A 106140-nucleotide genomic window follows, 5' to 3' on the forward strand; every position below is an offset into this window, starting at 1 on the left:
TGGGCTCCGGCAGCCCCACGGCTCCAGGGACGGCGCTGGCTGCACGGCTCAGGCACGGCGGCCGGAGAGCGGAGCGGCGAGCAGCGGGGTCAAGCACCGCTGGGCTTCCCCCGCACGGCCATGCCCCGTCTCTGCGGACGTGACGGGCTGCAAACGCGCCCTGCTGGCACGCTCGGCCCCTGGGCCAGTGCTGGCCACGGTCCTGCTGCTGGTCCTGTACCTGTCCCTGATGTACCCCAGTCCCTGCTGCACCCTGTTCCCCGTTGCACCCCAGTCCCCGTCCCTCTCCGGGTGCAAAGCCATTGGTGATGGTGTGCTGGGGAGCTGCAGTGCCCCGGGGTCAGTGCTTGCCTTCACAATTAGTTAAATGAACCCATCGGGGAGATGGGATAATGGGAGATGGGTGGCTGCTTCTGGGTGCAAACCTCCTGGTTTGGGGTGCGGACACCGGAGCACCCCGAAGTGCCTAAAACTGTCCCTTCGCCCCCAAAATGCTTCTTTTCAGCCAGTTCCTTGCTGCTGGAAGGGGCACTGCTGCTGCTTGCTGCCCCTGCCTGGGGGGCACGGGGGGGACCCCCTGGTGCCGGCGGGGGGGCTCGGGGACGTGCAGCTGGCCGGATCCCAGCGCTGAGTTTCCCACCTCTCCTTACGGGGTGCAAAGTGCCGGCAATCCCGCTGCGGGGGGCAACCGTTCGCACCCACTCCACCAAGGTGCCAGGGGCGGCCGGAGGTGCCAGGTGGCCGGGGTGGGGGTCCCAGGTGGGTGGCACAGCTGCTGCCCCCCCCCCCCCCACCACCAGGCCACCCAGGTGTGCCCGCTGGGCACCCGCAGGATGCCGGGCACGTGGGAAGCAAACCTGGGCTTCCTGGGCAGGGAGGGGGGTCCGAGCCCCCTTTGAAGCCCCCATAAAAGAGCCCAGCATCAAGGGAGGAGAAAGTCAAAGGAACAAAGAGAGCGGCTAATCCCGGCCTGAGCAAACAGCCCCCGTTTGCTCAGGGCCCAGCTGGCCCCGGGGCTGGGGGGAAAGGGCCGGGGACGGGGCTGGGGGCACGGGGGGACGAGGCAGGCAGCACTCTGCATGTGGGCAGGCCCCGTGCCCCCCCAGCCCAGGCAGCTCGGCCCCCTCAGGCCCCGTTTTACATTTGCAAATTGCCAATAAACATCCGTGGGCAAACAGCCCCGTGCCCTCCGCTCCGCTCCCACGCTCGTGGGCGCTGGCGGTGCTGCAAAGGGCCCCGGGATGGGATAACACAGCACGAGGGGGGGGCTGGCACAGATTCCCCCCATTTCCCCGTGCCCACGGGCCCTGCCTGGCACCGCACAGGGGGTGCCCAGCAAGGGGGGGCCGGGACAAACCAGGCAGTGCCCCCCACGAGCATCAGCACTGCCGTGGGCATGCCCTGAGCCATCACCAACACGGCCACGCTCGCCCCGTTGGTGGCCACCGCTGCCCCCGTGCCCCATCCCGCTCCTTGCCCCGCTGCCCCCCGTGCTGGCTGGGCTGGGGTGGGGGGCACCAGGAGGGCACCTCGCCCCCCCCTGCATCCATCCCGCGGGGCGGCGAAGGGGTTAATGCCAGGCGGCCGAGCCGCAGGTGGGCGCAAGAATGAAATTCCTTCTCGCCGTCCTGCGAAGTCTGGGCACAAATATTTGCCTGCATGTCCGGTGGGCGGGTGGGGGGGGGGGGGAGACCACCATCGCTCTGGGAGCGTGCTAATCCCCATGCCAAACAGCCCCCCCCCACACTCCGTGCCCCACACGCCCCCCGCAGGGGTCGCTTTGGGGCAGGGGGAATTTGTGGGGTGGGCGCACAGGGGACGCCGGCACCTTTGGGTGCCCCTGCGGGCAGGGAGCTGCGGGGTGCTGGCTGCGGGCATGGTGCCATGGGCACGGCACGGCCCCACGTGGGTGGGTATTTTGGGGTGTTTTGGGGTGTTTTGGGGTGTCCTGGGCATGCTGCCCGCATCCTGGCCCCCGAGCCGTGCCGGCTGCCGCAGCCGGGAGGGAGGCGAGAAGGGGCAGAGAGCCCCAGCCGTCCCCGCCGTGCCGGGAACACGCAGTCCATAATAAACTCCATGTGTCTGGAGACGAAAAGCAGCCGCTCCCCACCCCGGCATCATGTCCCCCGGCTGCATCCCCCCCGTTACCTGCCGCCCCCAAAACCCCTTCCACCCCCAGCCCCCCCCCCCCCATCCCATCACCACCACCACCACCCCTTGCCTTCGTCTGGGGCGGCCCGGCCCTGCGAGCCGCCTGCCAGTTGTGCAAATATTGCCGGAACGGCTGTAATCCCCGTGTCCAACGTGAATTATGAGATATTTCCACCCATTACGACAGCCCCCCCCACCCCCCCCCCCCGCCCCGCCGCGTGTGTGCAGGGCCGGGGGGGATTAGTCACGGGGCAAGCCGCGTTCGGCGCAGGGCTTCGGGGAGGCCACGGCACCTCGGTGCCCCACGCAGGGCAGGGGGGCTTTTTTGGGGGGAACTGGGGGGCCTCTGAGCCTCTCCGGCTCCTCTCGGGTCTGGGCCCCAAGTTTATGGCACGGGGACGAGGCTGGCGGTGCCAGGGTGCCCGGGAGGCAGAGGGAGGCCGTGGGAAGGGGCTGGGGCGTGCGGTTTTGCCTCGACCCCATCCCTGGGGAGAAGAGGCTCCTTCCTGCCGCCCCGAGCCCGGCTCATGTTCAAAGCCCGGAGCAGACAGCGGCTAATGAGGCCAGACAATAGGGAGCTGCGTGGGGCAGCAGCGCTGGCACGGGCCGCCGCCGCCCCGAAGCCAGGCGCGAGACGGCCCCGCCACCGTGGGGGCAGCGGGGACAGGACGGGACGGGGCAGCACCCACTCCACGCCACCCTCACCGTGGGCAGGGCACGAGCCCACCGAGCCCACCGAGCCCACGGAGCCCACCCAGCATTTTGGGGGGCAGGGGAGCGGTGGCGGTGCTGTTGGGGTGCCCCATCTCCGCCGTGCCAAAGGGGCACCCCAATGCCGTGGGGTCACGGGGCCGGGCACCTGCTGCAGGCGGAGGGGCTGGGGTGGCACAGGGGGCACGGGGGGCACGGGGTGGGTCGGGGGGCACGGGGCTGCCTGCTGCCGGCCGGCCCCGTCCCCATGCAGCTCCAGCTGCCCGCAGCCGGTGGCCCCGTTGGGGCTGTGCCGGCGTCAGGCCCGGCTCCGGAGCGCCTCAGAGCCGCCTTTGTGCAGCGCTCCCAGCACATGTGGGGCACTGGGAGCCAGCTGGGGGCACCGGGACCATTTTCCAGAGCTGCCCCCATCCCACAAGCTCAGACACCCCCGGGGCAGCCACCATCCCTCGGGCTGGGGCACCCCTGGCATTCCTAAGGGCACGCAGGGCTGGGGATGAGCGATGCCCGGGCGAACGGGAGGAGCTGCCTCAGTTTCCCCCATGCCAAGGCCGCAGCTTCCCCGGCTTTCCTTCCTTCCCGGGAAAGGGGAGGGAGCTTCCCCCGCCGCTTCCCCACATCCCCGCGGCCGAGCCAGGAGATTGTGACGAGCTCTGGGTGCGCGGAGCCAGCGCCGGATTCCTGGCACCGGCGGGGAGGCCGGGAGCCATCGCCCGCCTCCTCCCCGCTCGGCCCCGCTCGCTCCCCGCCGTCCCCCTGGGCCGCCGCTGCGGGCACCGGGCGGTGACGCTGGCACGGCCGCGCAGCCCCCAGCCCTCCCCTGCCGCCGGATCCCGGGCCAGCGGGGACGCCGGGAGAGAGGAGTGGGGACAGGTCGGTGGCACCGCTGGGGATAGCGGGGAGGGCACGGGGACGGGGGTGCCAGGCTGCCAGGCACGGTCCCCGCTCGCAGAAGGGCCCGGCGAGCGTGGCAGGGCGTTGTGGGCACGGCGTGCCCGCGGGATGCACGGGAACCCTGGCGGTGTCCCAGCCCCTGGGGTGCCAGCGGGATGTCCCAGCGGGGAAACCCAGCTGCTCCTCGCGGCCTCGTGCCAGGGCCAGCTCCTGCCACGGGGCAGCTCCTGGGCATGGCCGTGCCCCCACGTCCCCCCCCCGGAGAGGTGCCCGGCACAGCGGGAGACAGGGGAGCAACGAGCTGGGGTGGGAAAGGGGACGGGGAGGCCGTGGGCGAGCTGCGGATGGGGCACCCTGACAGCAGGGGCAGGGGGCTGGGGGCTGCAGCCCCCCCCCAGCCGCTCACCGGGTTTGGGGGGAGGCCCAGGAGGAGCCTTGTGGGGAGGTAGGGGCCTGTTGTGCTCCAGCTGTGCCGTGTTTCCCTGGCTACACCGTGCAGCTGGCCGGGTGTTTGTACCGCCGAGAGTTGATTTTGGCAGCCCCGCACTTCCCCCTCCTCCCCTCCACGCCCGCCTCCCCCTCCCCTGCCCGCCACGCACCCGGCACCCGGCTCCCCTCCCTCGGCGGGGGGACACGGGTGGCACCCGGCGCCCCCATCCCCTGCCCCCCACGCCCCCCCAGACGCTCCCCGTGCCTCGGTTTCCCCAGCTGGACGCTGTCTCCCCAGGCCTTTCCATGGTGTCTGCTACCTGCCCGCCACCGCCCTCGCCAGCCCGGGCACATGGGGGCGAAGAGCAGCCTCCACCCCACGTCCCCACTGCCCTCCCTGGGCCAAGGACCCCAAAGATCCGGGCTCCTGTCCCCCCCCAGCCTCTGCCACCGATGGGCAGGGTGCTGGGGTCCCGCTCCGGGACCTTCCTGTGCCCAGCAGCAGCCGGAGGGATTTGGGGATGCCGAGGGCACAAGTTGTGGGGTGCGTGTTGCTGGGGCTCTGCGGGTGCAGGGGGGGTTTAGGGGACAACATGGAGTGGGTGGGGGTCTGTGTGCCCTGGGGGTGGGCTTCAGGGGGTGCGTGCAGATGGATGGTGCCCTGCAGTGCCCCCATGTCCCCGGGGGTCCCAAGCAGCCTGGGAGGGGACGGAGTGGATTTGGGGGGCCCCGGGATGTCCCTTGCCCACAGATGCCCCATGCCAGGGGAGAATATTGGGGGGGGGAGCATTGTAATGGGGGTGCCCTGCAAATGCCAAGGGGGCTGTGGGTGGGTTCCCAGGGGCCACACGTCCCGGGGGAGGGGGGCATATGGATAGGGGCGCACCCAGCATGCCCAGTGCCTAGGGATACCCCAAAATCCCGGGGGAAGGGGTTGTCCTACACTGTCCTGGGGGGTGTTGGGTGGATCGGGGGGGTCCCCAGCATGCCATGGGGGTGATGGCATCCCCCAGGTACCCCATACCCGGGGAAGGGGTCAATGGATGGGGGGGGTTCCCAGGGCTGCCCCATGCCCAGGGGTACCCCGTGCCTCGGGGGGTGGGTGGCAAACAGAGGGGGGGGTCTCCCCAAAACACCCACACCAGGCGTCACCCCAATCCCCCCGGGACCACCTACAGCCCCCGGCGTGCCCCAGAACGACCCGGGGCCGGGGATGTGCGAAGAGGGGGAGAGGAGGCGGCTGGGCTGGGGTAGAGGAGGGGGGGGGGTGCGCAAAGCGCAGCGGGGGCGCGTCCCCCCCGGCCGGCCGCTGCCTGCGCCTCATTAGCGGCCCTTTGTTTGCACAGGGCTCGCAGCTCCCGCTTGCCCATGCCGCCGCCTATAAAGCGGGGCCGGGGCCGGCAGCCGGGCAGAGGCGGTGGCGGCGGCAGCGGCAGGCAGCGGCCGGCCCCCCCTCCCCGCCCCCGGCCCCCCGGTTCCCCCGGCCGGCCGGCACCATGCGCGCCGCCCCGCTGCTGCTGCTGCTCGCCCTGCTCGCCCTGCCCGCCCGCGCCGCCCGCCCCAAGCTCGCCCTGCCCATCCGGCCCGACACCGAGCCGCTGCCCCCCGGGGGGGCGGCAGGTAGGACCCCCTCCGTGCGCCCCTTTTCCTCCACACCCCCTTTCCCGTGCGCCCCCGGCGCAGGCACCCCCTCTCCAAGCCACCCCTCTCCGAGCCACCCCTCTCCTCGCACCCCCTCCGTGCTCCCCCCTTCGTGCACCCCCTTTTTCCTGCACCCCAAGGGGCCGCTCTCTGTCCCCCCCCCACCCCCCAACACCCGGTGCCGGGTCTCCGCCGGGACCCCCGTGCTGGGGGGCGCGGGGAGCGGGCACGGTGGGGCGGTGCCGGCCGCTGTCCGCCCCGCGGGGCTGCGGCAGGGGGGTGCCCGCGGCCCGGAGGTGACTTGTTTTTTGGTTTTTTGGTTTTTTTTTGGGTGGTGGGGGGGGTTGTCAATTTTTTTTGGGGGGTGTTGTCTCCGCAGGCTGCGCCTTCGGGGGGCATTTCTACGCGCTGGACGAGACGTGGCACCCGGACCTGGGGGAGCCCTTCGGGGTGATGCGCTGCGTGATCTGCCACTGCGAGCCGGTGAGAGCCCCCCCGCGCCGCGCCGCACACGGCGGAGACCCCCCCGGCACGGGGCCCTGCTGGGGAGGGGGCTGGGAGCTGGGGGGGGATCGCCCCCTTCAGCCCCGTAGCTCCCCCCCCCCTCCTCTCCGCCCACCCCATGGAAAGCGAGCAGGGATTCCTCCAGCCGGCCTGACACCTGGGTGTCCCCCCCCCCCCCCCGGGGGCAGCGGGGAGGAGAAGGGGAGGGGGGGGGCTTAAAGGATCAGGCTTCGTTCTCCTTCCCCTCCTCAGGACGGCCCCCGGCCCCCCCTCCAGCAGCCCCCCGAGGCTGGAGGGGCCGCGCACAGCTGGGCAGGGGGCTGGGGGCTGGGGGGGGGGGGGGAGCAGGGGGGGCTTGGCTGCGGTACAGGCAGCTGGGGGCTGCGCAAGGTGTCCGGGGGGGGGCTCCAGATGGGCTGGGGGAGCCGGGCTGTGCCGGGGGAGCGCTGGTGCCCTGAATGTGCCACCCGAGGGGAATTTCGGTGGTTGGGTCGCCCACATCCCTGGCACGGCTTGGCACGGCTCTGCCCCCCCTCCCCCCAGCAGAGGAACCACCGAGGGAAGGCAGCAGGAAAAGTGAACTGCAAGAACATGAAGCAGGACTGCCCCGTGCCCGCCTGCCCCCGCGCCACGCTGCTGCCCGGGCACTGCTGCCACACCTGCCCCAAAGGTGAGCGCAGCCCCCACAGGGCGCTGGGCACCCGGGAGAGGGGACGCTGTGCACCCCCTCACCCCCCTCAGGAAGGGGATGCTTGTTTTTGGGGTTGTCTGTGCCCTCGGGATGCCCACGAGGTGCTGGGCAGGGGCGCACGGGGCTGAACCCAGCGTGCCCCCAGCGCACAGCCCTGGTTTTGGCTTTATTTTGGGAGGGGGGGGATTCAGTTTTACCGCAAGCAGCCTGCTGCAATCACCTCCCCGCTGTGCCTTGCTATGCCAGCCTTGCCAGGCCCCCCGGAGAAGAGCGCCGAGCCCCCCTTCGACACCTTCGAGTACTTCCAGGACAAGGAGGACGAGCTGGACAAGCCCTACAACGACCGCTCCTACCTCAGCTCCGAGGGCCTGGCCCGCGACGACGCCCGCACAGGTGAGCCCTGGGACAGGCAGCGGGGACACGGGACGTCCCCACGCTCCCTCCACGAGCACCTTTCCCCCCCCCCAGAGTTCGTGGCCCTGCTGACGAGCGGCCCCGAGCCGTGGCACCCCACGTCCAGCGCGGTGGCCAAGGCTCGCTTCACCCTCCTGCGCTCCTACCTGCTCTTCTCCATCAGCTACGAGCGGTGAGTCCCCGAAACACGGGGTGCAGGTGTGCTCGTGCCTCAGTTTCCCCCCCTCTGGACACTCCCTGTGCTGTCACGGCCTCGCCTTGTTGTGGTGGTGGTGGGGAGAGATTTGGGGAGGGGGGCGACGTGCCGGGGGTCCGGCGGTGCTTGCGGGCAGCCGGCATTTCGGCGTGGCGCCGGCACGGCCTCACCCCTTTGCCTCCAGGGCTGGAGCGCAAACAAACGGCACCGGGACCGGCTCCAGAGCTGGGGGACGTGGGCACAGCGGGGCAGAGGCGCCGTGCAGCCCCATGCCCCAGCTGGCGGGCACTGGCAGGGCGCTGCCAACGGAGCCCCCCAGTCCCCGCCGTGCCCTCCCCGGCTGCCCGCTGGCGGCGGCTGAGCCTCTCCTCTCCTCTCCTCTCCTCTCTCTTTCCCTCCCTCCTTCCCGCTCCGGTTTCTTCTGCTCTTCCTCGCTTCCAGGCCCCTTTTGCATAGTAAAGTGGTGACTAATTTCCAGCTCCGACCGGGGGAGCCAAACGGAGCCGAAAATGCTCCTAATTTACAGCCAGGCCGACCGCTCGGCTCCCCGCGGGTCCGGCCCCACCGTCTTCCCCAGCGGGGACCCCCTCCTGCGCGGTGCCAGCCCGGCTGCGCTCCGGGGCAGGGGGACCCCAGGGGACCCAGGCCAGCTTTGGGCCACCCCGGGTGCTGGTGCCCAAGGGAAGGGAGCCAGGGGGTGAGGGGGGGTCTCTGCTCACCCCCTCGGTGCCCGCAGGCTGGGGAGGCCGAGCCGGGTGCGTTTCAGCGACCCCGAGGGCAACGTGCTGTTCGAGCACCCCGTGCAGAAGAGCGCAGCCCCCGAGGACGGCATGGTGAGAGGGGCAGGAGGGCACGGGGGGGTAAAACAACCCGATTGTGCCCCCCCACACCTGGCAGCAGGGTGCCCCTGACCCCTAACTAGCCTTTATTCGCCCGCAGCTCTGCGGGATGTGGCGCACGGTGTCCAAGGCCAACGTGCAGCTGCTGCGCGGGGAGCAGCTCCGCGTCTCCCTCGTCACCCGCGCGCAGCCCTCCGGGGAGGTCCACGGGCACATCCTCAAGCACCGGGCGCTCTTTGCGGGTAAGGCTGGGCCCCCCACGTGCCCCCCACCCCCGAGCGGGTGCCCGGCGGGGTGCCCCTCACGCCCCCTCTCCCCGCTCAGAGACCTTCGGTGCCATCCTGACCTCCTCGGACCCCGCGCACCTGGGAGCCGGGGGCATGGCCATGCTGACGCTGAGTGACACCGAGAACAACCTGCACTTCATCCTCATGGCCCGCGGGCTGCTGGAGCCCGGCGCCGGGGGTGAGGGTGGGCACGGGCACCCTGCAGGGTGGGGGACGCAGGGGGGGTGTGGGGTGGCCTCTGTGGGGTCAGGATGGGTGCAGGGGCTGTGCGTGGTGTGGGGACAGGCGTGCGCAGGGGCTGGGTGTGAGCTGGGGTGTGCGCAGGTTTTGGGGGGGAATTTGGGGCAGGAGTGAGGGGCTGGGGTGCATGGGGCGTGGGGGTCAGGAGGGGGGCCGTGGAGGGGGGTTGTACAAGGATGGGGGGTGTAAGGGGGGAATAGTGTGGGCCAAGCTGTGGGCAGGGGTCGGGGCATGCAGCGAGGATGTGGGGTGTCGCCGTTGGGAAGCAGGGGGGGCAGAGGGGGGGGTTTGGGGCTCAGCTCTCTGCCCTGCCCTGCCCTGCCCAGAATCCCCCTGGGTGCCGCTGCGGGTCCGCATCCTGCACCAGGGCCGGACGCTGCGGGAGGTCCGTGCCAACATCACCGTGGAGGTACGGCCGTCCCCACCCTAGCCCCGGGGCCAGGGCTGAGCCGCGGCACTGTGCCTCCACCCCACACACCCCCTTCTCCTCTCCTCCAGGACCCCGACTTCGCCGAGGTGCTGAGCGAGCTGTCTGCCCGCGAGCTGCAGTGGCTGGTGCAGGGGCAGCTCCGCATCGTGGCCGAGACGGAGGGCCGGCACGCGCGCCAGCTGGCCGGCACCATCACCGCCCGCCGCGGCTGTGACAGTGAGCACGGGGCACCCTGGGGCGCAGGGGGCGGCTGTGCCCCCCTCCCCAGCCTCACCCCCACCCCCTCCTCGCTCCTCTCTCCCCGGGTTCAAGCCATCCAGAGCGTGCTGTGCGGGGCGGACGCCTTGCTGCCGACCAAGACGGGGGCCGTGGGCTCGGCCAAGCTGGCTCTGCACGAGAACGGCACGCTGCAGTACCAGGTAAGGGGCACGGGCACCACGCTGGAGGTGCGCCTCCGCGCCCCGGGGGTGCCCCCGCTGCTGCCCCTCGGCGCCCTGCCCGCAGGTGCGGGTGGTGGGCACGGCCAGCGAGGTGGTGGGCGTCACGCTGGAGACCAAACCGCGGAGGAAGAACAAGAGGAACGTGCTCTTCGACATGACGCCCAGCTACAAGGACGGGCTGGTGAGTGCTGGCGGCACGGGGGTGGCAATAGGGACAAGGGGGAGGCTCATGCGGGGTGTCCCTGTCCCCACCCGGGTGCTTTTCCCCCTTGTGTCAGGCCCAGGGCTCCTGGCAGGGCCCCAGCGCCCGCGACGCCCACATGCTGCTGCAGAACGAGCTCTTCCTCAACGTGGCCACCAAGGACTGGGCGGAGGGCGAGCTGCGGGGCCAGGTCATCTCCCTGCCCTACAGCGGGCTCCTGGCTCGCTACACAGGTACCCAGGGCGCGGTGGCAGGGGGGTGGCGGAGCATCCCCCCCCCCCTTTACCACCAGCTCCCACCGCCCCTGTCTGTGCGCAGAGATGCCGGTGCCGCTGGCGGGGCAGCTGGTGTCCCCCCCGGTGGGCAGCGGGGCCGGGGGGCACGCCTGGCTGTCTCTGGACGAGCACTGCCACCTGCACTACGAGATCGCCGTGGCGGGGCTGGGCCGCCCGGCCGATGGCACCGTCAGTGCCCACCTGCACGGCGTGGCCGAGCTGGGCGAGCTGGGTGCCCGGCCACACCAGCACAAGCGGCTGCTCAAGGGCTTCTACGGCACCGAGGTGAGGTGGGCACGCGGCTGGGACCCCCCCCTGTGTGCTGCTTCAGGGCTCGGGGCAGCCCTCACCTCCCCGCGTCCCTCTGGCCCCCGCAGGCTCAGGGGGTGGTGAAGGATCTGGACGCCGATCTCCTGCAGCACCTGGCCCAGGGCACCGCTTTCCTGCAAGTCAGCACCAAAGCCCACCCTCGAGGGGAGATGCGGGGCTGGGTAGGTCCCCCCCGTGCGTCCCTGTCACCCCCTGGGGTGATGGCAGGGTCCTGGGCTGCGTGACACTGCCTGGGGTGGGCTGGGAAGGGGACAGGATGGGGACAGTGCCAGCAGCCTGGCGTGGCGTGCCCGTGGGGTCCCCCTCGGTGCCAACCCTCCTGCCCCCCAGGTGCACATCCCCAACCGGTGCCAGGCAGGGGGGGCCCGCCTGGCGCCGGGGGAGGCCGAGCTCTCCGAGGGCTCCAAGGCCAGGGACGCGGAGCAGCTGAAGAAGGACCCCAACTCCTGCTTCTTCGAGGGGCAGCACCGGGCGCACGGCACCCGCTGGGCACCCGACTACGACAAGAAGTGCTCCATCTGCAGCTGCCAGGTACGGGTTGGGGGGTGTGAGCTGGGGGGCAGCACCCGTCGGTGTGGCCCCCCCCTTTTCATGAGCCACGTCCCTGCTGTCCCCAGAAGCGCACGGTGATCTGTGACCCCATCTTGTGCCAGCCCCTCAACTGCAGCCGCCAGGTGCACCCCGAGGAGCTATGCTGCCCCGTCTGCGAAGGTGATGGGGGGGCAGGGGGCTCCGGGGGGGGGTGCTGGAGGAGAAGTGGGGGGTGTGGGTGAAGCTAGAGCTCCAGGGGTACAAGGTGGGGTGGTCCCTCTCCATTCCTCCCCCGCTGGCACCCTTAGTGTCCCCTCATGCCCTCCCTCGTCCTTGCAGAGAAGAAGACGGAGCAGGAGGAGCTGAAGCTGGAGCGGGCACGGGACAGCAGCGAGGGTGAGTCCCAGGGGCACCGGGTGAGGGGCAGCCCCGGCCTCCCTGCCCCCCCCCGGCCATCCCACAGACGCCGTGCCCACCTCCCGCAGGCTGCTACTTCGACGGGGACAAGACGTGGCGAGGCTCGGGCACCCGCTGGCACCCCGTTGTGCCCCCCTTCGGCCTCATCAAGTGTGCCATTTGCACCTGCAAGGTGAGCGCGAGCCCCCACCCTGCAGAGCCACCCATGGGTGCTGGGAGCTGCTGGGAGGGGGAGCTCGAAGCAGAGCAGGGGCAGCACCTGGTGCTGGTGCCCCCGTGAGCCCCGCACGCTCCCCGCAGGGCACCACGGGCGAAGTGCACTGTGAGAAGGTGCAGTGCCCCCGCCTCACCTGTGCCAACCCGGTGCGAGCCAGCCCCTCCGACTGCTGCAAGCAGTGCCCAGGTACCTGCAGCCCCCTCCTGCCCTCGCCGGTGTCCCCAGTGCCACCCCGTGGGTGTTCATCCTCCCCGTGCCCTCTCCCGCAGCCCCTGAGAAGAGCGTCCCCGAGCTGGCTGACAGCATGCAGGCGGACGGGCCCCGCGCCTGCCGCTTCGGGCGCCGCTGGTACCTCAACAACGAGAGCTGGCACCCCTCGGTGCCACCCTTCGGGGAGATGAAGTGCATCCTGTGCTGGTGTGTGGTGAGTGTGCCAGCCCGCGGGCAGCACCGGGGGCGCAGAGGTTGCCCCCGCGCCAGCCTGAGCGCTTCGGGGATGGGTGGGAGAGGAGCTTGGGGCTGGCACCGAGGGCCCCCGGTGGCTCAGCCCCATTCCCCACCCCGCAGTCAGGGGAGACGCACTGCCAGCGCCAGGAGTGCCCGCCGGCCGCCTGCGCCAGCCCCGCCAGGAGGGACAACCCCTGCTGCGCCAAGTGCCGCGGTGAGCCCGCGCTCCGTGCGCCCCCCTTGGGGGCCGAGCCCCAGCCAGGACCCCTCTGTGCACCCTCCCTGCCCCTCTTTCAGCCCCGTTTTCCCCCCGCAGCTCCGGACACCCCCCCGGAGAAGGTGCACGATGCCCCGGCCGAGGCGTGGAGCCGCTAAGCAGTGACTGCTGCCCGGAGCGGGGCGAGCACGCAGTGATGCCGGGTGGTCCCGAGGAGCCCCTGGGGCCCCCCCCTGGGGGGACGGGGCGCAGAGGAGCAAGGATTGGGGGGCAGGGGCCAGCCCCCAGCCTGGGCACCCCCTCCCGGCACGGCCGCGGTGCCAGGGCTGCCCTGCCCGCTCCCCCCGGCAGGCAGCGGCAGGGCTGGGGGGGGTCAGGGCACCCAGCGCCCCCCCTCTCCGTGAGCCCCACCGCCAGCGGGCGCAGCGGGCACCGTGCCCGCCTTGTACATAGTGTAAAATCCCTCCTGCCCCCGTCTCGCTGCGCCCGTCCCGGCTCGGCTGGACTCGTCATGTAATTTATGGGGATGGGGGTCCCGATGTATTTATTAAAAACAGAGATATTGCCCCCCCCCGGCCCCTCCGTGTCATTCTGGCAGCGGCAGGCGTCGAGTTCTGTGTGTGTCCTACAGTCCCCAGCCCCGGGGTTGTTGGGTTTGGGGGCACGTGTGCCATCTGTTTGGGGACATGGGGCTTTGGGGACGGAGCACGGGGTGATATCAGCACAGCACTGCCATGGTGAGAAGTGGGGACTGCACAGGGGTGACACTAGGCTGGACTGGGATGTGGGTAGGGCAGTGGGAAGGTGGCACCGGGGTATACGGGGCTGGCACGTGCTGAGCTGGGTGTCCCAGGCCCCGTGCCCTGGCCAGCAGGGTGGCAGCACCCATGGTGACCTTGTGGCATAGCGGTGGCACGCTGGTGGCAGCGGGCAGAGCGCGAGGCCTGGCACGGGGCTCCCCTCCGGATGCGCGTCCCAGTTGCCGCGGGGCAGTGCCAGGAGCTGACGAGCCAGGAGGGGACTCCGTGCGCGGGGCAGCAATGAGCAGAGCGTCCATTCCATCCCCTCCCTGCCACAAAGTGCCCGGCAATGACCCCTTCCAGCCCAGCAAAGCCCAGTGCCCGCCCCGGCCATCGTCACCCAGCGCTCAGGGTGCCAGCCTTAGAGCAGAAGGGGGCAGCCGGGCAGCGAGGACCAGCCCGTTACTGGTCCCACAGCTCCGTCCCTGCCGAGCGTGCCATGCGGTGCCACGGGGACCAGGGAGAGCTCGGCCCTGCCAACTATCCTGGCCGCCCCTGAGCCCGTTGTGGCGGGGGGACGGAGGTGTTGGTGGCCCCGGAGGGACAGCAGCCGGCGTGCCATGCCCGAGCGCATCGCCCCAGGAGCGCCGGTGCCCAGCTGTGCCCGCGCAGCTCTCCGGAGAGCGCTGAGCTGCTGCTGCCCAGCGGGTCTGGCAGCGAAGAGAGGAGTCCAGGATCCCCTCCCCGGGCTGGCATCGCCGGGGCGCTGAGCGGTGCCGCGGTAAGGACGTGCTCCCTGCACTATGGGTGCCTCCGAGGGCTCCCCGAGGTGCCTCCAACGCGCGGGCATCCCCAGTCCCCCTGCTTCATCCCTGGCGATGCCAAGGCACGGGGGCTCTCTGCTCCACAACCCCGACCCCCCATGGGGCTGGGGGCTGCACCCCAGCTCTGTGCCCCCAGCGCTGCCCCCTCTGCTCCCACCCAGCCGCCCCCACCCCTCAGCAGGGTTGGGGAGAGCACTGCCAGCCCCCTGCGGCTCCCCGTGCCCACGGACAGCAGCGCTCGGCCCTCAGCGGGGGTCACCAGTGTCACCCCAGCCCGGGGGGCTCCGAGTGCCCCCCGGCCGCCCCCGCGCAGGGCAGAGCCCCCCAGCCCCTTGCGCACTCCCCGTTCCCCGGTGCCGGTGCCGGGTGCCGGCGGCGGAGGCGGAGCGCGGCCGGGAACCTCCCCCGGGCAGTGCCCCGGGGCCCGCCCCGCACGGCCCGGGAGGAGCCGCTGCTGCCGCGGGCACCGGCACCGGCACCGGCACCGGCACGGCCAGGAGCAGCGGCAGCACCGGCACCATGGCCACCGAGAGCGCGGAGCAGCGGGCGCTGCAGTACGAGCAGACCCTGGTGAGCGCAGCCCGCACCGGGCACCGGGCGCACCGCGGGGGGCACCGGGCACGGCGGGGGCACCGGGGGCAGCAGCACGGCTCGGGGAGGGGGTGGTGGGGTTGAGGGGGGTGTCCCCACCCCCAGGGAGCTGTGCTCGGGGTGGCAGGGCCAGTATCACCTGTGCTTTCCCCTCCATGCGTTTTCCTACGCCCTCTCTCCTCTCCCGGAGTGTTTGGGACCACCTGTGGCTGGGCAGGGCGCGAGGGCGGGGGGGGATGCTTGGTGCCGCCCTACAGCCTCCTGGTGCTCGGGGAGCCCGTTGGAGACCCCAGCCCCGCGGCAGGACCCTTGGGCACGCTTCCACCATCACCCCCCTCCCCAGCAAGCCCTCACCGTGCAGGGGGGTGACGCCCACCCCCAGGGCCCCTCCGGGGGCGCCTCCCCGCCAGCCGGCACCCTTTACCCCCCCTAGTGCTCCACCCGGCCCCAGCCCTCTGCCCCACAGATAGCGTATCTCCCCCGCCTGCAACCTTAGCCCCGTGTTTACGACTCCGTCCCCTCCTCAGTCTCCCTGCTAACCCCCCCGGTGCCCAGCTGCCCCGCGGTGGGCTCCCTCCCCGCCGTGCCGCAGCCCCCTGCGCTGCCCGCAGCCCTCTGACATCCCGGCCAAAGGTGGCTTCTCCCCGGCCCCTGCTTGGGCCAGCGCCCGGGGCGGCTCGGCAAACGGGTACTTTGCCCTGGCAAAGGCCTGCAGGCAGGCAGGGCAGGGGAGGCGGGCAGGGAAGGGGCTGAGCTGCCACTGGGCACCCGTGCCCACAGCTCTGGGGGTTTGCAGGGAGCCTGAGCTGGCTGCATGCAGCAGGGCTGGTGTGTGGTGTCGTGCTCCTGCTGCGCCAGGCACGCGTCGTCCTCCCAGGCACCTTTATCCAGGGTCCCCGTGGTCCCCACCCCATTCCCTGTGGGGTCTGGCTGCGTGGCATCCCCCTGATCCATGCTCTGGCTCTGCTCCATCCAACGGGAGCCGTGGGGCTGCCCCTTTCTCCCCCCCAGCACCATATTGACCCCCCCCCGGTGCCGTGTCCGCAGCCGGCACCGCGGTGCCAAGGAGCCCGTGGGCAGCGCAGGAGGGGAGAGGCACGCTGGCACGCGGCTGGCACCAGGGCAGCCTCACATGGTGCCGGCAGACTTTGCCCTGTTCTCCTCAAGGCGGGGAGGCACCCACGCCCTGGGCACCCCGGGGTGCCCATCCCCACGGCCTCGGGGCTGCAGAGAGGCTCCCGAAGCCGCCCGCGGCTCGCCCACGCGGGCGAGGCTGGGGACGGGCGCCTGTGCCGTGGCCTCGTGCCTGGCTTTTGGAAGCCACCCCCGTGCCAGGCAGCAGGGCGGGTGCCCAGCCCTCCCCTAGCACCTCCGGCTCCTGCCGGCACCTGCCGAGAGGCTCGGGCTCTGTCCGGAGCCTGCCAGCCCCGGGGACAACCCCGTGTCTGCCCCGTGCCCCCACGTTGTGCCCGCCCTGGGGACCCCGCGCTGCGTGGGACGTGCGGGGTGGGTGCCTGTGGGAATGCCCCCGGCAGTGCTAGGGGTGCCCAGGGTCCGTGCCAGCCCCTGTGCCCCCCGCATGCCAGGCAAGCAGAGGGCCTCTGGGGGGGAGGATTAAGCTCGACAAACTGCCCTTGTTCGCCGCGGAGCCGCTCAGGGCGATTAGAGCCCGGCTCAGACAGGCAGCGTGACACGGATCCCCCCCCAGCCTCTCTCTGTCCCCCTGGCTGCCACCCCAGGGCACCCCGCTCCCCCTTTAAATGCCCCCACCCCTTCCAGGGGGCTCAGTGCCCCGGCTGCCATGGGACGGGGTGGCACGGGGACACTGCAGAGCCTCTGCCAGCACCCGCCCTGTGCGCCGCATCGCCCGGGCGCAGCGGGCAGCGAGGGCTGGCACGGCCAGAGGGGCTCGGCACGGCTCGTGCCTGCAGTGGGGGCAGCCCGGTCCCAAAATACTGGCCTCGGCCTGCGCCTGTGTCCCCGTGTGCCCCCCGCCAGGCCCCCCCCGTGCCCGCTCCCTGCCCGCCCGGCACTGTGATTGTTCAGCTGCTTCGCGGCGGAGGCCGGAGTCCCGGGGCTGTTTGTGTTTCAAAAGGCCTTTGTGGAAAAATAACCCGGGCGGGAGGAGGAGGAGGAGGAGGAAGGCAGAACCCACCGCCGGCTCTCGCCAGCAGCCGGGGCTGCCAGGCCCTGCCACGGGGCACCCCGGGGGACCCCAGGCTGTGCCCGTGGGGCTGCGGCACGGGGCGGCACAGCCCCTTGGCTCCCATCGCCCCGTTACAAGCGGGGTTGGCTGCAGATGGGGGTCAAAGGGGAGCAACCCCCCTCCCAGCCAGGCTAGACCCCTCGCAGCTATAGGGGCACCCCGCCAGGGACCCCAATAACTGGTGGGCAGCGTGCCAGCCCCCAGCACCGGGAGTGGAGCTGGCCTGGGGGTGCCCCGGTCCCAGCTTGGGGGGGCGGCGAGGCCGGGGGGAGGCGGGCGCTTGGCAGGCCGACAGCGCTCCTCGGGAGCGGGGCCGTTTGTTCTTCCAGAGGAAACAAGCCTGGCCCGAAGGGAGCCTTTGAACGCCGGGCCCCGTGCGGGGCTGGGGTCCTCCTCTGGCAGGCGATGCTGAATCCGGCCCCGAGGAGGCCGAGCTGGCGTCTCCGCCACCTCCACCCCCGGCACATTCCCCTAGGGCCAAGGACCCGCCGAGCCCCGTGCGGAGCAGGAGTTCAGGGCACGATCCGTGCCAGGAGGGTTAGCGATGGACACGTGTCCCCTCCCTTTCTCCCCCCCAGCGCTGAGCTCAGCCCGGGTATCAGACAGCAGAGAATCCACCCGGCGCCGCTCTGGCTGCTTTCTGCTCCGTGCCAGAGGGACCTGGGCAGGAGGCAGGGCGGGGAGCGATGCCCCACGAGGAGCTCACCCCCACACCATCCCCACGGGAGCTGCCACGTGCCCTGGGGCGCACGAGCGGGGTCGGGCATCACCGGTGGCAGCCGGGGCCGTGCTGCCCACGTGCCGAGCGCGGTGCCCACCCGTGCCGGGGCCCCTCCGCCGGGCACGGTGCCGGGCTGGGGGCTGCGGGGTGGCCACGTGCGGCACGGCGGGTGGGCTCGCCATCGGCATGGGGCTCACGTCGCCCCGACGTGGGAGCCTGGCAGGGGCCCCCGCGGCCCTGAAGCCTCCCTTTGTGCCGGGCCAAGCTCTGGCGCTTGGCATTCAGGTCGTGCCAGGGGGGAGCGAGGCGGAAACCAAGCAACCGAGCCCTTGGCAGTGCCCGCTCACGCGGGACGAGTGCCCCCAGCTCGGCGGGGAGGACGGGCACAAAGAGCTCCCGGCTGGCACGGGGGGCGCTGCCCGGGGCCAGGCCACGTGCCACGTGCCACCCGAGGAGGAGGGGGTGTCCCCCATGTGGGCACGGTGCCCCTGTTTGCCCCGCACCCCCTTGCTCCCAAATTTCCTCCTTGCCCGTGGCCGGTGCTGGGGCTGCGCCCTGCCCCACGCTGCCCTCCTGTTTCGGGGCCCCAAACATGTTTCTAAGGGTGCCAAGGGGAGGTGCGAGCACAACCCCAATATCAGCCCTCAGAGAATCGCCCAGGCAGCCTGGCCGTGCTGCTGGCACCGGGGGATCTTCTCCACCCACCACCCGCCCATCCCAGTGTCCAGGGCACCTGGGCAGGGCCGGGGACTGGTACCAGCGGGGCCAGGTACCCGCGCTCAGCACGTGGGCGAAACAATCGCGATCGATCCCTGCGTGCCGTGATCCACCCAGCCCCTTCTGTGCCTCCCCCCCCAAAAGAAAAACCACATTTTCCACCCCTTTCCCCATGGGGTACCACGGTGCTCGCTGCTCCCCTGCCTCAGTTCCCACACCCAGCCACCCTCCCCAAAACTTATCCCCTCTCCTTCCCTTCCCCCCAGATGTACGGGCGCTACACGCAGGACCTGGGCACCTTCGCCAAGGATGAGGCAGCCCGGCTGCGGCTGCAGCAGGAGCAGGGGGACGATGGCACCCCGCAGGCACGCCGCCCCTCCGAGCTGCTGGAGTACAGCCAGGGCCGCTGCGCCCCCCGCTGCGGTGAGGGGGGCACGGGGAAGGAGGAGGGGGGGGCACACGGTGACCGTGCGGCTTCACGCGGCTCTGGGCACCGCGGGTAGGGTTTCTCCTGCTGTCATGGGACACTGGCGCCGAGGACAATGCCACCTGCCCGCCGGGCAGCGGGGACACAATGGCCCAAAATAGCAGGGATGGGGGGGCCCCGCCGCTCCTCCTGGGGCCGTGCCAAGGGGGCAGCACTTGTGCGAGCGGCGCGGGGCCAAGCTGTGTCCCTGCACGCGTGCTCCCCCCCCGTGTGCCCATCCCCGGGGCGCCCAGCCCTGAGCCTGCCCTGTGCCCACAGGCTGCGCCGTGCGGTGCCAGCAGTTCTTCCTCGCCAGGGTGGGCGAGGACTGGGTCTTCCTCATCCTCCTGGGGCTGGTCATGGCGCTGGTGAGCTGGGCCATGGACTTCGCCATCGCCACCTGCCTCCAAGGTGAGCGGGCACCGGTGGGTGGTGGGCTCCCCTGGAGGGGGTCCGTGGGGTGGCCGTGCCGTGGGGCTGTGCCACGTCCCCTGCCACCCGCGACCCGTCTCGCCTGCTGCGCCCGTAGCCCAGAAGTGGATGTACGGGGGCCTGGACACCAACGTGCTGCTGCAGTACCTGGCCTGGGTCACCTACCCCACCGTGCTCATCACCTTCTCGGCTGGCTTCACCCAGATCCTCGCCCCCCAGGCTGTGGGTAAGGTGCCGGGGTCTCCCCTCCTGTGTTGCGAGCAACCTGGGTGTCCTGGGCTATAGGGTTGGGGGTCCTGAGGGTCTTCCAAGCCCCCCCCCAGGGCTGTGGGTCAGGGCTGTCCCCACGGCACCAGGCTCAGGGATCCCCGAGATGAAGACCATCCTGCGTGGGGTCGTGCTGAAGGAGTACCTCACCCTCAAGACCTTCGTGGCCAAGGTGATCGGGCTGACGTGCGCCCTGGGCAGCGGCATGCCCCTGGGCAAGGAGGTGAGGGCACTGCCCGGCGTTGTGGCGGGTGGCGGGCAGGGTGGGGGCACCAAACTGATCCCCCCTTGTTGTGTCCCCTCAGGGCCCCTTTGTCCACATCGCCAGCATGTGCGCAGCCCTGCTCAGCCGCTTCCTCTCCTTCTTTGGGGGCATCTATGAGGTGAGTGGGCAGACGGGCAGGGGCTGGGGGGAGGCGAGAGGGGGGGCAGCACCCCCTGACCCAATTCCCACCCGCAGAACGAGGCGAGGAACACCGAAATGCTGGCGGCCGCCTGCGCCGTCGGTGTGGGCTGCTGCTTCGCCGCCCCCATCGGAGGTAGGGTCCCCCCCGCCCGCACATCCCACCCGTGCTCCCGGGTCCTCGCGGAGAGGCCAGCAGGACCCTGCTCCAAGCACCCCTCGCTGCCGGGGGGGGGGACAGGGACCTGCCCCTCGGGGGCCAGCTGGCATGGGAGAGGCAGTGCCGCTAGACGGGGTGCCCGCGGGGCGGAGGAGGAAGGGAGGAGAGGCGCCGTGCTCCCGGAGGTGTAACGTCTCGTCTCGTCCTCTCCCCCGCCGCGCTGCGCTCCAGGGAGCTCCCCGCTCCGGCCCCGCTGAGCCCTGCCCGTAGGTTGGTGCCGTGTCTAACTCTTGCCTTGCCCCGTGCGTGCTGAGCCGCCCCGTCCATCCACCTGTCTGTCCGTCCGTCTGCGTGTGCCCCCAGCCCCAGAGCCGGCTGCCGCCCACCCCCTGCCCGTGCCTGCTCACGTCCCCGCACTGCCCTCTTGCTCGCACCCCGGTGCGGACAGCCGGGGACTGGCCGTGCGCTTTGCCGAGGAAGCCCGTGACCCGCAGCGTGGCCGTGGGGCTCGGGGAGGGATGCGGGAAGCATGCCAGGAGCCTGGGCTCTGCCTGGCTTTCGCCTCCCTCCCCTCTCGTCCTTCCCCCCCTCCCCGGTGCCAGGCGTCCTGTTCAGCATTGAGGTCACCTCCACCTTCTTTGCCGTCCGCAACTACTGGCGCGGGTTCTTCGCCGCCACCTTCAGCGCCTTCATCTTCCGCGTGCTGGCTGTCTGGATCAAGGACGAAGGTACCTCCTGCGGGGTGGGAGGCTGGGGGGCACCGGGGTCATCCACCCGGCCCCGCTGACCCCCGCCGTGCCCCCAGAGACCATCACTGCGCTCTTCAAAACCCGATTCCGCCTCGACTTCCCCTTCGACCTGCAGGAGCTGCCCGCCTTCGCCGTCATCGGGTGAGTGTGGCCGCCCCATCCCACGTTCCTGTCCCCACGTCCCTGTCCCCATGTCCCCGGGGTGGCAGCGGGACGCGGGCGCTCACCCCTGGTTCACCCCCAGGATCGCCAGCGGCTTCGGGGGCGCGCTCTTCGTCTACCTCAACCGCAAGATCGTGCAGTTCATGCGCCGCCAGAAGACCATCAACCGCTTCCTGATGAAGAAGTAGGTGCCTCCTTGTCCCCACCACCAGTTCGGAGTGACCGTCCCCTCCGGGGTGGCAGGGCTGGGGCTGCACCGGTGTCACCCCCTCCTGTGCCACCCCGCCAGGCGCCTGCTGTTCCCCGCGCTGGTGACACTGCTCATCTCCACGCTGACCTTCCCGCCCGGCTTCGGACAGTTCATGGCCGGACAGGTAGCCACAACGGGGCTGGGGGCAAACTGCTGGCCCTGTGGGCCACCAGCAGCACCCCCGGCTCACCCCTGCACCTCCCCAGCTCACCCAGAAGGACACGCTGGTGACGCTGTTCGACAACCAGACGTGGTCCAAGCGGGAGCCCAGCGATGAGTTCGAGTACATCGGCATCCTGGAGGCCTGGCGCAATCCCCGCTCCAACGTCTTCGTCACCCTCGTCGTCTTCATCCTCATGAAGGTGGGTGCGTCCTGCCCCAGCTGGCCCCGGCCGGCCCCCGGCTGCCACCAGCAGGCACTGGTAGGGGTGGTGGTGGTGCAGGAGGTGACTCCTGGATGCCACCGAGGAGGTGCTGGATGCTTGCCACCGAGGTGCTACCAGGAGGCACGGGGTGGCCACCAAGGTGGTGGCGTGGTGCCACCATCGTGCTGCCAAAGAGATCTTGGCCAAGAGCCACCGAGGTGCCCCCGGGGAGGTGCTGGCGGGGTGCCCCTGGGAGGAGGTGGCTGCCCCACAGCACGGGGCCGTGCCCGCATCCTGCTCCATGGCTGGGGGAGAGCCAGGCCGTGGGGGGGCCACTGACGTGTGCCCGTGTCCCCTGCACAGTTCTGGATGTCAGCCCTGGCCACCACCATCCCGGTGCCCTGCGGAGCCTTCATGCCCGTCTTCGTCATCGGTGAGAGCCCTGGGGCCCCCTCCGTGGGTGTCCCACAGCACATTTGGGGGCAGGAGAGGGGTCAGGTCCCCACGGCCCCCTCCAGCCCCTTTTTGTTGGGCAGGGGCAGCTTTCGGGCGGCTGGTGGGGGAGAGCATGGCAGCCTGGTTCCCCGACGGCATCCACACCGACAGCAACACCTACCGCATCGTGCCGGGGGGCTACGCCGTGGTGGGTAAGCACCGCGCTGGGGACACCGCGTGCCGCTGCTCGGGGGTGCTCTAAGGGAGCTGCTGGGGTTCTGGGTGAGCCCTGCCATCGGGGATGTCCCAAGGGTGTCCCAGGGGTGCGGGACATGGCCCCGCGGGCAGGCAGGCGGGCACCTGACGGCTGCCCCTGTGTCTCCCGGGGACGCGCGCGGGCGCAGGGGCGGCCGCGCTGTCGGGCGCTGTCACCCACACGGTGTCCACGGCCGTCATCGTCTTCGAGCTGACGGGACAGATCTCGCACATCCTCCCCGTCATGATCGCCGTCATCCTGGCCAACGCCGTGGCCCAGAGCCTCCAGCCCTCGCTCTACGACAGCATCATCCGCATCAAGAAGCTGCCCTACCTCCCCGAGCTGGGCTGGGGGCACCACGAGTGAGTGCCACCCCGCCGTGTCCCCACGTCCCCAGCCAGCCCTGCCACGGGGCAGGGGAAGGAGGGCAGTGGCACGATGTGGCTGCCACGCTGAGGCCACCGTGCCTGCCCCGGGCAGGAAATACAACGTGCGGGTGGAGGACATCATGGTGCGGGACATCCCCTACGTCTCCCTCAACTGCAAGTACCGGGACCTGCAGCAGGTCCTGCACAGCACCAAGATGAAGAGCCTGGCGCTGGTGGATTCGGCTGGTGAGTGGTGGGCAGGGGCAGCTCCGGCACGTCCCCGGGGTCCCCGCGGCACCGTCCCCTTCACCATTTGTCCCCTCTCTGCCGGCAGAGTCCATGATCCTGCTGGGCTCCATCGAGCGGGAGCAGGTGGGGGCCCTGCTGAGCCAGCAGCTCCATCCCCAGCGCCGGCTCCAGGCCCTGCGGCAGAGGGCACGGGCAAGCTTCGAGGACGGGCACCGGCTCTCCGAAGCCAGCGTCTGCTTCCAGGTGAGGGGGCTGTGGGGGAGGCCACCCTGGGGTGCCCCCACCAGGGTGCCCGCGTCCCCTGACCCCGTCCCTTCCTTCTTGCAGATCAACACTGAAGCCTCGTCCTTCGCCCCCACGCGCAGTGGCTCCCGCAAGCCCCTGAAGCCAGCGCTGAAGCGGGTGCCCAGCGCCCCCACCAACAGCCCCCCGGGTGAGTCCGTGCCCTGCGCCCACCACGGGACCCCCCCACCCCCCCCATGTCCCCATGCTGACCCCTCTGCCCGCCTGCAGCCGGCACTGCCGACACCTCCGGCATCGCCCTCAAGAGCCTCTTCTGTGCCAACACCGCTGCGGAGCCTGCTGAGGTGAGCACTTGTTCCTGCCCGTCCCATCGCTCTCCGTCCCCAGTTGACCTTTCCCATCCCATTCTTTCTCAATCCTACTTGAACCTTCCCACCCTGCCTATCCCTGCCTGTTCCTGCCCATCCCATCCCATCCATCCCAACATATCTATCCCATCCCATCCCATCTCATCCTACCCAACCTAACCTATTCCATCACAACCCAACCCATCCATCTCAACCCAACCTAACCTATCCCATCCCATCCCATCCAAACCCAACCCATCCATCTCAACCCAACCTAACCTATCCCATCCCATCCCATCCAAACCCAACCCATCCATCTCAACCCAACCTAACCTATCCCATCCCAACCCAACCCATCCCTCTCAACCCAGCCTAACCTGTCCCATCCCAATCCAACCCATCCATCTCAACCCAATCTAACATATCCCATCCCAACCCAACCCAACCCATCCATCCAAACCCAACCCATCCATCTCAACCCAACCTAACCTATCCCATCCCATCCCATCCAAACCCAACCCATCCATCTCAACCCAACCTAACCTATCCCATCCCATCCCAACCCATCCATCTCAACCCAACCTAACTTATTCCATCACAACCCAACCTATCCAACCCAACCTAACCTATCCTATCCCATCCCAACCCAACCCATCCATCCCCTCCCCTCCCGACCGGCCCCTCCCTGTGGTGCCCCCCTAACGCCGCCGTCTCTCCCGCGTGGTGCCAGGCGCAGGGCACGGCCCCTCGCAAGGCCAAGCACGTCCGCATTTCCATCACGGTAAGCTGCAGGCAGGGCGTGGCTCCTCTCAGCCAATCAGGGGCCAGCCTGGATCTTCTCAACCAATCAGGAGCCCGGCACGATTCTGCTTGGCCAATCCCATTTGGCCCAAATCTACACAGCCAATCTCAGCCTGCCCTGATTTCCGCTCGGCCAATCAGGGCGTGATCACTCTTGATCCCAAATCCGCTTGGCGAATCGTAGCGCGACGGGGATCCCCCCGGCCAATCCCAGCCGCTTTCCTTAGCCAATCATGGCCCAGCCCGCCTTCTCTCCACCAATCACAAGCCGGGCTTGGTCGATCCCAATACCCTTGGCCAACCCCACTCACCCCCACCTCTCCCACAGGAGGACATGGACGCGGGGGACCGGATGACGCCGGCAGAGGTGAGACCCCCGGTGCCCCAAATGGGGAGGGTGGGGGGGGCACCCCTACAGCCCCACGGCCCCGTGATGGGGAGGGGCGGAGGTTTTGGGGTTGCTGTGCCCCACGGCGTGGTCCCCCCACCCCAGATCCTGGCGTGGGAGGAGCGGCAGCTGGACCAGCCCGTGGATTTCGGCAGCGCCCAGATCGACCCCGCGCCCTTCCAGCTGGTGGAGCGCACCTCGCTGCACAAGGTGTGCCTGCGTCCCCCCTTGGTGTGCACCCGTCGCCCCCCCGGTGCCCTCCCCAAACTCTGACCCCCCCCCGTCTCCCCGCAGACCCACACCATCTTCTCGCTGCTGGGCCTCAACCACGCCTACGTCACCAGCATCGGGCGCCTGGTGGGCATGGTGTCCCTCAAGGAGGTGAGGAGCCACAGGGGGGCTGTATCGGAGGGGTTGGGGGGCTCTCTACTCACCCACTGATGGAATCGGGGTGCCCGCAGCTCCGCAAGGCCATCGAGGGCTCGCTGACGGCCAAGGGGGTGAAGGTGGTGCCGCCACTCGCCAGTTTCCGCCGCCGCAGCAGCACCAGCGCGCCCGAGCCTGACACCACCGACCTGTGCCAGCTCTGGGACCGCCACCAGCACCACCCCATGCCCCGCGAGGCTGGGCCCGACGACGGTGACACCGACAAGTGACGGCGACGCCGGATACCCCACCACCACCGCCGCCACCCCCCGCGTCCCCCACTCGTGCGCCGGGGGTGGGCGCTGCAGGGTCCCCCCCTGTCCCCCGCAGGTGCCGGGGGATGCCCGCACCGGGTCCCGGCGTAGGGTGGGTGCCCTCGACCCGGCACCAGGGGTGGCCAGGTGCCCCCCCGGCCTGCCCACACCTCCCCCCACCTTCCCAACCAGCTCCTGGGGCTCCCCACATCGCTACCTCCACCCCCCCCAGCCCCGGTGCCCCCCTGGGCACAGCCACAGCCTCGCTGCATCACCCCCATGTAAATACAGAGATTTTTATATTAATTTAATAAAAGGACTTTATAAACAGAGCAACCACACCACAGCACATTGGCACTGGCCAAGCCTCCCCCCGGCATGGCCCAGGGTTGCCATCACTGTCCTCGCACCGGCCCTGCTCCCAGCGTGGCCTCGCTGCGGTACAGCGGCTGCGGGGGCTCACCGGGGCGGGTGCCAGTGCGGCGCCGGGCAGTGATGAGCAGCATGCCGGCCTCGGTGAGGGCACAGCTCACCGACAGCGGGTCCGTGTCCTCAGGCAGCCGACACTGGTGGGTGAAAGTGTCACACACGGTGCCGTCCTCAGCCACCTGCGGGGAAGTGGTGCCAGCATGGTACGGCACAGCGCGGCACAGCGCGGCACAGCGCGGCACATTATGGCAAAGTACGGCATGGTACGGCACAGCGCGGCACAGTGCGGCACAGCGCGGCACAGCGCGGCATGGTGCGGCACAGTGCGGCACAGTTTGGCATGGTGTGGCACAGTATGGCAAAGTGTGGCACAGTATGGCATGGCGTGGCACAGTATGGCAAAGTATGGCATAGTGCGGCACAGTTTGGCACATTACGGCACAGTGCGGCATGGCGTGGCATGGTGCGGCACAGTATGGCAAAGTACGGCATGGTGCGGCACAGTGCGGCAGAGTTTGGCATGGTGCGGCACAGTATGGCATGGCATGGCACAGTGTGGCACAGTATGGCAAAGTATGACATAGTGCAACACAGTTTGGTACAGTGCGGCACAGTACGGCAAAGTGCGGCACTGTACGGCATGGCGTGGCACAGTTTGGCACAGTGCGGCACAGTTTGGCAAAGTATGGCACAATATGGCATGGTGTGGCACATTACGGCACAGTGCGGCATGGCGTGGCACAGTACGGCGTGGCGCGGCACAGTATGGCAAAGTACGGCATGGTGCGGCACAGTGCGGCAGAGTTTGGCATGGTGCGGCACAATATGGCACGGTGTGGCACAGTATGGCATGGCGTGGCACAGTATGGCAAAGTATGGCATAGTGTGACACAGTTTGGCACAGTACGGCATGGTATGGCACATTATGGCACAGTGCGGCATGGCGTGGCACAGTACGGCACAGTGCGGCACAGTGCGGCACAGTATGGCAAAGTGCGGCACAGTACGGCATGGCGTGGCACAGTACGGCACAGTTTGGCACAGTACGGCACAGTATGGCAAAGTATGGCACGGTGTGGCACAGTATGGCATGGTGTGGCACATTATGGCAAAGTATGGCATGGTGTGGCATGGTATGGCACTGTGTGGCACATTACGGCACAGTGTGGCATGGCGTGGCACAGTACGGCACAGCGCGGCACAGTACGGCATGGTGCGGCACAGTACGGCACAGTTTGGCACGGTGCGGCACAGTATGGCAAAGTACGGCATGGTGCGGCACAGTTTGGCACAGTGCGGCAGTTTGGCACAGTATGGTAAGGTGCAGCACTGTATGGCATGGTGTGGCACAGTTTGGTATGGTGCAGCACAGTATGGCTAAGTACAGCACAGTATGGCATGGTATGGCACGGTGCGGTACAGTATGGCACAGTATGGCAAAGTACGGCATAGTGTGGCACAGTATGGCAAGGTGCGGCACAGTACGGCACAGTTTGGCATGGTGCGGCACAGTGCGGCGCAGTACGGCATGGTACGGCACACTACGGCAAAGTACGGCACGGTGTGGCACAGTATGGCACAGCACAGCACAGCACACACCATAGCCATGCATTGTGGTCACTTCCAGTTACCCCAGTGCAAGTGTGGGTGATTCCCAGCCACCCCACCAGGGAGCAGCTCCCAGTTGCCCCAGTCTTACAACAGTGTTGTTTCCAGTTCCCCCATTACCCCAGTGGCCACTCCCAGTTTCCCCACTCTCAGCGAGGCCAGTTCCCAGTTCCCCCAGTGGCTTGCTCCCAGTTCCCCCCATGGGAGATGGGCACCACGGGGCAGAGCTGGGGCTTGTCCCCCACCCCAGGCAGTGGGGGGCTGTGTTTGGGGTACGGGGGCTGCCCCCCAGCTCCTCACCTTCTCGGCCCGGATGGCGACGTGGCCGTTGGAGGTGGTCACCACGATGTCGGGGGGCTCATACTGGCTGACGTCGGCCACCACCTGGTAGGTGTCCCCCTGGGCCCGCACCCAGGGGCCTAGGCTGCAGGGGTACATGGCCCCCGGGGACCCTGCGGGGACCGGTCATGGGGGTCGGCCAGGTGGGGGGGGGCATAGCATTCAGGGGTATCAAGGGCACTGGGGGTGCAGGAGAGGCTGGGGACACTTTTGGGGGCTGGGGGTGGTGGGTGGCACTGGGGGTTGGAGACATTGGGAGGGCTGCACGGGGAGCTGGGCACCCCAGATATATGGGGCAGGGGGGTATGGGGTGGCCTGGGGGCACCCAAAGGCTGTGGGAGGGTCTGGGGGGGCATGGGTGGACTGGGGACAGGTGGGGACACAGGGGATGGACAGGAAAATTTGGGGGGAGAAGGCTGGGGGGGGCTGCTGTTTTTTTTGGGACATTGCTGGGATGGAATGCCTGGGGACCTTGAGGGGCACTTGGGGGGAGGGGGGACGTGAAGGGACTTGGGGGGTGTGCAGGACTCTCCAGAGAACCTTGGGGTGCTCAGGGGGCAGGGCCAGGGCTCAGGACAGGCGGGTACAGCTCGGGGTCCCCCCCACACACACCCCATACCTGGGTACCCGAAGGCGTCGTAGCGGTACCGCTCCCCCTCGAAGCGGGGCTCTGGGTGCCCCTGGCTGTAGGTGCTGATGCGCTCGGCGCGGTACGTGGCAGCCGAGCTGAGCGAGGCCATGTCACCGTGCTGGTGCCACCAAGCCCCTGTCCCCAGCGCCCAGGTCCCCAGGGGAGGGGGCCGGCCGTGCGCCCGCCGCCGCATGCCCATAATTAGCCCGGTGAGGCACGGCCACCCCGGCCAGGAATGCGAGATAACGGCCGGGGCCTCTCGGGGGGACACGCAGGGGACGTGCCGTTGTCACCGCCACCCCGCCACCCCCAGCGGGGCCCCCCCCAGGGAACCAGGTGCCCCCCACCCGCAAGGAGAGGCAGCCGGTGCAGCGCTCACACCACTGACTTTATTGGAGGCCTGGCGGGACGGAGGCGGGGGTGCTGGGGGGCAGGCACCCGTGGGAACCATGGCACGGGGCTGGGGCAGCGCCCATGGCCCCTGGCACCCCGTGGGTACGTTCCGGTGTGCACACACATGTGACACACGTGCAGGCACACACGTGTTCATGCACGCACACCCATGTGCTCGTGCACACGCGTACCCGAGCACTGCTCCACACACATCTGCGGGGAGCGATGCGCGCACCGAGCGAAGCCCCCACACCCCTCTTCCCCCATCCCAGGGTGGGTTTGGGGCCACGACTCCTGGATCGGCCTGCTGGGTGGCTGCTGTCCCCAAACAGGGTGGGGACACGGTGCCATTGCTGGCCCGATGGCAGGGAGCCACTCAGCGTGGCGGCCAGCCCCTGCGCCCCCTGGCAGGTTGGCCGTGCAGGGGTGGGGACCCCACGGTGGGGACGGGGTGGCATAGGGCAGCAGTGGGGGGGGTTGGTGGTGCGGGAGTGAGGGCACGTGGAGGGAGAGGGGCTGGGGGTGCAGGGGGGGGGACACCGTGGCCGGGCAAGGGGTGGCATGCAGCGGGCGAGCAGCCCCACGAGAACACGTGCCATGCAGGAAGGAGGGGGGGCAAGCGTTGGCAAAAACTGGCATTCCTTCCCCAAACGGTGCGCCCAGACACCTGGGGGGGGCCCCGTGCCAGAGGGGGGGCCGGTTGCCCTTCATGTAGGCACTTGGTTCCCTGCTAGGGGTGAGTGACCTGGGGATGGGGACGTCGGCCCCGAGACCTGCTGCTCACCCCCCCCATGCACCCCAGGTTGGCCCACGGCAGACCTGGGGGGCCCTGGACACTGAGCCCCCCGGCGTGTGCCCGCTTTGGGGCTGGCTGTGGGGTGCTGTCGCTGGTGGCCACCCAGCACCCAGCCTGGGGGGGCCGTGCCCACCCGGCCCCCACCCACAACCTCCCCGTGCCGGCCCCACGCGCGTACAAAAGTCGAGAGAGCCCCAGCACTGCGGCGCATCCACGGCCCCCCCGGCCCCACAGCAGCCCCCCGCCCCGAGGCAGCAGTTCACAGTATAAAACTCGGTCCAATAAAAGCCAGTGGGGGGCGAGGACAAAAGCCCCCTGCTCCCCAAATTCCCCCTCCGCAGTCCCACTGCTGCCAGCCCAGGGTGCGGGCGCAGGGCAGGGGCACCGGGGGCTGCCCAGAGAGGTTCAGCTGTGACAACTGGGGGTGCTCTGTGCCCAAAAAGGGGAGCCTGGAGCGGCGAAGGGGGGAGCATGCGAACAGCCAGCCCCCACAAATTCAGGTCCCGTCAGTCTTGGGGGGGCACGGAGGGGGCACGCCGGGGCATTGGGTGGGGGGCTGACCCCCGAGCCCTTGCGCACGCAGTCCCTCCCTGGTTCTCATGCAAAAAACAAACAGATGAGGGCAGAGAGAGGTGGACGAGTGCGGCCGGGGGTGCACACTGAAGGGGGGGCACCCCTCTGTCCCCCCCAGCACCCTGCTAGCGCAAGGAGCCGCAGCAGGACCCGTCCCTCGCCCAGCACGGAGCTGGGCCGGGGCGCGGTGGCAGGGGGGCCGGTGCCCCGGCGGGAGAGGCAGGGTCCCCGGGGGGGCCTCACGGCTCCTCGGCCTCCTCCTCCTCCTCCTCCAGCGACACCACCCCGGAGGAGGCGACGTCGGAGACTTTCCGGCAGAGCGGGAAGTCCTTGCTCAGCACCACCTCGTCCTCGGCGGGCGAGAGGCAAGCCTCGGCGTAGGACACGGGGTACAGGGAGTCCTGGCACCGGAGCCGTGCCAGGCCCCGCAAGGCACTTTGGCTGGCCGGGGGGGGCAGCTTGGGCAGCAGCAGGTCCTCACCCCCCAGGGAGCCCAGCAGTTTGGCAGTGAGTTCGGAGGGCGACACCATCTCCAGGCTGCAGAGGCTGGAGCAGAGGGTCTCGGGGGACAGGGTGTGCGAGGAGTCGCTCTCGGGCTCGCAGGAGCCGTGCCGCACGCCCAGCTGGCACAGGTGGCCCTGCAGGAGGTCTCGCAGCAGCGCGCTGGCGGGCACCGAGCCGGACAGCTCTGTGGGGAGCAGGGGTCAGCCCCGGTGCCATTCCAGTAAGAGCCACCCCCCCACACGGTGACACCATGGGGACGGTGCCCCCTTTGCCCGCAGAGAGCTCGGTGCATGGCACGGGGACGTGCCGGCACAGGGCACGGTGCCCTAAGGGGGTCACCGGGGTGGGAAGCGCACCCAGGCACCCCGCTCCCTCCCACCACACGGCGCAGGTCACTGTCCCCACGGGTCCCCGAGGCACTCACCGGTCGGCTGGGAGCTCTCCGTGGAGGGCATGAAGTCCTCGTCGTAGGACTCGTCGTTGGAGTCGTCCCCGTCCACCGAGGACCAGGCGCGCAGCTTGGCCTCGGCGATGGCAAACTGCTCCGCTACGCCTGGCAAGGACAGCGCAGTCACCCCGGGGGTGTCACCAACCCCCCCCGTGGGCTCAGCAGGGACACAAATCAGCACAGCAGGGACGGGGAACGGTAGGGATGGCCCACCGGGATGGGGCACAGCTCCCCATGGGATGGATGGACGGACAAAGGGACGGGTGGGGACGCGGGGACCCCGCGCGGTGCCCACCTGCGGCGAAGCGCGCCTCCTGCTCGCCCTCGCTCAGGTGGCAGTAGGAGCTGAAGGCGCTCTCCAGGGCGGCGGGTGGCTCCACGGGCTTGCACCAGCCCTTCCACTCGATGAGGTGGGCGACGCGGCCCTGCGCCATGGCCGTCGGCTTCGTCACGTGCTCCTTCACCACCTGCGAGATGCCTGGGGCGCCGCCGCGTCAGCACCACGGGGACCCCACCGCCCTCCCTCCCCGGTCTCCCCCCCATCCCTGTACAACACCTGGCCCCCCCCAGCAGTTACCGTGCAGCGAGGAGCGGGCCAGGGCAGCGATCTCCTGGATGGTCAGCGCGCGCCGCGACTTGGGCAGCATCTCGACAGTGTCTTCAACATTGACCTGCGGGGACAGGCACGGTGTCACGGCCCCGTGTGTGCCAAGTGCCAACAGCCCGGGGGGGGCAGAGCACCCTCACCACGGGTACATCCCACCACCAGCTGTGTGTGCGAGCCGTGTTAGTGCACACACGTGCTGTGCACACTTGCATCCTTACACACACACAGCACAAAGGCTTTCAGTGCACGAACTTGCACGTGTGCCCGCGCACATCACCACGTATGTGCACAAACACACCCCGTGCACCCCTGTGCCTGCACACACCCCCCGGCACTCGCTGCAGCCAGGTCCACCCTGCACTCACCGCACCCTCGTGTGCTCTCCGTGCACACTCCTCGTGCACAAGCACTGCACACACACATTGTGCACACACAAACGTGCGCTCACCGTGCACGCATGCAGCTACACACGTGTGCACGCCAAATGGTGCAGCCGATGGTGCCCCCCAGCTCACACACACACACACACTCTTGTGCAAGGCCGCCTGTGCCAGGCTCCCCGGTGCCCGCCGTGCCGGGGCGCCCCACTGCGGGTCCCCGCTTCCCATCGGCGAGCCCACGGCCGTGGGGAAGCGATGCGGGATTTGGAGGCGCGCAACAAATTGAATTGCCATGGCAACGCGGCGCCGTGGACTGATTTCTCCCAGGATACAGCCCGGCTCGGGGCTGACGTCAGAGCAGCCCCGGCGCCGGCTGCGCGCTGGCAGGGCCAGGCAGGGCAGGCAGGCAGCGGGGCCCCCTGCACTCAGTGGGGCCGTGCGCCCCGGCACGGCTCAGCACGGCTCAGCGGTACCTCGAGGAAGTCCTGGCTGTCGAAGGAGGCCTGGCGCAGCAGGCGGGGCAGCGGGGCCGGCCGGGCAGCACGCAGCGGCGACAGCGCTTTCACCTCCTTCCACTCCACGCACAGGGTGGTGTCCACGGCCACTGCAGGGAGAACCGGGGCGGCCTCAGCACCTCCATCCCTGGCAGGATGGAGGCTCCGGGCGGGCTCCCTGGGGCAGCCATCCCTCGCCCCACATGAGACCGGACACAACTCGTGGCAGGGATCCTTCCTTCCCCCCGCGGCGCTGCGGTGCGGGTGACTCACGCCCAGGCAGCTGGAGCGCCTGTGTCAGCGGTAACGCGCGGCACCCGCCTGGCACCGGCACCGGGCGCACGTCCCGGCTTGGCAGAGGTGTTGGGAGCAAACCCCAGCGGCGGGCACAGCTCGGGCTGTGCGCACCCGATGGGGGTGGGATGGGGATGGGATGAGGATGGGATGGGGAGCAAGCGGTGGCACCCAGTGCCAACAGGGGGACATGGCAGGGTGCCCCAGGATAGGGCCAAGGTAGGCAAGGGGGGTTTTGGGAAGGGTTTAGGGCCTGGGCCAAGCATTGGGTATGGGGAGGGGGTTGGTGCTCCTGCACCGCCTCCAATTCCCCATCCCAGCACAGGAGGGGAGCAGATAAGAGCACGGACACCTGTGCTCCATCCCAACAGCCCAAAAACACCTGAGAGGGGTGCCCTCCCCCTCCTGCATTGGGTCCCCCACTGCTGGGGCCGGGGAGGGTCCCCATGTCCCTGCAGCCCCCTGGGGGATGGTGCAGGACAGCCCCATGGACCCTCATCCCCCCACACCGAGGTGGGCCCAGCTGATGTCAACTGGCCATGGGGTGGGATATTGGGGGATATGGGGGGATCACACCCCCCAAATCCCCATCAGGGGGCAGCCCCTGGCTCCTGGGGAAGCTGCCAACAGCATCACCATGGCACCGGTGTGGGCAGGGGCACCCCTGGGACACCCCAGCATCGCCCCCCCCAGCACCAACACAGCCCCCACAGGCACCAGCCCCCAGTACAGGCTGGGATCACTGCACGGCCCCGCGGCCACCCACCGCCCCCCACCCCCCCAGCAGCACCCCCACAGCACCACCAGGGCACCCCGCATCCCCCGTAGACACCCACAAACCCCCTCATCCCTCACAGCCCCCCACACCCCAACAGGCCCCTAAACACCCCCCCAGCCCCTTCCCACCCCCCCCACTCCCCATAAGCAGCACCCCAAGGCCCCAACCCCCCCAGACCTCCACAGCCCCCACCCCCTCCATCCACCCACCCCCCCCAGCACGCTCAAACTCCCCCCATCCCCCCCCATATCCCCAAGCACCCCAACCCTCTGCGCCCCCAAAACCCCACAATAACCCCCCCGCACCACCCCATCACCCCCTGGATCTCCCCAAAACCACCCTCCCCGTAACCCCCTCTCCCCCCCACGCCCCCCCCCGGCCCCGCTCACCCACCGATGGTGGTTTTGGAGCCGATGCAGCCCATGCTCCCGGGGGGGCCCCGGTGCGGGCGCTACCGCCGGCTCCTCGCCGCCCGCATCGCCCCCCGGCCGCATGGGCGGCCCCCGGGCGGGGTCCGCGCCCCCCGGACGGTGCTGCCGGTGCGGAACCCCCCCCCTCCAGGGAGGTGCTGGACTGAGGGACCCCCCCCCCGGAGGTGCGGGAGCCCCGAGCGGTGCCTGCGCCGGGCCGGGGAACGGGCACGTCCAGAGACGTCACTGCTGGGGGAGGAAGAGGAGGAGGAGGAGGAGGAGGGAGGGAGGTGGGGAGGAAGAGGAGGAGGATGGGGAGAGAGGGAGGGAGGGGAGAGGAAGGCCGGGGGATGGATGGGGAGGGGTGGGGGAGGAGGAGAGGGGAGAGGGGAGGAAGGCTGGGAGGAAGAGGAGAGAGAGAGAGAGAGAGAGGGGAGCGGGGGGCTGAAGGCAGGAGGGGAGGATGGAGGAAGAGGGGGGCTGGAGGAAGAGGAAGAGGGGGAGGAAGGAAGGGGGGGAACGGGCGGAGGAAGAGGAGGGGGCTGAGGAGGAGGAGGAGGAGGAGGAGGAGGAGGGGAGGAAGGCCGGGCACCGCGGAGAGCGCCGTGCCAGCACCGCGGACAGCGCCCGGCCGGCCTCGGGCTGGGGCTGGGGACCCCCCAGGGACACCGGGACCCGCCCCCAGGACCCCTGGACCCCCCCCAAAAAAGGGACACCCGGACCCCCCTCACCTCTCCCTGCATGGGGCCAGAGCGCTCTGAGCCCCCCAGGGCAGCAGGAGGGACCCTCCAGCAACACCCCCCTAAAAAAAATATCCAGGCTGGGGGCAGCGCAGCCCCCCCAGAGCGAGGAGCAGCCCCTGCTGTAGGGCATGGGGGGGGATTTTGGTGGCAGCACCCTAAGGAGAAGGGGCACCTGCAGCAGGGGAGCTGGGTGCTTTGGGGCAGGCTGGTGCTGGCCCCAGGGCTGTTCACTCTGGAACCTACTGATGGCACCTTCACCCTGGCACGGGCACCGCGGCACCCCGGCGAGCAGGGCACAGGAGCAGATTGGGGAGTACCCCGCTTTCAAGGGGAGCTGGGGGGTAGGGACCCCCCCAGGGGATCTCTTGGCCTCTCCCTGCCAAATATTTCCCAGCACGAGCGCTGCCAGGGCTGCGGCTCAGGCTGCGATGTGGGGAGCAGACGCTGGTGAATGCTCCGGGCACGCTGGGCTAGGGCCAGGGTGACTCAGCACGGGCAGCCCAACGCCAGGACGGGCAGCCCCAAGCCCCAGGACACCCTACAAGCACCCACAAAAGGGATCAGGCCCCAAAAACCCTGTCCCCAATTCCATCACAGCACCAAGACAACCAGGACAGTGCCAAAACCAAATCCCCCAAGGGCTTTATCCCTCCACCATCCATCCTTCCATCCCTCCATCCCTTTCCATCTCATGCCCAAACGCTGGCACAACCCCACCACTACCCAGAACCCAAGAAAAGGGACAAGAAAAGGGACATTTAGGGACAATTTCCCCATTCCCAACACCACAGAGGTGGCAAGGAGGAGGACACGGGGGGACACCCAAACACCGGAGAGCCGAGTGCCCCTTCCCTCCCATCCCGGGGGGGTACCTACCGTCTGCCTCGGGGTGCCCCTGCCTGGCACCCCCCCCCTGCCAGCCCAAGGGCCAAGGGACACGGGACAAGAGGGGCACAGGGCCGGGCGGCAACAGCGGCACACGGGGGCGTTATTTAGCAATGTTCTTTTATTTCCAGTTTTTAAGGTGAAAAGATGCCTTTTTTTTTTTTTTTTTTTAAATCTTCAATTAAATACTCCATAAAGAAAAAAAAAAAAAAAGAAAAAAAAAGAAAAAAAAAAAGGCAAAAAAAAAAAAATAATTATTTACAAATTCACGTGACCAGTAATTGAATCCTTGTTTTAATAATTACACGTGCGGCTCGTCACATCCGGCGCTCTATAAATACAGGGGACGCGGATGCGGGGCCGCCCCGTCGCTTGCCCAATTGTGGCCTTGAACGTTTTGGAGGGGGGGCTGGGGGCTCTGGGGGGGGGGCAGGGACTCAGCCTGGCCCCGAGGGAAGGGGTTCGCCCCCCCCCTCCTCCCCAGCACCCTCCCCAGGTGTCATAGCAGGAGCTGGGGCGGGGGGGGGAATGATTTCTATTTAAAATAAAAAACCTTTGGAGGGGGGGGGGGCTCCAGGCAGTGATGGAGGAATAGGGGGGGACAGGGGAGGGGGGAGAAATCACACTCCTGTCCCCAAACCAAATTTAATAAGTTTATATATATATATATCTCTATATTTCAGCAAGAGGTGGGGAGGAGGAAGAGGAGGAGGGAGAGGAGGGGGGGGTGAGCGTGTCCCCGTCCCGTCCCCCCTCCCCGTGACGTGAGCCTGGGGGTGCTCGGCCCCGCTCCCGGTGCCCCATGGTGCCCGTGCTGGGAGGAGGGGGGGGGGGTAAAAGGAGGGCCCCGGAGCAGCCCCCCAGTGCCACCCACCTCCGTCAGCATCCATCCGTTATCACCGTGACAAACCAGTACGGAACCAGTACGGAACTGGGGCGGGGGGAGGAGGGAGAGGAGCAATAAAACAAGAGGGCGGGGGGGGGGCGCAGCGGGACCCCCGACCCCAGTGTGAGAGAGCAAGTCCAGGGGGTCGGGGCTGGGAGGGGATGGAGTTGCACCCGGGGGGGTGCCCCCCCCCCCGCTGTCTGTCCCCCCTTCCTCCTCCTCCTCCTCCTCCTCCTCACGGGCTCTCAGTTGTTGTCCGACTCGTCCTCGGCTTCCCGCAGCCAGGTGAAGAAGGCCGTCACCGACTTGAGGGCCACCCCCTTGCCCTGCTGCTCCAACAGGTCCTTGCTGGACTCCCACTTGTAGAAGGCCTCCTCCTTGATCACGTCCTCGTCATAGAGGGCATCGAAGAACATCCGCAGCAGGTCTGAGGGGGGCGGATAAAAGGATCCGTGCCACTCCCCAGCCACCATCCACACCCACCCACCCCATAGTGACAGGGACGTGGCCGCCGCCCCCTCCCCGGGCCCGCTGCCCCCCCCCGCCACTCACTGGGAGGCTGCTCCAGCTTCACCACCAAGGCCTGCAGGGCGTAGAGGGCCTGGAGCTCCTTCTGCTCGTCCCGCATGTATTTCTGCAGCAGCTTGGCCCGGTTGCGGATGACCGTGGCGTCGACGCGGTACGGGTTCTCAACTGCGGGATAAGAGGGGGTGAGGGACGGGCACAGAGACCCCCCCCCATGGCGGCCCCCGCCTCGCCCCAGCGCCAGCCCCACTCACAGACGATGGCTGAATGGCACACGGATGTCATCAGGGCCCTGATAAACATGTTGGATGAGACCTGCTCCTCGCTCAGGTTGGCCTGCGGGAGGGATGAGATGGGGGATGTAAGAGGGGGCCGAGCCACCAGCGTGCCCCCGGGTGCCCCCCAGGCATCCCGCCCGCAGCCCTGACCTCGATCCAGTCGTATATTCTTTGGTTGTTCGGGTTCTCCTTCAGCAGTTTGTCCATTTGCTTGCACAGCTCCTCTGAGGTCAGCTCCTTGCAGCTCGGCGTGTCCGAGCTGTCCCCCCCCATCGTGTACTCCAATTTCTGGGGGAGCAGGGGGAGAGAAGAAAACCCGTCACGGGGGCGGCACGAGGGGGACGCCACGCCACGAACAGCGGGGCCGGGGGGTCCCCCACACGGCCCCTCACCTGCTCTGTGACAAATTTGTTGACATCCTGGTCCTCGGGCAGGAATTCCTTCCAGCTCAGGCCCCCATCCCGCCACAGCTTGCCTGCGGTCTTCTGGCTCTGCGACAAAACCCAGAGTCAGCCCCAGGTGCTGCTGCTCCCCATCCCAAAACCAGCTGCCCCCAGCTCCCTGACGCACCAAGGGGCACTGCCAGGCCCCCAGACGCAGGGGGGTTTGACCCCCAACCCTGCTAACCCTCCCCCAGGAAGGCTGCCAGCCCCCAAACCCACGAGCACCCCGCACTTACCATGCCCTTGCACAACAAGCCCAGCACCTCAACCAGCAGCGTGGTGGCCTTCCCGATGGGCACCAGGGGTTTCGTTATCTCCCTGCGGGGCGCAAGCGGCAGGGGCTGTTAGACGTGCCCCCGGGATCCCCTCCAGGACCCCAAAAGAAGCCCCGCAGCCCTCACCTGAACAGCTCCTCCATGGGGATGCCTTCCTCCTGCAGGATGGGCGTGATGAGCTCGGCCAGGTACAGCCAGATGTGCGGGATGTCGATCTCCATGTCCTCGGCGATCTCCAGGATCTCCCGCAGCCTGCAGGGCGAAGGAGGTTTGGGATCCAGCCGGGATCCAGCAGGCTCCGTGCCCTCCTCCGGGAGGAGCCTCGCGAGGTCTCTGGGATGGATTTAAAGCCAGGGGGGCTGCCTGGGGCTCCCTCACCCTTTGTAGTACTGCTCCTTGGAGAGCGTGCCCGCCTTCACCAGGTGGCACAGCAGCACGCCCATGTGCTCGCGGGAGATCGTGCTCCTCTCCAGCGTGGACTCGATGCCGTTCCGCACGAAAACGTAGAGCAAGGAGGGACTGCCCAGCTCCTGCACGCACTGCAGGGCCTCCTGCGGGAACAGCAGGGTCAGCGCCGCCCCGTGACAGCCCCCAGCTCCCCCTCCTCACCCCAGCACCACCACCCGGGGGAGCGGACGGCGTCCTACAGAGCCACAGGGTGCTGCGCCCAGCCACCCGCTGCTCTCACCTTCATGTCATTGATGTGCAGATATTCCTCTATGATCGCCTTGGATTTCTTCTCCAGCTCCTCTTCTGACAGCGTGGGCTTGGGCGATGCTGCGGGAGCTGCTGGCTCTTGTTTTACTGCGGGGAGCACGAGGATCAGGCGCTGCCCTGCACCCAGACCCCGAGGACCTTTCCAAAATCCTCCCCAACTCACCGGGCTCTCGGCTCCGGTCCCGTTCCTCCGTCATGCTAGCAGCCTTGCGCACGGCCTCGGGGCCGCCCTGCTTCTCCCGTTCCCTGCTCCTGTCCTCCGTCTCCTTGCTGAAGCTCCTCTTGGTGAGGGCGGACCTGTTCCTCTCACCCCGCTCTCCCCGCTCGGGGCGCTCCAGGCGGTCACCGCTCTTCTCCGAACGCGACTCCCGGTCCCCTCTGTCCCCGGCCTTTTCTGACCTGTCGCGGCTGGAGCTGCTCCTGGGCGGGAGGAGGAAGGAGGAGAGGTGAGGAGGGGGCACTGCCACCCGCCCTGACCCCAACCCGCGGAGCTACACGAGGCCAGGCAGCCTCACCCCAATCCCCAGCCCTCCCCAGTGCCTTCTCGAGGACTCGACTGCCCTCGCAGGATGATTCCAGCCTAGGCAGAGCCTGCTGTCTGCACATCCCCTGCCCGATTTGGGGGGGTTTCAGCCACCCCAGCCCACGGGGCAGCGCGCTCACCTCTGCACCACGCGCCGGGACTCCAGGCTGTCGGCAGGGGTGGACTGCTGGAGCGCCGAGAAGCGGTTCAAGGTACTGGTGGCCGGTCGCCCTGAATCAGATGCTGGGCGTGAAAAGAGGGGAGTTCTCAGAGTTCGGCACGTCCCCGGGTGCAGGAACTGCCAGGGGGGGGAGGGTCCCAGCCCCACACCTCCTACCTGAGTCGGCCGGCTTGGCGCCTGACCCCCCGCTGCTGCCTTTGCCCCAGCTCAGCCTCCCTCCCGGCGCAAAGAGTTGGTTGTTGGAGTCGATCGAGCCAGGCTGTGGGCAGAAAGAGGGGCAGAAGAGTGTCGGCTGCGAGCCCAGCACCGTGCCCAGGGGTGGGGCAGGATCCAGCCTGAATCAGCCGCCCTCACCTTGGTGATCTTGGTTAGCCGGCTGGTGTCGATGGGCCGGTTGCCCTTGCTGATGGGCACCGTGTTCCAGCCGTCATCCGCGACCAGGCTGCTGCGTCCACCTGGGCACCGAGGGCACAGGAGTCAGGCACAGCCCGGCCTCGATCCGTGCCCAGGACGAGCAGCCCGCACCCAGAGCTCAAGCACTCACTGCTGGAGGACGGCCCGGGCGGTCCCCTCCTCTTGTCCTTTGACATCAGCTGCTGCACTTTGATGTGTTCCCGATGCTCCTCCATCTCCGCCTCCTTGTGGATCTGGTCGATGGTTTTGGGGCCCTGGTCTCCTCGCCGCGGCACCCAGCTGTGCTGCAGAGGGACGGGGAGGAGGGGAGGGGGCACTCAGAGGCCGTCCCCCCCAGTTCCTATCCATCCAGCCCCCGAAGCCCACCTGAGCCACCACAGCTCCCCGCGGACTGTGGCAGCTTTTGGCGCCCGAGGGCTCTGTTGGAGGAGCTCCCCTGCATTAAACAGCTGCCAGTCACTGTGTGCCCGCTGCCGCTGCCATGCTACCCAAGGGCCGGGGCGTAGCATGGTGTCTCCGGGGCTCACCTACCCCCCCTCCGTGTCCCCAGCGGGGTGCTGGCACCCAGGGGACACCACCAGCAGAGGGGACAGCCGGCCCCGTGCCTTACCTGCCTGAGGTCGATCACATCCTGGAGCATAAATCGGATTCGGGATGATGTTTTCTTCTCTTTGATGATCTTCTCCATCTGGTTGAAGTACTGGTCCATCCTGGGCTGCAGGGGGACAGGGGCACGGTCACATCGCTCCTGGGGGCAGGGAAAGGCAGGGAAAGGCAGGGCAGGGCAGGGGGTACCTTGGCCTTCTCAAAGTCCAAGTCCTTGCCGATGGTGGTAAGCAGGCGGCAAAGGCACTCGAGAGACTCCTCGTCGTGGTTTTTCAGCAGCTTCACCACGCAGTCGTGCATGATGGCCTCCGTCAGCATCTTCAGCTTGAAGAGCTCGCCGATGAACTTGATGTTGCCCAGGGACCGCCGCCGGGCCTTGTCCCGCGCCTCCTCCAGCTCGTCCTTCATGCGGGCCTTCTCCTCGGGCTGTGGTGGGCACAGGGGGGGGTGGGTCAGAGCCCCCAGCCCCGCCGTGGCAGCCCCCAGCCCAGGCCCCAACTCACGGCGCTGGCGTCGTCCATCTCCTTCTGCCGCTTCTCAAAGATCTCGTCGTCGTCCTTGTCCTTCTCGAACTCCTTCTGGCAGCGGTTGAGCAGCAGCTTGCGGAAATTCACAGTCACCGTGGGCTTGTCTGTCGTGGGCACTTTGAGCTGCGGGAGGAGCGGGGAGCATGAGTGCTGCCTTCCCCCCACAGCCAGCAGGAAAAATCCATCCTACAGCTCCGTGCCACGGCTCCGGGCTCAACCCTCCGGCTTCACACCCATTTTCCTCACCTTAACGCTGAATTCTCCATCATCCAGAGGCATTAACAACCTGTCCTCACCCACAGCCCCTCCACAAACCCCTGCCGGACCCCCAGGCCCTGCTCACCCCCATAAGGCAACGGCACATGTTAGCATAGGCAACAGAGAAGTTTGGCTCCGAGATGGCCTTCTCGAAGACCAGGTCGATGACGCCCTTGAGCCGCTCCTCGGTGTCGATGGACAGCTCCATCACCTGCTTCATCAGCTGCTGGAACATCTGGGGCGTCAGCTTGTTGAGGATGCTGCGGACGCGGCGGAGCAGTTCCTGCGGGGACAATGGGGTCAGCCGGAGGGGATGCCACCCCCCTGAGGGCACCGGGGGCTCCCAGCAGACACCGTACCTGTGTCTTGATGTTCTCAGGATCCTCCTCCTCGGAGGCACGCTTGCTGCTGGGTTTCCAGGCCTTCTCGGCCTTGTTCAGCTTGACGTCCTCGTTGAGGGACACAGTGGCGATGATTTTCCGAGGCTCCTTCCTCTGGCTCTGCTGGGAGCGGCGCGGCCCCAAGCCTGAGGGCTGGCACGGGGAGAAAAAAAAAAAAAAAATCACAAAAAAAACTCATTTCTCTGCTCCAACCCCTTGGGACGGGGACGGGAGCGGCCACCGTGCGCCTGCTCAGACCCTCAGCTCCATCACGGACATCAGTGGCCCAGACACAGCAGCTCGACGGCTGGATCATCACTGACAGGCACAGGGGGAGGAAGGAGGAGCAGGGGGGGCACTCACCAGGCCCCGGTTGCCCATGACGGGCCGGCCGAGGTTGGCGAAGGAGGGGGTGAAGTCGGGGCTGCAGTTCATGCCGCTCAGGCGGATGGGGTCGAGCGCCCGCAGCGGGGTCTTGTTGGCCTGCGAAGGTACACAGGGCTGAGGATGCCCAGGGGCAGAGGAGCGGGATGGATCCATCCCCCAGCCTCAGCGCCGGGACAAGGAACTGGAAAAAGAGCCCCCAGTAGCAGTGCCCAGGGCACAGCCGCGGGTCCCTGCCCAGCCCAGCCCTACCCGACCCCCCCCGCCCCCCCCCCAGTACCCCTCTTCCCAGGACCGCACCAACCTTGTCCAGCACCACGTCGGTGATCTGGGGCAGCCCCTCGGGTTTCTGCATGCTGGCGAAGATGAACTGGAAGCCCAGCAGGAACTCGCGGTCGTATCGTTTCTTCTCCTCGGGGTTCAAGGGTTTCCATTGCTCTGCGGCAGGGAGAAAAAGGGGAAATCATAAAGCGATCCCGTGCCTTCCCTGGGGGGCATCGAGGTGGGACCCCGACAGCTACGGAGCTGCCCCGGGCTGGCAAATCGTGAGCACCAGCCTGCTTGGTTGGATGCAAAGCCCGATGGCACCAGCCCCCTGCCTCCTGCACAGGACCCTCCGTCCCCTACCCCGTGCCAGGTTTGGGGACGAGACAAGAGGAACGTGTGAGGTTTCGGGCAGCTGGATCCCGCCACCCTCCCCACCGCTGCCCCCCGGGTGCTGGCTCCCCGCGGGTGCGCGGGGCCGAGGCACAGCTCACCTTCCTTGTAGCGGTACTTCTGCTCCCCTGCCTTGCCCTTCTCCGGGGCCAGCTTGTCCTCCTTCTCTTCCCACGTCTCCTCCGACTCCTCCTGGGGCCGGGCGGGGGCCGTGTCCTCCGTTTCCCGGGCAGGGGCGGCGGGGGGAGGCTTGTTTTCTGCCTCCGAGGCACTGTCACTGATCTGCGACTGCACGGCAAGGGACAGCGGTCACACCGCGGGGCCGACCCCGTCCCCTCCATCCCACAGCGGGCGTCCCGGCCCCGTCAGACGCTCAACACCATCACGGAGCATCAGTGGCCCAGACACGACGGCACAAAGCAGAGCTCATCACGAAGAAGGGGCCGGGACGTGGGGGCCACCCTCCCCACCCCCGGGTGCCTCGGGGACGCTCACCTCCTTGAAGGCATCCAGCAGGTCGCCCACCGCCTCCTTCTTGTTCAGCTCCTTCATCCTTCGCTTCTTCTTTGGCACCGACACGGCGACTGGCGGGATGTAGGGCCATGAGGGGTGGGCACCCATGTAGTGTCCCCCCCCAAAAACACCCCAAGGGCACCAGCGAGGCCCCGGTAACACCAACGGGCTCATGGGGACGTGGTCCCACTGCTCCATGGCACAGCCCGGCCCCAAATATGCTCTGTGCCCACCCGCAGCCCTGCTGGCCCTACACGTCCCCCCCACACCGTGCACAGGGACCCCACTGCCCCCTCCTTGCTGTGGCACCGCATCCACAGCCTCCCCTAGCCCCCAGGCCCCTTTGTGGCACCTCTGTCCCCGTGCAGGGTGTCCCTTATGGTGACACCCCCTCTCCACCCCTCTCTGGGCATGGTGCGCCCATGACGCCCGATCCCCTCCTGGCACCCCACAGGGTGCTCTGCACGGAGACACCCCATAAATCACTGCCCCCGCCCAGCCCCAGGGCACCCCATGAGCAGTCACACACCTGTGCCGAGCGCTTCAAAAAAAATAAAAATAAAAACTCACAGGGAAGATCTTTCCCCCCGCACCACAAGCCCACGGCTCCCCGATTTCCACCAGGGTCCCCGCGTGCTTCCCATGTACCCACGCAGAACACCCCATAAATCTCAGGGTCCCCCCAAAGCACGTCTCCACCCGTGCACAGCACGCATCCCACATCCTCCCCGCGCCCCCAGATGGCTCGGGACGGCCTCAAATAACACCCCAATACCCCACACACCTGAGGCACCCCGTACACATCCACCGTGCCCCATCCCCTCGTGAGCCAGGACGCCCCCAAATACCCCCCCCACGCTCCTGCACCCCATCTGGGTGCGCTCCCCGGCCCTCTCCCCCACCTGGCACCCAATCCCCACGTGCCTGGCACCCCACTGGGGCACCCCACAACCCCAGCCCAGCATCCTCAACCTTGCACGGTCGCCTCCAAGCTCTGCGAAGGGGCAGGGGCCGGGCTCGAGCTCCGCTCCTGGGCTTCGGCGGGGCCTTCGCTCTCCTCCTCCTCCTCCTCCGCCACGGGGGAGGTGGGGGTGCCGGGCTGGGCCGGCTCCTCGGGCTCCGAGATGGGGCTGACGTCCGATTCGGGCTGCTCCTCGCCCGGCTCCGCTTTGCTGGCGCCCTCCACCCCGTTGGGCAGGGGCAGCTCCTCGGGCTGGGCGACGGGGGAAGCCGGGGCGGGCACCGGGACGGGCTCCGGCACGGGCACGGCTCCGGCTCCGGGCACCGGCTGGCACACGGGCGCCTCGGGGAGGGGTTCGGGTAACTCCTCTAAAACCCCGTTAGCCTCGGCGGAGGGCTCCGGGGCGCCGGGCTCGGGGCAGGGCTCTTCCCGGGGCGGCGGGGGGCTGGGGGAGGCGGGCTTGGCAGGCGCTTCGGGGGCCTGCGGGACGACGGGCGGCGGCGACGGCGCGGCCGGCACCGGGGGCACGGCTGGCAGCGGGGGGGACACGGGTGCCGGTGGCACCTCGGGTGGCACAGGCGCCTGCGGGGTGGGCTCCGGGAGGGGAACGGCGGCTTCTTCCTCCTCCTCCTCTTCCTCCTCCTCCTCCTCCACCTCCACCACCCCTTCCTCCTCCTCCTCCTGCGCCGCGGCCGCCGTGTCCGTGTCGGGCTGGGGCCCGAGGGGCAGCTCCCCGGCCCCTGGCACTGTAGTGATGGCGCTAAACGTCTGGTGCGGGTCGGGCGGCGCCTCGCCCTGCTCCACTTTAGTGTCCGCATCCCCGGGGGGCTCCATCGGCACCAGCGTCACGTCCGAGAGCACCACGGGCTCCGCCTCGGGGATGAGGGGAGGGGGAGGCGACGGCGACGCCGACTTGCTGGGCTCCAGGGAGACGGGCTTGCTCACCACCAGCGCGGGTTTCGGGCGGTCATCTGCAAAAGATGGGGTGTTAACGGGGTGGGCTCTGGTCCCCGCTGCGCCCTGACCCCCTCCAGGTCCCAGCGGGAAGGGAAGGGACGGATGTGCCAACCCACACCGAGCTGATAAAGGTGGCACAGGGACAACGCGGGTCCCTCGATGCTCAGGGTGAGCAAAGGCAGCCCCCATAAATTCTTCTGGGTCCAACAGTGGGGTCGCTGGTCCCCACATTTAGGGAAAGACCGCGGGTGAACTGGCTGCACGCCCCGCACAGCCCCCCCTGTGCGCACACACACGTACCTGGCCGGATAATAACTGCTACATGAGGGGTCTCTCCGTTGGCCTGGGGCTCCAAACCGCTTCCAGCCTAGGGGTGCAAGCAGGGAGGTGTTAATTGGGGCCCCGGGCACCTCCCGTACACCCCAGCGGGGAAACGGGGGCCCGCTGACCTGGGGAGGGGTGGGGGTAGATGAGGTCCTCGCTCCGGACATGATTTCTTCAGTGATGTCTTTGCCGCCTTGGTTGGGGTCTCGTATCCGGATCTGCCCAGGGGTCAGAGCAGAGAGAGGGGAAGTGTCAGCGGGGTGGGGGCACAGCACCCAGCGCCCCCCCCTTCCCCTGGGCCTGACACCCCCAGGACACCCCCTTCTCGGAGCAGAGAGGCCAGAGGCTCATCCAGCACCACACCAGCCCCGATGCCCGGCAGGAAGGGACACCACAGGGCAGGGCGAGCCTCAGAGGACACCGTGCCAGGCAGATGGAGCCAGTGGGATGTTCCCAGCCTTTTTGGGGTGTCCCAAGCACTGGTTTGGGCATTATCTCTAGGGCCTGGGGGACCCCACAAACAGCCACAGCTTTGCCATGGCACAGCAGCACCGCGCTGCGGGGCGCACGGGCACGACGCACGGCTCCAGGACCCCACTTCAGGGCACAGAGGAACCCCAAAGCTCTCCCTCTCCCCACCCCAAACACACCCAGCGGGAGCGCACAGCCCAGGGGGGGCTCCGACACCCCTCCATCAGCACCCCCGGGCCCGGCACCACCCCCTGCTCCCCCCCCCCTCCCCAAGCCTGCACCACGGGGCCGGGCGGGCGGCCGCTCGCCTCCCCGCTATAAATAGGCCCCGCGCGAGGCCTCCGAGCGCCGGCATCTCCGGGAGCAGACAGCAGTTGGCAGCCGCGGCACCCCCGCCCCCCCGGGAGCCGTGACTCAGCACAACGCCGCCCGCCGGGACGCCCAAGGTCGCCGGCCCCCGCCGAGCCCCCCGGCACGGGGCCGCGGCACTGCGCTCCTCCCGCGCGGCACCGCCGGCACCGTCCCCGTCCAACGTCTCCACGTTGGCCCCTTACCGTTTTGCGTTCTCGTTTTGGGGGGATCGGCGGCTGCTGGCTCACGATGACCTGGGCAGTGGGGACCCCCGCCGGGAATTGCTGCACCCCCTGTGCCGGGTAGTAAGCCCCTGCTGGCGGGGAGGAGAGGAGAGGAGAGGAGAGCGTCAGCGGCTGCGCCCCGCCGGCCACACCGAGCCCGCTCCCCAAAACACGAGGGGGGCTGCCGAGAGCCAAGGGGAACCCACACCTCCCTCCAGCGAACCCCGGGAGCATCGGGGCCGGCTTCGGCTTCACCCCAACCCGCCCGACAGGCCCGCCCGAATTCCTTCCCCGTGAGGCAGAGTGAGGCACGGCGTCCCCGCGCCGCCCCCACGCCCAGCCCGCGCCCCACGGGCGCTCGCCGCGTGCCCACCGGCCCCTCCGGGACGCTGGGCCATGGCCGGGCACGGGAGCCGCGGCTCGGTTGGCGGCTGGCTGCCTTCCTGCCCCGTCCCTTCGTCCCTTATCTCCCCCGAGCCAGCAGCAGCAGCCCCAGGGCGGCTCCGTGCAGCCCCGTCCGCACCCTCCATTCATTCGCAGCCCGGCCCCGGGGGGCTCGGGCACCCCGTTGGGACCACATAGCGCTGCCGGGGGGATGGAGGCAGAGCTGGGCCCCGCTCCAGGCTTGGCACAGCCCCTAAAAAAGCTGCTGCTCCCATCCCAAAGGATCCACGAGCATCCCCCCCACAGCACGGGAGGGCCGGGCAGGGAGCGACCGCGACGGGGACGCCGGCACGGGGAGGGACAGGGGCAGCTGGGCCCTGGCCTCCTCCCAGCTCCAGCACTTTCCCGGCTGTGCCGAACCCAAAGCTCGCTCAGAGATGCCCCAGCCCCGTGCCGGGCACCCCTCCCCTGCCCAGGAGGGCTTTGGGGCCAGCCCAGCTGCTGGGGGGGCAGCGGGAGGGAGAGGGAAGCTTGGGGGGACCCCACGGGCAGGAGGCAGCACGTGGCCGGGGCAGCACCTTGGGGAAGCTGTGGGGTTGTGGGGAGGACCCCAGGGCCAGGCTGGGGGAGCAGGGACACCAAAAAAGCCCCGTACCCCAAAACCAGAAGAAGGAGGGGACCCCAAAAATGCAGGCGGGGGGACAAAACCACCCCAGGGCTCCCGCGGGATCCAGGCACAGAGGCGCAGCCAGCTCTGAGCGCTGCCCCCTCCTCCTCCTCCTCGCTCCGAGGGGCTGTGGGGTCTCGGGGGGAGGCAGGACGGGCACGTACCTGGCTCAGGAGGACCCCATCTCCACCCCGTTTTGCTTTTGCTGCCGTGCCGGGGCCGGGCCGGAGGCCTGGGCTCACATTTCTGTGTGTGCCGGGCCTCCCGGGACGGGCCAAGCCTAAATATAGTCACAGCCCGGCCGGCCACATGCGAGCGGGGAGAGGGGGGGGGGGGAGGAAAAAAAAAACGGGGGGGCTGCTTCCAACACCGCTCCCCGGCTCCGGGAGGGGGCAGGCACGGAGCAGCCGCTGCCCAGACCCCAGCCCCACAGCCCCACAGCCCCATAGCCACCCCCCTGACCCCACTCCCCCACTCCTGGGGGGCTTGGGGAGGGGGCGAGATCCCAACAAGTGCTCGCTGCCTTCCCGGGGAGCCGAGGGGGGGGGACAAAGGGATAAAGTCTGGCCCGTGGTTAAATATTAATCGGCCCCGATTTGGGAACGGGGGGAGGCGGGTGGAGGGGTGGGACGCGAGGCAGGGCTTTTAGGGCTGGGCTGGGAGATGCAGGACGCCCCCTGCGCCCCAAAAAGGTTTGTAGGGTGTTAATGGGTACTGAGGGCACCGAGCTGAGCCCGGGGGGGTGGAGGGGTCTGTGCTCAGCCCATAAACTGGGGGGGTGTGGGGAACCAAGGGGCAGGGTGCTGCGGACGGAGCAGTGGTGGTGAGCAGAGCAACCCCCCCCCAAATCCGTACCGTAAGTCCCAAATTCTGTGGGGCTGGCTCCAGGGTAAAAACTAGGGGCGCCGGGCTGCACCGGGTACTGCTGGGTCGGGACGACGTAGGTGGAGCGACCCTACAGCAGGGGACAAGAAGAAAAGGCTGGTTATGGCCCCGCAGGACGCAGGCAGACCCCAAAACCCCCAAACCACAAATGGGGGGGCTGCCCGTGGCACCCCAAACGGGTTGTGGGGCAGCACCGCCTGCAGCCTCCATGCCGAGATGGGAACACCCCAATAGGGTCAGAGGGTGCTTGGAGAGCCCCGGGACCCCGACCGCTCCCCAAAACGAACATCTCCAACCCCAAACAACATCCCCGCGCCCCCCCCCACCCCAAAACCCCGTCCCTCACCTGTCCGGGGATGTAGTAGGCTCCTTGGGAAGGCGTGTAGGAGATCTGGGAGGGGATCATCATCACCTGGGACGCGGCTGGATAGACATGTGCGGGGGGGCCGGGCCGGGCCGTCGTGTTGCTCTGCACGCGGGACGCGCTGGCGGGAGGCTGGGCCCTGTTCTGGTAGAAATGCTGCGGGGGGGGGGGGACAAATTAAGGGGGGGGCACAACCTCAGGACGCGGCACCGGCACCCCCTGACCCCATAAAACCCCACCCCGGGGCACGGCGAGCGGCGCCGGGCGGGGATCGGGAGCGGGCAGCACCCTTTGAGCTCCCCTTTATGGGGACGGATCCTTTCCCTGCGCCCCCCCCATGTCCCCCCCCATGTACCTGGGGGGCCGCCTGGCTCCATCCGCCCCAGCTCATGCCCGGCGCTGCCCCAATCCCAGCCCCACGGGGCCGGCAGCGCCCGCAGCCCCGGCCACGGCCGCACGCAGCCGCTGGGGTCCCGGCGTGCCTCGCAGCGGGGCCGGCGCTCGCGGGGATTGCCGGGACCTGTAGTCCTGCCCTATTCCCCTTCGGCCTCCCCCTCCCTCCTCCTCCTCCTCTTCCTCTTCCCGGTGGGGTTATGCAGGGTTTAGGGGCTGTGCTGTGCGTCTATGGGGTGGTGTCACGGGGAGGAAGGGGCCGTTGTGGGGTCCCCTCCCCAGTTTTGGGTAGGGTGAGGGGGAAGCGTTACCTGGAGAGACCTGAATCCGCCCTGAGAGCGAGCGCACGGGGGAGAGGGGAAAGAGAGAGAGAGCGGTTACCTGCTGCCAGGGGGGGCTGGGGGGCTGCGGGATGGGACAGGACCCCCCCCTCGGGGAGCCCCCCCCTGTTTGGGGTCGGTGCGTGCGGGGAGGTGGCGGGCACGAAGAGGACAGCGGGGAGCCCCTCACCCCGTGCCCGTGTCCCAAACCGTGCTGCTTTGTCCCAAACCCACTCATTGTGGGGCACCCCAAATCCCTGCTGGCCCCCCCCCCAGCACAGGGGGGACGTGGCCAGGCCTGTCCCCAGCAGCCCCCCCCCAGGCCGATGAAGGCCCAGGTGGTGCCCCCAGAGGGGCATAAAGGGGGGACGGACACGGGCAGGACCGGGGGGGCGCATCCAGACACCCCCATGGGTCTCGAGGACGCAGCTTGGGGGGGTCCCAGCAGCACCACAGCCTCTGGGGGCACGGCACAACCCCCCCAGGTGCTGTTTGGGTAGGGACAGGCCAGCAGCAGGGCACGGGGACACCCCGGGGAGCGCTGCGGATTTGGGAGCCCCCCCCAAAAGGAGACAGAGGAGGAAGAAGAGGAAGAGGAGGAGGAGGAAGAGGAGGGGAGAGGCAGAAGCTGGGGTTAGCGCAGGCACAGCCGCATGCAAGAGCTCGGAGACGCCGCAGGGAAACCCCCCAAAAGGAGAGGGAGCCCACCCCATATCCCCAGCCTGCCCCCCTGGGGGGCTCGGCGCAGCTCCCCCCTGGTTCCCCGGGGGGGTTCCCGTGCGGTGCCGGGTGTGCAGCATGCGGGGGGGGCGGGTTAGTACCTGCTGGTGAATAGCACGAGGCCCCGCTGGAAACTGAGAGAGGAGGAGAGCGAGGGGTTGGGGGGGACGGGGAGGAAGGAGAGAGAAGAGCGGTCACTCGCTGCGAGCCCCCCCACCAGCCGTCCCCCCGCACCCCATGGCTGGGAGGGGGGGGTGGGACCCCAAAACACAGCAGCACGACGGAGATTTGGGGCACAATCCCCCCTCGCAGACGCACAAGGACCCCGCGGGGCTCCTGGTGCCCCCCGGTGCCCCCTGGCATCGCTGTGGTCGCCGGAGAGGTGCACGGGCTGCTGAGGAGCCCCCCCAAAACCCCTAAATCCCTTAATCCCCGGGGCAAACCCCTTACCTGTCGCGGCTGGGAAGGCGTATTCATTTGTGAGGTCGGTGCCGGGTTAAAAACCACAGGTGCCGTCTGAGCGGGTGGGAACGTCGACTGCAGGGAGGCAGGGAAGGGAACGGGGTCGGCACCACGGCCCCAATATCCCCAGCAGGGGGAGGGCAGAGCCGACCCCAAAAAGCTGCCGGAGGGGCTTTTTTACCTGTGGAAGTCCGGGAGAAGGGGCAGGGTGCGGGGCTGTCGGGGCTCCTCCTGTGGGCTGTGGAGCTTTGTTCATTTCATGGGGTTGGACATAAGGGTCCCCTCGCTATCTGCGGGCACAGGACCAGACCCTCAGCACCTCCTATCCGCACCAGGCCCTATAAAAAGGGGGCAAACCCAGCCCCTAAACCCCCTCCGGGGGTCAAACCAGTACCGACAGCACGGGCACGGGGTGACAAGAGGCCGAGGGCAGTGCCCAGCACCAGGCACCCACCGCCGGTGACCACCCGGCTGCGGGGGGACCGGGGCTGCCACCGGGGCACCCCAAACACCAGCCCCTGCCCGGCTCCACCCCGGCTGACCTACAAAACGCTTCCCCCGGCCGGCCCAACCTGTTCCTGCCGGTGGCAATGGGTCCCCGCCGCAAAACGCCTACCGGGGAGGGCAGGGAGCAGCTCCCACGTCCCGTCCCGTCCCCACGCCGCCGCCGCCGCCACCGCTCCTGCCCGCGGGGACGCGGCCCCATAGGGCTGGCACCCTCGTGCCCTGCCCGCCCCACGCCGGCCGGGACCCGGGAGGGACTTGGCACCCGGTGCCGCGCTCCCCGCCCCAGGGCAAAGGCCGCCCGGGCAGGAAGGTGGGGGGGAGGAGGTGCCCCCCGGCCCCATGGCACAGCAGGGGTCCCCTGGACCCCATAGCGGGTAGGGGAGCTGGCTGCGCACCTCGCCACCCCGCACGGCGCCTGCTGGTAACCCCACAAGTGGCACAGCACCGCACGCAGGATCCGGCCCCAAATCCTCAGGCCCTGCGTCCTGGCCCCCTCCACGCTGCCCCCCCAGAATTTGGGGTGCAGGACCCTTAACAGCCTTCGCAGGCAGCCCCAGCCATAAGCCCGGGGATGGATCCCGCTGTGGTTTGGGGGCTCGGCATCCCCCGTGCCCCCCTCCTGTCCCCATCGCTCACCCCGGGTGCTGAGCACCCCCTGCCCGGGAAGCGGCCCCGGGAAAAAGGCAGAGCGGCGCTTGGCCACCCAAAAAGCAGCGGGGAGGAAGGGCTCAAAGCACGGGGGGGGGGAAAAAAAAAGGAACTCCAAAGGCACGGAGGGGACGGGGTGAGCCGGGCCCCCCCCGGCACGGAGCTCGGTACTCACCCCCCCACGGGAAAAACCTGGGCCGCCTGAGCGGGCCTGCAGAGACCTCGCATCCGAGTGACTTGGAGAGAAAGGAGGAAAGAGGGGGGGGGGAGGAAAAATAACAATAATAAAAAAAAATAATAAAAAATAAAAAAATCAGGCTGCAGCCCTGGCGGCGTGCGGAGAGGCCGCCGGGAGCACGAGGCTGTGCCGGGCCGGCCGGGCGTGCTGCAGTGCAGCGCCGCCAGCCCCCGGAGCACCCAAAAACCCCACCCACGGGCACGGCACCGGCACCGGGCTGGGGGATTTGGGGACGGCTCCGGCAGCCGGGACGTGGCGGCTGGGTGCTGCCCGGTGCCAGGCACCGACACGGCACCGGGAGCACGGCGAGGGGGTGGCGGCGGCTGCCCGGTGCCGGGGAGGTTTCGGTGCCGTGCTGGGGTGCACGGGGAGGAGGTGGCACCGGGGGTCCCGCAGCACCGGGGGCTCGCCAAGCCCCCGCTGAGGGTTTTTGGGGGAGCCCCCCGGGGCGAGCAGCCCCACGGGCACCCCGCGACCTCCACCACGGTGCTCTCCGGTTCGCCCCGGTGCCTCCCGGTACCGGCTCGGTGCCCACCGAGGCTTGGCCACCGGTGCCGGTGCCGCCACCCTGGCAGCCCCCCGGCCGTGTCCGTGCGCCCGTGCCCAGCCCCGGCTCTCCCCCGGTGCCGCGGGGCTTTCAGAGCCGGTTCCACCGGGGCTGGCGGTGCCGGTGGCTGACGCAGCCCCGGGACCTGCCCGACCGGGTGGCGGCGGGGCCTGACTCAGCCCCCCCCGTAGAGCCCGGTGAGCCCCCCCCAGGGGGATGGGGGGGGGGGGTCCCGGTGTCCCCGGTGCTGCGGGCAGGCCCCAGGCTCCGGCACCATCTTGGAGCCGGGCGGGACGGAGGAGGGGGGGTGGGGAGGGGCCGGCGGCGGAACGGGCCCGGTTGTACCGGGAGGGGGTGGTTTAACGGGGAGGGGGGGGGGGAAATAAAAGGGGGGAAAGGGGCTCGGCGTGGGGGCGCCCTGCCCGGTGCCGCATCCAGCGGGGCCGCTCCCCCCCGCCGCGGCGGCCTCTGCCAAGGACACGTGTCACTGCCGGCCGCCGCCATGGCCCCGCCGCGCACCGGCACCGGGGAGGAAGAGGAGGAGGAGGAGGAGGAGGAGGAGGAAGGCGGCGGAGGGAGAGGGGGGAGGAAGAGGAGGAGGAGGAAGGGAGGAGGAGGAGGAGGAGGGGGGGGGGGTCTCGCACCACGTGCGGCGGGGCCCGGCGGCGGCAGCACGTGCGCGGCGGGGCGGCGGCGGGGACACACGTGGGGGGGGGGGACAACACCGGGAGGGGGGGGGGAACCGGGAGGAGGAGGAGGAAGAGGAGGAGGAGGAGGAAGGAGGAAGAAGGAAACAGGGGGGGGGGTGCGCGGAACCCCAGCAGCAGCGGGGCGGCGCCCACGTGGTGGTGGCGGCGGTGGCGCCGGCGGGGCCCGGCGGCGCGGGGCGCGCGCGCGGGAAACGGGGCGCGCGCGCGGGAACCGGTTACCGGCAGCGCCCCCCCCCCCACCCCCCCCTTCTCGGCGCGCGCGCGCCCGCCCCGCCCCCGCCCGTTACCTTCAGTCTCCTTCAGCGCGCGCGGCCCGACGCAGCCGCAGCTCGGCGCCCCGCCACCACCATTTCCGGGCCGCGCCGCGCGCAGGGGCGGGGAGGGGCCGGGCGCGCCACGGGGAGGGGGGGGGAAAAAAGGGGAGGGGCTCGGAGCCGGCGCGCCGGGCACGTGATGGGGAGGTCACGTGGGATATGGGGGGTGGGGTATTGGGGGGGTGGGCACGCCCAGCGCGTCGGCACTGGGAAATAGGGGGGGGTGGGGGGGGGTGATTGGTGGCACTGGGAAATAGGGTAAGGGAGGTTGGGAGGAAAAAGGGAGGGTTTGGGGAAAGAGAGGGGGAGGTAAAATAGGGAAGGGTGGGGTTTGGGGAAAGGGAGCGGTGGGGTTTGGGATCCAGGATTTGGGGAAAAAACAGTGGGATTTGGGAAAAGAACGTAACATCAGGGTTTGGGAACGCAGGATAGGGATTTGGGGAAAGAATGGCAGGGTTTGGGATACAGGATAGCGGGGTTTGGGGAAAGAGCAGTGGGATGTGGGAATGTAGAATAGTGGGGTTTGGGGAAAGAACAGCAGGGTTTGGGATACGGGATAGTGGGATTTGGGATACAGAACATAACATCAGGGTTTGGGAACGCAGGATAGGGGGGATTTGGGAAAAAATGGCAGGGTTTGGGATACAGGATAGTGGGGTTTGGGATACAGAACGGCAGGGTTTGGGAAAAGAGAACAGTGGGATTTGGGAACAGAACAGCAGGGTTTAGGAAAACAGCACAGGGATTTGGGAGGCAGAATGGCAGAGGTTGGGAACATTGAACAGTGGGGGTTTGGGAACAGGACAGTGGGATCTGGGAACAGAAGGGCAAGGTTTGGGAAAATAACAGTAGGGATTGGGAAGAGCACAGCGGGGTTTGGGAAAACAACAGCACGGTTTGGGAACCGAATGGCAGGGTTTGAGGTACAGAACAGCCGGGTTTGGGCAAACAGAACAGTGGGGTTTGGGAACCAGAAAGGGACTTCCCCCCTCCAGCCCCAGGGAGAAGGAGCGGGGTGGCAGGGTGCAGCACCCAACCCCACAGGGCGTTGCGCAAAGCCCCCGCTGGGCACAGAGCAGGAGGATGACACAGCAGCACGAGTGTCCGCAGAGTTTATTTCCTCAACTCTCGGTTACAAAAAAAAAAAAAAACAAAAACAAAACACACAAGTTTTACCCCTACCCACCCACACCGCCTATTTCCCACCCCCCAGCCCCCCCCCAGCCCCAGCTCAAACGTCGTAGTTGGGGTTCTTGCGCAGGATGACGAAGCCCTCGAGGATGGGGGTGACGGGCACGTGCTCCTCCGTGGCCAGCTCTGCCCGCTCGCCGTGCGCCAGCAGCACCGGGGTGGTGTGGGTCTGGAAGCCGGTGATGGTTTTGGGCTTGCCCGCTTGGCCCACCACATCCACAGCCTGCCGGGGAGAAGCGAGATGAGAAGGGGGCACAAATGGGGCCCCCCCAGCACCCCCACCCCAGCTCTGGCTGCCCCCTCACCTGTCCCACCCGAACCGAGACGGGCAGGGGCCGCAGCTCCTCGTCGAAGGTGACCAGCATGCGGGGCTGCATGGCAGCGACGAGCCCGTAGAGGACGTAGTGGGATTTGCCCAGGATAACTGGAAGGGGGCAGAGGGGAGGGGGCAGCGGGGTCAGCACCCAGCAGCACCCACCCCGCAGGGCAGAGGGGTGCGGAGCCCGCAGCACTCACTGTTGCGCACGTCCAGGAAGGACACGAGGACGGTCAGCAGCCCGGCCACAGCCACCTGGCTCATCAGCTGCCGGTCACTGTGGTAGGGGCACAGCGTCAGCGTCCCCTTACCCAGGTGGGTCAGGCCCTGGGGGGGCAAAGAAAACACTTAAGTATGCAGTAGGACAAGTCCTAGGATCCCTGAAAGCAGCACCACGAGGACTCCACCGCCTCCGGTACCCCGCATGGGTAACCCCAACCTGCCCCGTGGGGCCATCACCTGGGCTAGCCGCACCATGAAGAGGTTGTTGGGGTCCTTGGCGTGGTACTGGGCGAGCTGCCGCAGCATGGCAGCCAGCCGGGCGTTGTTGGTACCTAGAAAAGAGGGGTCACAGGCAGAAATTAGGGTTTAGGGCTTTAGTGTCCCCCCCCCCAGACCCGCAGGTGCCCCAGGGTGCCTCCCAGGCTTACCGCTGCCCACCATGCCCATGGCAAAGATGGAGTTGTAGGAGACCTCGGGGTCAGCGTCGTGGGAGAACTTGCTGAGGGTGTCGAGGATGTTGAGCCGGGGGTTGGACACCGAGATGAGCGCCAGGGCCAGGGGCACGGCCCGGCGCAGGGTGGGCTCCCCGTACCGCAGCTGCGTGGGAGGGAAGGGGGGGGTGCTGAGTCCCGGGTCCTGGCACCTTGGGGTGGCCCCCACCCAGCTTACCAAGCCTACAGAGACGTGTTCTGTTTTCCCAAGACCCCTCCCACTGTGCCCAGCCCCATGTTGTCCCCCCGCTGCCACTCACCAGGTGCCCGAAGGTGCGCAGGGCCATCTCGGCGCCGATTTCCTCGCCCATGGCGATGAGCGCGATGCCCAACACCGCTACGCCCTGTGGGGACACGAGTGCTGAGTGCAGGGAGCACCCAACCCCAAAGCCAGGTTCCTACAGCCCCCCCAAAGCCCAGCTGGACACGGGGAGCAGGGCAGCCAGCGGGGAGCTGCCTTCCCTCAGCTCCAATCCCACAAAGAGCCCGGGAACCCCTCGGAGGCAGCCCCCGCGCCTCCCCCCACCTGGTGCGCCCCCATGTCGGCCGAGCTCTCTTTCTTCTCCTTCTCTTTCTTGTCCTTCTTGTCCTTGTCCTCCTCCTTCTCCTTGGAGTCAAAGTGCTCGCTGCAGATGTGCAGGAGCTGCTGCACCTTCAGGACGTTCCCCGAGCCTGGGGGGGGAGAGCAGCAGGGCCAGGATCAGCGGGTGGAGGGCTCAAACCTCGTTCCCCTGGGAGCCCCACTCACCTGCGTAGGCACAGATGTCCACCAGGGTGTTGGCGAAGCTGCGGAAGGGCTCGGACACCACCTCCAGCGCCGCCAGGATGGCCTCGATCGCTTCTCCTTTCCCTGTGGGGCAGTGTGGGGTGAGAGCCCTGTGGCTGAGGGGTGCTCGAGCTCCCAGACCCCAGCCCCGGGGGCGGCCGGCGCTGCCCCTCCCTTACCCAGGTGGTTCAGGCCCAGGCCCAGCGGCAGCCAGCGGGCGTAGGTGTCCTTCAGCTCCGTCTCCGATTTCTCCATGATGGTCTGGAGGATGGTGGAGGTGACGTCCCCATTGCAGGAGCCCACGGATATCATCCCGCAGGCCAGGGCGGTCACGCCAGCCACCTGGAGGAGAGGAGGAGAGGCTGCGCGCTCAGGGAGGGCACAGAACGCTTCTGGGTCCCTCCAGAAATTCGGAATCTCGGAGACCTGGCGGCTTCCCAGCCTCCCACATCCCACGAGTGGCTCAGAAGGGGAAAACACGGTCACGATTTGGCACAGCACAGTGCCAGGAAGGAACACACAGAGCCCAAAGGGGCTGCGGGACAGCCCTGGCACCCCCAGGAGCTGTCGGGGACCGGGCAGGGCTGCGGGACCCCACGCACCCACCCCCGGCTTCGCTCCCTACCTCCATGCTGGACTTGGAGTCTCCCATCACAGGCAGCAGCAAGGTGAGGACGTCCTCGCGGTTGGAGCCCGCGTAGGCCAGCCCCAGGCTGCGGAGAGCCCGGAGAAGAGTTAGTGGGGGGAGCACAGGACAGCCGGGGGGGCTGGGGGCATTTCCCTTACCCGAAAATGGCCCCGATGCGCATGGTGTTGCTGTTGTGGAGGACGTAGTCGGACAGGAGGGCCAGGGCCGGGTCGCACTCGTTCCTGACCCCTGAGTTGACGATGCCACAGGCCAGGAGGGCTCCCGACTGCAAGGCAGAGGCGCCGTCACACAGCAGCCACCAACGCACGGAGCTCACTGCCAGGCAGTGACCAACGTCACCCCACGGGTCTCACCCTCCCCCCAGGATGGTACCAAGCGAGCAACGCCACGCTGGAGCCAGCTCAGCAGCCCTGAACCCACAGCTCTGCGAGAAAAGGACCCCAAAAATGCTCCAGGGAGTTCCTAGAGCTCCGCAACCTGGCTGTGAGCTGCTCCAAGGCCTGGGATGCATCCAGCCCCTCCAGAGGAAGCCGCGCACACACACAGCCCACCCCACAGGGCCAAAAAACTCGGGCTGGGGTCAGCAGCACTCACCTTGATGTAATCCTCTGAGGAATACAGGTACTTGTCGATCTGTGTGAGCCCCCCGTCCACGTCCCACAGCAGTATGGTGCCCAGCGAGGCTGCGGCACTCAGCATCCCTGGGGGCCAGGGGAGAAAAGCCCACGTCAGCCCCCGGTGATGCGCCCTGCCTGGGCAGGAGGCGGCCCTGGGGGAGCTGTGCTCAACGGCCCCGCTTCAGCAGGTCCCCAAAAGGGCCAGGGTCACCACCCCGGGGCTCTCAGGGCAGCTCCAGCCCCTGTCTCACCGTGGTCCTTGTTCTTGTACAACCATTTATTGCCGTCGTCTGTCAGCAGCTTGTCTTGTCCGAAGGCAGCGTTCACGAAGCCGTTCACAAAGGAGGAGGCCAAATTCATCCGGGCTGAGTCCACCTGGGAGCCGCTGCCCCCGAACCCTGCGGAGTGACGTCAGGATGAGGCAGGCAGCAAGCAGGGCACCCAGCCACACTGTCCCACACCACACGGGCAAAGATCTGTCCCCTCCCATGGGGAAAGAAGTGCCCAAGCCCACAGCGGGCAGCAGAGCCTGCTCCATGCAGGGCCGGGGGTCCCCAGAGGTCCCCAGCGGGCTGCCTGCCCGCCCCAGGACCCCCAGCAACTTCCCAAAGCCAGGGCCAAGCGAGGCCGCGACACGAGCCCTTACGGTTATTTTCCAGGTGGGTTTTGTAAATATCATCCGGCACCTTGGGCTCCATGATATCCAGCTGCAGAGACAAGGGAGAGGTGGTTATCTCCTCACCCACATGCCACAGGAGGCTGCTGGGCAAGGGCAGCCGCTCCAGGTGCTGCCTGGCCTCGTGGGGACAGAGATTTCAGGGCAGCCAGAGAGGATCCCAGCTTGGGGCAGCCCCTGGGCTGTTTCCCAGCCAGCCGCTCACCTCTCTGGCCAAGGCCAGGAAGTTGCTGTTGAGCTGCACGTTGGACATGATCTCCGTCAGGTCCTCGTACTCCTCCACGTCCTCGTTCAGCTCCAGGAAGACCCCGTGGCGGCCCAGCATGAAGGCCATCTGCTTCTGGACAACCCTGCACGGAGGGGAGAGGCTTTGCAGGCGCCCAGACCCCGGCACAAACACACGCTGAGCAAATCACCCTCCTCTGGGGGCACACGAGAGCACCCAGAGATGATTTGCTCCTGCCCACGTTGACTTTAGGGACAAAAGCCCACAGATACGTCCAGCAGAGGCAGAATCCAACCCAGATCTGTATAATAGGGGCTGCACCCCCACCACTCCATGCTAAAGTCCCAGAAAGCAGGGAGGGAATCTCCGCTTACACGTCCTTGCAGGAGGTGAAGATGTCCTCCACCAGCTCCACGTCGTTGAGCATCAGGGCCAGGCGCAGGGCTTCGGGGTAGCGGCTGAACTTGCGGAAGATGCCCAAGGCGCAGCGCAGGAGGGCAGAGTTCTCAGGCTCTGGGACGTAGCTCACACAGCTTGGAGGAGGAGATGAACACCAGGGTGAGCACCCATCAGGTCCCACGCCCACCGGGACCCACGCCGTCCCCTCACCTGGTGAGGTAGAGGCACACTTTGGAGTAGGCGTTGTCGTCGATGTACTTCTCCAGCATGTCCATCTGCTCGATCTCCATCAGCAGGTCGCAGGCCTCGTGCTCGGCGTTGTGAGCCATGTTGTAGGGCACGATCTCCTTCACCAGGGTGAGGAGCGTGTCCCGCTGCGCCTTGTCCGCCTCGTCGATCTCCTGCCACTCCTTGGCCACCTCCCCCGCTAGGTGCCTGCGGGGAGAAAGAGAGGTCAGCACCACGAACCAGCTCAGCCCAGACACTATTTATAGGGGCTTCATGTTCCTGCAGGGGCTGGAGGTGAGGAAATCCTAGAGAAATCTCCCCCCCAGCCCTCTGTCCTTCCCAGGTCCTGCTCCCAACCAGCCCTACCTGACGTATTCGTGCCCCCACGACGCCAGCTCCTCCTGGGAGCCCACCAGGCGGTACTTCAGGCACTCGCGCTCACCGCTCATGGTCATGGCCAGCACAGAAATGATGTCTGCTGCGAAGCGCTGCGGGGAGACGGAGACAGTGCCGAAATCTTCACACCCCCTGGACGCGAGGGTGGCCCGGGAGCACGCCGGGGGCAAAGGCAGTGCCCCGGCGGGTGGCGGGGGGGGCGCGGCTCACCTTGTTCTCGCCCGGCGCCATGCCCTCGTAGATCTCCTTCAGCTTGCCGTAGTGCGGCCGCAGGAACTTGAGGGGCTTGGGGACGGACGTCATGGAGGTGGTGGAGGAGCGGATCTGCCGCCGCAGCTCCTCCAGGGCAGGGCGGTACAGGGACGTGTCCTTCTCCTGGGGGGGGGAGCAGCCGTCAGGGGGGTGGTTTGGGGCCAGTTTTGGGGTCAGATCCCGCTGTTTTGGGGTCAGACCCTGCCGTTTTGGGGTCGGATCCCGCTGTTTTGGGGTCGGTTTTGGGGTCAGATCCCGCTGTTTTGGGGTCGGTTTTGGGGTCAGATCCCGCTGTTTTGGGGTCAGATTTGGGGTCAGACCCCTCTGTTTTGGGGCCGGGCACTCACCCCAAGGCGCTCCACCAGCATCTCCAGCTCATCCTGCAGCTGCTTGTCCTCCTCCGACTGCGGGGGGGGGGGGGGGGGGGGCAGAGGGGTGAGGGCTGCGTGTACGGTGTGGGGGGGCACCCCGTGACGTCACCCCCATGACGTCACCCCCGTGACGTCACGCGGGGAGCCCCCAAATGACGTCACACCCCCCTCACCCACCGCAGGGAGCCCCCAGGTGAGTCCCCATCACCCCCCTCGGTGCCGCCATCACCCCCTTGGTGACGTCACCACCTCCTGATGACGTCACCCCCTCCCGGTGACGTCACTCCCCCCGAATTGACGTCACGCCCCCCTCATCCGGTGCGGCCGTGACTCAGCGCGGCCCCTCACCAGCTCCTGCTCCTTCTCGGGCCCCGCCGGCTGCTCGCGTTTCTCCCTGCCCCACGGCGGGGCCGGTTTCTCGTCGCCTCCCGAGCCGGGCCCTCCCTGCACCCGGCTCTGCCCCCCGCCGCCTCCCGCGTCCATGGCCCCGCCGCTCCGCCGCCGCCTCCGCCGCGCACCGGCCACAACTGCGCCTGCGCAGCGCCCGCAGCCAATCAGCGCGCGCCGCCGCCCTGACGTCACCGCCGCGCGACGGAGGGGGCGGAGGGAGGTGGGCGTGGCCAGGGGCGGGGAGTGGGCGGGGCTAAGGGGAGGGGCGGGGCTTAGCGCCGAGGCCACGCCCCCCGCGGGCACCGGCACCGGCACCGGCACCGGGGGGGGGGGGGGGGAACCGGGAGCGGGGGGGGTGAACGGGGCCGGGGGGGGAACGGGGAGGTCAGGGCCGTGCAGGGCGGCCGGGAGCCCAGCGGGGCGCTGCTGGCGGCCACCCGCAGCCGTTTGTGGCTCCCGGTACCGGGAACCGGGGCGTGCGGTGCCCGCCTGGCAGCCCGCGGACGGGGCCCGGGTCCGGGGCCGGTGTCAGTCCCGGTGCCGGTGCCAACCCCGGTGTCAGTGCCAGGTCCCGGTGTCAGTGTCAGGTCCCGGTGCCCGCTCCCGGTGCCGGTACCGGCTCCCGGTGCCGCGGCTCCGCCCGTGCGCACGGCGGGCGCGGCCCCCCCGCGGTCACCTTGGCGCCGGGGCCGGGCGGGGAGGAGCGGAGCGGAGCGCTCAGAGCGGGGCTGAGCCCCCGGGACCCCCGTTTCCATCCCCTCCGGTACCACCGGCACCGACCACCCCCAACCTCCCGGTGCCTACGGGCGGCGCCCCGCCGGTACCCGCAACCCCCGTACACCGGGGGGGCTCCATCCATCCACCCACCCATCCATCCATCCACCCATCCATCCCGGTACCCGGTCCCATTCCCGGTCCCGGTGCCGTTCCCGGTGCCGGTGCCGGTGCCCCCATGGCGGAGGCAGGCGGCGCTGCGGGGGCCCGGAGCTAGGCGGGAGGCGGCCCGGGATGGCCAGGATGAACGTGGCCCTGCAGGAGCTCGGCCACGCCGTGAGTGGGGGGCGACAAAACCGGGGGGGGGGGGGGCGACAAAACAAAACCGGGAGGGAGCCGGTGCGGGGCAGCCCCGGGAGATGGGGGGGCTGCGGGGGGATACGGGGGGATGCGGGGGCTGCGCAGCCCCTCCCCGTGGTGGCGGGGATGGGGGGGGACAAGGGGGGGACGAGGGGACCCCCCACAAAGCTTGGGGTCGGGCAGGGGGTCCTGGGTGCCCCCCCCCGCCCCGTTCCACCGGGGCACGGAGCCCACCGGGGGGTGGGGGCGCCCCCAAAGCCAGCCCCGGGGTGGGGGGGCTGGGGGGGGTGACCCCAAATTGAGGTGCTGGGGGGGGGCAGTGGTGACAAGGGGATGGGTTGGGGTCCCTGGGGGGCTGCCCCCCCCCCCAGATAACCCACGGGGCGTTAACTCTGAAGCCTACTGACGGCACCGCGGTGCCCTCCCACCGCACCCCCGGCTCAGCCCCGCGCCCCCCCCCCAAAAATGGGTCCTGGGCAGCCCCCCCAGGCCTGATGCAGGGGGTCCCGGCCCCCCCCGGCTTCTTTCTGCCCTCCCCTCCCCATAAAGCCCCCCCCCCAAAAAACACCACCCACCCTGCCCCGGTTTCTTCCCTTTGCCCCAAGCACAGCGGGGGCTGGGTTGGGGTCCCGGGGGGGTGCCCCCAGCTGTGTCCCCCCCCTGCACATCTGCATGGAAAGTTCCAGGCTCTTTGGGGTGGGGGGGGGCTGAGGAAGGGGGAGGGGCAGAGCAGAGCCAGCGGTTGCCTGGTGACGAGGACCACGTCTGATGCCGCGGCTGCCATGGCGACGGGGAGGGATGCTCCAAGCCCCCCCCCCAAAATGTCCCCCCCGTGTCCCCCCCCCCAGCACCCAGCCTCACCCTCCCAGGGGCTCCGGGGGGGGGACAGCCTCTGAGGAAGACCCCAGCCTCCCTATGAGCCCCCCGAGCGGGCACCAGCCCCGCTGTGAGAGCTGGGGAGGGTGAGGGGGGGGCTCAGCCGCCCCCCCCCCCAATTTGCGCCCCCCCCCAGCCCGCTGTGTGCCCCGGCAGATGCCCGACTACAAGCGTGCCACGCTGCAGGAGGACGAGGCGCCGGAGCCCACAGGGGATGGCAGCGCCTCCCCCGACAGCGTGGAGGTGAGCCCGGACCCCCCCCAAAAATCCCCAAATCCCCTCCTGGACCCCCCCCCAATGCTTCCTACAGCCCCAACCTGCCCGCAGCCTTTGGGGGGGGGGGGGCAGGGACACAGCCAAAATGCTGCAGGGAGCGCACTGGGGCCAATTCCTTCCCTGCAGCTTCATGGGGTGGCACCGCGACCCCCCCCAGGGGATGCCCCAGCTGTGGGGTGACCCCTTCCAGGGGGTCCCGGTGCTGTCCCCGTGCTTTGCGGGGGGGGCACAGATGCGATGCCAGCCCCTGCCTCCTACCCAGGTGGGATTTCGGAAGGGGCCGGGGCCGCTGCTGAGCCGCTTGGCGTCACGCAGCCAGCTGGAGCTGGCGCTCGGTGCCATCGCCGTCACCCTGGCCCTGCTGCTGGGCGCCGCCGTGGTCGCGCTGGCCGTGCAGTACAGCAGAGGTAGGGGCAGCGTGTTGTGACCCCCCCGTGGCCCCGAGGACAGCGGGATCGGGGGCACGGCCGCGTCCCCGGGGCGCTGCGCCCACCCCGGGGGGCGGTCGGGGCTCGGCACCGCGGTGCGCCCCCGGTTTCCCCCCGGCGCACGGCTCTGCCGTCCCCCCCCCCAGACCCCTCCCGCAGCACCTGCCTGACCGACGCCTGCGTGCGCGTGGCCAGCAAGATCCTGGAGGCTCTGGACCCGGCCACCGACCCGTGCCAGGACTTTTACCAGTACTCCTGCGGGGGCTGGATCAGGAGGAACCCCCTGCCCACCGGGCGCTCCAAGTGGAGCACCTTCAACAGCATCTGGGACCAGAACCAGGCCATCATGAAGCACCTCCTAGGTGGGGGGCAGCGGTGGGGACACCACCGAGGTGGGGACACCCTTGGGTGCGGAATTTCCCCCCCGCACGCGCCCAGGGCTGAGCCGCGGTCCTCCCCCCTCGTGCAGAAAACGCCAGCTTCAACTCGAGCAGCGAGGCGGAGAGGAAGACGCAGCGCTACTACCTGTCCTGCCTCAAGGAGCAGCGCATCGAGGAGCTGGGCGCACAGCCCCTGGTGGAGCTCATCGACAAGGTGGGAGGCACAGGGACCACCGGGGGGGGTCAAAATGTTCCTATCCCATGCCGTCACCCCCCCAGCTGGGTGACGGATGCCCCCCCGGGGGCTGCTCCGCGGGCAGATCGGCGGCTGGAACGTCAGCGGCTCGTGGAACCAGAGCGGCTTCATGGAGGTGCTGAAGGTGGTGTCGGGCACCTACCGGGCGACCCCCTTCTTCACCGTGTACGTGGGGGCGGACTCCAAGAGCTCCAACAGCAACGTCATCCAGGTGGGCACGAGGGGCTGCGGGCACCGGGGGGGGCACCGGGGGGCAGCGGGCTGCCCGTATCACCCCTCTGCGCCCTCCCCAGGTGGACCAGTCGGGGCTTTTCCTCCCCTCCCGGGACTACTACCTGAACAGGACGGCCAACGAGCGGGTGAGAGGGGCGAGAGCCCCCCCGGGAGCTGGTGCCGTGGGGGGGCCAGGCCTGGACCCATGGGTGGGGGCGTCCCACGGATGGGACTGAGCCGGCTGCTGGGGTCCCGCCAGGTGCTGGCCGCCTACCTGGACTACATGGTGGAGCTGGGCACGCTGCTGGGGGGGGCCAAGGAGCCCACCCGGCTGCAGATGCAGCAGGTGCTGGACTTCGAGACCCTGCTGGCCAACATCACCGTGCCCCAAGCCGAGCGGCGGGACGACGAGAAGATCTACCACAAGATGAGCATCGCCGAGCTGCAGGTGGGCAAGGCTGGGGAAAAAAAACAAACAAAAAAAAAACTTTGGGGACCTCTCCGGGTCCCCTCCTGGTCCTGCAGCCCCGGGGGTGGTGGGGAGTCACGGGGAAGGAGCTTTTGGGGCAGGGCAGGGATTTGGGGTGCTGAGGGAGGTGGGGATAGCGGGGAAGGGGGGTGCGGAGCTGTGCCAAGTGCTGGGGGGGCCACATCCCCGTGTCCCCCAGGTGCTCGCCCCCGCCATCGACTGGCTGGATTACCTCTCCTACTCCCTGGCCCCGCTGGAGCTGGCTGAGACGGAGCCCGTGGTGGTGTACGGGGACGCCTACCTCCAGCAGGTCTCCGAGCTCATCAACAGCACCGACAAGAGGTGAGACCCCCAGGGCTGAACCCTCGGAGGGGGGGCACCAGGCACCGCCCCCCCTCCCAGCCCCGTGCCGACCCCTCTGCCCCCGCAGCGTCCTGAACAACTACCTGATCTGGAACCTGGTGCAGAAAACGGCCTCCAGCCTGGACCAGCGCTTCGAGACGGCCCAGGAGAGGCTGCTGGAGACGCTCTACGGCACCAGGAAGGTAACAGGGGGGGGCTCCGGGACCACCCCCCCCAACCCACAGCAGCGCGGGGGCAGCCAGAGCGCCTCTGCCCTTGGGGTGCCCTTGGGGTGCTGAGCCCCGGAGGCTGCAGGAGGATTTGGGGACTGGTTTTTGGGATGGGGGGGGGGCGCTGCTGGGGGATTCCCCACAGCCTGGGGGGCAGGGAGGGAGCAGGGGAGGGGGCTGGGGCTGCCCCGGGGGTCTCAGGGGCTCCGGTCTCCCCCCCCCCCCGCAGTCCTGCACGCCCCGCTGGCAGACCTGCATCTCCAACACGGACGACACGCTGGGCTTCGCCCTGGGCTCCCTCTTCGTCAAAGCCACCTTCGACCGGGACAGCAAGGCCATCGTGAGGACAATTCCCCCCCCATCACCCCCCCATCACCCCCCCATCACCCTCAATTCCCCCCCCCGAGCCTGGTGACGGTGAAATGGGACCCCCGGGGTCGGGGTTAGGGGGTCTCCCTGTGGTCACCTCCTGCCCAAGCCACCCCTATATGATGGGCAGCAGGGGGTGGCGTGGGGGGGGGCACGGCAGGGGGCGGACAGGGTGCGTGTCCCCCCCCCGTCCCCAGGCTGAGGAGATGATCAGCGAGATCCGGACGGCTTTTGAGGGGTCCCTGGACCAACTGGACTGGATGGATGAGACAACGCGGCAGGCGGCAAAAGAGAAGGTGCCCCCAGGGGGGGGTGGGGGGGTGGAGAGACCCCCCCCCAGGTATTTTCTGGCCCCATCTCACCCCCAGGACCTCTCCCCACGCAGGCGGATGCCATCTACGACATGATCGGCTTCCCGGACTTCATCCTGGACAACAAGGAGCTGGATGATGTCTACGATGGGGTAGGGGGCTCCAAGCCCTGCAGGACCCCTGTGGGACAACTGGGGGGGGGGGGGAGGGGGACAGGGCACCAAACGGAGCCACCTGGGCACCCAGCAGCACCCTGTGAGGCCGGACACATCCTCAGCCAGCCTCTTCCCCCCAGTACGAGGTGTCCGAGGACTCCTTCTTCCAGAACATGCTCAACTTCTACAACTTCTCCGCCAAGGTGATGGCCGACCAGCTGCGCAAGCCCCCCAACCGGGACCAGTAAGGGACTGGGGGAGGGGGCTCTGGGAGGCACTGGGGGGACACGGGGAGAGGAGGGGAGAGGTGACCCGTCCCCGTCCCTGCCCCGCAGGTGGAGCATGACCCCGCAGACCGTCAACGCCTACTACCTGCCCACCAAAAACGGCATCGTCTTCCCCGCTGGCATCCTGCAGGCTCCGTTCTATGCCCGCAGCCACCCCAAGTGAGCCGGGAACGGGGCCGGGAGGGGATGCAGGGGGGCGATCCCGATCTGGGGCACCCAGGACGGGGAGGGGGCGATGCCATGACCCCGCTGTGCTCACCCGTCTGTGCCCCACGGCCCCGCAGAGCCCTGAATTTCGGTGGCATCGGCGTGGTGATGGGGCACGAGCTGACCCACGCCTTCGACGACCAAGGTGAGAGCCCGCGGGCACCCCTCATCGCCTTCCCTTTCCCCCCCCCCCGAGCTCCCCCAGTGCCGGGGGGGGGGGGGGAGTTGCTTCGCCATCCATCGCATCGTGCGTGCTCGTGGCCGCGGCCACCCTCCCCCCCCCCTCGGCTGGCTGGCTTCCCCTTCTATGTCCTGTCTCCCCAGGTGGCACCCGCCGATTCCTCCCCCCGGCTTCTCTGTGCAGCTTTCGCTCCATCCGCTTGGTGAGGACACGGTGGCCGCAGCTCGGGCCCCCCCTGCGGCCTGCCTCCTCCTCCTCCTCCTCCTCCTCCTCTTCATCTTCCTCCTTTTTGGGGCCCGCTCACATCCCCGCTCTGCTTTGCGCCTCTCACTGGAGCCAGCGGGGGTTGAGCTGGGGGGGAAAACGGGGGAATTTGGGGTCATGGGGACACTGGGGGGGGGGGACAAAAACACGGGACAGAGACCACCTGGAGCAGGAGCTGGGGAGGGGACACCTTCTCCCCACGGTGCTCCAGTTCCCCTAAAGTCCCCCGGGTGCCCTCACGGTGCCCGGTTTGGGGACCCCGCGGGGTGGGCTCCGCGGGGAAGGGGGGGTCAGCACCCCCCCCATGGCTCGGTCCCGCAGGCCGTGAGTACGACAAGGAGGGCAACCTGCGGCCCTGGTGGCAGAACTCCTCGCTGGAGGCCTTCAAGAACCGCACGGCCTGCATGACGGAGCAGTACGGCCGCTACACCGTGCACCGCGAGAAGGTCAACGGCCGCCAGACGCTGGGCGAGAACATCGCCGACAACGGCGGGCTGAAGGCGGCCTACAACGTGGGTCGGGGTTTTCGGGGACCTCGTCTTTTTGGGGGTGTGTGCCCCCCCAACCCCCACCCCGGGGGGCTTCACGGTGTCTCCCCCGCAGGCGTACAAGTCGTGGCTGCAGAAGAACGGGGATGAGAAGCGGCTGCCGGCCCTGGGGCTCACCAACCACCAGCTTTTCTTCGTGGGTTTCGCCCAGGTACCGGTGCCGAGCCTTCCCCTCCCAACCCCGGGGTGCCACCCTGCTGTCCCCACCCCACCTAACGGGGCCAGACCCCCAATACTGGGGGTGCGTACGGGCTCCCCGCATCCCCCCCACACCCGTTCCAGGTGTGGTGCTCGGTGCGGACGCCCGAGAGCTCCCACGAGGGGCTGGTGACCGACCCGCACAGCCCCGACAAGTACCGGGTGATCGGCACCCTCAGCAACTCCCGGGATTTCGTGGAACATTTCGGCTGCCCCCTGGGCTCCCCCATGAACCCCGGCCGGCACTGCGAGGTGTGGTAGCCACCGGGATGGCCCCGCGGGGACAAGGGGGGGCACTGGGCCCGGCTGTACCCTCTGTACCCCCGCACCCTCACCGGGTGCCCACCGGGAGCCCCCCGCCATGCTCACACCACTCCCCGTGCCCCCCCCTTGGCTCCCTCCGGTGCCCGGGGATGGGATGTGGGGGGGGTGGCGGGGAGGCCGCGGTGCCCCCACGCCAGCCCCGCTCATGCCACGACCCCATGGGGAGGGGCACCGGAGCCGAGCCCCCCCCCAGCTGCCGGTGTGAGCCTGGGGGGGTGCCCGGTGCCGGTGTCTGCCCCTCGCCCCCCCCCATACACCCCCAATTCCTCCTCCCGCAGCCCGGTGCCCGCTTGCTGGGGCTGGGGGGCGGCGGGGGGAGCCCGGTGCCCGCCGCTGGCTTCACGGGACGATTAAAGCAGCTTCCACCCAGCCGCCTCCGCCTGCTTCGTGGCGGCACCGGGGGGGGGGGGGACAGAGGGACCGGGAGGGGGTGAACGGGGGCTACGGGCACCGGGGGGGGGGGGTTAACGGGGGCTACGGGCACCGGGGTGTGAAGTTTGGGGCACGGGGACCGGGGCACGGGTGTGAACATCGGGATATGGAGACACGGACACCGGGAGGGGGGTGTGGGGGGGTCACGGCCCGACCTAGGGCCTCCAGGTCTACCCGGGGCCCCCCCCGGTAACCGGTACCGGGCCGCAAAGCCCGCTGGGAGTTGTAGTCCTGCGGGCCTCCCCGCGGCGCGAGGCACGCTGGGAGTTGTAGTTCCTCACCTCGCCTCCCCCAGCGCCGCGCTACGGGCTGCGCACTACATTTCCCAGCAGGCCCCGCGGCGGCGCCGCCACCACCACCACCAGCAGCAGCAGCGGACAGGGCCTAGGCGCTGCCGGCCGGCCCCGGGGGTGCTGTGGGGGCGGTGGGGGGGCACCGGGCGCTAGGCCCGACCCCAGCCCCGCCGCGCCCCATGGAGCCGGTGACCCCCGTGGAGCTGCTGTGCCTGGGCTCCAGCCTGGCGCTGTCGGGGCTGTGCTACTACCTGTACCGGAGGAAGGCCGCTGTGGCAGCGCGCGTACAGGTACCCGCGGCCTGTGTGTGTGTGCCCCCCCCCCTCACCCCTCACCCAGCCCTATTGGGGCCCACCGGGGGCAGCCCGGTGACCCCCACCCCCCTCCCTGCCCCTCCAGGAGGCCCCCAAGCTGCCGGTGGGTGAGGAGTTACCGGCGCTGGTGTCTGCGGCCCCGGGGAGCTGCCTGCCCTATGTGGCTCTGGAAGGTAAGGGGGTGTGGGGGGGGGGAGACTGGGGGGGGGTCAGGGCACGCAGGGGGTGCCCCCCCCCCGTGTGGCCTCAACCCCCACCCCCTCGTCCCCAGGCGTCGTGCTGCCCGCCAAGGCGGCGCTGAGCAGCCAGTACCACGGCGGGATGCAGGGCGTCATCCAGAAGCTGCTGCTCAAGGAGCACCGGCTGGTGTGGAACAGCCTGGCACGGAGCTGGTGAGCGGTGGGGAAGGGCTTCAAGGGGGGCGGGGGGGGGTCCTCACCCTCTGGGGCCACCCCAAGACCCCTGGGTGCAACCCCAGAACCTCAGGGCTCCTTCACGCCCGCCCCCATCTCACCCCCGTGCTCTCTTCTTGCAGGACGGAGAGCGAGCGGGTGCTGTCGGAGCAGGTCTACACCGTCCCCTTCCTGCTGGCCTCGCCCGACGCGGAGGTGGCGACGCAGGTGAGCGTGGAGAGCCCGCTGCGAGCCGTCCGCCTGCCCCTGGAGACGGTGTACGAGCGCTTCCAGCAGCCGGCCCACGGTTTCCGCGACCTGCTGGGCCACTACCTGAGCGGGGAGAAGCCCAAAGGCATCCTGGAGACCGAGGAGATGCTGCGGGTGGGGGCGGCGCTGACGGGCATCGGGGAGCTGGCCCTGCACCCCGACGGCTCGCTGCACCTCCAGCCGCCGGCCCGCGAGGGCGAGTATTTCTTGTGCCTGGGGGACTGGCAGGCGGTGCTGGCCGAGCTGGAGGCGGCCAGCGGCTTCTGGAAGGGGGCGGCGGCGCTGTGCGCGGCGCTGGGGCTGGCCGTGCTCCTCCACGCCGCGTGCCGGGCCCTCCGCCACGCTCGCCTGAAGCGGGAGCCCGAGGAGGACAAGGAGCCCGAGGGCGAGGAGGAGCCCGAGGCCGAAGGGGGGCTGGAGGACTCGTGCGTGGTCTGCCTCAGCCGGCCCCGCGAGTGCGTCCTGCTGGGCTGCGGCCACATCTGCTGCTGCTTCCGCTGCTTCCAGGCCTTGCCCACCCGCCTCTGCCCCATCTGCCGGGGGCCCATCGACCGCGTGGTGCCCCTCTACCAGGCCTGAGGGCGCTTTTTGGGGTGGGGGTGGGATGGGCAGGGAGGGGTAGTGCCAACCCAGCCCAGCCCTGAGCCTGGGGGAACCTCGGGGGTCCAGCAGCACGCAGCTGCGTGGTTCCTGCTGGGGAAGGGTCCCCGTGTGCCCCTCTCTGTTCTAGGGGATCCCACAGCCCCCCCATCCTGTCTGTCTGCCAAAGGAACCCCCTTAATGTGAGCGCGTGGGGGCAGCCTGCTCCTGGTGCCTGCTGTGAGGAGTCCCCTGCACCCTCCGGGCCTGTTTCTGAGCCCTGACCCCCCCCCTCCAGAAGGCATGTGGCTTTTTTCCCCCCCTTGTGTTGCTTTTTCAGTGCATAGCTTTGTCTGCGGGGCAACAACGGGGCCGGGGGGAGATCCTACAGCCAGCAGGGCACAGCTGGGGGGGGCAGGAGCCGGGCAGAACCCCCCCAGAGCCAGCACCGTGCCAAACCTGGGTGCCAGCACCCCCTACCTCGTGCCTGCACCCCATAAGCAAGCTGCTTGGGGACAGGCCCCCCCTTCACCAGCTGCTCTGGCACCCAGGAGGGGACACAGGGGCACCCTGCCCGTGCCTCCAGCACCCACCCAACCCCACAAACCCCCCCCCCCCGGTACCCAGCTGTAGGAACACCTCGCAGTTGCCCACTGACTGATAACAGCCAGGCCGATCCCTGATAACGCCCAGCTCAGCCTCCTGTCTTCCTTCGCGCCGCTAACACCCCCTGCACCCCCCCGGGCCCTGCTGGGCGGAGGGCAGGGCCCCCCCAGCACCCTTGGGTGCGGGATGGATGGGTGCCATCACCAAGGCAACGGCTCTCCCCGTCTCCATGCCAACCGCTGCCCTGCACCTCCCCATCCTGCCCGCAGTTGCCCAGGCAACCCGTGGGCTCTCCGGGCTCCAGCAGCTTTGGGATGCCCAGAATTTGGGGTGGGGGCAGCACCGGCAGCCAGACACCAGCTTTAGGGGGTGCTGCGCCCCCTCCCCACAGCACCAGCCCCCTCGTTTTGGGGCTGGGCGCAGAGCGGTGGTGCCCCCAAAGCCCTCTGTGGGCATTTTTGGGGTGGGACCAGGGGTCACCCACCCCCCCCAGCAGCAGGGCTGCTGCAGAGTGAGCAGTGGGGAGCGGGACCCCCCCCCCCACGCAGCCTGGGCATCCCCCCGCAGCAGGAGGGATTTGGGGAAGGAGATAAATACCAGATGGCAGCGGGCCGGGCTGCCAGGAAGGCGCTCCCCGCGTGCCAAGAGCTGCTGGCACCAGGCGCCCCTGCACCCACAGACGGCTGCCGCAGTGCCCCCACCCCCCGGGGGGGCTGTGACACGTCCCCCCCACCTCCCCGGGGACACTGGGGCAGGACAGCGGTGCTGAGCCACCTCCCCGTGATATATAGGGCCCGTGGGGACCCAGCTGGCACCCCCACACCAACCACAGCCCTACGGGCACCCACCTGTGCCCACCGCCCACTCTGTGCCCCCCCCAGGGCTGCCAGCAGGCCCCCCCCCTGCATCCCTGTCTGTTGTCATGGTGATGGGACGTGGTGGCAGACGGCGATGGAGCCTCGGCACCCTGCAGGGCTGCTCGCCACCGCGGGCTCCCCCCGGCTCGGGGCCACGCGGGGATGAAGGGTTTTTGGGGTGAAGCCCAGCCCCAGGCCCCCCCCCCGCATCACCAAGACCTCGGCCCCAGGTGGCTCATGGGGGGGGATGGGGTTGGTGCTGTCCCTTTTCCACCCACCCCAGTGGGGGATTTGGGGTGGGAGCCCACCGGGGGGGGCCCTTTTTCCTCATCTCACTGCCCCGAGCCCTTCACCACCCCCCAGGCTCCCCAGCACCACAAGTGCCCCCACCACCACATCCGCTCCCCCAAATTTGGGGACAAACAGCCCGCCAACCCCTACCCCTCGGCTACCAGAGAGCTGGAGGCACCTCCTGATGTCCCAAGCCCCCCAGGTGACCTCCGGCAGCCCCCCCCCCCCGGTGGGGACACCCCCGGGTGCCGGTGGCAGCAGGGAGCTGGCACTCGGCGTGCGCGGCCCCGGGGCTGCGGCAGGCGCCAGCAGCGGTGCCATTTCACGTTTCTTGGCAGGGCCGGGAGCGGAGCAGATGGAGGCACCGCCACACAGCCTCCAGGCACGCCTCCGTGCCACCGCCGGCTCCCCGCACCCCAAAAATCCCCACCCCGGGGTCACCAAGGGCCGTGGGGGAAGCCGTCGCCTCCTGGTTTTGGGGAGCAGCCTCCTGGGCCGTCCCCAGGGCACCAACCCTGCCAACGCAGCCCCTTCCCCCGCTGGGCACCTCTCTTGGTGCAGGCTGCTCGTCCTGAGACGTGCCCCAAGAAGCCGTTTTGGGGCCATTTTGGGGCTGTTCCTGCCCCTTTTGGCATCCCCACACGGGATGGCAGCACCCCTGGCACGCTGCGCCCCAACACACGCCGGTCTTTGCATGGGCAGCCCGTGGCCACTCCAGCAGTGCCATCCCCATCACATTTGGGAGCCTGGCCCTAAAACAGCCCCAGGAGTGGGATTCAGCACCCCCAGCCCCATGAGATCCATGAGATGCCCCAGCCTTCACTCAGGAGCTGCAGCCCACATTTAGGGCCCAGGACAGGACAAATCTCCCTCTCCCCCAGCCCCCAGGAGCCCCATGCTCGCTCACCAAACACCCCAAACCCAAAGCCACTGCTCTGCGCACGCTTTTGGGGCCAAGCAGGGTGCTCCCAGCGGGACCAGGACCCACTCTGTGCACAGCACCAGCCCCCTCCAATCCCACACAGCCCATCCCCACCTCACCAAGCTCTCCCAACCCCACAACTCGCCGGTCCGTGCACGTGGGCCTGGTGGTGGGAAAAGCAGGGCACATCTCAGCGTGGGCCTCTCGCCTATTTTCCCAGGCACTCTTTTTTTTTGTTTTATTTTTTCCAGAATCCATCACATGAAAAAGTTCAAGCTGCTTCCCCGGCTAAAGCAGGAACAAAAGCAGCGCCCGGCTGGTGGGGAGGGGGGCACGGCTGCCCCGTTCCTCCGTCCCCGCTCTCGGAGGGGAGCCCGGCACAAAGGGAACGGCGCGGCCAAACCTTCCCAAAATAACCCTACCTGCCCCTCCAGCCGATGCTCTCCTGCTGCATCCTTCAGCCCAGATCCCAAAACACAAAATAGGGAGGTGGTGGCGGGGGGAAACGGGCCGTGGTCTCTGCGAAAACCCCGCTCTCGGCCCCTAGAGACACCCAGGGGTGCTGCTTGTAGGGCTGGGAGCTGTAGGGCCACATTTGCACCTTCCTCATCCTCCCAAATGGGGTTGAGCCCCATCCTGGGGCCGAGCAGCACTGCCCAAACCCCCCCCCCCCAGGGACCAGCAGCCCCCAGTCTGGCCTTAAATACCCCCAGGTGCCTGGGGGGGGTGCCCAGGTGGGGCTGCTCACGGCCAATTTGGTGCAATTGAGGTTTTGGGGGGGGGGGACTTTTGGGGCTGAATCATGGCTGGCTGCCCCATGGGGGTCACCTCCCTTCTATAGCCCCCCCCAAAATCCCTCAGGGGGGGGGTGCAGCCAAGCCATGGGGCAGACCCATTTGGGGTCACCACGGGGCAGGACCACCCTGGGGTGCCGCAGCCCCCTAAATCCACCTGCGCGCCCCCATCTGCAGGCAGCAACCCATAATGGGGGGGGGGGCGAGGAGACTGCAGGGGGCCGAGCACTCCAAAACGGGGATGGGGGACACCCCAAAACCGGGGGGGGCGAGCAGCAACGGGGTGTGGGGGGGTCCCAAAGGGCTGTCAGGGTGACAACCACGGGGTTTGGGGACACCACGGGGGACGGGGACCCAACGGGGAGGGAGAGGAGGGGGGGGGCGCCCCTCCGCTCCCCCGGCCGTGCTCGGAGCCGCCCCCGGCGGGGTGGGGGGGTCCCCCGCTCCCCCCTCTCCTCTCCCCCCCGGATGCATGACTTCATCCTTCCGCCCGCCTCGCCTCCAGCCCCCCCCCGTTCCCCCCCCTCAGCCTCCTCCTCCTCCTCCTCCTCCTCCTCCTCCTCCTGCCGCCGCTGTGGGTGCCCGGTGCCGCCGGTGCCGCCTCAGACTGGCTGCTCCCGGCCGGGCACGGCACGGCACGGCCCGGCCCGGCCCCGTTGAGGCCCGGCCATGTCGCAGGTGCTGCCCTACGGCGAGGACAAGGTGGGGCGCTACGGCGCCGAGCCCGAGGCGGGGGAGCTGCCCTTCAGCTGCCGCCTGCAGGACACCAACGCCTTCTTCGGGGGCAACCAGGGCAAGCGGCCCCCCAAGCTGGGACAGATCGGCCGCGCCAAAAGAGGTACCCCCCCCCACCCCAAATCCCCCCCCCCACAAATCCCCCTTTTCGGGTGTCACCCCCCCCACCCCCCCCCAAATCCCTATGGACCCCCGGCTCTGCCCCACGGCATCCCCACTTCCACCCCCCCCCCTTATCCCCCCCCCTCCAGCATCCCCAGGACCCCCCCCCCGACCCCCCGAGCTGCCCCCCCCCATCACCCGCAACCCACGGGGCTACCCCGGTCCCCCCCCCCGGAGTTGCTCCTCAGCACCCCTGGGCTTGCTGCACACCCCAGACCCCCCCAGCCCTATAGGACCCCCCCCAGCCCTACAGACCCCCCCTCAACCCTATAGACCCCCCCCAGCCCTATAGACCCCCCCCCATCCCCATAAGCACCCCCCCATCCCCTCCTGCCGCAGAGACCCCCACCGGCAGCACCGCTGCCCCCCCCCCCCGGACTCCATGAAGCTGCCGTGTGCTGTGTGCCCCCCCCCGCTTTGCTGCTTGCCGCAGAGACCCCATCAGCCTCAATCGGGACCCAAATAAACGCCCCCCCCCCCCAAAGATGTGTCACCGCCCCCCTCGCCCCCGTGCCTTGGGGAACCCCGAGCGCAGCCCCTGCCAGCCCCGCAGCCCCCCGCACCCGCTGGGGGGGCCCACGGGGACCCCCCCCAATCCCTTCTTGAGCTGCAGGGGCAAAATCTGGGGGGGGGGACACCCAGAGACACCCCAGTGCTGAGGGGCTCCCCGCCCCCCTTTGCGGTGCTGATGGATGGGACCAGCGGCCCCCCGCAGGGTATGGGGGGGGGCTGTTCCCCCCCCCCCGGAGGAGATTTGGGGGGCAAATTCCCCCCCCGTGGGCATGGGGGGGTCTGGCTGCTGCCCCACTGATGCTGGCGGTGGGGGGGGTCCGGCCAATCCACCCCCAAGGGGCTGCTGGGGGGGCTGCTGACCCTATATCCCCCCCCCAGGTGGAGATGTTGTTGTGGGGGGGTCCTGCCCTGGTGATGTTGGGGGGGGGGGGATGCTGCGTAGCCCCCCCACGGGTGGTGATAATGATGGGGGGGGGCTCTGGGGAGATGCTGTGGGGGGGTCTGTCTATCCGGCAGTGCTCTGGGGGGGTCTGTCCAGCCCCCCCCGTGCCGATGCTGCCTGCAGGAGGTGGGGGGGGCATCCAGCAGCTGCTGGTGCCGCTGGGGGCCCGGCGGTGCCCCCCCCGCTGGGTCATTACCCATTCCAGTCCTGTTGCTCGCAGCAGCTCCTGCCGCAGCGCGGAGGGGGGGTCCCTTCCTGCCCCCCCCCGCCCACGCCATCCACCCACAGCCACAGGAAAAGGGGGGGGACCCCCTGCCTTCTCCCCCCCATCATCCCATTCCCCCCCCCCCAAACCCCTTGGGGATGGCGGTAAGGATAGGGGGCGCATCCAGACCCTATGCAGGGAGAGGAGGAGGAGGAGGGGGGGGATAAGGGAGGAAGGGCCGGGTGCTGCCCCCCCCAGCATGTCCCCGCACCCACCCGCGTCCCCCCCCCGCGTGTCCCCGCAGTGGTGATCGAGGATGACCGGATAGACGAGGTGCTCAAGGGCATGACGGAGAAGTCGCCGTCGGGGGTATAAACCCGGAGAGCCGCCGCCAGGACCCCCGGGCCCGGGGGGGGGCACAGAGGAGGAAAGAGAAAGGGGGGGGGCGGTGGGAGGCCATACCCGCGGCCCCCCCCCCCCCCCTCAGCACATGGCCCCATTTGGGGGTGCAGCAGGCGGGGAGAGACGGGGGGCAAACCCCCTTCTCGGACCCCCCACCCCTTCCATACGCTCCCACCGGCTTCGGGGTCGCGCCCCCCCGGGCCATGCACTTTACCCCTCCCCCTTTCAGCGAGGGACCCCCCCCTCCAAAAAAAAAAAACAACTAAAACCCTAACACCGTGGTGGTGGTGATGGGGGGGGGGGCACGGGAGCTGAGCGGGGCCGGAGCGGGCTCGAAGCCGCCCCCGGTGCCATTTTTTGCTCCATCGTTTTTTGCATGAGCTTCGGTGGCCCCCCCGGGCGCCGCGTCTTGGTGCCGAAAGGGTCACCCCCACTCCGGCAAACAGCTTCTTTTTAAGAGAGAAAAAAAAAAGAAAAAAAACACACACACACACACACAAAAAGAGAAAACTTTCCTCATATTTGTATTTTTATATCCGAATCTTTGTTAAAAAAAAAAACCGCAAAACGAGCCGCTGACGGCGAGGTGTCGAAGTAGCGCATCGGGAGGGGGGGGGCGGGAAATAAAAGCAAATGGTTCATATTTTTTTCCATAAGAAAACCGATTTAAAAAAAAGAAAAAAAAGGAAAAAGAAAAGGGGGGGGGAAGGTGAAGAGAAAAGAGAGGAAAAACCCACGGCCCCCCCCCCGCCGGCAGCAGGACTTGGGGAACGTCGGTGGGGTCCGCACGCGCCATCCATCCATCGCCCCCCCAGCCGGGGCGCCCGCATCCGTCGCTGCCTCCCTCGGGAGGATTTTTTGGGGGGGGGCCTGGGGCTTCGGGGGGGTGGGGAGCGGGGAGGGAAGGGGCCCGTTCCTGAGTTGTCGTTTTTAATTTTGTACTTTAATTTAATTTTATTTTTTTAAGAAGCTTCTCGGGGGGGGTCTTGGTGTGCATGAGAAAACTCGTCATCTTTTACAATAACCTACGAGTGGCATTTACGGAGACAACAACGCAAAAAAAAAAAAGAAAAAAAAAAACAACAAGAAAACAAGAAAAAAAAAAGAAAAAACACAAAAAAAAGAAGAAAAAAGATCCTTGTGTCATGATGTTCTACGGATGATCCATTGTAAATTGAAATGCCATTTTTCACTGTACTGGTGAACAAAATGCGATGAATAAAATACATCCATGTACCGACGCCAGCCCGGCACCGCCTGCTCCTTCTCCCCCCCCCCCCCCTCCTTCACCACCACCACCCCCTCTGGGATTTGGGGTCGCCGGTTTTGGGGTCTGACCCTGGAGTCCTTGGGGACGGGGGCACGGTGACCCAGTTAGGGCCCTCGCCGGGAATAGCAGCCTGGCACCCGGTAAATCTTGCGCCGCCGCCCCTCCGCGGGGGTGTCCCCCTGTCCCAGCTCAAGGGGGGAGACCCAGGGGCTGCCCCCCCGGGACGGCTGCCTGGAATTAAACCCGCTTCGGTTTCATTACCGGCCGCAAAGCCCCGAGCCCTGGCTGCTCTCCAGAGGAGCAGAGCACGGGGAGATGTTGGGGAGGGGAAGGGATTTTTGCCCTGCTCCCCCCCTTCTTCCTCAGGGAACCCCCCCCCAGCTCGAGGAGCCCCCCAGGAGGACGAGGAGAAGCCCCCTTTATCCCTCCCACCCCATAAATCCATCCGAGCAAGGCACGGAGGTGGCAGGGGGGGTGCACGCCCCGGCAGGTCACAGCTCAATGGCGAGCAGATAGTCCTCGTCCTCCTCCTCATCCAGGGGGGGCGGCGGGCTGGGGGGCGGCGGGGGGTGCCAGAGCCGTTCCCCCAGGGCCAGCTGGGAGGGGGTCAGGGGCTGCCCCTTGCACATGACGTAGAGGAAGTAGTGGAAGGCGTCCCCGCAGGCGGTGTCCCCGCAGGCGGCGTGCCGCAGGGACCAGCCGAAGGCCTCCTGCGCGTAGTGGGGGGCGCGGAAATGGGGCTGGGCGAAGGTGATGGAGAGGAAGCGCCCCCCCGGGCGCAGCACCCGGCTCACCTGCGGGGAGAAAGCAGCGGGATGGGGTCAGCAGGGGGGACGCGTGGTTAGGTTCGGCCCCACAGACCCATCTCCATCCCCCCAAAATCCTCCTCGTACCCCTCGCATCCCAAACCTGATCTCGGTCCCTCCATCCCACCACCCGTGCCGTTGCCCCCCCCCCTGGGTGAACGCCCGAGCCGTTGGAGCCCTGACCCTTTTAATCACCATTTTCTCCTGGCTGGAACTAAGCCCCCGCTAATAGGATGGAAAAGAACATCAATTTTCTTGCTTGGCTTTATCCAATGTCAAAAGGCTTTTAGGGCCGGCGCTCGCGTGCTCGGCATGCAAAGGCAGCGCCCGGGGCGGGCGGCCAGCCCCCAGCGCTTCCCCGGGGCCCTGCGCCAGCACCGGGGGGGTCCGACCCCAAAAACTTGGTGCCTATATCCTATACCCATTAACCCGGCACTAACAGCCCCTGCTTGGGAAGGGAAACCTTCCCGTTTGCCTGGCCAAAGCGGGGGTCCCCCCCTTCGCCCCCTAATAACCAGGTTTGGGGACCGGCCCCGTGGTGGGTGTCCCCGTGGGGGTGTCCCCACAGGTGTGTGGGTCCTCACATCCCCCCCCAGCCCCCGTTACCGTGGGGGGCTCCCTAAGGGGATTGCGGGCAGCAGCTGGGGGGGTGCTGGCGTGGTGGGGGCTGCTTGGGGTGGTGGCACCATAAGGGAGGTTTCCAGGATGGGGCCGGGAATGGGATGGGAAGGGGGGGCTCAGTGCGGACCCCTCCTGCCTGGCATGGAAACAGCACCCTGAGTGTTGGGCGGGGGTCCTGCATCACCCCAAAAAGCGATGCGTTAGGAGGCTGTGACCCCATGCCCCCCCCATGAGAAGGATGCTGGCCCCAAGAGGACCCCCTGTGCGCATCAGTGGGGTTTGGGGCAGGGTGCCGTGCCCTGCGGGGCTGGGGGAGGGCAGGGATTGAGCAGAGGATTAAAGAGGGAAAAAAAAGAGAAAAAAAGAAATAAATAAAGCTAAATCCTCGCCGTTTGGCCAAGTGACAGGGACTGGCACGGCCGGGATGCTGAGGGCAGCCCCGCTGCCTGCAGCGTTTGGGTTCAGCTGGGCCGAGCCTGAAGCCGGGGGGCACGAGGGGACGAGGGGGGGGGCTCCCAGCACGCAGCCCCCCCGCTGCGGTGCCTGCATCCCGGTCCCCGCTGCCAATTAGCAGGGACCCGGAGGCATCGCCTGTCCCTGTCGATATCAATGGGGGTTCCCATGGCAACCCCGAGACCGGGCCTGCAGGACGGGGACCCCGCTAATGGGATCGAAGCCCGGATGGGGGGGGGGTGGCTGTAGGGTGTCACCTTCCCCGAGGCCAGCAGGGCCCCCGCAGGGGGGCCCTGCTGGCCTCGGGGAAGGTGACACCCTACAGCCACCCCATGGGGACGCATCCCACCCTCAGCACTCAACCCCACAAGGGGGGCACACAGCACCACCCCAAACATGGCGCCCGTGGCGGTGCCGCCATTACCTCCGCCAGCACCCGGTGCATGGCGGCGGCGGCGGGGGCCGAGACGCGCCAGGGGTCCTTTTCGTCCACCAGCAGCACGTCCAGGGTGGCCTTCTCCAGCACCACGTCGAAGGAGGCGTCGGGGAAGGCCAGGGAGCGCACGTCCATGACGGCCCAGCGCAGGCCGGGGCAGTGGGAGTAGCGGGCGCGCATGGCCTCGATGCAGGCCGGAGAGAAGTCGATGCTGGTGACATCCCGGTAGCCCCCCTCGTGGAGGTCGTAGCTCAGGGTGCTGGTCCCACAGCCTGAAATCAGGGAGGGGGGGGGGTTCCCAATCTTAATTGGGGGTCCCGAATGAGATGGAGGGGTTCTTGGTCACAAATAGGGGGTCCCAATAGGGATGGGGGATGCCTTGTACTGGCTGAGGGGTCCTAAAAGAGTTGGGGGCTTCCCTGTCCCAATAGGACGTCCCAAGGGGGGGGCCCCTCGGAGTCCCACCCCAATGTGGGGGGTCCCAACAGAGCTTGGGGTTGCCCTGTCCCAATGGGGAGGTCCCTGGGGGGGTCCCATCACACACACACACACACACACACACACACACACACACTGGGGGGGTGTCGTTAGCAGCAGCGGGCTGAGCCGCTAAGGGGATCGGCGATTCCACCCCTAATCCCCCCTAATCCCACACACACACCTAATCCCCCCCCTAACGCTCCCCCCAGGTGGGATTATCACCCTGGTGTCGCCCTGCCGGCTCCCTCACAGCCCCTGGGACCCCCTGGGACCCTCCAGGACCCCCTGGTACTCCCCAGGACCCCCCCAGGACTCATCCGGGACCTCCCCCAGGACCACCGGTACCCCCCCCTCAGGACCCCCTCAGGGGACTCCGGGACCCCCCCCAGGACTTCCCGGGACCCCCACCAGACCCCCTGGGACCCTCCCCAGGACCCCCCCCAGAACCCCCAGGACTCAACTGGGACCTCCCCCGGGACTCAACGGGACCCCCTCAGGGTCCCCCGGTACCCTGCAGGACCCCTGGTACCTTTCCCAGGACCCCCCCAGGAACCCCCAGGACCCTCCCCACGACCCCCAAGAATTCCCCAGGACCCCCCGGTACCCCCCCAGGACCTCTGGTACCCTCCCCAGGACCCCCCCAGGACCTCCCCGGACCTCCAGTACCCCCCCAGGACCCCCCGGTACCCTCTCAGGACCCCTGGTACCCTCCCCAGGACCCCCAGTACCCTCCCCAGGACCCCCTCAGGACTCCCAGGAACCCTCCAGGACCCCCAATACCCCCCAGGAACACCCCAGGACCCCCAAGAACCCTCCAGGATCCCCAGTACCCCCCCAGAAACCCCCCAGGACCCCCGGACCCTCCCCAGGACCCTCTCAGGACCCCCCCAGGACCTCTGGTACCCCACCCAGGACCCCCAGGACCCCCCTAGGACCCCCAGGAACCCCCCAGGACTCCCGGTACCCCCCGTACCCCCCCCCAGGACCCTCAGGAACCCCCCAGGAACCCCTCAGGACCCCCCCATACCTAGGACGAGGATCTTATCCCCGTGCTTGATCTCAGCCTCCAGCAGCTCCCGGAACCGTGCGAACCCCCCCAGCCACTCCCGGGGCTCGGCAGCCCCCTGCCGGTACCGCTGCTCCCAGTACCCCCAGTCCCGGTACCGGGGGGGGTGTGTGGGGGGGGGGCACGGCCGCATGGCGGAGGCGGCGCAAAGGAAAGGGAAGAGGAGGGGGGGGGACACCGGGAGGCTTCCGGGGCGGCTCCGGCTGCAAACGGGGGGGGGCCGGGAAGAACCGGGGGGGACCGGGAAGGACCGGGGGGGGGCACCGGGAAGGACCGGGGGGGGCCCGGTGATGGCGGCCGTGCTGCGCCGGGCATGGCGGGGCCGGCGGGAGGCGCTGCTGGAGCCCCGCTACACCCCGCTGGTGGCTGCCTGCCTCTGCCTGGCAGAGGGGGGGGTCAACCTCTGGGTCATCCGCAGGGTGCCCTGTGAGTGGGGGGGGGGGGTAAAGGGGAGGGGGTTGGGGTTTGGGGTGGGTTTTTTTGGGAGGTTATGTTTTGGGGGTTATTGTTTTGGGGGGGTTTTGTTTGGGGGTTATTTCTTTGGGGTTATTTTTTTGGGGGGGGGGGTTATTGTTTTGGGGTTATTGTTTTGATTTTTTTTTTGGGGGGGGGTTATTTTTTGGGGTTATTATTGTTGGGGTTATTTCTCTGGGGGTTATTATTTTGGAGTTATTTTTTGGGTGGGTTATTTTTGGGGTTATTGCTTGGGGGGCTTATTTTGTTGGGGTTATTTCTTTGGGGTTATTTTGGGGGGGTTATTGTTTTGGGGTTATTTTGGGGGGTTTATTTTTTGGGGGTTATTTATTTGGTGGTTATTGTTTTGGTGGTTATTTATTTGGGGTTATTTCTTTGGGGGGGTTATTGTTTAGGGGTTATTTTTGGGGGGCGTTATTGTTTTGGGGTTATTTTGGGGGGGTTATTTCTTTGGGGAGTTATTGTTTGGAGTTTGTTTTGGGGGTTTATTTTTTTGGGGTTATTGTTTGGGGGGTTATTGTTTAGGGTTTGTTTTTTGGGGGGTTATTTTTTGGGGTTTATTGTTTTGGGGTTATTTTGGGGGGTTATTTTGGGGGGGCTCTTTCTCTAGGGGTTATTATTTTGGGGTTATTTTGGGGGTTATTTCTTTGTTTTTTTGGGGGGGTTATTGTTTTGGGGTTTGTTTTTGGGGGGGTTATTGTTTGGGGGTGTTATTTTTTATTTTTTTGGGGGGGAGGTTATTTTGAGGGGGCTTATTTTATTTTTTTGGGAGGTGTTATTTTTTGCATTTATTTTTGGGGGTTTATTTTTTTTGGAGGGGGGGCAGCCTCACGAGGCTCAAACCCCGCCGCCGTGTCGTGTGTCCCCCCCCCTCTCCCCGCAGACACCGAGATCGACTGGCAGGCCTACATGGCGGAGGTGGAGGGCTTCGCCAACGGCACCCGCGACTACACGCAGCTGCGCGGTGACACCGGGCCCCTGGTGTGAGTGGGGAGGCCGGGGGGAGGCCAACCCCGTGACCTCAACCCCCCTAACCCTATAACCCCCCCTTTTCTCCCCCCAGCTACCCGGCCGGCTTTGTCTACATCTTCCTGGGGCTGTACTACGCCACGGGGCGCGGCGCCGACGTCCGCCTGGCGCAGTACATCTTCGCCGGCCTCTACCTCCTCAACCTCCTCCTGGTCTTCCGCATCTACTGCCGAACCAACAAGGTGCCCGGGGGGGCTCGTCCGGGGTGGAAGGGGTGGTGTGGGGTTGGGGTCGGGGTGGCTGGGGGTCCGGGGTGAGCTACTGGTGGCCTCCGTGGCCTCTTGGTGTCCTCCATGTCCCCTGGTGGTCTCCATGCCTCCTGGTGGCCTCCATGTCCCCGGTGGCCTCTGTGTCCCCTGGTGGCCTCCTGGTGGCCTCCATGTTCCCTTGGTGGTCTCCATGTCCCCTGGTGGCCTCCTGGTGGTCTCTGTGTCCCCTGGTGGTCTCCATGTCCCCTGGTGGCCTCCGTGTCCCCTGGTGGCCCCCTGGTGGTCTCCGTGTCTCCGTGTCCCCTGATGGCCTCTTGGTCATCTCCGTGTCCCCTGGTGGTCCCCTGGTGGCCTCTGTGTCCCCTGGTGGCCTCCGTGTCCCCCTGGTGGCCTCCTGGTGGCCTTCATGTCCCCTGGTGGCCTCTATATGTCCCCTGGTGGCCTCTATATGTCCCCTGACGGCCTCCGTGTCCCTCCGTCCCCCCGCAAGGTCCCCCCGTACGTCTTCTTCTTCATGTGCTGCGCCTCCTACCGCATCCACTCCATCTTCGTCCTGCGGCTCTTTAACGACCCGGTGGCCATGGCCATCCTCTTCCTCGCCATCAACCTCTTCCTGGAGGAGCGCTGGTCCTGGGGCTGCCTCCTCTTCAGGTGCGGGGCTGCCGGGGCTGTGCTCGGCGCGGGGGGCACACAGGGGGGGCACCCACCCCATGGGAGGTGACACCAATAACCCTGCTCCCCGCCCAGCCTGGCCGTGTCGGTGAAGATGAACATCCTGCTCTTCGCACCCGGGCTGCTCTTCCTCCTCCTCAAACGCTTCGGCCTCCTGGGCTGCATCCCCAAGCTGTGCATCTGCGCCCTGCTCCAGGTAGGTCCCTGATCCTCAGCATCCCCCCCCACCCCCCCAGGGCCTGAAAGCCCTAAAAGCAGCCCCAGCACCCGCTCAGCGAGCCGGGTGCTGCTGCAGAAGCAAATCCACGGGGCTCCAGCCTGTCCCCGCCACCCCGTGTGGGGCTGTGGGGCGATGGAGACCTGGTGGGTGCGGGGCTGCTGCGAGGGGCCGCTGCGTGTCCCGCAGGTGCTCCTGGGGCTGCCCTTCCTGCTGGCCAACCCCGTGGGCTACCTGAGCCGCTCCTTCGACCTGGGGCGCCAGTTCCAGTTCAAGTGGACGGTGAACTGGCGCTTCCTGCCAGAAGAGGTTTTCCACAGTCGGGTTTTTCACGCCCTGCTGCTGCTGGCTCACCTGGCCGGGCTGGGGCTCTTCGCCCTGCACCGGTGGCACAGGTGAGAGCCGGGATTCCCCTGAGCCTCCCCCCGTCCCTACAGGGTTGTGGGGAAGCTGCTGCTGCGAGAGGGTCAGGCTCACAGGGGAAAAATGTGGGACAGGCATCCAGCAGCTGAGCCCCCCGCTTGTGCTTCCCCCTCAGGTCCGGCGAGAGCATCCTGTCCCTGCTCAAGGACCCCGCCGACAGAAAGCACCCGTCCCCTCCGCTGAGCGTCAACAATATCCTTTGGCAGAGCGGGCAGCGAGGAAAAGGGGGGGGAAAACGGGGCAGATTTGAGGTTTGGCCTCCACAGGAGCCGCGGTGGGGAGGGCGCCGCCTGCGTTTGTCGCCTTAACGCCTGCGCACAGATCGTCTTCGTCCTCTTCTCCTCCAACTTCCTGGGCGTCTGCTGCAGCCGCTCCCTGCACTACCAGTTCTACGTCTGGTATTTCCACACGCTGCCCTACCTGCTCTGGTGCACCCCCACCGCCAAGCTCGCCCACATGCCCAAGTACGTGCCAAGCAGGAGCCGGGGTTTTGGGAGCCGGGGAGGGGGCTGCCGTGGCTCTCCTGCTGCCCCCCAGCTTCTCCCCGCAGGGTGCTGCTGCTGGGCGTGATCGAGCTCTGCTGGAACACCTACCCCTCCACGGTCTGCAGCTCCCTCTCGCTGCACATCTGCCACGGACTCGTCCTGCTGCAGCTGTGGTACGGCACGGCCCCGCTGCCGGCCCCGCACGCACCCCAGCCCGGCAAGAAGCCCGCTCCCCTCTCCAAGAAGGCGAGGTGAGAGCGTGGCCGGCTGGACGATGGCAACGGGCTCCGGGACTGCTCCTTCTGCCTGCTCTGCTTCCCAGCCAGCTCCGGGAGGACCCCGAGCCTTGGAACTGTGCGAAGGGGGCGGCGCGGGGACCCCCCAGCGGGCAGGACTTCTCCAATAAAGGGGGTTTTTGGGGGCCCTTCCCCAGCCACAGTGTCCTCGTGCTGTGGCAGCGCCAGGAGAGCTGTGCGTGAGCCTCTCCCACCTCCAGGGAGCAGCTTCTGCAGCGAGGTTAAGTCAGAGCACCTGCAAAACCCTTTGTTTGAGCAGCCTCGATGCACCTCCTGCAGCCTGACCCCCTTCAGCTGGGTTTTTCCTCGTTCCCTGCCTTCGCCTTCCCCCAGGGGGTGGCGGGGAAGGGGAGCGATGCCCCCAACCTGGGACACAGACACGCGCACAGGCAGCACGGAGCCAGGCGTCTGTTTATTAGGGCCCCCCCCCCCCAACCCCGGGGCCGTCACACGTTGTTGGGGTTGTAGCACAGCATGTTCAGCGTGATGTTCTCGTCCCAGTGACGCAGCAGCAGGAACAAGTGCCTGGCTGCCCCTTTGAGGCAGCCCACGTCCACCCCCTCGGGCAGCCGCTGCGCCTGCAGCCACGCGTCCGCCTTGGCCGCCACCAGCTCCCACTCCTCGAAGAAGCCGGCGCAGCGGTGCTCCAGCCACGCCAGGGCCACCGCCGTGGCCCAGCTGGCGCTCTCCAGGTCCTCAGGGCCTGCGTCCTGCCAGCTGAGGCCAGCCTCCGAGGGGGCGGCCGAGTGGGGGCCAGTGTCGGACTCGGAGCCGTGCCCGCTGTCCGCCTGCGCCCACACGGCCGCGCTGGGCACCTCGGAGCAGGTGCTGTGGGATGGGGGCGAGCCGGGCTCGGGGGCTGCGGCCGGCTCCTCGGCGGAGGGTCCTGCCCCAGGGCTGCTTTTGGCCACCGGGGATGTGGGGCTGAGGCTGGCGCGGTGGGAGGCGTACGGGGAAGCCCGGCGCAGGCGGTCCAGGGGGATCTGCACCACCTCGGAGAAGCTCTCGGTGAGCTGGAAGGGGCCCCGGGCTTGCTGCAGCTGCACCTGCAACGGGGGGGTGGGAGAGTGGGGGAGGCAGGAGGGGACCCAGACCCTCTGCAGGCCCAGTACGCAGGGTTGGGGTTTCAGGAGTGCCCTTTGGGGCACGGGGACTGCCCAAATCCTCCCCCAAAATAGCCCTCAGAGGCCCCCAGGGCCACGCAAGGACACAGCAGCACCCCTCCGAGCCGCTGGATTTGCATCCTCGGCTGTTTCGGCCAGGCTGCTGCAGCTGGCGAAACTGAGCATCTCCCCGGGGTGCTGCAGGTGTGGGATGTGTGACCCGGGGAGGGGGGGGACACCCTGTTTGACCCCCCCAGGGACAGATCCCTACCAGCGGGAGGTAGTCGTGGCTGGCGCTGGTGCTGGAGCGCTCGCTCTCGGGGCTGAGGCAGTGCGGGCGCAGCGCCAGGCTGGGCCCCCTGCGCCGGCTCAGGCTGAACCTGCCCAGGGCAAACAGCAATTAACGGGGCAATTAATGGGGCAAGGGGGGGCCCAGTCCACTGCCAGGCTGCTGGAAGGAAGGGGCTGGAGCACAGACCCCCCCCCAAACCAGGAGGCGGCACTGCCCCTATCCCTGTGCCCTATGGGGTGCCGTGCCCCCTGTCCCGAGGCATGGAGTGGGGCAGCCTCACCTGGAGCCAGCGATGCTCTCGGTGGATTTCTGCGAGCCCATGGAGGAGGTGGAGGGGCTGGTTGGAGGCCCTAAAATGGGGAGAGCTGAGCGTGGTGGGGCCGTGGTGCACGGGGAAGCGTTCAGCCCACGTGCCCCGACCCATGAGGGGATTCGGGGCATGGGGGGTGCCAGCACCACGGGGCTCCACCGGTGATGGGGCAGCCCCTGTCCCTCACCCCTGGACGTACCGTTAGTGCCGTTCTGCTTTTCCCAGCCCGAGGTGGCAGAGGAGACGCTGGCTGGAGAGCCGGGGACCTCGTCCCTCTCTGCAAGACACCAAAGCCCCGAGGGCACCGCGTCCGCCCTGTCCTCGTGGCACGGAGCTGCCGCCCCCTCCCCAGCGCGGGGCAGAGATCGGCGGCTCCTCCTGGAGCCTTATGACTTGGGGCAGCTCACCAACAATTTTGGGAACACCCCACAGCACCCAGGGTCCTCAGGGATCCCATACCTGGGCCGATGAGAGCCTCCTCCTGCTCCTCCACGTCCCGCTGCTGGCCCAGGCTCGCCGAGCCACTCCGGTGCCGCCAGCTCCCGGCCGAGCCGGCTGCAAGGCACCACGGCAGCTCAGCCCGTGCCGTGCCCTCTCCCCCTTCCCCATCCCGTTCAGCCCCCCAGCTCCGCGCCAGGACCCCCACGGCCCTGCCTACCTGTACCCCACACCTGTGGGGCCGCGGGCAGCGCTGCCCGCGTGGCTCCATCCACGGGCACCACGCAGGTGTAGAGGGAAGGCACGTTGCAGGCTTTGCTGGTCTGCATGGCTTTCAGGCGAAACCGGCGGGCGAAACCTGCCCAGAAGGGGCTGTTAGCGGGGGGTGAGAAGCAGCAGGGACTGGGATGGGGACCGGGATGGGGACTGGCACCCACCCTGCTCCAGCTCAGCCTCCCGCTGAGCCGCCTTCTCGCTGTCCCGGATGACGGAGCGCGCTGCCAAGCCGTGCAGGGGTTTCTCCCCGTCCATACCCGCTCGCCGTGGGGGCTCCTCGCCTCCCGTCCCATCCCGGGGCCGCAGCAGGGACTCGAGCGAGGCCGTCACCTCCCAGGACACGGGTTTGCCGGCCCGCAGCCCGTGGATCACCACGTGGCAGCGCAGGGGCAGGCAGGGATCGCCCTGGCTGGGCTCCCTCACCTCGGGCGAGGCACTGAAGAGGTAGGAGGGCTCCACCAGCATGTCCCAGTCCAGGTGGGTGGGCGAGAGCAGGTTATCTGAGCGGCACAGGACGCGGGCTTGGCACGGCGGCTCTGCATGACACTAGGGCCACCCCTTGTCCCCAAAGCCACCACTCACTCGACTCCCCCACGCTGTGCTGCAGCCGCGGCGTCTTGGGGCCCAGCTGGTCCAGCCGCCCCTCCAGGGACTGGTTCCTCTTCTGCGACACCTTCTCCAGGGCCCGGCAGAGCCGCCGTGCGTCCAGCTCCCCGTGCGGCGAGGAAAAGCTGCGGCCGGCCAGGGCGGCTCGTGCCAGAGCCTTCTGCTTCCGTGCCAGCTCCTCGGCGCTCAGGGCCGCCGGTACCTGCGGGGAAGGCTCACGGCGAGCTGGTGGGCACCGGCAGGGAGCCCAGACAGGGCCCGGCTGTGCCAAAACACGACGGGACATCTGCAGCCCCAGCCGGTGCCCAGCTCCTTCTGCCCTGCTGCTCTGCAAGCTGGCAACAACAACCCAACAGCCTCCCTGAGCAACAGGTGATGCTCGCCAAGCGCTTAATGCACGTGGGCAGGGCTGATTGTGCCGAGATGGGAGATTGCAAACACCTGGCTCAGGTCAACATGGAGATGAGAGGATTTCTCAGTGATGTTTGAGCTTGTGGGGGCTCAGTTTGGCTGCTCAGGGCTGGAGCACACCCCGGTGCCTGCCTGGGCTTCAGCCTGGAGCTGGGGCAGGGCAGCGGCACCCGTCTGTGTCACCCCAACAGCACAGGGGGGATCGTTTACGCCACGGGCAAATCACTTACGCTTGACATTTCGGCTGCAAAGGCCACCAGCTGCCCCTGCTATTGTGCAGCGGGCGCGGGTTACCTAAGCCGCGCCGGGGAGGAGCAGCAGGGTGTCCCAGAGCCGCGGGGACAGCTGGCCTCGCCTGGCCTCGGGGCCGTCCTCACCCTGCTACCAGGGAGCAGCCGCTCCCCACCGCAGCGACCTGGCTGGATTTTAAACCCAGCCATTAAGCAGCCGGGACGTGCCCGGCGCTAATGAAGCATCGTTCGGCTTTGGCAGAGGGCTGAGGAAGCCGGGCAGGAGCCAGCCCACCCTCTCCCTCGCTTGGCAGGCTCGTTACCTGGTGCCAGCCCAACTGCTTTCGCTTGATTCCTGCAGCGTCAACGAGGACCTGAGCTGGCTGAGGCTTTGCTTAGCCACACGGCTGCCTACCAGCCCGGGGAACGGGGAGGGGGGACAAGGAAGAGGGGGCTATTTGGTCCCCAGCTGCCCTTCCAGCGGGACAAAACCACGCCAGGAGCCTCCTGGCAGCACCCTGAGCTGAACCCAGCCTCCAGCCTGTTGTCCAGGCACAACGAGACCCCAGCTACATGGGGAGCAGCCCCAGCACCGCGGGCGGATCAGCCTTACCTTGACGCCAGCCGGGGCCGGGGCCGAGGGCAGCGGGGCGGATTTGGTGGAGGACTCGCAGAGGGACAGGCTCTTCTGGCCCTGCTGGGATGCGGCGTCGGGGGCCGGGGAGCCTCCCTCGGGGGCCACGTCGCGGGAGCCGGTGGACTCGCTGCTGGTGGAGCTGCGGGAGAGCAGCCCCTGGCTGCGGTCGGTGCTGACGGAGCAGTGGGTCAGGACGTACTGCTCCTGGATGTAGGAGGGCTGGTAAATCCGCTTCCAGATGTCTCCCCCCGACACGAGGTCCGTGCCTGCTCGATAAATGCGCACCCCATCAGGACACTGCCCTTGTGCCACCCCCGCTGCTCCCGCTGCCCGTCCCCACTCACTGCGCTCCGACTCCTCCGTGCCACCAGCCGAGACCTCCAGGGAGACCTCTCCGGAGCCTGCGCTGCCTCGGGACGGCTCGCGGCGCTCCCCGGGCACCGGTGGCCGCGTCCCCCCGGGGCTGGGCACCTCGTCCTGTGAGGGGACAGCCGAGCCCCTGCGAGCCCTGTCCCGGCCCTGGCGGAGAGAGGGTCCCACCATCAGCCCCGTCACACACACAGCCCCATGGCACGGCCACGCAGGGGGCTGGAAATGTGCCGGGGAGGTGTGTAGGGCCCCCGGTCTCACCGCCGGGCGCCTGTCCCGGAATCGGGCGATGCTGTACAGGGTGCAGTAGCTGACCAGCCGGTCCCCGGGGTACAGGGCTGCGATTTCGGTGGGCGAGAGCAGGGCCTCGGTGCTGTCGGGGACGTACCAGTCGATGGTGATGTCGCTGACAGCCGGCTCGATCGCCTTCTTCAGGGACTTGATGAGCTGGGGAGGGGAGAGGAGCTGGCATCCACACCACGGTTCCCCCATTCCCTGCCCCGTGCCAGGCCTTACCTTGGGCTGCAGCCTCTCAGCCGGGCTCAGGAACTCGGCACAGCCCCGGCTCAGCTTGGCCACGGCCGTCAGCAGCCGCCGGCACGCCCGTGGGCCCATGCCGAAGCTGAAGCACCTGCGGGAAGGAGCCACGTGCTGAAAAAAATAAACATTTTTGGGGAAAAAGCGCCGTGCCCCTGCTGTGGTGCCGTACCTGGCGGTGCTGGCCTGCCGGCGCACCAGCTGGAGGATCCTGCCCGTGCCACCCGCCGCCGCCGCCGCGGTGAAGAGGAAGAGCTGCCGGGGGTAGCCGTGGTGCAGGGGCTGTGCCAGCGCCCAGCTCAGGGCCGCCAGGAGGTCGGGGCCACCCGTGGCCACCCGCAGCTCGCCCAGGTGCCGGCAGGCGCGGCGCAGCGTCTCCTGCACCCACGGATGGACAGATGGACAGCTCGTGGGACGGACAGGAGCCATGGGGAAGGGGTTGGGGTGGGGAGGATGGAGGGGGCAGGGGCTGTGCATCCCCCAGCAGCACTCACGTTGCTGCAGAGGCGGCTGGAGGGGAAGAGCGGCTGGACGTCGGAGCCGAAGCCGGCGATGTTGAGCAGGGTCCCCGACGGGAGGCTCTTCAGGGCCACCAGCAGAGCTTCCTGGGGTGGTGGCGAGGGGACGGGGAGCGCTGCTGAGGGCCTGCCACTCAGTGAGAGCCCCCAGCCCCTGCTGCCCCTCCTCACCTTGACCTTGTCGACGTCGGGGCTGCTCATGGTGCCGCTGCGGTCGACGAGGAAGAGGACCTCGCGGGTGATGCTCTGCAGGTCCCCCGGGGCGGGCTCCACCGCCGGGCAGAAGTTGAGCATCAGCACGGGGTTGGGGAAGATGTCTTTGTGGAAACGCTTCTGCACAAAGGCCACCTGCAAGCCAGGAGGGAGGGTGAGGGGCTCCTTCGCACCCCTCGGCCCCACAAAGCCCACACCGGGGTCTCCCTCATGTCCCCCCCACCCCGTTGTCCTCCCTGCGGGCTGGCACCGGCCGTGCCCCATCACCTGTCTCTCGCCGCTGCCGTCCTTCCTGGCTATCCGCGCGTAGTCCCGGCGGCTCCGGATGTGCGCCTCGTACTCGGGGTAGCTCATGGTGCCCTCCTCCATCACCAGGTGGGGCTGGTGGGGCTCTGGGGGGGGCGCGGAAAGGGCTCACAGCCGCCCCAAGCCCAGAAGATTTGGGGGCCATGCCCAACCTCCCCCAAACCCATGGCTCTTCCAGGCACCAGCAGCCCTTACCGCAGGGGTAGAGGATGATCTCCACGTCCCTGTCATAGCGGTGGCGCTCAGCCAGGGTGACACAGGTGGTGGTGGCAGAGGTGGCCCAGGGGTCAGCGTCAGCACGCAGTGCATGGGTCGGGCTCTCCAGGCCTGGGGGGGGGACACAAATAGGTGGGGGCAGCCCCGGTCGGCTCCAGACCTGGCACGGCCACGGGCCCAAGGACGCCGCTCGCCTGCCAGCGCTGATGGGATTAGCGCTGCCGGCGGCCAGGAGCACCCCGTCTGCCCGGCACCCCCCGCAGCCTCCATCCATCACGCCTCCGCCGAGGACAGGACGGAGGCTGCTGACTCAGAGCCTGGTGGCAGCGGCCCAGAGCCGTGGCCCTGCCAGGTGTGGGGCGATTTGGGGACGGGGGGGTGCTCATCCCGCAGCTTCCACACCCCCAGCCCTACCTGCCAGCAAGCAGGGGCCCTTCACCAGCAGCTCGAAGGCGAACTCGTAAGGAAAGGGGTTGCGGGGCTGTCCCCAAAAGACGTCCGTGCTCTCCGCGGGGGCCGCGGGGGCAGGCTGGCTCCGTGTGCTGGGCCCCCCGAAACAGCTGGTGGGGCTGCAAGGGGAGCGGGGTGAGGGCAGCGCCGGGGCCCCCGCGCCTCCCCTGCACCCCCGGCGTCCCCCCCCGGGACGGCAGAGCCTCAGGAAGCAGTGAAAATCACCATAGGGCCAACCTGTCGTCACACAAGCTTCCCGGCTCGCTCTCACGCTCGGGGGCGGCGGCGACGCGCGGCGCGAGGACCGGGGGGAGGACGAGGCGCAGGGCCCCCCCCGGCAGCGTGGGCAGCTCCTGCGCCGTGCGCAGCGTCACGGCCAGGCTCTCGGCCGGGCCCAGCGAGCCCGTGCTGATGACGAAGGTGGAGCGCTCGGCGTCTTCGTCCAGGACGAGGTGACCTGGGCAGAGGGGGAGCGGTGAGGAAGAGGAGCAGCTCCACCACCCTCCCGGAGAGGAGACACCGGGATCTCCAGTCCCAAAAGCCTCCAAGGCACCGGGATGGCCTGGCTGGGGCTCTCCAGCCCGTGGTGCCCCCACCTTGCCATGCGAATAGTGGCACCGTGGTACTCACCGGCGGCACAGCGGCGCGGCCGCCCGGGGCTGGTGCGGCACTCGAGGCAGCAGTCCTGCGCCCGGTGCCGGCTCTGCACCTGGAAGGTGACCCGCCTGCTGCCCGCCGCCGCCTCGAAGCCGGCCACCACCTCCGACTCCTCCAGCGGGTAGATGAAGATACCTGTGGGTGGGAGACAGCCCCGAGGCAGAGCCCCCAAAAACTCATCCGAGCTGCAGGGCATGCAGGGTGCCCTTGTGTGGTAAAGGGGCTGGGGACGGGGTGCTCCCCGGCACGGGGGTTTTTAGGTTTCCTGCAACCCCTCTTACCTTCCACGGGCTCCTCGCAGGGGTTGGTGTACACCAGGTGGGCGGCGATGCTCAGGGCGTAGCCGTTGGCACAGGCCTTCACCCTGGAGCTCTTCAGGGGCAGAGCCTCCCAGGAGGAGAGCGCGTACAGACCCGGCATGGTCCCTCGGTGCGGGCTGCCGGGGAGGGGGACACGCTCATCATCCCCACAGGGGGATGGGGCGCATGGACCTGAACCCAAATCTCTGCTCTGGAGACGGGGTCTGGAGCCGAACCTCAGCCCTCTGGAGCCATGGAGCCCGCGGGCACCAGGACTCCTAAGCACACAGCCACACGTGTGGCCCCATCTCTCGGCCACCCCAAAGCAGCCTTGGTGGCTCTGGGGCCTCCCCAGCGCATCTCCCGCGCTGGCTGGGAGGGGAGCATCTGCTGCTCCCATCTCCATCCACCCACAGAGGTTACCAGGGCAATTCGTTGAAAAAAAATAAAAAAGATGCGAGAGGAGCCCGCAGCGTAACTAGGACAAAACAGAGAGCGGTGTTTGCTGGGGGGTTAATAATTAACAACAAGGTCAGCACCGCTCCGAGGAGCGGCACGGAGGGGAAGGCTCTGCAGGGAGGGGATGCTGAGGGGATGGATGATGCTGTGCCTCGGGGCAGCGAAGCTCGGCGTGGAGATTCGGGTGTGTGGCTATGGGTGGAGGCTGCTTGGGATGCCTTGCCACCCACAACACCCGGGAGCAGCACCCCAAAATGCTGCCCGGGGTCTGCCCAATGTCTCCTCACCCCCTGCCATCATCAAGTCTCGTGAAATATTCGGGGCAGCCTGCGTGGCTCTGCACCCCCCCAACACATCCCCAAGCGCCTGACACCAAGCAGCCGCGTCCCGCTGTGGGTTTCAGCGTGTGGCAAGGACAAGGCCAGGTAGAAGCAAACCATCTGGTGCCCCCGCCCCGGCGGCCTTCGCCCCAGGAACAGCTCGTGCGGGCGTCGGGAACACGAGGCGGGGTGCCCTCGTCTGAAGGGTGCCTCGGTTGGAGCATCCTTGAAGGCAGAGCAGGGCTGAACCTCAGGAGCTGAGCCCGGCACGGGGCAGGGAGCCCCCGGGGGGCTGTGTTAGCAATGTGGCTGCATCCCAGTGAAACCATGGGGTCAGAGGGGTCCTTGGGGTGGTGCTGGCACGTCCCCGTCACCCTGCGCTCCTCGCCACCTCCAGCCCCATGTGCCAGGTGCCCCCTCCTGCTCTCACCACGCACAGGGGGCACTCTGCTGCAGCACCCAGCTCTGGGGAGCAGGACGCCCCCCACCCGGCTGCCCTGAGCCATTCAGGAGGGATTTCACCCCAAAGCCCTTCCATTAGTTCCCAAGGCACCTGGCTCAGCGCTCAGCAACGCGCCCGCTGTTTGCCGTGCCGCCCCCCGGCCGGGGCACGCCGCCTTGTTTACCGGGCTTAGAGGAGAAGCTGTCCCGGCTGCTTTTTATCACTCCTCATTGCATTTACACTGCCAGGGTAAACAGGGCCCATCTGGCCCTGCCGCGCTTCCCGCAGGCTGCTCTAAGCCCCGAGGTAATGAATAAAACCAGACCTGAAGGTCCTCGCCCCGGCCACAGCCCCTGGAGCAGCAAATTGTCCCCGGTGCCAGCGCGGCATCGCCAGCACATCCCACCTCCAGTGCAACCACGGGCACCTTCGCAGCCCCCTCCTCATCCTCCCTGCCCACGGAGCTGCGATGGGCACTGAGGGGAGAAGCCGCTCGCCCCTAGCTCCGGATAACTTCGTGTCTGTCCTCTGAGCAGGGGGATTTGTTCCAGGCAGGTGCTGCTGAAAGCCAGGCGTGCGCGGTGCCCAAGCGCACGGGGCGGCTGTAGGCAGCCGGGAACAGCGGCACAGCTTCACCTGCTGCACCGACGGCTGCCTGGCCGGGGCCAAGGGGGAGCTCGGCCCAAACAGGGGCAAACCCAGTGGAAATTTCCACTGGAGATGAGCGGTGACAGTAGCACAGGGCTGGGAACAACCGGGATGGAGGGGCTGGGTCCTGAGTCCCTGCGGCAACACCCCACGGGGATCACTCCACCTGCTGCTTGGGGGTGCTGCCCTGCCTGCGGGGCATCGCTTGGTTGGGATGTGAGGCCCTGGGAGCAGGATCCGTCCCAGCACAGCCACTGGAGCAGGGGCAGGCTGCTGCCTGTGGGGCAAGCCATGTTGCAGGGAGCCCAGGGCAGGGGGATTTCCCCAGGGGCTGCAAAAGGCAAAGGGCACCACGGGCAGGGGGCTGCCTGGAACCACAATCAGCTGTGCTGACCCCCACCCTGACCCCCAGCCCCAGGTGTTCTCGCAGCTTTCCCTGCTGGAAAGTCTGAGTGGAGCAGAGCAAGGTGCGTGCAGGCACACAGAAAACGTCCAGGACAGACACTGCCCCCCTCAAATCCCCCTGCCCACCACGGCGCACGCTTCCCAGCCACGTTGCCGCTGGCTAAAAGCTCTCTCTTGCCCCCCTCTCTGTCCCATCCTGCTGCTCTTCCCTCCCCTGAGCCACCGAACCCCCTGGAAAACCACAGCCCCGTGCCAGGGAGCAGGAATTCCCGTCAGTGCACCCCCACAGAAGCATCCCAGCCCCACAGAGCCCCCCAGGACAGGATTGCAGAAGGCTCCCGCTGCCCCTTCAGCCACGGGGTGTTTATGGCACAGCCCACATCCCTGAGGGATGGTCCTGCAGTTATTAGAGCCACCGGTGCTGGCTTTAAAGTCCTGGTGGTCTCAGCACTTTCAGTTAGTGCTGAGACCACCTGGCTCCCTTCTAACCCCCCCCCTGCAATTCGGGGCTGCCCCACCAGCAGCTGCGTGAACCCAAAGCACCCCAATCCCCCTGCCCCAGGCCTTACCTGCAGGATGAGGATGACACAGAGGCTGCAGGCTCAGCACCACGAGAAACCTCTGCCTTGGGGGGGTCCCTTCCCCTCGGGTGGGGGTCCGCACAGCGGGGCCGAGCGGTGCCACCGCCCCTCCTGCTGCAGCTCCTGCTCTGGCACCGACTCCTTCACCGCCGCTGCTCCATCCCTCGCTCCCTGTGCCAGCAGCCAGAGCTGCTCCAAGCCCAGCCTCGTTAAAGAGACACGATCCCCGCCACCGTGGCCCCGGGGAGGGCTGGGGGACGCACTCACGTGTGGCACCGGGGGGGTCCCAGGGGGTGGCCGAGGGGACCAGGCCTCCAGGTGGGCGTCATGCAGCGCCGAGGCAGCGCATCCGCCCCAAACGCAGGCACCCCGGGGACCCACGGAGCCTGCACGTGGCACGGGGGGATCCCAGCTCTGAAGAAGAGCAGGAAAAAAGCTGGGGGGGAACCAGGGAGAGCTCGGCTTTTGGGTGAAGAGCGTGGCGAAAAGTCTGCTGGGGAGGGTGCGGGCGGCCAGGAGGTGCTGGCACAGGCAGGACACGTCTGCTGGCAGGGAGATCCTGCTGAGCCCAGCCTGGGGCGCTGGGAGTCCCCCAGCCACCGCCAACCTGAGCAGGACTGGGCAGAAAAACAGCAGATTTGGGGCTTATCCCTGCACTGCCTCTTCCAGGCAGCTCCCTCGCCGTGCTGCTATAGATAGGGCTGTGCTGCCGCTGCACTTTTTATAGAGCATGCACGGGGGAGGCACCGTCCTCTCGTGCGGCACCAAACCCACCGTTGCAGCCGCACCAAACCTGGAGCAGAGCCGAGCTGAACGGGCAGCGAGCGGGGAGAAGTGGCAGCGGCAGGGCCAGCAGCCCCCGGTCCTCAGCAGCAGGTGATTTCGGAGCAGAGCATGGGCTGGATCTCACCCCCAAACCGTCGCAGGCTTCGGGGTCCTCAGCACCGGATTTGGAGGCGGTTGCAGAAGCAGCAAGGGATGGAAACCTCCGCTGGAAGACGCCTTTTGCCGCACATGGTACCGCAGGGCACGCTCCCTCCTCCCGGCTCGTTACGCTGCACTTCAGCCAGCGCAATTAGCTGCTGGAGAGGCACTCTGCGGGTCCCCTGGGTGCCTGCAAGAGCGCACCGAGCCGTTCCCTGCCCCTGCACTGGATGCTCCAGCACGCCGCCTCCAATCCCTCTTCTGCACAGCGCTCAGGTTTTCTGCTGCTCTGCTCCCCTGGCATATAGGGCTGCGGTGTGAGGGGCTCCCCGTGCCGGGTGCCACCCCATAACCTCACATTTCCCCAAGCCGAGTGCCATCCCAGCGAGCCGCCAAGGCACAACGCGCCCTGCAGCGTGCGCAAGGCTCCCGCTCCCACTGCGAGCACCGCGACCGCTCCAGCACCAGCAAAAAAAAAAAAAAAACAACATGCAAGCTTTGATTTTTCTCGGAGATATTGTTTCTAGGCCAAAGCGACGCTAAGAAAAGCCTCCAAACGCGAGCGCTGGGTTGGTGCCACCAGCTGGGGCGACGCAGGGCTCGGGTGCAGCTGATGCTGTCGGCAGCCCCCGGCGTTACCCCACAGTGGGTGGGTAAATGCAGCCGTGCCCGGGGTCGGGGATGCAGTGGTGCCTCCCGAACCGGCTGGCAGCCCCGGGGAGAGGCCAGCTCGGCTGCCTCCATCCCCGTGCTCGCACCAGCACGAAACAAGAGCCGTGCGCTGCCTGTTCTGCACAGTCACTGCTCCGCCGCTGCAGCCAGGGAGCAGCCCTCGCTGCGAGGCTGGAAACAGAGCTGAGAGAGCTCGGTGCAGCCGAGCTGGGCGTTAAACCCTACAAATGTGTGCCGGGGTGGGCCCAGCAGCCCCGCTGGGCACCCACAGACCCCAGTCCCGCCGCCAGCATCCCATGGAAAGCAAACCAAGGCAGAGCCCCGGCCTGGGTGGCGCTCCCCAAATCTCCCCATAGCTCGTGGTGGGTTTAATGAGCTGCGTTATCGCCCTGAAGCTCCCCCAGGTGCTCCTAAATCACTGCAAAACCCTACAAATTTAGGGCCACCCGAGGAACCACCCAAAAGCCGAGGAGATGCTGGCTGTGCTCAGCACACCCTCAAGGGGTACAGGGACCCCGGTACCCCCCGGGATGAGCCCAGACCCCCCCCATGGGGGGCTCGCAGGGCCGGATCGGGGCTGATCCAGCCCCAGCCCCAGGCGGGGGTTCCCGGAGGACACCGGGGGGGGGCGCAGGGTCGGGCACGGGCGGCTGGGGGCGGCCGCACTCCGGGAAGCGGAACTCGGAGGCACGGGAGGGGCCCGGAGGGGGAGAGCCCGGTCCTCGGTGCGGGCTTGGGACGGGGGTACCGGGGGTACCAGGGGGAAGGTACCGGGGGGGGGAAAGGGAGGGGTATCGGGGGGGTTTGGGGAGCACGGGGGGTGTGTGGGGGAGAGGGCAGAGCCGCAGCAAACCCCCAGGGATGGGGGATCGGGAACCGGGATGGTACCGGGGGTGGGGATGGGGACGGGGGTGTCGGTCCTGGGGGGTCCGAGGGGCTCCTGGTTTCCATACGGTGCCCCCACCCCAGCCCCGCCCGGGAGGCTGCTTCCCTCTAGCGGGCAGAGCCCGGCAGGACCGGGGCTGGGGGGGTCGGTACCGGGGGGGGTCAGCCCGGGGGTGCCGGTACCGGGTGGGGTCAGCCCGGTCCCTCCCGGTGCCTCCCGGTTCCCAGAGCAGCCCCCCCCCGTCCCCCCCTTGCTGCCTCATCCTGGATCGGGCGAGGCGAGCCCAGGCTTGTCCCAAGCAGAAAGAAGGAAAAAGGGAGCTCGGCCCCATTCTGCCCTGAATTTTTCCTTTTTTCTCCCCCCTCCCGCAGCCAGAAGCCCGCTGAAGCCCAGCCATGGGGCGGCCCAGGAAGGATGCCGGCAGCACCGCGTCCCCTCGGCCAGCGGCGGCCCCCAAAACGTCCCCCGCTGCCCCGCCGCCGTCCGCCTCGGCTGCCCGTGCCTCCAGGAGCACGCCGGTGGCTGGACGGAGCCAGGAGGCGAAGCCCAGCTCGTCCCAGCCAAAATCCACGGCGGTGACATCCCGCAGGGCGCGAGGCGGTGCCGGGGAGCAGCGTGGAGCGGCCGGCGGGGGCTCCTCCGCCAGCACGAGGAAGACGACGGCCACCAAAGGAGCTGAAGGCCAAGTGAAGGCTGAGCCGTGTCCCAGCAAGGCTTCGTCCCGGTTCCTGCCCCCCCTGGACAGCCAGGACATCCCCCGGGTGGAGAAGGAGACGCGGGGCCAACGCAACAACCCCAAGTGGTACGAGTGGAGGGAGAACCGCATCACGGCCTCGGTGGCGCCGCGCATCGCCGGCAGCAAGTTCGCCAACGGGCGGACGGACGAGGTGCCGCGGTCGTACCTGAAGGCTGTGGTGAGCCCTGGCCCCACGGCGCAGACGCCGGCCATGTCGTGGGGCATCCGCAACGAGAAGGCGGCCGTGCGGGCCTACGAGCAGCTCAAGTCACAGGAGGTGGGCCGGCCGGTGCGGGTGGAGGACTGCGGCCTCTTCATCCACAAGGAGAAGACGTGGCTCGCCGCCAGCCCCGACGGCGTCGTCACCGAGGCGGACACGGGGAAGCCGCTGGGGCTGCTGGAGGTGAAGTGCCCCTACAAGCACCGCAACAGGACGGTGAGGGAGGCCTGCAAGGACCGGGACTTCTGCCTGCGGGTGGACGGCGACTCCTACGCGCTGAAGCGGGACCACGACTACTTCACCCAGGTGCAGTGCCAGATGGCAGCCGCCGACATGCGGAAGGCCGACTTCGTGGTGCACACCAAGAAGGAGACGGCCGTGGCCCCCGTCGAGTTCGACGACGAGTTCTGGGGGCAGACGGTGCCCAAGCTGGAGAAGTTCTACACCGAGGCCGTGATCCCCCACCTGGAGGGGCAGGCCAGCAGCTCTGTGTGGGCCAAGGAGGAGTAGGTGCCCGTCCTTGCTCTCCAGGATGCTCGCTTGGCTTTGGGTTGGCCGCGCAAACCCAGCTTGGGCCCCTAGAATAGAAGCTGCACCTGAGTTTTCTGCTGTCTGTCGAGCACTCACTGCCTCTGCCCCAGCGCTGCTGCATCAGGATGGAAGAATCTGCACCAGAAGGGCCTGATTTGGGAAGGGACCCGCCAGTAATGACTTCATCTGCCCAACGAAGGAGAAAAGTCCTAGAGCCCGTCCAGCACGGCCCTGTGCTCACTGCCCACCAGTTGAAGCCCACAGCACTCCAATGGCAGCCAGCACACACCGAGCCCACCTGCGGGGAACGCCAGATCGCTCTGCACTGGAATAATGGACTCATTTTGTGGGGAAAACTGGATCCTTCAGCACCTACACTACTGTCAGGACTAATCCTTAATTCTTCTCTGGAATGGGAACAGAATCACGGAGGGTTTGTTAGAGCCCGAGAGCAAATCAAAGCCTTTGAGATAAATCACGTTGTGCCTTAGCAGTCACAGCGGGGACACCGTTCCTCCCGAGCCACCAGCCCTGCTGGCCCTGGAGCCGTCCCAGGGCGCTCAGAAAGGGGGCACTGGCTGCAGGATGGGGACGGGGATGCCTGTTGAGGTGACCTCCACAGCGGGGAGGCTCTGGAAGAGATTCCTGTGCCACGCTCCACGCACTGCAGCAGGGCAGGGAGGTGAGCATCACCCCTTTGCAGCATGGCTCGCTCTGTTCAATAAAACCTGTGGTGGATTGCATCTTCTCTGGTGGTTGTGCAGCTGGGGGGTTACCTGGTTGGGGGGGTCACAGCTGGAAGTGTTTGAGTTTGGCCAGACAGCCCCTGGCCAGCGGTGCCCAGCTCCCTATCTGGGCTGGGAGCTTGTGGTTTGTGTCTCAGGGCAGCTGCCTGTGAGCTGAGGCAGCTTGGAGATGCCAGCCCCATTGGGCTCCCCCACTTGCGTAGGAGCACGCCAAAATTCACCCAGGGGAGGGAGAAATACGCCAAAGCCACCCCCGTTATGGCAAAAGTACTTTATTATATACAGACGACTCCAGCCACACTCCACAGGGCAAGGACCAGAATTTTGCTATTTTACATATCCATACAAAGTAACTATAAAAACATAAAGCACTTTTGGGGCCCAGGCTTTCCACAGGAGGAGAGGCACAGGGACGAGCCTGGGGGGTTGCTGGGTGGCGGGGGGCTGCCCCCCACCCTCCCCCAGCCTGTGGTCCCACAGTAACCAGATGTGCAAGTAGGAAAGAACCCAGTTAGGAGAAATAGTGATGGGACTGGCAAGTCGGGGTCTGTGTCCCCCCCTGGAAAGTGCAGAAGGCACACGGGCCAGGCTCTTTGGAGGGGCTGTGAGGAGGAGGAGGTGGGAGCAGACCGTCGGTGCACGCACACACACCGCTCCCAGAGGGAGGAGGGTGATGGGGAAAAAACCCTTCCGCTCTGAAACTTGGAGGAGGCCTGGAGCGGGCAGGCCCCGTGCCTCCGGAGCAGCAGTTGCATAGCAGAAGGGGCTGAGGGCCTGCCCTTGACAAGGTATCAGACTTCACTCTATGTGTCCAGGAAAGAAAATAATAATAAAAAAAAAAAAGAGAAATGAACAATTTCTCTGCAGGAGGGAAGCAAGGCCCTCCTGCACCTGGGCTGCATCGGACCCAGGGCTCAGCATCCAGCTGCTGCTTAAGCCGATGCTTCACCTGCAGGCAGGAGGTGGCCACAGGGTACAAAGTTCAATTCTTTTAAACTGGGAAACATGGAAACCACCCAAACCTCCCCTGCTCCCCTTCCCCAGGGCACCCCAGCCCTACCAGTTTTGAGGGTAACCGTTCGGGTCTCCTACCGCAAACCCCACATCCCTTTTGAACAGGAGACTTCAGTGCAACTGGAGAATCTGAACCGAGGAGGACTCCTCGGCAAGAACAACTCGTCTAACAATCTACTCGGACTATCTTGGGGCCTTGTGCACAGCAACCAAAATCAGGAGCACCACCAGACAGGGGCAGGGCCTCCCCTGCGCAGCCTACAAGGCTGATGAGCCAGAGGTGGGACACCAAACCCCCAGGAAAGAGCAGCCCAGTCTGCTTCAGGCGTTGGCAGGAGCAATATTCCTTCCCTCCCATCCCAGAGGGCACACTGCATGGAAGAAGCCTGCCTGGGCTGCATCTCTGTGCTGGAAGAGGATCGGGTCACTGGGGCTTTGCCACCGCAGCTCACCCCGAGGCCCAAGGCAAGGACAACGGTGAGGAAAAAGGAGGAAGGGGAGTCACATCTCGGGATAAGTGTAAGCTTCCACCACACCACAGGGAAACTATTTGGACTAGGTTCTCCTCGGCTGGCCTGGGGGAAAGGCACTGAGCCAGGTTTGTGCAAGGACAGAGATGTTTCTGAGCGACCTAGTGCATGGCTCTTCTCCCCCCACACCCCTGGGGTCACCGAGCTCCGTGGTTAACGCGACCCCCGGGGAGGACGGCAGCTCCCAGGAGGCAGAAGAGCAAGGGGGACAGCCCAGCACCGCGGCCCAGCCCTTCCCCTGCCGTTACTGTGCATTGATTGTCTAGCCAGACTGAGCTACAGCCTTCGGTTTAAAAAGGGGCCCCCCAGCCTCCCTGCTCTGGAAGAGCCTCAGTCACAGAACCGCTTGCGGGGCACCGTCCGAGCTCGGTTCGAGCGGCGGATCTCCTGCTTGGCGTCGCGGCATCGCTGGCAGATGAAAACCTCAGGCACGTTGGATTTGCGGATCTTGGCACAGGAGAGGTGGATCCAGGTGGCACACTCGTTACATTCGATCATGGGCCTCCCCGCGAAGGGCTTCAGGCAGAAGCAGGTGATCAGATCCCAGGCGTCGTCGTCTGGTCGGGGAGAGAGGGACACCGCTCAGCACCCACCTCACCAGCACCCCCCCGCTGCAGCCTGAGCAGCCCCCCAGGGAAAAGCCTCTGAGGGCACAGCACCACCTCTAAAGCCACAGCCAGTGGAGCGGGAGAGCCCCCACTCACCTTCTGCTTTGGTGTTGGGAGCCGCTGCGAATTCAACTGCTGAAGTTGCAAAGGGGGGAAAGAAAAAAGAAAAAAAAAGAAAAAAGGATCAGCAAGGCACCCTTACACCCCACTCCCCATTTCAGGTCTGTACCACTCGCTCTACTAAAGAACTTCCAAAGCTCTCCGCTCTCTCCTCTGCAGCTCTCCCAGGTCCCTATGGCTTTCCATGAAGCCCCTCGCTAGGAGAGGCCGGGACCACCTGCAAGCTCTCCCCGCATCCCATGTGGGAAGCTCTGGCCGAGGCAGGGACGATATTTGGCACTGACCGCAGCACAGCTCCACTCCCCAGACACTCACCACCAAGCTGAGAGCTCCCTCTGCTTGTATCTTCCCCTTCGCTTTGGTCCAAGGTACTACAAGAACTGGGGCTCTTCGCGCCTCCAGAGCACTGCTCGTGCTCCTTTAGCTGCGGCTCGTCTCCTGCGGGCTTCTCTGCCCCCTGCTCTCCGTGCAGCCAGTCCTTCTCCTCCTTCAGGGGCTCCTCCAGAGGGGCGCTGGGCTGGGGGTCCCCGGCCGGCTCAATGGGGGGCTCCGAGAACACCTCTTTCACAGGAGGCACCTGTCCCTCCAGCACAGCCGGCTCCTTCCCCCGGTCCTGGTCTAGCACCGAGCTTTTTCCAGCGCTCAGCGGCACCTTCTTCTCCACCTCCTGCTCCAAAACGAGTTTCTTCGCTGGAGGTTTCTTCCTCTTGCTCTGCGGGGGTCGGATCTCGTAGAAGCCGGCGGGGAAGGCCGGGCAGTCGGCGAGCAGGCTGCTGTCCGCAGCCCCCTTGGCCACGGCCGTCCTGCTCCTCCTGTCGTCCGCCAGGAGCTGGCAGTCGGAGGAGGGCAAGGAGGCCCAGCTATCGCTGTCCTGCGTGCTCCCCGTGCTGTTCTGGGGGCTCATGCTGCCGCCGTGGGTCCAGGGCTCGTTCTGCAAGCAGGGGAGAGGCAGGGCTAGCAGGAGACACCACAGCGCGGGCATTCGGGGTATGGAGAAAGGGACTGGGGACGGAGAATGACCCCCCCCCAACCTACAGCGGGGGATCAGGAGCCGGGTCCGTGACGGCAGGACACCCGGGGGGAGGAGGATCACCCCGCAAGCCCACTCACCTCCTCAGGGTAAGGGATGTAGCCGGCGTAAGCCAAAACGAAGGTGCAGAACTGGTTGAAATCCTCCACGGTTCTCTGCCGTTTCTGCAGCGGCTGCGACAAACGGCACTCGGTGGTTACACCCCCGCCCCATCCCGGCACCAAACACCGGGGTCCCCCCAACACCCGTCCCCCCGTTACCCCCTCCCATCCCAACCCCAGCTCGGCGGTGACGGCCCCTTCCTTAAAACCCTCATTTATGGCAGTGGCGCACCCACAGCCGGCAGAAACCCCACAGCGCGGCGTTGACTCAACGCCCCGGGATCCCCGCCCCGGGAACGGGACTGGGACCAGTTGGGGCCAGCAACTGGGGGAGCACCCCAAAAGGGGACCCCCTGAGACCCCTGGGGGGGGACAAAGTCTGGGAGATAAAACTCCGGGGAGCCGCCCTCCGGTGTGCCAAGGGACCCACAGGGAAGGGCTGCCCGGTGCCCCCGCTGCCCCCGGTGCCGGGTGGGCCCCCGGGGGGCTGTAGGGCGTCTATTTTTGGGGATCCCCCCCAAAAAAACCCCACACATCTCCCCCCGCACCGGGGGTACCGGCAGCGCGGCGGGGGCTCCTCGCGTGGCCCCAACCCCTCCTGCGGATGGGGAACGGCGGCTCCCGGCACCCCCCTCCCCGACCCCCCCAGACCTCTTTGGGGCCCGGTGCGGGTTGTGGGGGGCTCCCCCTCGGTGCCCCCCCCTCAGCCCCGTCCCCTCCCCGCCCGGTGCCGCCCGGGGTCCCCGCCGACACCTGATCGCTCCCAAGATGGCGCCCGCGCTCCCGGGCTGCCCGGGCCGGCCGCCCCCCGCCCCGCAAGGAGCCGGGCTGTGCTCCCCCCCTCCCCGGTACCCCAAATCCCCCCCAAACCCCCTCACCCACCCCATAACCCCCCCCAGTGCCCGCACACCCACACGGCTGCCGGGCACGGCGGCGGACACGCGGGGTCACCCCCACCCTGGGGCACCGCCGCGCAGCCCCCCCCCGCCCTACAGCACGGCGAGACCCCCCCCAAATTCCCCTCAGAGCCCCCACACACCCCACAGGACCCCCACACATCCCCTACACCCACACACACCCCCCAGGGCCACGCGGGGAGGGCGCCCACGCAGCGCCCCCCAGCACCCCCCAGCCCTCCCCGGTCCCCCCCGGTCCCGGTGCCGGTCCCGATCCCGGTCCCGGTTCCCCCCCCCGGTGCCGGTTCCCCCCCCGCTCACCTCCTCGGGCCCCGGGGAGCCGGGGCTGGGCACGGGGCTGCTCCCCACCGAGCCTGGCCGGCCGCGGGGGCACGGCCGCTCCCCGCCGGTGCTCATAACGCCCGCGGGCGAGGCTGGACCGGCGGGCAGCGGACCCCAACCGGGCCGGTTCCCCCCCCTCCTTCTTCTCCTCCTCCTCCTCCTTCTTCTTCTTCTTCTTCCTCCACCTCCTCCTCCTCCTCCTCCTTTCGGTGCCCGCCGCCGGTCGGAGCGAGGCCGCCAGCACCGCCCCGGCCGCAGGGGCGGGCCCACCTGGGGGCGGCGGGGAAGGCGGAGGCGGTGCCTGGCTGCCGGTCCCGTCCCCCCAAAAACCCCATGGATGAAGCTCCCCGGGGGATGAAACCCCCCCAGGGGTCCCCCCTCCGGTCCCCTCCACTTCGCCTCCAGCCCCCGCTGCCCGCAGAGCACAGCCGGATCCAGGGGCTGGAGCCCACAGTGCCCCCCCCCAGCCCCCACCCACCCCCTTGAGGTTTGAGGTTGGCAGCGAGCCCCCTACCCCTAAAACAAAAAACCCCCCCAAGGACACATTGAGGCACACCGAGTAGCGTTCTGCTTTTATTTACACCGCCACCCCCCTGCTGGAGGGGCCCGCTCGCACCCCGCACCCCGTGGGGGCACGCAGGCGAGCCCCACGGGGGGGGGACAGGCAAAGCGAACCCTCGCCCCCGGT

General features: G+C 68.1%; 14 protein-coding genes and 2 non-coding genes across 45 annotated transcripts; 7 read left to right on the top strand and 9 right to left on the bottom strand.

Annotated features, from left to right (window-relative positions):
* Positions 1–3515: 3515 nt before the first annotated feature.
* On the top strand, positions 3516–13073 carry CHRD (chordin). 5 transcript variants are annotated; one of them, XM_038183693.2, is made up of 25 exons: positions 3516–3735; positions 4484–4729; positions 5532–5805; positions 6206–6309; positions 6874–7000; positions 7268–7414; positions 7490–7607; positions 8368–8464; positions 8571–8712; positions 8795–8941; positions 9324–9406; positions 9496–9643; positions 9740–9846; positions 9932–10048; positions 10146–10302; positions 10388–10629; positions 10722–10835; positions 11005–11205; positions 11292–11385; positions 11545–11601; positions 11691–11794; positions 11923–12025; positions 12109–12263; positions 12407–12500; positions 12603–13073. In XM_038183693.2, exons 2-25 carry the CDS (start codon positions 4538–4540, stop codon positions 12659–12661), a joined length of 3183 nt encoding a protein of 1060 aa, XP_038039621.1. In that variant the 5' UTR covers positions 3516–3735; positions 4484–4537; the 3' UTR covers positions 12662–13073. The 5 variants fall into 5 exon arrangements, with proteins under 5 accessions (XP_038039621.1, XP_038039623.1, XP_038039622.1 ...); XM_038183695.2 differs by having other exon boundaries at positions 8795–8935; XM_038183694.2 differs by having other exon boundaries at positions 6877–7000.
* Positions 13074–14495: 1422 nt separating this feature from the next.
* CLCN2 (chloride voltage-gated channel 2) lies at positions 14496–25655 on the top strand. Of its 2 annotated transcripts, XM_038183696.2 has the most exons (24): positions 14496–14637; positions 18569–18725; positions 19048–19179; positions 19298–19426; positions 19557–19690; positions 19773–19850; positions 19928–20006; positions 20633–20758; positions 20836–20920; positions 21024–21125; positions 21231–21315; positions 21398–21553; positions 21920–21989; positions 22093–22203; positions 22396–22609; positions 22728–22861; positions 22950–23107; positions 23192–23297; positions 23378–23451; positions 24185–24235; positions 24584–24622; positions 24749–24853; positions 24938–25024; positions 25105–25655. In XM_038183696.2, the coding sequence occupies exons 1-24, from the start codon at positions 14587–14589 to the stop codon at positions 25297–25299; spliced, it is 2658 nt and encodes an 885-aa protein (XP_038039624.1). In that variant the 5' UTR covers positions 14496–14586; the 3' UTR covers positions 25300–25655. The 2 variants fall into 2 exon arrangements, with proteins under 2 accessions (XP_038039624.1, XP_038039625.1); XM_038183697.2 differs by lacking the exon at positions 24185–24235.
* On the bottom strand, positions 25616–28527 carry LOC119717721 (heat shock protein beta-7-like). Its single transcript, XM_038183700.2, has 3 exons — positions 28319–28527; positions 27661–27812; positions 25616–25931 (listed from the first exon to the last, which is right to left on the bottom strand). Exons 1-3 carry the CDS (start codon positions 28521–28523, stop codon positions 25719–25721), a joined length of 570 nt encoding a protein of 189 aa, XP_038039628.2. The 5' UTR covers positions 28524–28527; the 3' UTR covers positions 25616–25718.
* Positions 28528–28697: 170 nt separating this feature from the next.
* On the bottom strand, positions 28698–34352 carry FAM131A (family with sequence similarity 131 member A). Its single transcript, XM_038183699.2, is given in 7 exon segments — positions 28698–30780; positions 31021–31149; positions 31340–31522; positions 31622–31715; positions 32505–32635; positions 33991–34034; positions 34036–34352. Coding segments are annotated over 7 exon segments (1086 nt in total). The 5' UTR covers positions 34092–34352; the 3' UTR covers positions 28698–30331.
* On the top strand, positions 28752–71199 carry LOC113844454 (mitochondrial ubiquitin ligase activator of nfkb 1-A). Of its 2 annotated transcripts, XM_072042471.1 has the most exons (5): positions 28752–28755; positions 69084–69242; positions 69352–69439; positions 69538–69658; positions 69802–71199. In XM_072042471.1, the coding sequence occupies exons 2-5, from the start codon at positions 69132–69134 to the stop codon at positions 70505–70507; spliced, it is 1026 nt and encodes a 341-aa protein (XP_071898572.1). In that variant the 5' UTR covers positions 28752–28755; positions 69084–69131; the 3' UTR covers positions 70508–71199. The 2 variants fall into 2 exon arrangements, with proteins under 2 accessions (XP_071898572.1, XP_027320019.1); XM_027464218.3 differs by lacking the exon at positions 28752–28755 and having other exon boundaries at positions 69006–69242.
* Positions 35909–53754, bottom strand: EIF4G1 (eukaryotic translation initiation factor 4 gamma 1). 13 transcript variants are annotated; one of them, XM_038183666.2, is made up of 35 exons: positions 53623–53702; positions 52016–52076; positions 50867–50975; positions 50674–50760; positions 50325–50357; positions 49495–49515; positions 48773–48946; positions 48397–48496; positions 46470–46582; positions 45570–45662; positions 45421–45487; positions 44175–45134; positions 43185–43273; positions 42791–42977; positions 42337–42470; positions 42012–42149; positions 41628–41801; positions 41354–41551; positions 40987–41133; positions 40673–40909; positions 40488–40592; positions 40008–40161; positions 39818–39918; positions 39620–39722; positions 39423–39525; positions 38923–39179; positions 38731–38846; positions 38421–38593; positions 38169–38294; positions 38004–38085; positions 37717–37815; positions 37475–37612; positions 37301–37382; positions 37074–37214; positions 35909–36948 (listed from the first exon to the last, which is right to left on the bottom strand). In XM_038183666.2, the coding sequence occupies exons 3-35, from the start codon at positions 50939–50941 to the stop codon at positions 36767–36769; spliced, it is 4989 nt and encodes a 1662-aa protein (XP_038039594.2). In that variant the 5' UTR covers positions 50942–50975; positions 52016–52076; positions 53623–53702; the 3' UTR covers positions 35909–36766. The 13 variants fall into 13 exon arrangements, with proteins under 13 accessions (XP_038039594.2, XP_038039597.2, XP_038039599.2 ...); XM_038183669.2 differs by lacking the exon at positions 52016–52076 and having other exon boundaries at positions 46470–46579; positions 53623–53754; XM_038183671.2 differs by lacking the exon at positions 52016–52076 and having other exon boundaries at positions 42012–42131; positions 53623–53754.
* LOC113844650 (small nucleolar RNA SNORD66) lies at positions 41897–41973 on the bottom strand. The gene has a single exon (XR_003499364.3). It is a non-coding gene; the product is annotated as a small nucleolar RNA SNORD66 (small nucleolar RNA).
* LOC113844649 (small nucleolar RNA SNORD66) lies at positions 43050–43127 on the bottom strand. The gene has a single exon (XR_003499363.3). It is a non-coding gene; the product is annotated as a small nucleolar RNA SNORD66 (small nucleolar RNA).
* PSMD2 (proteasome 26S subunit ubiquitin receptor, non-ATPase 2) lies at positions 54749–60987 on the bottom strand. The gene is made up of 21 exons (XM_027464184.3): positions 60798–60987; positions 60426–60482; positions 60037–60201; positions 59797–59918; positions 59413–59637; positions 59178–59336; positions 58783–58927; positions 58548–58608; positions 58153–58299; positions 57879–57985; positions 57422–57549; positions 57261–57348; positions 56815–56977; positions 56618–56719; positions 56396–56541; positions 56130–56213; positions 55807–55975; positions 55616–55710; positions 55357–55483; positions 55146–55264; positions 54749–55063 (listed from the first exon to the last, which is right to left on the bottom strand). The coding sequence occupies exons 1-21, from the start codon at positions 60930–60932 to the stop codon at positions 54881–54883; spliced, it is 2727 nt and encodes a 908-aa protein (XP_027319985.1). The 5' UTR covers positions 60933–60987; the 3' UTR covers positions 54749–54880.
* Positions 61657–69083, top strand: ECE2 (endothelin converting enzyme 2). Of its 3 annotated transcripts, XM_072042467.1 has the most exons (20): positions 61657–61889; positions 62946–63032; positions 63328–63472; positions 63640–63855; positions 63963–64087; positions 64194–64340; positions 64423–64488; positions 64602–64790; positions 65011–65153; positions 65242–65356; positions 65613–65723; positions 65950–66048; positions 66138–66215; positions 66359–66462; positions 66554–66664; positions 66790–66857; positions 67479–67669; positions 67761–67856; positions 67988–68155; positions 68955–69083. In XM_072042467.1, the coding sequence occupies exons 1-20, from the start codon at positions 61848–61850 to the stop codon at positions 69045–69047; spliced, it is 2394 nt and encodes a 797-aa protein (XP_071898568.1). In that variant the 5' UTR covers positions 61657–61847; the 3' UTR covers positions 69048–69083. The 3 variants fall into 3 exon arrangements, 2 of the variants coding, with proteins under 2 accessions (XP_071898568.1, XP_038039354.1); XR_005267730.2 differs by lacking the exons at positions 67988–68155; positions 68955–69083 and adding an exon at positions 67037–67095; XM_038183426.2 differs by lacking the exon at positions 68955–69083 and having other exon boundaries at positions 61814–61889; positions 67988–68596.
* Positions 71200–74498: 3299 nt separating the features above from the next.
* CAMK2N2 (calcium/calmodulin dependent protein kinase II inhibitor 2) lies at positions 74499–77677 on the top strand. The gene is made up of 2 exons (XM_027464230.3): positions 74499–74815; positions 76339–77677. The coding sequence occupies exons 1-2, from the start codon at positions 74647–74649 to the stop codon at positions 76407–76409; spliced, it is 240 nt and encodes a 79-aa protein (XP_027320031.1). The 5' UTR covers positions 74499–74646; the 3' UTR covers positions 76410–77677.
* Positions 77588–81740, bottom strand: EEF1AKMT4 (EEF1A lysine methyltransferase 4). Its single transcript, XM_027464225.3, has 3 exons — positions 81530–81740; positions 80011–80294; positions 77588–78500 (listed from the first exon to the last, which is right to left on the bottom strand). The coding sequence occupies exons 1-3, from the start codon at positions 81699–81701 to the stop codon at positions 78198–78200; spliced, it is 759 nt and encodes a 252-aa protein (XP_027320026.2). The 5' UTR covers positions 81702–81740; the 3' UTR covers positions 77588–78197.
* Positions 81741–81857: 117 nt separating this feature from the next.
* On the top strand, positions 81858–85571 carry ALG3 (ALG3 alpha-1,3- mannosyltransferase). Of its 3 annotated transcripts, XM_027464215.3 has the most exons (9): positions 81858–81994; positions 82926–83025; positions 83106–83253; positions 83771–83931; positions 84028–84148; positions 84359–84564; positions 84708–84784; positions 84912–85056; positions 85143–85513. In XM_027464215.3, exons 1-9 carry the CDS (start codon positions 81859–81861, stop codon positions 85330–85332), a joined length of 1284 nt encoding a protein of 427 aa, XP_027320016.1. In that variant the 5' UTR covers position 81858; the 3' UTR covers positions 85333–85513. The 3 variants fall into 3 exon arrangements, with proteins under 3 accessions (XP_027320016.1, XP_071898570.1, XP_071898569.1); XM_072042469.1 differs by lacking the exon at positions 84359–84564 and having other exon boundaries at positions 85143–85571; XM_072042468.1 differs by lacking the exon at positions 83771–83931 and having other exon boundaries at positions 85143–85571.
* Positions 85572–85765: 194 nt separating this feature from the next.
* On the bottom strand, positions 85766–98146 carry VWA5B2 (von Willebrand factor A domain containing 5B2). Of its 4 annotated transcripts, XM_072042465.1 has the most exons (23): positions 96364–98146; positions 96085–96285; positions 93224–93378; positions 92916–93077; positions 92511–92742; positions 92250–92404; positions 91815–91946; positions 91581–91705; positions 91272–91448; positions 91077–91187; positions 90755–90960; positions 90562–90676; positions 90307–90492; positions 90021–90195; positions 89653–89942; positions 88375–88600; positions 87954–88292; positions 87737–87874; positions 87538–87633; positions 87278–87355; positions 87049–87118; positions 86748–86856; positions 85766–86419 (listed from the first exon to the last, which is right to left on the bottom strand). In XM_072042465.1, exons 3-23 carry the CDS (start codon positions 93360–93362, stop codon positions 85820–85822), a joined length of 3861 nt encoding a protein of 1286 aa, XP_071898566.1. In that variant the 5' UTR covers positions 93363–93378; positions 96085–96285; positions 96364–98146; the 3' UTR covers positions 85766–85819. The 4 variants fall into 4 exon arrangements, with proteins under 4 accessions (XP_071898566.1, XP_038039350.2, XP_038039352.1 ...); XM_038183422.2 differs by having other exon boundaries at positions 92523–92742; positions 96085–98146; XM_038183424.2 differs by having other exon boundaries at positions 96085–98146.
* A 151-nt stretch (positions 98147–98297) lies between these two features.
* LOC119717691 (uncharacterized) lies at positions 98298–100808 on the top strand. 4 transcript variants are annotated; one of them, XM_038183428.2, is made up of 2 exons: positions 98298–98417; positions 98950–100808. In XM_038183428.2, the coding sequence occupies exon 2, from the start codon at positions 98974–98976 to the stop codon at positions 100042–100044; it is 1071 nt and encodes a 356-aa protein (XP_038039356.1). In that variant the 5' UTR covers positions 98298–98417; positions 98950–98973; the 3' UTR covers positions 100045–100808. The 4 variants fall into 4 exon arrangements, with proteins under 4 accessions (XP_038039356.1, XP_038039355.1, XP_038039357.1 ...); XM_038183427.2 differs by having other exon boundaries at positions 98305–98459; XM_038183429.2 differs by having other exon boundaries at positions 98337–98436.
* A 259-nt stretch (positions 100809–101067) lies between these two features.
* On the bottom strand, positions 101068–105707 carry LOC101790681 (PHD finger protein 13). Of its 2 annotated transcripts, none has more exons than XM_027464217.3 (5): positions 105432–105707; positions 104194–104286; positions 103399–104014; positions 103060–103095; positions 101068–102912 (listed from the first exon to the last, which is right to left on the bottom strand). In XM_027464217.3, the coding sequence occupies exons 1-5, from the start codon at positions 105525–105527 to the stop codon at positions 102686–102688; spliced, it is 1068 nt and encodes a 355-aa protein (XP_027320018.1). In that variant the 5' UTR covers positions 105528–105707; the 3' UTR covers positions 101068–102685. The 2 variants fall into 2 exon arrangements, with proteins under 2 accessions (XP_027320018.1, XP_027320017.1); XM_027464216.3 differs by having other exon boundaries at positions 103060–103098; positions 105432–105704.
* Positions 105708–106140: the final 433 nt, after the last annotated feature.

Source organism: Anas platyrhynchos, chromosome 9 (genome assembly GCF_047663525.1).
Source record: "Anas platyrhynchos isolate ZD024472 breed Pekin duck chromosome 9, IASCAAS_PekinDuck_T2T, whole genome shotgun sequence".
Taxonomy (NCBI): Eukaryota; Metazoa; Chordata; class Aves; order Anseriformes; family Anatidae; genus Anas; species Anas platyrhynchos.

Coding starts and splice junctions, on each gene's coding strand:
- LOC119717691 (XM_038183428.2), top strand. CDS start 98,974: ATGGGGCGGCCCAGGAAGGATGCCGGCAGCACCGCGTCCCCTCGGCCA.
- VWA5B2 (XM_072042465.1), bottom strand. CDS start 93,362: ATGCCGGGTCTGTACGCGCTCTCCTCCTGGGAGGCTCTGCCCCTGAAG. Junction 91,449..91,580: donor ACGGCAGCGGCGAGAGACAG/GTGATGGGGCAC, acceptor CCTGGCTTGCAG/GTGGCCTTTGTGCAGAAGCG. Junction 86,420..86,747: donor GCCACGACTACCTCCCGCTG/GTAGGGATCTGT, acceptor CCCCCGTTGCAG/GTGCAGCTGCAGCAAGCCCG.
- ECE2 (XM_072042467.1), top strand. CDS start 61,848: ATGGCCAGGATGAACGTGGCCCTGCAGGAGCTCGGCCACGCC. Junction 65,154..65,241: donor ATCAACAGCACCGACAAGAG/GTGAGACCCCCA, acceptor CTGCCCCCGCAG/CGTCCTGAACAACTACCTGA. Junction 67,670..67,760: donor GGCTGAAGGCGGCCTACAAC/GTGGGTCGGGGT, acceptor TCTCCCCCGCAG/GCGTACAAGTCGTGGCTGCA.
- CAMK2N2 (XM_027464230.3), top strand. CDS start 74,647: ATGTCGCAGGTGCTGCCCTACGGCGAGGACAAGGTGGGGCGCTACGGC. Junction 74,816..76,338: donor GATCGGCCGCGCCAAAAGAG/GTACCCCCCCCC, acceptor GTGTCCCCGCAG/TGGTGATCGAGGATGACCGG.
- ALG3 (XM_072042468.1), top strand. CDS start 81,859: ATGGCGGCCGTGCTGCGCCGGGCATGGCGGGGCCGGCGGGAGGCGCTG. Junction 84,565..84,707: donor GCCCTGCACCGGTGGCACAG/GTGAGAGCCGGG, acceptor CTTCCCCCTCAG/GTCCGGCGAGAGCATCCTGT. Junction 85,057..85,142: donor AAGCTCGCCCACATGCCCAA/GTACGTGCCAAG, acceptor TTCTCCCCGCAG/GGTGCTGCTGCTGGGCGTGA.
- LOC113844454 (XM_072042471.1), top strand. CDS start 69,132: ATGGAGCCGGTGACCCCCGTGGAGCTGCTGTGCCTGGGCTCCAGCCTG. Junction 69,243..69,351: donor CTGTGGCAGCGCGCGTACAG/GTACCCGCGGCC, acceptor CTGCCCCTCCAG/GAGGCCCCCAAGCTGCCGGT. Junction 69,440..69,537: donor GCCCTATGTGGCTCTGGAAG/GTAAGGGGGTGT, acceptor CCTCGTCCCCAG/GCGTCGTGCTGCCCGCCAAG.
- EIF4G1 (XM_038183668.2), bottom strand. CDS start 50,941: ATGAACAAAGCTCCACAGCCCACAGGAGGAGCCCCGACAGCCCCGCAC. Junction 42,150..42,336: donor CCGACGTGGTGCTGGACAAG/GTTGGTGCGGTC, acceptor GGGCATCCTCAG/CCCTGTGTACCTTCGCAGGC. Junction 37,816..38,003: donor GCTTGTTGTGCAAGGGCATG/GTAAGTGCGGGG, acceptor GTTTTGTCGCAG/AGCCAGAAGACCGCAGGCAA.
- LOC101790681 (XM_027464216.3), bottom strand. CDS start 105,527: ATGAGCACCGGCGGGGAGCGGCCGTGCCCCCGCGGCCGGCCAGGCTCG. Junction 104,287..105,431: donor GCTCCCCGGGGCCCGAGGAG/GTGAGCGGGGGG, acceptor CGTTTGTCGCAG/CCGCTGCAGAAACGGCAGAG. Junction 102,913..103,059: donor TCCCAACACCAAAGCAGAAG/GTGAGTGGGGGC, acceptor CTCCCCGACCAG/ACGACGACGCCTGGGATCTG.
- LOC119717721 (XM_038183700.2), bottom strand. CDS start 28,523: ATGCGGCGGCGGGCGCACGGCCGGCCCCCTCCCCTGGGGACCTGGGCG. Junction 27,813..28,318: donor CGACGCCTTCGGGTACCCAG/GTATGGGGTGTG, acceptor CGGTCCCCGCAG/GGTCCCCGGGGGCCATGTAC. Junction 25,932..27,660: donor TCGCCATCCGGGCCGAGAAG/GTGAGGAGCTGG, acceptor ACTTCCCCGCAG/GTGGCTGAGGACGGCACCGT.
- PSMD2 (XM_027464184.3), bottom strand. CDS start 60,932: ATGGACGCGGGAGGCGGCGGGGGGCAGAGCCGGGTGCAGGGAGGGCCC. Junction 58,609..58,782: donor TCCTGGCCTTGGCCAGAGAG/GTGAGCGGCTGG, acceptor TTGTCTCTGCAG/CTGGATATCATGGAGCCCAA. Junction 55,484..55,615: donor TCATGGTGCGGCTAGCCCAG/GTGATGGCCCCA, acceptor TTGCCCCCCCAG/GGCCTGACCCACCTGGGTAA.
- CLCN2 (XM_038183696.2), top strand. CDS start 14,587: ATGGCCACCGAGAGCGCGGAGCAGCGGGCGCTGCAGTACGAGCAGACC. Junction 19,427..19,556: donor CCTCGCCCCCCAGGCTGTGG/GTAAGGTGCCGG, acceptor CCACGGCACCAG/GCTCAGGGATCCCCGAGATG. Junction 24,623..24,748: donor ACCGGATGACGCCGGCAGAG/GTGAGACCCCCG, acceptor CCCCCACCCCAG/ATCCTGGCGTGGGAGGAGCG.
- CHRD (XM_038183693.2), top strand. CDS start 4,538: ATGGGGGCGAAGAGCAGCCTCCACCCCACGTCCCCACTGCCCTCCCTG. Junction 4,730..5,531: donor CCGAGGGCACAAGTTGTGGG/GTGCGTGTTGCT, acceptor TTGTTTGCACAG/GGCTCGCAGCTCCCGCTTGC. Junction 12,264..12,406: donor GCATCCTGTGCTGGTGTGTG/GTGAGTGTGCCA, acceptor CCCACCCCGCAG/TCAGGGGAGACGCACTGCCA.
- EEF1AKMT4 (XM_027464225.3), bottom strand. CDS start 81,701: ATGCGGCCGTGCCCCCCCCCCACACACCCCCCCCGGTACCGGGACTGG. Junction 80,295..81,529: donor GGATAAGATCCTCGTCCTAG/GTATGGGGGGGT, acceptor CCCTGATTTCAG/GCTGTGGGACCAGCACCCTG. Junction 78,501..80,010: donor TGCACCGGGTGCTGGCGGAG/GTAATGGCGGCA, acceptor TTCTCCCCGCAG/GTGAGCCGGGTGCTGCGCCC.